Genomic DNA, 104529 nt, shown 5'->3' with positions numbered 1-104529 from the left:
CGGTGGTTCGCTTTGCTGCCGGGGTGCAACATTTGTGAGACTTCGAATGGAGTGGTCCGTACGCCCCTCCCCCTCGCCTAAGTAAATCTTACCTGAAAATGAGTGAGATTCTATTCTTTTTCCTTTGTCCTTTTTGTTTTGTCATTTTTTTGGCTTTGCTGTTGAGGTTTTTATTCCAACTAGCGAGGAAAGGCCTCGTTTTGGAACTGGAGACGAAGAGTCGTTTAAAGACCTTTTCAAAAACTACTTTGTCTGATGGCATTCTCTTGTAACCATGGCTTCTTCAAGCAAATTTTTTCTTTTCCTCACATTTTTCTTTTCGTCTCTCATCATTCTCTCTTTGCAAACCATATTATCAAAACCGCAAAAAATATCTTCAGATTTACTTGCTAAAGCATGTAATACCCGTGGCGGTGTCAGAGGCTGGCATCCCAAGTTATGTCTGAGAATTTTGAAATCGAAATTTTGAGAATTTTTAAGTATAATCATTCGGTATTAGGAATTTATTGGCCCGATTAATCCGGATTCACATGCTCTTCAAAGTATTGAGTTCTATATTAATTTTTTTTTCTTAATTTATTTCATTTTTGAGTTAATCCTACATATTTATATATGATCTCGTATTCGAAACTCATTGGCATCTTTGTAGAAATTTTCGAGTCGATAATATCTTAATGAAATTAATACTTTATTATACATCTTAATCATTCAGATATATTTAGATCTAAGTGAATGTAAAATAAAAATAAAAACAATCACACTTTTCTACTATATTAGAAGCACCGGTTGGTGCTTCTTTCGTCGTCCGTCTGTGGACCCCACCCCACCAACATAAAAATAAAAAATAAAAAATTGGGCCCCATATTTTAAATAGGCCCTAAAAAAAAATTGTAAAAAAAATTAAAAATTGTGGGCCCCATATTAAACAACATCCAGTATTAAAAAAAAAGTGGAACCCACCACATCCAAACTCACGGGAAAAAAAAAGTGGACCCCATATTAACAAAATCAAGCAATATTGAAAAAAAAGTGAATCCCATATTTTTGGGCCCCATATTAAACAGGCCCTAAAAAAAAATTGTGGGCCCCATATTCAACAACATCCAGTATTAAAAAAAATTAAAAAAATTGTGGGCCCATATTCAACAACATCCAGTATTAAAAAAAATTGTAAAAAAAAATTGTGGGCCCCATATTAAACAACATCCAGTATTAAAAAAAAGTGGAACCCACCACATCCAAACTCACGGGAAAAAAAAAATGGACCCCATATTAACAAAATCAAGCAATATTGAAAAAAAAAAGTGAATCCCATATTTTTGGGCCCCATATTAAACAGGCCCTAAAAAAAAAATTGTAAAAAAAATAAAAAATTGTGGGCCCCATATTCAACAACATCCAGTATTAAAAAAAATTGTAAAAACAAATTGTGGGCCCCATATTAAACAACATCCAATATCAAAAACAAAAGTGCAGACTTTGTATTCTTAGCAAACACTAATATAATAAAGTTTTAGATACGGAGCACAAATTACAATGTTATATCAATCATGTTTTGAACATAGTATATATATAAAAAATAAATAAAAATTGGGCCTCATATTAAACAGGCCTATAAAAAAAAATTGTAAAAAAAAAAATTGTGGGCCCCATATATATTGACCCCATACTAAACAACATCAAGCAATATATATATAAAAAAAAAGTAGAACCCACCATCTCCAAACTCACGATAAAAAAAGTGGACTCCATATTAACAAAATCAAGCAATATCAAAAAAAAAATTGAACCCCATATTCAAAAAAAATAATGTCAAAAAAGACTTTGTATTCGTAGTAAACACTAATATAATAAAGTTTTAGATTCGGAGTACAAACTACAATGTTATATTAATCGTGTTTTGAACATAGTATATATATATATGTGTGTGTGTGTGTGTGTGTGTGTGTGTGTGCGCGCGCGCATAAAAATAATGCAAATTAATAATGTCAAAAAAAAAAAGTGCACCCCATATTAAAAAATCAAACAATATTCATGTAATTTCCAAAGTATCTCATTAAGTCAATAATGATGGATTCATTACCGCGTGCGTATCAATCCATTAGTGGGAGCAAATGAAATTATTGTACAGTAACATACTTAAAATACTTATATATTAAAATAAGATAGAATTTAATTACTTTTTCATTTTTTCCTTACTCTAATAAATGTGAAAATAATTGTAGGCCCATATTAAACACCATGCGTATTTGTAGCAAACACTAATATAATAAAGTTTTAAATATGGAGCACAAACTACAATGTTATATTAATCGTGTTTTGAACATAGTATCCCATATTGACAAAATCAAGCAATATATATATAAAAAAAAGAGTGAATCCCATATTAAAAAAATAAACAATGTCAAAAAAAAAAGTGCAGACTTTGTATTCTTAGCAAACACTAATATAATAAAGTTTTAGATACGGAGCACAAATTACAATGTTATATCAATCATGTTTTGAACATAGTATATATATATATATATATATATATATATACATAAAAATAATGCAAACTAATAATGTCCAAAAGGGTGGGCCCCATACTAAACGACACCAAGCAATATAAAAAATAAAAATAAAAAAAGAAGAAACTATATAAAGTATGGGTTTAGACCCATGCTTCATCGTCCGTTGTCCATTTAAAAAAAAAGGAAGAAAAAAAAGTGGAACTGACCACATCCAAACTCACAGGAAAAAAAAAGTGGACCACATATTAACAGAATCAAGCAATATTAAAAAAAAATGTGAATCCCATATTAATAAAACAAACAATGTTAAAAAACAAATGCTTAGAAAATCAAACAATTAAATCAATAATGATGGACTCTTTAGAATAAGGAAAAAATCAATTTCTACTTTGTTTCGTTTTAAACATGTAAAATTAATTTAATAATTTGAATTAGAATTATCTAAATCAAAATTTGATAAAAAATAATAAGTATTTTACACCGTTAAATTAATCGAATTAAAATTGAAAGTATCAACTGATGCTTAAATATTGCTATTGTTTTATCTCAAAGAGAGGAAAATAGTTTCTTTTTAAACAAGTCTTCTCTTTTAAAGAGTATTAATAAATTTTCGTAGCAAACACGAATAAAATAAAGTTCTAGATACGGAGCACAAACTACAATGTTATATTAATCGTATTTTGAACATAGTATATATATATATATATATATATATATATATATATATATATATATATATATATTATCATTATCTAAACACAACTATATATACATAGATACACTATAATCCGAAGTGTTGGGCCCGTGCGCAGCACGGGCATAGGCCATCTAGTATTGATATAAATTTGAGATGTCACCCGCATTTTTCTTGTTCGTCTAAGGTATTTTCTTATTATTTCTTGTCCCGACAGAAGAGAAATTTTACCTTAGTCCAACTAGTGCAATTCATCTGCAGGAAGGTACTTGAAACTTTTTTGTTCCTAATTTGATGAGGAAAAGGTACGAATAAAATATTATTATATCTAAATCGAGAGTTTAAGGGCTATGACCGAAGCCTCCGTCTTAAAAATCAATGAAGAAAAGAGATCATTAATGATTATTTGACACATGATTAGTCGATTCAGTTACATGGCATTCTTTAACCAATAAGGGTTGTGGTGAAGTGGTAACATACAAGTACTCCTATGCATTCTTAATTGAATATTTACATAATACATATAGAGTTGTTTTATTAGGAAGTGTTTGACTTTCCTAAGATGAAACATTCCAGCGAGAATCGGAATTTAATTAAATCCCCAAAATGAAAAATCTGAAAAAAGGAAAAACTACATAATGTAGAGAAAGTATAGGGGCATAATGAGGACTGTATGGTTTGATGTGGTTTAAAACAAACTACATTAAAAAAAACTACATAACACTCTTTTACTAAAGTACCCTCAGTTATTGTAAACATTAGATTGTAGGAAATCAATCTGTAATCTGTATTGATGTATGAAAGTCATTATATACAAAGTAGGTATCTAACTATCAGCATAATACTAGGCTAAATTATAGGACCTAATTACTATACATAAGGAAGAGATCATGCCTAATAAACAGTTGCTAATTATGAAAAGATTATCTTAGTATTTACAATATTTATGTAGACTATTACATAGTCTATCACACCCCCGCAGTCGAAGCGGGAGGTTGTCGTACGCTTAGACTGTCCCTGAAATCATCAAAGAGCACGCGCGGAAGACCTTTAGTGAAGATGTCTGTGATCTGGTAACGGGACGGGACGTGAAGAACACAGACTTCTCTACGGGCAACTTTCTCACGTACGAAATGTATGTCCATCTCAATATGTTTAGTGCGTTGGTGCTGAACTGGGTTGCCTGATAGGTATATGGCACTAACATTATCACAATAAACCAATGTAGCTGTCCGGATAGGACAACGGAGCTCCAACAGAAGGTTGCGAAGCCAACAGGACTCAGAGACGACATTAGCGACGACACGGTATTCGGCCTCGGCACTCGACTTAGACAAAGTAGGTTACCGTTTGGATGACCATGAGAGGAGATTATCGCCAAGGAAAACACAGTAACCAGATGTGGATCGGCGAGTGTCCGGACAACCACCCTAATCTGCATCTGTATAAGAAACAAGAGAGGTAATGGAAGATTTGTACAGATGGAGACCAAACTCAATAGTACCTTGAATGTATCGGATTATGCGTTTAAGAGCATGCATATGTGCAACCTTTAGATCATGCATGTGAAGGCATACTTGTTGAACCGCATAGGAGATGTCTGGTCTTGTGAATGTAAGGTACTGCAACGCGCCGACCAACTTACGATATTGTGTGGGGTCATCGGAAGAAGGCCCGGCCATGGCACCAAGTTTGGCTTTGGTGTCGACCGGTGTCTGACTCGGCTTACAGGCAGTCACGCCAGCACGCTCTATAATATCTGCTGCATAATTTTTCTGAGAGAGAAACATGCCGTGTGAAGTCCGGGTAACAGCAATACCCAGAAAATAGCTTAAAGGGCCCAGATCCTTCATAGCAAATTCGGAACTAAGCAGAGACATGATGGATTTTCTGAGGGCATCTGAGGAAGCTGTGAGAATAATATCATCAACATATAGCAGAATGTAAGCAATGTCAGAACCTCGACAATAAATAAAGAAAGAGTGATCAGATCGGCTATGTGAAAAACCAATAGTAGAGACATAGTCTGCAAAGCGTTGGAACCATGCACGGGGAGCTTGCTTATGTCCGTACAGCGATTTCTTCAAGAGACAGACATGATGGGGATGCTTTGGATCCTTAAACCCAATAGGCTGATGCATATAAACAGTCTCATTAAGATTACCGTGTAAGAAAGCATTCTTGACGTCCAACTGATGAATGGGCCAAGAGTGTGCAAGTGCAATGCTCAAGACAGCGCGAAGAGTAGCCGGTTTGACAACCGGACTGAAAGTCTCGTCGCAGTCAACTCCAACCTATTGAGACCTGCCATCACAGACGAGACGGGCTTTGTGCCTCTCAAAAGAACCATCAGATTTCTTTTTATGACGAAAAATCCACATAGAACGAATAAGATTCACATCAATGGGACGTGCAACCAACTCCCACGTCTTATTTTTAATTAGAGCATTATATTCATCAACCATGGCAGTTTTCCAATTGTGGTCATTTAAAGCACTTATAGGATTTCGCGGGATAGGCAAGATGGTGGAAGTGTTTAAGTTAAACAGTTGTTTGGGCTTGAAAATCCCATGTTGGCTTCTAGTGACCATGCGGGTGGGCTGCTGGGCAGGCACGGGTGGGGCAGTGGGGGGGAGGGGCTGCTGGGCATTGGTCGTGCGGTTGGACTGCTGAGCAGTGGGGGAGACGGGCTGCTGGGCAGTCATGGGTGGAGCAGTGGGGGGGGGGGGGGGGAGGGACTGCTGAGCAGTGGGGGGGAAGGGCAGCTGGGCAGTAGGGGGTTCGGGCTGGACCGAGGGAACGACGGGTAGAGTAGGCTGCGACAGAAAATGCAGGGTGTAAGGAGAAATCCCATGGTCCAAAAATTCATAAGAAGTTGGGGTTGGTGAGTGCAACTTTGAGAAGGGAAATTAAGTTTCCTCAAAGATGACATGCCTTGATATGATGATTTTGTTGGTGGATAAATCATAACATTTATAGCCTCTATGATTCAACGGATAGCCCAAAAATACACACGGGGTGGATCTTGCTTGCAACTTATGAATAGTTGTAGATGGGAAAAGTGGATAGCATAGACACCTAAAAACCCGGAGATGAGAATATGAGGGGGTTTGTCGGTAGAGAACTTGTCACGACCCAACCCCGTAGGCCGTGACTAGTGCCTGAGCTGGACACCCATACACACTTACCCAACCGATCGATATATCCATAACTTATTCTTGTCCAACATATATTAGTTCATATAGATGCTAAGATCGGACATAGTCTTAAGCGGTCGCCGATAACAAACGTATCGTATAAACACACACACACACACACACACACATATATATATATATATATACACGCACCAGCCGTTAAGGCTGTCACCGCAACTGGAGCCACTTAGACGCAAACTACACAGACATAACAGAATCATAACGACCCATGACCCACGTACATGTCTACATGCCTCTAACAAAGATAACCGAATCATATGGTGGGACAGGGCCCCGCCGTACCCCTGAATAGTCATATATGCATAAATATGTACAATGGAAAGATCGGTACCGAAAGTGCGGGCTCCGGATCAAAGGAGCACTCTCAAGTGGCAGAATGGGCACCCTAGGCTGGCGGATCACCACAATAAGCGTCTGTACCTGCGGGCATGAAACGCAGCCCCCGAAGAAAGGGGTCAGTACGGAGTATGTACTGAGTATGTAAGGCATGAAATACAGAAAACAGAATCATAACCGGAATAACAGTACAGAACTAGGTACACCGTCCAGAATACCAAGATACTTACCTTCTAGACACAAATCACGTATACCGATGTCATATGCCAGAAAAGTAATGAAAATAAGTGAATCTTCCAGAGTTCCAAACGAGCTCACTTTCCAGACACGGATCGCATGACAGAATCATATATCATAGATGCATATAACGTGCCCCGGCCCTCCCGTGAGGGACGCGGTAAATCATGTATCATGTAAACATATATCGTGCCCCGGCCCTCCCGTGAGGGATGCGGTAAATCATGTACCATGTATGCATATAAAGTGCCCCGGCCCTCGGTGAGGGACGCGGTGAATCATATATCATGTATCATATATGCATGTAACGTGCCCCGGCCCTCTTTTGCGGAACGCGGTGAATAGAGTCATCATATGCCATCCTGGCCACCACCCCGTCATCATATCATCATGTCAACATATCATATATAACGTGCCCCGGTCCGCAAGTGAGAGGGACGCGGTGAATAATGCAGAGAAGTACGCACGAGAACATATCCTGGCCCGGGCTTAGTGAAGGACATACTGAAGCTGCATGAACAGAGTAGTGCGAAACCATATACACATAAATCGAGACCCGGTAGATAGGTATACTTATCGACACCTAAAGGTTCAGAACAAGTTTCAAACCAATCGGACTAGTATAGGAAAGTTACGGATATTTTATCACAGAACCTTTACGGACATTTCAGAAGCCATTTTTGGAAAACCGAAGCAATCATCATATATACATATAACAGATTTTGGAGCAATCATGTTAAGTACCTTTCGGATCTCGTGATGGATAAAATCAAATATAGCTTTTGGAACTGTACGTACATATCAAGGTATATCAAAACTTAACGGAATAGTCGGACGTGCTATCATTCGAAAGTCAAGACATTAATCATATCACTTATCTCTTAAATGCCAATTCAGGAACATATCAAATAGGTCTTTGGACATCATGCCGACATCATATATCATCTATATATACATATAACAGATTCATGCACGCATACTCGTAGAACATCGTACATTGTATTGCTGCGGAACGTGCAGCCCGATCCATAAACGTATTATGGTATTGCCGAGGAACGTTCGGCCCGATCCAAGGTTGTATGCAAAAGTTAGAAACATTAATACTTACAAAATCATTTTAAGGACATGAATTCTTATACTTGGCTTATTACCCAATTATGCAATAATCTCAACCATACTACGTATACTCGTATTAATAGGCCAATAGAAATCGTAGACGAACTCGGAAACTTATCAAATAGAGCTTCGGAATCATGAATACGTATCGAAACCATATGGAATGGCTTATGGAGGTCAAAGATATTAGCCACCCTAATGGCTCTAAGAACGAGCATTTCTTTGAAATCATACATATACATCATTTGTTCATTTCATAAAGATCATGCCATAAGAAAGAAAGGTAAGCCTTACATACCTTGCCTGCTTTCTGCGCAAATCCGAATTTAAGTCTTTGGCTTCACAAGATCTACAACAACATTAATGCGCACCAAACATTAGGTATAAACACTTAAGAATTCAATTCCAACCAACACTTTTTCTACAGAAATTTCGGCAGCATTTCCCCTGTAAATACTACCATCCCAGAGAATCCGACTCGGCTATATCATCAACAACAAATCTGAGAATTTAACTCGGCCAAAATACCAACAACAATACCAACAATTATTCCAATAATACCAACAATCACTTTAAGACATATTCTAACATTAGTAACCTTCTCCTCTACATAATTCATCAACATTCAATTCTACTACGTACATTTAAACCGATATCAACACTCACATATTCATTATTAATCCGAGGTCATTCAAGCACAATTCAAGAACATTCAAACAATCTACACAATATTCAAACAATTCCACCAACACACCATACTCCACCCGGAAACTTCCAATTCCAACAAAGACGATAACAACACATTTCTATCTTTCAAATTCATGAACTACACTTAGCAATTCACACGTTAGAAATGTTATTCCCGCAATTACAAAAAACGATATTAGAATCACATTGGCCTCCAAATCAGCCCGTAACCATTTCAACATCAACTTGAATTATCAAACTCTCATTCCCATCATAAAATACATAACAACAACAACCAAAATACTACATAAAAATTAACTCATCATCCCTACAACACACACACATACACAGCCACAATACTAGATTTTCGGCCACAACATAACATCCACGTTTTTCATGATTTTCATTCATCTCTACTTACTACAACATATATAAATCTTCCATAACATGTAAAAGAATAGAAATTCTTACCTTTTCTTCAATTTTCCACTGGCCACCAAGAGTAGTTTTCTTGCTTAAGTAATTATACCACGTTGGAGAGGATCTTTGAATTAGTAATAATACTAGAAAAATATAATTTTTGATCAAAGTTGAAGGCTCCAAATTTTTTTCCCTTTTTCTCCTCTTGGTCGAATTGGCCCTCTTCCTTTGCTCCCAATTCTTTTCTTGAAAGTTCTTGAATTTGTGGCAAATAATAGTGGCCCTTTCCCTATATATTTACTTGGATTTAATTTTACATGGGCTTGGCCCATGCCACCCCTATGGCCGGCCACTTTGTTGGGCCTTTTGCCTTTTTTTTTTCTTTTTTTTTTTAGCCCAACTTATTATAACTAATATTTTGTAATTCATGAAACCAATTTCCAAAATTTCAATTTTGCCCTTGACCTTCCTCAATATTTCCGCATCAATATTTTGTGGACAACTTGTGTGTCAAACAAGATCAAACATACAAGCTTGCTCTTAGCTTCCCGCAATTATCTTAAATTATCCGAATGCACAAAATGCGGGATATAACAGAACTTGCGTTGGTGATTTATACCCAAGGACCTTGGTGGGAAGTACATTAAGGTGGTATGTGGCCATTTGAAGAGCATGATGCCAAAATGAGGGGGGCATGGAGGAGTGGACAAGAAGAGTGCGCACTATGTTGTTAATGGATTTAATTTTTCTTCCCGCTTTGCCGTTTTGAGGAGAGGTATGGGGGCAAGAAAATCTGAAATTTAAACCATTGGAGGCGCAAAAAGATTGAAAATGCCCATTGGCGAACTCGCGCCCATTATCACATTGAATGTTTTTGATGTCTCTTTCGAATTGAGTTCGTATTAATGCCTTAAAAGATAGAAAAGTAGAATAAACTTGGGACTTGTTAGAGATTGAAAAAGTCCAAAGAAAATTTCTATAATCATCAACAAAGAAAACATAATAGCGGTGCTCATTAGAACTCAAAACAGGAGATGTCCATAAATCACTATGAATGATATCAAATGGCATAGTAGTAAATGACAATGAATCATAAAATGACAATTTAACGTGTTTCCCCAAAGGACAAGAGGTACAAAAAGAAGTTCGGGCCCTATTACATTAAATTAAGGCATTACTACGAAGATAACTAAGGATAGCATTTCCCGGATGGCCGAGTCGGGAATGCCACAAGCTAGGTAATGCGGCAATGAAGGTTGATGGTGGAGTGGTCCGTTTTGTGGCAGTGATAGGATATAATTCCCCGGTGCTCTCACATCTCATTAGGCGGCTCCCCGTCGGTAAATCCTTCACAGAAAACCCAAGAGGATCAAACTCAACAGAAACATTATTGTCCTTAGTGAATTTACGTACGGAAATAAGGTTTTTGATGAGTTTTGGAGCATGCAAGACATGTTGGAGACGTAATTGGGGATTAGGTGGGGGTAGGGATGTATGACCATAGCCTCGAATTGGAATAGTGCTACCATTACCAACAAGGATTCCAGAATTATTGCTTAAATTAAAATAAGACGTGAGAGTACCTGAGTTGGCAGTCTTGTGGGAAGTCGTTCCGGTGTCCATGTACCAATTATCATCCGGTTGATGTATGGACAGAGTGTGCACAGCTGCCTCCACGTCTATTGGAGAGTACCCAGAATAGGATGGACCATGCATGGAATAGGCCTACTGAGGTCGTGGATCCGCACCTAGAATGCCGCTGCCGGGCCGTGGCGTCGTGGGACGCTGCTGCCACGGCCTTGTTGGATACGGGCAGGGTGGAAGTGGCCACTACTGTGGTGGCCAGGTAGGCCAGTAGTAGCCCCCTGCCGGTGGCTGTCCCGTCGGCCACTGGCCGTGGCTGGTCTGTCCGCTGCCGCCGCGGCCGGATTTCCCGCGGTTTTTGTTGTTGTTCCCCTTTCCCTTGTTCCTGTTGGAATTCCTGCCACGATTATTATCACGACGGTTAGTTGAATTATTGGTGTCGCGAGGTGGTGGGGAGAGAGTATCATTGTCAATAAGTAGAGTCGCGGGACTAGAATCGCGGGCACGTTCCTTGGCTGCGGCGTCTTCGAGCTTGAGTCTGGAGCACACTTCAGAGAAAGAGGGAAGCACATCCTTCTGCTGTATGGTGGGGACAAAGTGTGCATATGTCTCCGGTAAGCCTGCAAGGAGGCGCAAGACCAGACGTTGGTCGGACACCGGCGACCCCACGTTGGCAAGCTGATCCGCGAGTGACTTTAGCCTATTATAATAGGCCATAACCGAGCCGAAGTCTGCCATTTTTGTGGTGGTGAATTCAGTTTCAAGGTACGCTGCCCTTGAGTGCTTGTTATCTTGGAAAAGTTGAGCAACTAGATTCCAAGCCTTCTCCGCAACATCATCCGCCGCGAGAATAGAGGTAAGAATATCATGGGATACGGTGGCGTATATCCATTGAAGGACCACCGCATCTAGCCGTTTCCAGAGCGGAAGATTAGCCGCCTTCGTTGCGTTGTACGCGGGGAGTTCAGTGGTGTTAGTTGGTGGTTTGATGTGGTCAAGTACGGAGTAGACGTGGGCTAGAACTTTGAATAGTGTCGCCCATTCGTGATAATGGCCGGTTTCCATGTCTAGAGTGATTGGTATTAAAGATTTCACATTCGTGACGGTTAAAGCAAAATGGAATTTTTTGTTGTCAGCCATTGAAGAGAGAAGAGGGAGGAGGAAGGGGAGGGCGGCTACGGCCAGGGTTAGGAGAGAGGGAAGTGGATGGCTAGGTTTAGGAGATGAGGAAGGAAACCTAGTCTGATACCATGTAAGAAATCAATCTGTAATCTGTATTGATGTATGAAAGTCATTATATACAAAGTAGGTATCTAACTATCAGCATAATACTAGGCTAAATTATAGGACCTAATTACCATACATAAGGAAGAGATCATGCCTAATATACAGTTGCTAATTATGAAAAGATTATCCTAGTATTTACAATATTTACGTAGACTATTACATAGTCTATCATAGATGTTACATTAGATCTATCAACAATTGCTAAACAAAATATTTTAAGACATCTTCATTCCCTCGATTTATCACCAACTATGCCATGTAAATATTTTGAGATATCAAATTCATGCAGCTCCCTAGATAATTAATCAAAAAACAAAATGATCAACAAAAATCAGCCAAAGGAAAATCTCTGATAATAAAAAGAAAATATAGATGCTTTCGAAAGTCGTATCAAATCTCAAAATAAATCAAATAACATTCTTGTGATAATGTTAATAGTGTCAAATTAAAAAGGCAATACTAACTTTCTTTATATTTCTTATTTTATTTCGAGAATTTAATAAGTACTAACTACTATTGTATGTGGCAACATAGAAATATTTGACCAGGGGTAAGAAAATGGTAAAGAGAGTCAAGATTTTCATTGTAAAAGGAATTCATATCTATTATAAAAAGTAAATAACGTTGAAAGAATAATAAAGGATATTAAATTTTGACTTTTAAACAGCAAAATCCCGTTAATGGCGTTAATCAAATGGCATATTCCATCTTATTTATTACCTTTTCTCTTTTATTAATAGTATCTCATAAAGAGGCAAATAAAATATTCACGAAATAAAAAAAGAGAACTCTAGAAATGAATCTAAGCAATATATGGAGAATGATAATGCTGCAAATTTGTACCTTTATGAAAATGGACCACTAACCAAACAAGGTCCAATACCATCAATAGCATACATGAGGAATGACTTCATGGCTTACAGAATACAGTAGCCCGATTGCATGGTCTATTATTTGCCTTTAACCTAACCATCTTAAAATGCTATAAGTTTAGTGATAGTTCTGCCTGTTTCCTATAGTTTTGCTGGTTTCCTTGCTTAACAGACAGTAGTGATAGTGATAGTTCTGCCTGTTTCCTATAGTTCTGCCTGTTTCCTGTAAGTTGATCATTTGCCAAGTTTAAATATGTTTTAAAGCTTTCCTTCCCTTATCCTTTTATTCTTTCCCTAAAATTGGACAAAATAAGCAAAACTTTTTTTTCTCCTACTTCTTCTCCTATCCCTTTGTTGCTGTCTCTATTCTGCCAGAAACAAAAGCTCATATTCACCCGTGAGACCATGCTTTAAAGCAATGTATACTTAGTTGAATACATACAACAACAATTGCGCCTTAGTCCCAAATAAATGGGGGTCGGCTATATGAATTCTCAGTGACTGTGGTACTTCATTTAAACTTATCTCATGCAAATGTTATGCAAGTGCAAAATAAGAAGTACTACTCCTTCTGTTTCAATTTGTTTGTCTTACTTTCCTTTTTAGTCTGTTTAAAAAAGACTGCCTCTTTCCTTATTTGGAAACTCCTTAATTCCAACTTTCCACATGGGTTTACGACCGCAAGATTAAAGGACATTTTGGTACGTTTGACAAATCTTTAATTTAAGACTGCAACATTCAAAAGTGTTCTTTATTTTCTTAAACTCTATGCCAAGTCAAAACCAGACAAACAAATTGAAATGGAGGCAGTAGTAGGTATTAGTAGTTCTCCATATTTTCCAAACGTGTATATATATGAATGGCTAAACCACTCTTACAAAGTATAGAGTCTATAGTAAAAGTGCTAAAATGTCTAGAAAAAGTTCTCGACTAATAGGTATTGCCTATATAGGTCTTGTTCTTTTTTGTGTTCGATCATTCAGTTTTTCATTTCACCAGGCCCGTGAAATGATTTGACTTGCTAAGTTTCATAGATCCCTGGAGATTGTAGGTCCTTAGAGAAAACTTCCTTCCATGTGATTTTAGATCTATTTCATCCTTTTTAACACCTTCACTAACCATGGTGTTATCCTCGATGTGTGCTTCTCAAACCTTCTCGTGAATGTGATCATTATCTTATGTGACCATTGACCGCACATTCATCTTAGTATCCTCATCTCCGAGACATTCATTCTTGGGATGTGTTGTACTTTAAGTCTTTAACGGCCAACATTCATTCCCATACAACATTGTTGGTCTTATAACTGTTCTACAGGTCTTACATTTTACTTTGCTACTTGTTATTCTATCACATAACACCAGTAGTACTTCTCCATTTCGACCATGCGATTTTGATTCTATGTGTAACATCTTATTATTCTGTTCTCTGGTGAACAACGTGCCTAAATATCTAATTGCTTGCATTTAGGTACAGAAATCCCCTCTAATTTCACTCTTCCTATGTTGACTAAATTTGCAGTGCACATATTCAATACCTCAAACATGTCTATTCTTCTTAGTATATGCTTTTAGTCATGCAGGGACTTGCTTAGTTATTGTCTTATAGTCAGTTTAGACAGGTGTATATAAGCTCTCTCTGATCCATTCTTTTTGGTTATAATTTACTCATATTTCCCTTTTAAAGGGTGATTGAATAGTTAAGAAGATGAGCAGTGATTTAGAATAAAACTAAGCAGCAGCTTGCTCTGCATTTTTGAACATTATTGATGCAGATTCTGTAACACTAATTTATGGCCCCAAGTGTCTATATTACAAGATTGTTCCTGAAGGGAAAATTCGCCATTACCGAATACCGAATTACCGAACCCGAACTTTAAAAATACCGAACCGAATACCGAACGCCCAGCCCTATTCATTAGTATTTGAATATCTAGTAAAATCTATGTAGGTTGGCTTTCCCCGAATGCAAGTTCATATTGAAGGAAATAAAAAATTGTTAGTAGTATTGATTTGTTTTCCTTTTAGTAGTATTGATTTCAACCATGCTTTAGTTGAATTGTTAGTAGTATTGATTTCAACCATGTTCTATTTTGGTTGTTTACGAAATGTTTGATAGCTTTTTTGTTCAATTGGAGATTTAAGTTGGTTGCTAATTTTACCTTCTAATTTCAGAATCAATATCAACATTCAAAGGCGGAGTTTCTTCGTACTCAGCCACCCGACACACAGCTGACATAAGAACAAATGAAGGAAAGGTGGCTTGAGAGTGTTGGTGGTCCCACTAGGTTTGGCACAGCTTACGGAATGCCATATCGTGCATTTCGTCAATACCGGTCGCCCCTGGAAGGCCTACATTCTTCCAATACCGAGTCGTTTGATAGAGTGAGTGCTATGGCCATGGAGCAAAAGATTGCCGAGCTATCTAGCCAACTACAGGCCTCAGAGGAAAGGGAGAGACGGAGGGACGTGCAGTTTGAGGGTATGAGGGCCCAATTAGACGCACTACTTGCTTCGAGGGGGATTCCGTCATATCCTGATGATGCTCGTAACCCCCATACTCAATCTAGTGATGCGGATGATGATGAGACTCACGTGTCAAACACAGAAAGGCATGTTTGAATGTTAATATTGTGGTGGATTTGTGGATTGTGTAAGTGTTTTGTGGATGTTTGCGAGGGGTGAAATAGTCTAATGTTGTAGACTTAACTTAATGTAGACTTGTTTAATGTTTTGTGGATGTTTGCCAACGTTGAAGTAGTTTAATGTCTCTTGTGAATGTTTGAATGATGTTTTTTTATTTAACTTTGAAGTAGTTTCGAATTGAATTTGATGTATTGGTAATTGTAATATATGTGTTTGTTGAAGTATTATTTGTAGTAGTTTGGTGAATTGTTGGCAGCTATTTGAGCTGGTTTTAGTTGAATCTAAAATTGTTTTCATCTTGACAGGGGGGCACGGAATAGCAGGTAGGTTCTGCTAATTTTTTTGCAGATTACCGACCTCATGAGGTAGGTTTTCTGGAAAAAAAATTCAAGAAATTGAAAATTACCGACCTCATGAGGTCGGTTTTCTGGAAATATTTTCCAGAAATTGAAAATTACCGACCTCATGAGGTCGGTTTTCTGCAAATATTTTGAACAAATTGCAAATTACCGACCTCATGAGGTCGGTTTTCTGGAAATATTTTCAAGAAATTGAAAATTACCGACCTCATGAGGTCGGTTTTCTGGAAATATTTTCAAGAAATTGCCAATTACCGACCTCATGAGGTCGGTTTTCTGGAAATATTTTCAAGAAATTGCCAATTACCGACCTCATGAGGTCGGTTTTCTGGAAATATTTTCCCAAATATTACGGGTTTCAGCAAATATTTTGCAAAAATTGTAACATACCGATCTCATGACGACGGAAATCTAAAACCATACATTATATATTCATATAAATTACCGACCTCAAGAGGTCGGTAAACCATATCATTATATTATTAATATAATTTACCGACCTCATGAGGTCGGAAATAAGCATTTTTTTATGTCGGAAAATGCTGTTTTTTTAGTAGTGTGAGTGCTTGTTATCTTGGAAAAGTTGAGCAACTCGATTCCAAGCCTTCTCCGCAACATCATCCGCCGCGAGAATAGAGGTAAGAATATCATGGGATACGGTGGCGTATATCCATTGAAGGACCACCGCATCTAGCCTTTTCCAGAGCGGAAGATTAGCCGCCTTCGTTGCGTTGTACGCGGGGAGTTCAGTGGTGTTAGTTGGTGGTTTGATGTGGTCAAGTACGGAGTAGACGCGGGCTAGAACTTTGAATAGTGTCGCCCATTCGTGATAATGGCCGGTTTCCATGTCTAGAGTGATTGGTATTAAAGATTTCACATTCGTGACGGTTAAAGCAAAATAAAATTTTTTGTTGTCAGCCATTGAAGAGAGAAGAGGGAGGAGGAAGGGGAGGGCGGCTACGGCCAGGGTTAGGAGAGAGGGAAGTGGATGGCTAGGTTAGGAGGTGAGGAAGGAAACCTAGTGTGATACCATGTAAGAAATCAATCCGTAATCTGTATTGATGTATGAAAGTCATTATATACAAAGTAGGTATCTAACTATCAGCATAATACTAGGCTAAATTATAGGACCTAATTACTATACATAAGGAAGAGATCATGCCTAATATACAGTTGCTAATTATGAAAAGATTATCCTAGTATTTACAATATTTACGTAGACTATTACATAGTCTATCATAGATGTTACATTAGATCTATCAACAATTGCTAAACAAAATATTTTAAGACATCTTCATTCCCTCGATTTATCACCAACTATGCCATGTAAATATTTTGGGATATCAAATTCATGCAGCTCCCTAGATAATTAATCAAAAAACAAAATGATCAACAAAAATCAGCCAAAGGAAAATCTCTGATAATAAAAAGAAAATATAGATGCTTTCGGAAGTCGCATCAAATCTCAAAATAAATCAAATAACATTCTTATGATAATGTTAATAGTGTCAAATTAAAAAGGCAATACTAACTTTCTTTATATTTCTTATTTTATTTCGAGAATTTAATAAGTACTAACTACTATTGTATGTGGCAACATAGAAATATTTGACCAGGGGTAAGAAAATGGTAAAGAGAGTCAGGATTTTCATTGTAAAAGGAATTCATATCTATTATAAAAAGTAAATAACGTTGAAAGAATAATAAAGGATATTAAATTTTGACTTTTAAACAGCAAAATCCCGTTAATGGCGTTAATCAAATGGCATATTCCATCTTATTTATTACCTTTTCTCTTTTATTAATAGTATCTCATAAAGAGGCAAATCGAGGACGATAATTCTTTTTCTACATATATTCTTAATAATTACCAAATAAGGTGTACGTACTAAAAAGTAAAATTGCTTAAAATGGACGAAAACTCATTTTTATAACAAATTCGAAGTACGATTTTCTTAACAAATTTGAGTTGTTGTTTCTTATCAAATTTATTTAGATTAGTAATTAATGTTAGTAAATAAAATAATACGTATACTAAAAACATCTACATTTTTTTTATTTTTTTTTGCTATAAATCAGCTCATTGTTGACCTTCTCTTATAACCATGGCTTCATCAAGAAATTTTTTCCTTCTCGTCACATTTGTCTTTTCGTCTCTCATCCTTCTCTCTTCGCAAATCACTGTTTTAGAATCACAAAAAAATTCTTCGGATTTACTAGCTAAAGCATGCAAGGGAGATTACGAAGGCTGGAATACCAACTTATGTTTGAGAATTTTGAAGTCAAGCCCCAAAATTATGTCTTCAACAGATCGAGTGAGCTTTGCAGTGAGCATTATCGAAGCTGGAATCGAGAATGCAACAAATACACAAACATATATAAAACAAAGGCTCAATGACCCAAAAACTGTTGATCAAGGCCTTAAATCAGCATTAAATGAGTGTATTGATTGCTTTGAGGCTGGAATAAGCTCATTTAGAAGTGCAAAATTGGAGATTAATGGAACTGATGATAATAAGGATTATATTTCAGCAGATTATGATCTTTCTGTGCTTTATGGACAAGTTTATCGTTGTGATGATTTTTTAACTAAATATAAGGTTAAAGAATCAGTAGTTTCAATTGGACTAAAATATGTGACATACTTTAGTTATCCAGCATTAAATATTGTGGAGGATCTTGAATCTACTTCCCCTCCACCACTAAAATTTTGAACTATTGAGATGTATGGTTATCAAAGTATTAATTAATTTAATTTATTTGCTTAAATTTTGTCTTGTTTTTCTTAGTTTTATTTTATAGCAGAATAGCATAATCCTACATATATTGAGTTTTTTTAGTTTATTTATTCGGTATTCAAAATTTATTGACCCGACTAATCTGAATTCGCATGTACTTCAAACTATTGAATTCTCTATTTAAATTTTATTTTCATCTTAATTTCATTTCATTTTTATTCATAATTCAACATATGTATTGAGATTCTTTTTCTGTCCGTTATGTTGAACCCACTAACATCTTTGTAGAAATTCTTGAGTGGATATCATCTTAATCAAATAATACTTTGTTATGCATCTTAATCATTTAGATCTATTTAGAGCCAATTGAATGTAAAATAAAAACAAACACACTTATTGATGTAAATCTGAGATGTCACCCTCATTTTTCTTCTTATCGTTGAAACTCACGTTTTATAAGGTTGACGCCTTTTTATTTGCCTCAAACAAATTAAAAGGGAAAGGAAACAAACTATTTAGAGCCAATTGAATGTAAAATAAAAACAAACACACTTATTGATGTAAATTTGAGATGTCACCCTCATTTTTCTTCTTATCGTTGAAACTCACGTTTTATAAGGTTGACGCCTTTTTATTTGCCTCAAACAAATTAAAAGGGAAAGGAAACAAACTAAAAAGAACTAGAAAAAGAAAAGAAATGGAAAAAATAAAATAAAAGATCAATCCTGATCTCTTAGATATTTTTTTCTTAGGAAACTTACACAAATGACTACATTTTGAGGGTTAAAAATCTGGCATAGCTATACTTTAGTTAGTTACATTTCGTAGTTACAGTAGATTGTATTCAAAATTTGGCTGAGTCATATTTCGCTGTATTGAAGTTAGATTTCGCTGTATTTAAGTCAGATTTCGTTGTATTCAAGTCAGATGCATTCAACTAAGTTGTATTCAAGTCAAATGTATTCAACTCAACTGTATTCATTTGTAGCTACTTTTTCACTGTATTCATAAAAGGGCTCACTGTATTAATGAATAGAACGAGTAAAAAGCTGAATACATAAAACCATAGATACACTAAAAATTAACAAATACATCCTAAAAAAATGAATACAATCTAAAAATTTAACCAAAAAAAAAAAACGCTCAAAAAAGTGAATACAATCTAAAAATTTAACAAAAAAGCTCAAAAAAGTGAATACAACAACACCAACCACTAGTTTCGGCCAGATCTACCGACGATTTCCAGCTAGATCTGCCGGAAATTTCACAACAACAACAACGACCCTTATGCTAACAAAATACACCCTAAAAAAATGAATACAATCCGGCGTCAATCGTCATATAATTAATGGATTACTTGTCATTTCGTTTAGATAACTAATTAATGCTATAAAATGAAACTATTCATCTATTAAAATATCTAATTATTTTGCTATAAATCAACTCATTGTTGATCGTCTCTCACAACCATGGCGTCTTCAACTAATTTGTTCCTTCTCCTCACATTTGTTTTTTCGTCTTCATCCTTCTCTCATCACAAACCATTGTTCCACAACCACAAAAAGTCTCTTCGAATTTACTCGCTAAAGCATGCAACGAGTATGTTGATTTGTTCTCTAAAGCATGCAAAGGTTGGGATCCCAACTTATGTTTAAAGATCATGAAGTCGAGTTCCAGAATCATGTCTTCAACGGATCAACTGAGTTTGGCATTTAACATAATCGACACGGGAACCTCAGCCTTGGCAAGGCTATGCTCTACCATTAAGCTATTTCTGCCAGCTAGGGTAGTGGCGAAGCACTACTGAGCAATAACGCAATAAATACACAAAAATACATAAAGCAAAAGCTCAATGACACAAAAATTGTTGATAAAGGTTTAAAATCAGCACTAAATAAGTGTGTTGATTGCTTTTAAGATGGAATCTGGTCCTTTGTACAAGCAAAAATGCACATTAATAGAACTGAAGATGATAGGGATCGGATTATATGGAAACAAATGCTGATCTTCTATTTGTTCCTGAGCACGTGGGACGTTGTGGATTATTATTGACTGATTACAAATTTAAGGATCCAGTAATATCATATGGGATGGATATTGTGCTATATTTTAATAATCCAGCAAGAAATATTGTGATGCTACTTGAATTTTCTTCTCCTCCACCAACACTATTTTGACCTATTTAGACGTATGGTTATCAAAGTAATAAGTAACTTGTTTAAATTATGTTTTTCTATTTGGGGGTGGGTCAATGTTTTTGCTGTTACAAAATCCCATGCTACGGGATGAATCTAATCACCAACCGATTTAGCTCCCAAAATCCCTATCTTCTTTACTAAAATACTAGTTTGGATTAACGGGGAATCACGTTGGTTAAATGCAAAATAATATCTAAGGGCTCTCTTTTTATCGATTAGCTAAATACATGACAAGTGCATCATAAGCCAAGATCATAAAAAGCATAGTAAAAGGATTACAATCCTACATATATTAAGACTCTTTTGGTATAACCATTTGGGTTCAACGTTTTTGCTGCTACTGAATCTCGTGCTACGGGATGAATCTTCTCACCAGCCGATTTAGCTTTTAGAATGCCTCTCTTCTTTATTACAACAATTTTTAAGGTAAATGGGGGAATTATGTCTCAAATATGATGATGACTAAGGGATTTCTTTTCACCAGTTAGATAAATACATGGCAAATGAATCATAAGCCGACATCATAAAGAGCATAATAAATATCATAGTCCTACATGTATTGAGTTTGTTCTCATTTTTCTCTTTGTTTATTTGGCCTTTTTTTGTTATCACTGCTATTTAGGTTTAAGCTAGTCTTAATTTTTAATTTGAAGATGTTGTGAATTTTCCATGGAATATTTAGCTTCCTTTTGTCTAAAATTTTAGGCTGATTGGTGATATATTGTTACGCTTCTGTTTTGCGCGTTCTCTTTTAATCTTTTTATGGTTCAATCTTAAATTTCATCTGTTTCAACTCTTTCAAGGTAAGTAACACTGAATTTTGAGTTTGTTATTTTAGATACTATATCTGAACTTGCATTTGACAAAGTTTGTGATTTAGAAATTAATCTGTTGAGACTGAACCACTGGGAAACGTCGTACATGAATATGCTTGTTAAAGGATCTAGCTAGAAGAATTACTGAACACATTCTCTGGTTACCATTTGAACCATGCATTACTTAAAGCAACAATGGTTGGCATACTCTGTCTGTTTGCTTGTGTTGATATTGAGAGGGGAATACTATGGACGAGAAGCGTTTTCTGTATAATTGTATTAAAAAGAGATAATGGTCATAAACATATATGAAGTATCACTTTTTTGTGAGTTTTCTATCTGAACTATCAGGTGTTGACGTTTTTTACATAAATTATCACCAACTATTTATCAAAACACACTTGAACTATCAAGTGCTTACATTTCTACATGAATTGTCAGGTGTTAGACATTTCTTACTTGAACTATCACCAACTATTTATCAAAACACACTTGAACTATCAAGTGTTTGCATTTCTACTAAACTATCACAAACTATTTATCAAAATACACCCCGACTAAGCCTGTCAATTGGGCCGGGTAGGCCCGAGCTCGGCCCACCTAACCCGGCCCATAGCCGAACCTGGTAAGAGGGTGGTGGGCTGGGGCTAGTGGAAAAAATTAAGGGGCTGGGCCGGACATGCCATGTAGCCCGATCCACCAACAGGCCCGGGTTCTGGCCCACCTGGGCACCGGCCCAGCTCGGCTCACTTCGAATTAATTAATTTAAAAAAAAAAACAGTTTTTGAAAAGTGATTACATATATATATGACAGCGTTAATTAATGCATATCAAATATTTACTTTCATGACATATTCTAGTATACAAGAATCAATCCTCTATTAGATCCATGCTTTCCATTTTCTTGCCTATTTTTAGGGATAGTTCTAAAATTTTGGAAGTTAATTAAATGAGCCACTCAAATTAGTTATTTTATAGGGAGATGATGCCAACTTTAACAACTAAACTCCCTTTATTCTCTTAATTACTATGCAACTAAAACTTAATAGTATTCAATTAATCATTATATATACCTGACAATTTTTTAGAGGTATTCAATTTACTAATGTATTACAATATACATGGTATAATTTAATTATATTATATTATATTATATTTTATTGAGGTATAATATTATATATACATAGTATAATTTATTTTTAGAGGCACACTGATGTACTTTATACATAGTATAATTTAACATAGATTATAATGGTATAATGTTATATATACCTGGTATAATATTATTTTTTAGAAATACTATGTATATTGATTCAACCTTTTGTGACCTTTTGATTGGAACATATTTTTTAGTTGAAAAAAATACCATGTATATTTGTGATTGAGATATTATCAAAAACTCCAAAAACGACTTGTATATATTGTTTGGATATTTATGACTTTGTATATGTTGTTTGTATATTTGTGTATATCTTGTATATGTTGATTGTATATTCGTGTATATCTTGTATATGTTGTTGGAATGAAGATTCCCAACGGCTATTTAAGCAAGAATAGCCGTTGGGCAAATGGCCAAACCCCAAAAATGACTTTTTTTTTTTTTTTTAATTTGTTTTTTAAATTTATTTAAATATAAGTGTCAAATATTATAAAAAGTTGAGAGGGTGATGCAAAATTACATTGATAATTTAAAATAAATTTCAAACTTAAATTGATAACACTGCAAATTCCAAGCATACAAACTTGAACGACTTACATTGCAAAATCAAATCAAAACAATCAAACTAACATTGCAAAATGAAAACAAACTTGAAATTTGAAACTTGAAACTTGAAAGTTGAGTCTTGAAACTTGAATCTTGAAAGCTCAAAATTCAAATTCTAACGAAGAGTTGCATATGCATTTGGGTGTTTTTGACCCAAGTGACGGACCAAAGTATCTACCGGTCCATATCCCGATCCGGACCTATGGTTCATAGTTCGTAGACAAATTCTACATCGAATCGTATCTTCTTCTAATTTATCATAATACCTCCACACTGATGCACTCCTTGAGCTAGAGGAGGAGGATTGTCATTATCCATTAAATTTAAATTTTGAAATTTGAACTTGGAAGTTGGAAGAGAGAGAGAGATTTAGATGAGTAGGAAATGTAGGGATAGAGGAGGGTAGGGAATTGTGAGATAATATGGAGAAGAATGACTGGTATTTATAAATTGAAAATAGGGCCAAAAAATAATTTAAGGAACTTGATGGTTAAAATAAAGTTGACAACAAATAGATTTTAAAGTATCAAACTTAATAAATTTTAGTATTCGAATTTATTTTAAAATAATTGAAACCCGGAACCGGCCTCATGTGACCCGAATTTAAATGGCCCGGCCCGGCCCAATTGACAGGTCTAACCCCGACTAGTATCTGATACTGCTGGAAACTTGCAAAAAAGTGATACTTCAGGTGTGTTTTTGACATCTCTTATTTTTTTTTCTTTCAATTATTTCCTTTAATTATCCACATGGAGTGTGCTATTTGACATCATTTTTAAACATCAAAAAAGTGTACGCCACACACCATCACATTTAAAGGTACATATTTGTAATTTTTGTTATTTTTTATTTATTTCTAGAGTTTGGTGCAGTTTTTTAAAATAATTATTTATGTTGTATATTTTAAAATTTAATCGGATTTTCTTGTTGTTTCTAGTTAAATCTTGTTTCTAGTTAAATCGCTTTTGTTCCACCGTCAGCATTCGGTAAATATTTAACAAGACTAACAATATTAACTTTGGTAAACTTAAAGTAACAAAACTGTTAAGTATGAACTATTTTGTAGGTAGGTAAGCTCAAAGATAATGGACACCGAACATTCAAAACAAGCAACTTGTACACACAAAAAAACCGATGGTTTATAATGGAATTCCTAATGTCGATGATTACGATACTTAATTATAAGAGGGGGTTATAGTTTTGTTTAATTCATAATATGCCCCAGAAATTTCAAAAAATATATTTACAGCCCCATAAATTAAAAATAATGCAACTTCTATCGACACAAAAAAGGGAAAACAGTCAAATTTGCCCCTCTAGTGTATGAAAAGGGTCAATTCTTAATTTATAGCCTGGCACAATTTTTGAAATGTACTTCTATATCTCTTGTTAGTATTTAATATTGTATTGCATATTTCAGGATTTGATAGAACTTTCCTGATGTTTCTAGTTACACCTTTTTTTTTTTTTTTTTTAATTGTTTCTGTCAAATTCAACAGATAAAATTTGATAAATATTTAATAGAGACTAAAAGTATTAACTTTTGACAAACTTAAAAGAACCAAAACCGGACAATTGTGATTTGTGAAGCTATTTAAGGGACCATTTTGTCACTTTCTCAACACAAAAAATTAAAATTAATGCGATTACGCTACTTTCGGTTATAGTTTTGTTTAATTCATTACACACCCCCATAAAGGTCAGAAAACTATATTTACAGCCCCTAAAGTTAAAAAAAGCTACACAAAAGCCGGATACATATCGATATGGCGTCTCCGGTGGTAGCAAAGGTGGCAGAGAGGATCGGAAATTCAGTACGGCGACAGGCAATAACTATTACGGACGCTGCTGCCGTTAGAATAAGGAATCTACTTCATCAACGGCAACGTTCATTTCTTAAACTCGGTGTTAAAGCTCGTGGTTGTAACGGCTTATCCTATACCCTCAATTACGCCGGTAAAATAATAATATCATATTCCTATGATTAAATTAAATGTTTATCATTTGTGTTACAATAATTCACGTGGACGAATTTTCCTATGTCTAAATTAGGGGTAGTTTAGTACTTCCTTCCGTTCCACTTTTGATTTTTCACGCCGTTTAAGAAATAATAAATGAAGTGTGTATTTTACCATGATGCCTGTGTTATAATTTTATTGGATTTGGAAAATGATTTGGAATGAGTAATTAATGCTAAAACGGGAAAAATAAAATTACTTTTCTCTTGATATGGGAAAGTAGAGGGAGTAGCTTGTTAGAGTTATGCAGGTATTAGTAATACAAACATTAGTTACGAGAGAATCTGTGTATTGTTTTATGCAAGGATTAGTTGTACATAATTTAGTTAGGGAAAATTAGGCTTTATGTCGACGGGGAGAAAAATATTTACATGCTTTAGCCCATATTTTTGAGTTTGTTACCCTGTTTAGGCTTTTAGACGAGGTTGATACATTATGCATAATACAACAAACAACAACATACCCAGTTTGATCCCACAAGTGGGGTATGGGGAGGGTAAGATGTACACAGACCTTACCTCTGCTTTTGTGGGGCAGAGAGGTTGTTTAAGACCCTCAGCTCAAAGAAAGGAAAAGTGAAGGAAAGAAGAGAGAGGAAAGTGAAAGGATGATAAATTATGCATAATGTTGTATAATATTGTATAAACTAAAATTATGGCTACGTGACGTAATATTTTAGGTTGGGCCGTATATTTTTGAAAATTTCCTCAATTTATCTAAGACTCTCAATTACGCCGGTAAATATCAAGTTATCGTATGTATTATCGTTTGGTAGTTGGTTAGAGTTATTGCACGTATTAGTAATACAGGGATTATTTATAAGGGAATTTATATATTATTATCATTACCCTCCCCAGACCCCATACCCTCCCCAGACCCCACGTTGTGGGATTTCACTGGGTTGTTGTTGTATGTTATACAGGATTTAGTTATTCCACCTTCTATCCTACATAAAAGTAATACATAGATTCCCTCATGTAAATACACGAAGAAGCAAAGGGGATTCAATATCTACTACATACATAAAAAATAATTTTAACTTACGCCGAAAGGGGTTCGGATGAACCCCCTTGCTCCCACCTGGCTCCGGCCCTGCCTACTGCTAGGCAAATATATTATCAAAGCATGTTAAAAGACAAGTAATGGCAATTTGACCTTTTTTTAATAACATGGTGTTCGGGTACTTGCTACCTTCCGTCAGCACAAGTGAACTAGATCGTCCTTGGTTTTCACCAATTTCATTGGCTTATATGCCAGACCTTTGGATGTAGTGATTTGGTCATTTATTTATCCGTTGAAAAATTATAACAGGAAACTTATCAAAGAAAAATGGTGTAATCTCTGCACTTTGCATAAAAGATTCAGCTGATGTTATAATTCAACTCATATGGAAAAGTAACAGTAAATAGTGTTTAGACTGGACTGAATATGATTAAGGATGTAACCCTGGCAGACAGTACTGCATAATTGTAAAACACCTTTGGCTTAAGAAGAAACTTGTATCACAATGCTCTTCCATCTATTGAAACTCCGGTTTCAAAGACATCACGCATGGCATCAAAAAGCCTTGGCTGAATGCCGTAGTAACGAAATAGGCGTGCCCCTGGATGTTCCTACAAAACAATTTGGCATATAACATGGGTGAGTTGAAATGGACTGAAACACTTAAATCTTTCAATCTTTATTGTTAAAGAGGTAAATAGTTAACAGCAGACATGAAGCTCGTGGTCTCCCTTGAGTTTTGGAAAATTTGTGTCATCAGTAGCTCCTTTACTATAATATCCTTTTTTTTGACAATGGTAACTTGTATATTGAGTAAAGGCACTAGGTTAGTGCCAGAACCATAGATACAGAGAAATAGGACAGCAGATCCAACTATGAAATCCTAACAGTTACAAAGCACCTATCAGATCTATTAAGGATACTGCCTCCTTCAAGTAGGATATATATTCCTTGATTAATATTTTTCAAAAAAGTAAAAATAAAAATTGCACTTCATTCCTGATAAATGATGTCCTTGATATGGTTCTTCTTAGAGGCTGTTTGGATTGGCTTTTTAGGTGCTTTTAAGCCAAAATAGCTTTTAAGCACTTTTGTAGTGATTGGGTAAGATAAAAAAGTGCTTTTAAGCACTTGTTTTTGCTGCCGAAATAACAAAATAAGCCAAAAGTCATAAGTTATAAGCCCATCCAAACAGGCTCTTAGTTAGGTAGATCCTTCTATATCTTATTAGTTATGTTTTTTTTTTTGATGACATGGGAACCAGCAGCCGCTACCCTTCGGGTGTGCACAGGGTAAACCCAGCTCCTGTGCAATAGCTCGCAAATCACACAGGAGAGGTAACCCGCACTAGGCATGCCCGGTGCGACGAGCTCGACCCAGAAGGCAAATCCCCAAATCTTATTGGTTATGTTGATCCTTCTATATCAAAGTATGAAGCAGAAAACAACGCTTACCATGGCATATGATAGCCACACCCCTTCATGGGCAAACACTACTCTATTAGTCCTTCTATCCCATTGGACTCCTCGTCTGGCCAACAAAATTGAGAATAACCTGTATTTCATCTTGAGATATTTAAATCTTGCCTTCAGACGAACAACCGAAAAGTGTCGATGCTCTCTGTGCATCTGGTCAGCTACGAACTTCCAGCTTTCCTCTCTGAATGTAGATCCCCATACATAATCTTTATGGATCACCTCGGCCAACAGTTTGAGTAATTTATACTGTTGATCTTGATTCATTAGTTCATAAACTATTGGGTCTTGTAGCGCCACCTGTAGTAAAGTAGGGGAAAGGTGTAATCATTATGTAGCATTTCCACATCGGTATAGTAAAATAGATTTTGAAACTTTCGGGTGCGTCTCTGTCTGGTAGGTAATATGGTTACTCTCTCTAATATAAAAGCTAAGAAGCATCTTGATGCTAACAATCAATTAGAAAATTGGAACACCTTGATCTGCTTAAATAGTATTGGCAGAGCAAAGTTAAGCTTATAATATGCTCCTTGCTACGGCTTTGTTCTTTTTGGGCTTAATGCAACTTGAATTTGGAGGCATAAGCTTCATTTGGTTCTATTAGTGTAAGTCATCAACTAATGAGCTACCTGATGAAGAAACAGAAAAAAGAGATATGCTAAAATTGTTCTTTCCTCAGTTATTACAAGACTATGACTTGATTCATGCGTAACTTCACTCAAGGTTCAAGTTTATGATAATCATCAAATGGGGTGTATTGCCATCTGTTTTTTTTTTTTTTAAGTGTAGAGGAATAAAGAAGTTGGCATTAATGGGCTATTCTAGTGGTATGATGTAAGCAACTTTAATGTTACTTGAATGACATTTTATCAGGTAATAGTGCTGCCACTTCCTTCTCAAAGAAAAGCACTAAGGCACTTAAAAACAAACGCGAAGAGAAAAGGGAACAAAAGGGAACTTGTGTAACATTTCTGAATTAAAGTTTACTTCTTCATGGAGTCCACTTAAACTGTTCTGTGGATTTCCCAGAAGTGAAACACTTAAACATGGAGGATTTAGAGACGGGAATTTGTGTACTACTATAGCTTAAGATATTGATGCTCGAGGTAAGAATTTAACGATTTACCATTGATGGTTATTTTTGCCACCCCGTGTGGTCTAAGTTCTTTGTGTTTTTTTCCCAAACCAAGAATTATCTAAAACTAGTAGGAAAATATGGAATGATGTAAATTTTGCTGTAGTTATAATCTAAAGGTAACATTCAATTACTCTCGTCAATGGGTGACAATACACTTACCCCTATTTTAAAAAGTACAGGAGGAAAAAAGGGAACAAGGACAGCATAAAGGAAGTTGGTGCAAACAGAATATGAGTATCAGATACAATTTTTCAAGTATGAGTATCACATTCATCAATGGCTAGATATTTTTGAAGCATTAAGTTATTGCTCATTTGAAGAGAGGTTTAGAATGTTTCCCTCCTTAAAAGGCTCTGGCACTTGGGGAAGTAAATAATATTGGGTGGATAATGTGGTATCTGAAATAATTTATATCACAGAAAGCAAATCAGATAACTTGGAGCAAAAGTTCCTTTCGGCCAACCTGTAAAGGGGAAAAATACAAAACCGGGGGAAATGTAGAAGTGTATGCACCAAAAAGTAGAGAAACACTTACTGGGATTGGATTCCTCCAAACTGAAATAGCAAGAATGTGCAGAATATTAAAACCCTATGACACACATACCAAATGAGTGTAAGATAGATTGAGCAAGAAATTTAATCAAGATCCCGTATTCGGTAGTTAAAGGAGGAGATCTTGCCAATTGTATTGGATCCATATTGTGGAATTTCATATAGGAAAGCCGAGATAGGGTTGTTCTCGGCCTTGACATGGATGTACATATTGATGGAAAGTATGATTTAAGGTAATCACGAAAACACGTCGAGATGAAGGACATATCAATCATTAAGGACTGAAGTTACATTTGGAAAAATATGGTAAAAAAGTGAATTAATAGAAGGAGAGATCCTGTTCCTCATCTAACAAATTTTTTTTTTTTTTTTGAAACTAAAACGAGCCTCATCTAACAAAAATTGTAGAAATGAAATTGTAAAATGGGCATTAATCAGGGGAAATAAGATGGTGATTAAAAATGAAAGCGAAGCATCCTTAGCAAAAGGACATTAATATTAATTACATTCTAAAAAAAACCCTTTTAGAGGATCTTAATCGGGTTGGAGTCCATTCCCAAGCTTATCAGTCTTTGATTCTAAAAGTGTTCAAAAGAGGATGAAATCGTGATGAACACTCAGAGACAAAGATAAGGGGAAGCTTTACTCGCCCTTCTGCCCCAGTTTCATCTGGATCGTGAGAATGTTGAGAAGAGAAAACTCAGATGGCTCACCTTGTTCAGTCGAGAGGTCCTTTCTTGTTGTCTGGGCAGATGATAGGAGTGCGGTTGCAGCCTGTAAACTCCTGGGTGCAATTGTTTATTCAACCTTGTTTTTATCGCTCACCTATAAACTTCTTGGTGCAATTGTTCATTTGACCTCGTTTTTATCGCTCACCTATAAACTCCTTGGTGCAATTGTTCATTGGACCTCGTTTTTATCGCTCAGACGCTCACAACCATTATATTTTGTGAGCTTGGTACATCTTAAAGTAGCATCGTAATTAATGCATGGTGAGATGACAAAATCCACAAAAGATTACTCCATGGGCTCTAGAAGCAATTCATGGGGCCCTACAGGAAATTTGAATTTCATGAAAATCAAATGCGCCAAAAGTAGAATTGTTTTTTCCTTTTTTTTTTTTCTGCGGGATAGGAGAGTATTGGCATTTTCCTTTTGTTTCGGATAGTGCATTGGTGTTCTTCAGGTTTTATCGATTTGCAAATTCTTTCTCATGTTACTAAATTTTGGTAAGTTCATGCACAATTTTCTTTAAAAAAGTCATCTATATTTATATTTATTTTTCTCCTCAAGTGATACTTGCTTTGCTTGATAAATGTTTTTTCCGGGACATTTATGATCAAGCTTTTGATGCATTTGGACCAATAAATGTTAACTTCTTTTTTCGTAATTCCTAGTCACGGCATAATTGATTTTCCTGAAAAAATTATAGAGCAATAAATACAATATTGGAGAGCAGTACAATGTCATTATACGACAACTTAAATGTAAGAACACATAATGCTGTTCTTAGTTTTGGCTTTGATTTCCTTGGAGATAAAATTGCTCCTCCATCTGCTGCATCCACCCCGAAATGGGCCCTATGTGATAAAACCAACTTGTGTTTTTGGAAAATCGCAAGCCTATCCGATGACTAATAATCATAGCTATTAATCAGAGCCGGAACCACGGTTTGGAGGTTCCGGGTGCGACACTACTTGTTGCTATTTACCTGGTCCAAATAGGATATACATCTAAGCGGCTTGTTCCATTTTTTGACTATAGCTTGGGCATTTACATTTTGGTTCATATAGAGAAACCGATCTAGGAAACAAAGTTAAATAATTTTAACAACCTAAAGTAGAATATGAACTTTCCATAGTATTAATTGTTTGAAGGTGAAAAGAAAAAGGTAATATTATGAAAAGTTCACATTCTACGTTAGGTTGTCATAATTATTTAACTTTTCATAATATTACTAATATCACAAAAATACATTACTCACTAACAATTGTCCTCCACGAGCTTCCATATTTTGAAAACAAACATCATAGTGGATTATTTGCTATATTAGAACATATAAGAGGACTTTCATGCCTTCTTTTAGTGGGGATCATTTTCATCTATGTCAAGAATGACAATAACTTAATTTCGTTTTGAACTTTTTCACTGGGTAAGACATGTGTATATTTTTGTTTTCGAATTGGATGGACGCATATGTATAAAGTCATACTTAAATCATGTTCAATTATATAGTATTTTCCTCCACTTTAGAGTGACTTTGAAACTTTTTTTTGCTCAGTTCACGACTATAATCACCTTCAAGTTTTAAAGCAAATCATGCAAATACCCTATCTCCTCTCGCACCAACCAAAATTTGGTCAATGGGAGAGGAGTGAATTGTTGCCCCACTATTAGATGGATTAAATGTCCTGGAACTAGTACTTGCATTTGAAATTTTCCAAGTTTTAAACAATTTGTTTTCTTATTTTGTTTTTATGGCTGAGAATCTATCTGGAGTCAATCCTTAGGATCAATCGTAGCTTTTGAAACTCGGGGTAATGGGCCTGCCGCTCTATCCTTCTCAACTTAAATACCAGACTTAGTTCGCTTGGCGCATGGCTCGACCCTGTGACTTAAGTCACAAGCCTCTCAACCTTTGCCAATTGAGCTAAGCCGTGGAGGCGACAATTTGGTGTTTTCTAATGAACTCTCTCCTTTGAATTTATTTAATGTCGTCGCGCTCACAAAATAATCCATCAGCAGGACTAATTAGCCTCTGGCTAATGATGTTAAACAGAATCAAACTGATCATTAAATGGATTTCTTTTGTGGTTTTGTTTCTAATCACAACCCTTTTGAACATTGTAGACGAGAAAGCTAAATTTGATGAGTTGATTGAAGAGAAGGGAGTAAAAATTCTTATTGATCCTAAGGCACTGATGCACGTGATTGGCACCAAAATGGATTTTGTAGATGATAAATTGAGGTAAGGGATTTACTTTTCCGTTTCTGTATTGCTGGTCACTTTATTAGGCTGACACTGAAACACTATAGGGTATTAAGCCTTTTAATTTTTTGCTCAAGTGATTAATTTTGCTTTTGGCATGAAAAGGATTGGAGATACCTAGTTGAAGTAATCTTCCACATTCTGAACTCTCTGTAGCTTTCTCACTTGCTGCGTTATCCAACTCCCACCTGTTGCCATTAATTTTTCTTTGGGTGTTCAGCGGTTAAGTTTTGTGGTCTTCTGCTTTAGTTTGTACTAATGCCATGTAACATACCTTATTAGCTGTTCTAGTGTCAATTAGGGTCTTTATCGTTTGTTCATGTGCAAATTATTCTGGGAAAATTTTGCTATTATATGTTTAGTTTTGAGAAATATGAAGTTGTCAACTCCATGAGCCGAGGGTCTTTCGGAAACAGCCTCTCTATCTCCACGAGGTAGGGGTAAGGTTTGCGTACACTCTACCCTCCCTAGGCCCCACCCGTGGGAATACACTAGCTATATTGTATTGAAGTTGTCAAGTCCATTGGATGAGGGAGACAATATTTTCGTATCTTCTTGTTTATCTTCTCACTTTTTGGATTTCAGTTCATGTTAGTTTTTTGTTTAAGCATACTAGGCATCATAAAGGAGGTTTATTCCAATGAGGTTAACTATTATTATCTGTATTAGTTTCTGGCGGTGAAAATTTAAGGGGGCGAGGGTCCAAACCTCAGATGCAGCAGTCCTATGAACGGCTGCTGCCCTGAGACAATCCTATAACGATGTTTTGACTTGTCCAAACCCGTCCTCGTTTTAATGTCCACAGCAGTTAGTGACGGCTTTTGACATCTTATGTGCAGGTCTGAGTTCATATTTATTAATCCCAACTCCAAAGGGCAATGCGGTTGTGGCGAGTCTTTCATGACAACAGCCAGTAAAGGAGCTGGAAAGTGAGATGATTTTCGCCCTGAGACATGATGTTTATAATGTACTTTTCACTAGGATAGATAAATGATGAAATAAAGATTTACTCCTGGAATTATCTGCCATATCTTACACATATATCTTCCTAATGTGTTCATTGGATGTAAGAATTGCGAGTCATGCTGGTTGTATAAATCTACTGATACTAATCGTACAGATATAGAAAGATTTTCTGGCGAATGTTATTTACTGGAGGTCTGGTGTTGCAGAACCACCAAACAGTAAAATTAACTTCATATCTAAGGGTAAATCATGGGAGGCTGTAGGGATCTAGTAACTCAGTTAGTTGGTTACCTGAACTTTCACCTTGTTGGTGAGAGTTCGAATCCCCACATTGTAATCCCCTTCCCCATTTTCCCTTCCCAACCCCCCATATAATAAAAACAATCATGGGAGGCTAGAGTTCAAATTTCGGCGAAGACAAAAAAAAAAAAAAAAAAAAATTTAGTAATTTTTTTCAAATCTGTGTAAACTTTGGACTGATCTCTCTTTTTTTATGGGCTGTTTTCATCGTATCTGATCTATCCGAGTTAGCCTTCCCAAGCGGACAAAGGTGGATAATTTGATCTTAGTTCGCCTTTATTTCAGAGTACTGGAAGTGTCATAAGGAAAAAAGAACCACTTGGTATGAACCAGTAATTGAAGGTAGGTAGATAACTTATGTCGCATCGTCTAAAATATGTGGGATCGAGCTCATGATATGTTACGGAGGAGTGTCATACGCATTCATCTGCAAATATAGATAATAGTGGCAGATGAAAATGTGGAAGCAAGTGTGGAAGGATCATTTGTTCCTAGTATAATATTGGACCAAGATGATAGAAGGAGTGAGACTTTCAACTTGAGTAGAAGTATAGAACATAATAATGAGTAAATTTAGTGTCGTACAAGAATTAACAATCTGTCAGTTTGTCACGAGTGTTCTTCATTTCTTGTTCTGATTCATTAAAGTTGTCTTCCTCCTTTAATTTGACTCTTCTAATGAAAGACCACCAATGAAAAACCATCTTTCAGAAATGCAAAAAACCCTCCAATCATAGCTCTTTAACTTTATCTTTGTCCCTTTTTTTTTTTTGATTTCTCACCCGTTGTTCGGTATTCGCAAGTACCAGAACACCCGATTATATCCAGATCGCGCGTTGTAGGGCCCATTTTGGGGGCGGCATTGCCAACATGATTTTTTTCAATCTCAGGATTTGAAATCGAGATCTCTAATTAAAGATGAAGAGATCTAACCATCCCTCCACAACCCATATACACTAGCCTTGTCCTTTCAGGGGTAAGTTCATTGGTGTGCATCAACTTCCATTTTTGTTAGTTCATTTAATTTTGTTAAGTTCTTAATAATCATGCAGTAGGGTTTTTTTTTTTTTTTTTTTTTTTTTTTAATGGGCGGTGCTTTGGACCAGTTATAATCGCAATTAACTATTTCATCAAATTACGTCGGACAAGTGAGTGTTAAAGCAATGAACGCAATAGTCAATAAGCACCATAGAATTATGTTTATTTGCAAAAGAAATATATATTCAAACTCAAATTGCAAAAGACACATATTTTAAACTTCGAAATATTATGTTTTCTCTGACCTTTAGTTACCTTTTATTCTAAAAATAAAAAAAATAAAAAGGGTCGGAATCGTTCTTTAATTGGTTATCCAGCACTTGAACAATAATCCTAAAATTCGTCACTTAATAACCCATACACCTATTGAACTCTTAATCTGTTCTAAAGATCAAATGGCTATAGTTAATCGAGAGAAGATTTAATTTAATTGATTCTAAGGATAGATAATTATATTCGGGAAAAATAATCAACATTTAATGCTAACTCAAGGAGCTAAATCTAAATCCATTTATAATATTTGATACACATTGATCATTAAAAACTTGTGGTTTATTCTTTAATTGAGTGACGTCTATAAGCCCATGATTGCAATGCCGCCTCTAGACAAGTCCTTGCTCACAGAGCTGACCTCGTCTGCTCGAAACAACCTTGGCTAGCCTTCTAAGTTCTACCCAACCCCTACTACATTTGCCTTTACGATATTTATTAAATTTCATACGATTTGGATATAGTACGTCTTTTTTTTAATTGGAAATTCACGCTTTTCTACCTGTAATTAACGTTCATCTATAAATATTTTATTTAATGATATTGTTATTATCTACTAAATCGAGTTTTACATTCAGACATGCACGCGTGCCAAGAAACTAATAATTATAAAAGAATAAAAAGCTATTACAATAGCACTATAACGACCAATCGAGTCGTTACATCAGATACTAATTAAATAATCGCTCGCCCTCGAGCCACAAGGAGTAGAAATGAGGGAAAGTACCTGAATCAGCAAATAACCCGGGATATCTCTCCCGCATATCGGACTCAATCTCCTAAGTAGATTCGCCACTGCGGGTCCACTATATATTAAAAACAACTAAGAAAAAAGAAAAAAGAAAAAAATATTCCTTAGTTATTGCTTTACAGATCATGCAGTTAAACTAGTTGGTTTTTCTACAGTTGTGTTCTATGATTGGTTAGTTGAAAGTCCAGTGTGACAAAGATTCTCACGTGCCACCCACTTTTTTCACACACTTACTGTTGTGTGTTTTTTGTCTTGTCTCTCCCCACCCCACCCCCACCCCCACAATGCTAACTTGACCATTTCTCTCACATTAAAAAAAAAAAAAACTTAAAAAAAATGAGATTCCTTCCATTGTTCCTCTTTATTCTTTTTTTTTTGTTTGTTTGATTGATTGATTTCTTGTTTCTAGGTTGTGATCATGATCCTATGATTCATATGGTAAGCTTTGTTAAATTCTTGAGATTTTCTGTTTTAACTTTTTTTAGTTTCTTGATTTAGTTATTTATATTGTGCTGTGTTATGGATTTTTCAGGATGGAAGTTTATGAGTTAAAGATTGGATTTTTGGCTCCTCAAATATTGCCCCAAAGGTCTAAACTTTAACTTGGTAGCCTTTTGTATCTTTTTTTAGAAACCAGATTCTTGATTATGGGTTTCAGGTTTGGTAAATTAATGAGTTAAAGATGGGATTTTTAGTTCATCAGATATTGCCCCAAAGGTCAAAACTTGAAATTGGTATTTTTCAGAAACTAGATTCTTGATTATGGGTTTCAGGATTGGTAATTGATGAGTTAAAGATGAGATTTTTGGCTCCTCAAATATTGCCCCAAAGGTCAAAACTTTAACTTGACCAGATTCTGGATTTGGATTTTTGGCTGACTTGTAGTGGGAATCAAGAAAATTTATGTCTGGTAGATTTATAATTTGCTAATTCACTAAAAAGGGACTCTGGATATTCCCTTTTTTGTTGATAATCTGGAGTTTGATTAGTTTATGTTGGCCTTTGGATTCATTGATAAGAGTCACTTGGATAATGTTGTGATGAAGTTTGGAGATTTAAGTGGCTCAATTGTATTTCTTGGACTATAGCATTTTTTGTAGGGACCCCTTTGGGATTTGTTGTTTTTATTTGAGGGTATATGGAGTACCTTCCTGTTGAGGTCATTGGTAACATTTTGTCCCGGCTCGGAGCTGCCCGTGACGTTGTGATTGCATCTTCCACTTGTCGAAAATGGCGACAGGCTTGGACAAGTCATCTTCACACGCTGACGTTTAACTCGAATGACTGGCCGGTTTATCATGAGCTCACAAGGAGCAGACTCGAAATAATCATAACTCAGACGATTTTCCAAACTAACGGACTGCATTCCCTATCGATCCTCATGGATGATGTCGATGAGTTCTCCGCTGCTCCAGTAATAGCTTGGCTAATGTATACCAGAGAAACGTTACGCCAGTTATATTACAACGTCAGGACTACTCCGAACATTAATATACTCGAAAAATGTGGTCGACAGAGGCTAGAAGTGTTAGCTCTTGCACACAATACGATCACTGGAGTCGAACCGAGTTACCAAAAATTCCCTTGCTTGAAGTTTCTTTCGTTAAGTTACGTGAGTATGTCGGCTTTAGACTTGACTCTTTTCCTCACAGCCTGCCCAAAAGTCGAGGTCTTGAATCTTGTTAGTATAGACATCGTTATGTCTGATCCACAAGCGACAATGGAGCTGACGAGTAACTCTTTGAAAGATATCTATGTCGAAGCCGTTAGTTTGGATAAAATCATTCTGGAGGCCGATAGTCTTGAGAAGCTGCATTTGAAAGATTGTACGCTTGAGGATTTCGAGCTTGTCAGCAAGGGGAAGTTAAAACTTCTTAAGATCGATGATGTCAGCGTCATCCATCTCGATATTGGTGAGAGTGCTGAAAATCTCGAGATCGTGGACGTCAGTAATTTCACAATCATGTGGTCTAAGTTCCATCATATGATAGCAAAATCGTCAAAGCTGAGGAGATTGAGGCTATGGCAAGTTGTATTCGATGATGATGATGAGGCAGTGGATATCGAGACGATTTCCGCTTGTTTTCCTCAATTAAGTCATTTGTCATTGAGCTACGAACTAAGAGAGACGGGACTTCAGTATGGATCGGAAGATTCTTTTCGATTGGAAAATGTGGTTGTCCTGGAGCTCGGATGGATGGTGATTAGTGACTTGTTCTCGCATTGGGTAGCGGGCCTACTCGAAAGGTGCCCGAACTTGAGGAAGTTGGTAATTTATGGGGTTGTTTCAGAAACCAAAACGCACGAAGAATGCCATACGTTAGCCAACTTCACGTCTTTTATTGTAAGGCTTATGAGGAAATATTTGCATGTACATGTTCAGTTTGAATATGAATAGATTTTTGAACAGTTGTTCTCTGCTTGGAGGTACATGATCCTTAGTGCTGATTGTCTTTTTTTGTATATTGGTGTAACACTGTTCTTTATGATAAATTTTGTCGTTCGCCAAATTTGAAATTATTTTCTTTCAATTCAAGTAAGCATATCGTTTGCATTTCTTCTATCCTTGTTGATACTAGTTTGTGCAGTAATGTGCACTGCTTCTGTTGTTACTAATTTTCCTCAATCCTCTGCCTTTTCTTAATTTTTTTTTTTTATAAGGAAGCTTCCTTGTCCGCGTTTTAGTTCATTGATATAGATGCATGGAGTTGAAAAAAAATAAAAAAATTAGCTGGTATTGACAAAGGGAAAAACGCCATAGTGCTAAAATAAACAGTATATTCACGCTCTTTTGTTTCTCTTTTTCCTTTGGTAGGTGCTGTGTATATATACATTCTTGAAATACAGATATAGTTGCTGATTCCTACTTTTTCTTTTCTCTCCTGAAATCTGATGCATAATTGAGAATACCCTTTTCATTTGAGGACCTAATTTAAGTGAATCCTTCTCCTGACCAGTTTTAGAGCCTTCCCTTTTCTTTATATATATATTAATAGAAAAAATTTATGTATGGAATTTGGTGTGTGCAAGTTGGTCTAGACACCCACTATTAGAAAACATATTATCTATGAGATTTGTAATGGGGTAAAATCCTGAAGTGAGATAAGGAAAGAGCTTAATTTTCTTGATAAATGTGAATTTATTGAAGGATTCAGCCTTAGGTTGTTCGGTAATTTTGTTTTTTACACTTTGAGTAGCTGAAATAATTCAACTTCTGCCTTAGGGAGATATTGTTTTTTCACTGCAGTCTGAGGGGTTGGAAAAATGCGAGTAAGTGGAGAAACAGTGATGAGGTTAGCAGAGAATAAAAGATTAAGCAAGGCTATAGTGATGGAGAGGACTCTAAATATTGAGCTACACTTCTGCCTTCTACACAAAAGATATATATGCTTCACTGGTGGAAGCTTACGGAGAAGTCAGCTGGAAAATCAGATCTCTTCATGGCTGTACTGCTATATTTATATATATATATATATATATTTTCTTTTTTCATATGACTGAGAAATCTATCTCAGCCAACCCTTAAGACCAACCGCAGCTTTTGAAACTCGGGGATAATGGGCCTGCCTCTACCCTTCTCCACTTAAATACTCGACTTAGTTTTGCTGCACGTATATATAGGGATACTGGCTTGAAAAATCAAGCTGTTTGATAGCTTTTCAGTCTGTAAAAGTTGCTAATTTGGCTTGATTTTGCAGCATCTAAATTACTGCACGTGGAAAGAAAATCCAAAAGACACAAGAAAACCCGAAAAATCTAAACTATAGGTTGTAGGAATAAACCTTAACAACAACATACAAACATAACTATACACATAATTAACTACTTTAAACAATTTAAAGCGTAAAATTCTTCTAGAGAATATCTTTCTCTTTCAGTTCAGATTACCCTTACATTTCCGGCACTCTTTGAACTTACAGACATAATATCTTATATAGTCAAACCTCTATAACATCCATCCTCTATAACAACATTTCACTATAACGGCCAAGTTTTTTTTGGAACCGAATTTTCATGTTATGTTCTATTATATGTTTTCTGCAACAGCATTTTGCTATAACAAAAAAAATATATACAAATAAATGACGCGGTTATAGAGAGGTTTGACTGTATCAATGACTGAAGCGACATATTCTCCAGGTTTTGTCCTCGGCTATGTACTTCTGATCTTACTCATGCTTGTGAAGAGAGACTTCAGTTTGACTTTAGATAACTATCTAACCACAAGTAATGTGATAGAAGAAGGGAAGTAAAAGGAGAGGAAAGAACAGGTATTAGCTTTTTAACCTGTCTGAAGTTGCGCAAAACACTTCCTCTATCTCATTTTTCAAGACATACTTGGTCCAACAGTAAAACTAGGAAAATTGTTTGACTTGCAAATTTATCTCGATATTAGTAGTATTAATGTTATCAAATGCGAAAAGCATAAAAACATCAAAATATGGAGCTTTAACCGCAAAGTCAAATAACGTGTGCAACTTTGACGCAAAGCCAGGGGTGGGTGTAACTTGTCGCTACTGGTTCATATGAACCCCGTACTTTCAGGACGGAGTGTAAATTTATGAGTAAAAATTCACTAAAAACAATAAAGGGTAGATACGAACCTATAGCTTTTACAATATAATAGGTGCAATGCTAACCCTAAAAATTGAACCTATAGAGTTCAAATCCTGGATCTGCCTCTGAGTAGAGCATAAAATGAAAAAAATAAGAAATTTACAATGTACAGGAAAAAATTACTATAAACATTATAAAACTGCAATTAATTGAAAAATAAAATGTGAAAACTATGTCAATCAACTACAAAAAAATTCTTAAGTTCTGCTTAGAATGAAAGATACATGTTCTTTCTAATCCAGTTTGGTGACTAGTTTTCTTATACTAATTTGTGATTTCCTATTTCTAATCTAAACATATTCATACATCATGTTTCCTTAACAAATGATGTATCATTTCTTCGGCTATATCTATCTGTTCGTGTCGGCTTCTTCAAGTTATTGATTGGCTGGTTTCTGCTGAGGCACACTTGGTGTCACTTTGGCGTCTTTGCTGAAGCACCTAAGTAAACATGAAGTGCGCAACCTTTCTCAAGCACGCGCTGACAACACTTCATAGAACAAATAAACAACAACTGATGACAAGTCGATTTGGTACGGAGAACATGAGGACCTAATGTAAAGCTTGAATTGTTAAATGAATAACCTTATGAAACTTTTGAAGGGTGGACAGAATATTAGTAGTTATATAAGCATGTCAAGCATGTCTGCCCTGTAAATTTTGAGCAAATGATTGAAGTTATACAAGTCTTTTATTGGGATGGCGTGTATTGCCTAGATCACTATTCTTTTTCTTTCTATGTATCCTGTATATCTTCCGTTACTAATAACTTATGTGGCTCTTAGTCTTCTTCAGTGTTAATGTTGGCATAAGATGAGTTTAAAAGGTATAGCATATGGTCAGTGAGGATTCATATAGCCGACCCAACTTGTTTGGGACTGAGGCATAGTGTTATTTATGTTGTTGTTAGTGTTCTTCAACATTAATCCCAATTGACTTCTCTATAACCCCTTTCCGATGAGTCATATGATAATATAAATGGCTCTGCAGTTCCAGTAGAACATGCTTTAACTTTGGTTAATGCCTGATTTAATGTTTGACCATTTTTGGTGTACTTTTGTTTCATTTCTTTGCTGTTGTTATCCTGTATCATGCTCCCTACATATCTGTCACAATTTTGATTTCTTTGGAGAAAATGTAGCTTGGACAATTAGACATCCAACCCGTAATCGCAAGAAATCAATTGCAAGAGCGGAACTCTACAACTGAGCTATATCCCTCCGAGCCAAGTGGAGCATGGATGAAGTAGTTATATACTTCTTTTATTCTTTTCCCTGTTGCAGTTATATGCTTCTTTTATTCTTTTCCCTGTTGCAGTTGCCCCATGTTGGACTTGAATCAGAGACCTTGCTCGTGAAGTATATCATCGCACCTACGTGTCTAGTAGGAAGAGTTTTGTTCCCTTCCAGACACTTTTTGGTATCATGAATGACTTATCAGGTTGAACGAAAAAAACAAAAAAGAAGACGATATGGACTATTCTGTAAGTTGGCTGGACAGTGAAGGCATTATTTGAAGTTGCTATACTACATCATACCTGATTTGTCCATTCATTTTTGAAATGACACTTCCACAAAGTATTTTACTGTTGTTAAATAGTTTTTTCCTTTGTATCAGGTTATCCTTTAGTAGGTCACACGTTTTATGCAGTGTTGCAGAACATGTATGCAATCTATGTTCACAATGTGTTTGTAATGGTAATTCAGATGTGTTTCCGATGAGGACTTGATCTTGTGTATATTCTATTAGCAGTGCTACACATCTGATGAAGCCTTTTTTTTCCCAGTCATCTGATGAAACCAAAAGAGTCTCTAGGATCTATTTTTTAGAATAATGAGTACTATTTTTCGATTAAATAGCATTTAACCAACCTGGTAGCCAGGTGCTTTCTACCAGCTTTAAATGCCGGGCAACTGCACATATTTCACTAGTACGTACAAATTACTTATTCGGATGTAACAAAGTTGTAATAACTGCAGCCAGTGTCGGCATGAGATGTCTGTTCTTGATTAACAGTCTTATAATATGGGAAATGCCACATTTTCTGTACAATGTGGAATATAGGAACAAAATCATTTGAATGAAGACTTCTCTTTTTTACTTTATCAAAAAGCAAAATGGATTTTGTGATGAAGATACATAGGGATATCACTACTTTCTCTAATACATCTCTTTATAGTTGTCTTGTGTCCCCCTACAGGAAAATGTACCAGCCAGGAAGACGTGCATATATCACCTTTTCCTTTGTGAATATTGGTGTTTTGTGCTCATAAGCCTAAGTCGTGTTAGGTAGAGTTATTCGATATCTTTGCTGGTTGGAAATACAAGTACTCTGCAAATGCAGATCCCTGACTTGAATTTTTTAGGTTCCAGTTTAGAATTTTAGCACAATTTATTTGATTTATTGGGTTCAAAATCTATTATTCGACTTATTTTAGTGTATCTTTTAACATATATACGAGATCTGAGTCAACTGTTGGGTTCTGATCATACCTAATTTATTTTGGTATGATAATGATGATGATACCGAAAATATAGAACCAAACTATTTAAAAACCGTACCAAACTGTCGACAAATATCCCTAGAGCACCCCTTGGTACCTGCATAAACACAAGTTTTTTATTTATATAAAATGAGTACATCTCAAATCTGGTGCATATTTGGTTATATTAGTAAGGTAAGAGTTTAAAACATATTGCTCTAATATAACGAAAAGTAGATCCAAAATAGGGATAAAGTTGAAATGTTTGAAAATTTCAAACATTAGTTTATTGTGTAGTGAAATTTTCTATGTTGCAAAATAGATGTAACTGTAAACAAATATAAGCAGCATGTTGGACAATTAATTTAGAATATAACACTACATTAGTGAGTGTTAAGTTTTTGGGTTTTCCCTTTCTATATGGAAGTGGATTAATAAAATATAATCCAATTTGGACCAGGCCAATTTTGCCCAAAATTTCCTCTATATATAGGATCAATTTAGGTCTTATTCACAACACAAGAGTGAATTCATAGCAGCCATATAGAGAGAAAAACGTGAGAGAGAAAACAGATTTTCGTTCACAAATTTTCTGCTACAGCAGTCCGCTTTAAATTGCGTTTCCTGATTCGTTAACCGTTGGATCGTGCTGAAGTATGAACTAGGGGTTCTCAACATCTGGTTCTTCGATTTCAACGGTGGAGATCGGATTTTGTGGTTTGTAGCTCCAGTTTTCGAGTACGAACAATAGCTCATTTTTGGGGGTGATTTCTCTCTTTTCTTCACTGGTTTTGGTCCTATCTTTTATGTATTGTTGCTCCGTGCTTGGCTTTGTTGTTGTAGCCATTTGGAGAACATTGTTGTAACTCTTGTTGTTTATAGTGGAGCTTTTGTGGCCGGAGGTCCCGTGGATATTTCCTCTTCACCTTGAACGGGTTTTAGCACGTAAATTTGGTGTCTCTTCCATTCGATTTATTTTTGCTTGCTTTGCTATTTTATTGTTGGTATAGCTGCTGCTTGGATTTCCATTTGTGCTAGTGTTTATTGTCTTCTCTTGGTTCAAATAGTGTGGGAAGTTTCGACTTGGGTATTTCTTCCGCTGTTATCTCGTCGTGCAATTTGGTTATTGCTTGTTTCTTCCCAACAAAGTGGTATCAGAGCTTGCGATTGTATTTGGTTGTGTTGAATATCTATTTGAATGATGGAGGCAAATATGAGCAAGATGGCTTATTTAAATGGCAGTAATTACCATATTTGGAAAAACAAGATGAAAGATCTTCTATTTGTCAAGAAATTGCATTTACCTGTGTTTGCTTCTAAGAAACCCGAGTCTATTGAAAATGAGGATTGAGAATTTGAGCACTTACAGGTTTGTGGCTATATTAGGCAATAGGTTGAAGATAATGTTCGAAATTATATTGTGAACGAGACAAATGCTAAAAGCTTGTGGGAAAAGCTCGAGACATTTTATGCTTCAAATACTGGCAATAATAAGTTGTTCCTACTAAAACAATTGATGAATATTAGATACAAAGAGGGCATCCCTATTTCTAATCATATCAATGATTTTCAGGGTGTGTCCTTGATCAGCTATCTGGAATGGGTGTCAAGTTTGATGAAGAAATATAGGGACTTTGGCTTCTTAATACTCTGCCAGACTCTTGGGAAACTCTTCGAGTTTCTTTGACTAATTCTGCTCCCAGTGATGGTGTAACTACGGAATATGCTAAGAGTGATGTTTTGAATGAAGAGATGAGAAGAAGATCTCAAGCTTCGTCTTTTTCAACTTCATACTCCGATGTTTTAGTTACTGAAGACAGGGGCAGAAGTAGTTTCAGAGGTCAAAATGATAGAGGTAAAAGTAGAAGCAAGTCAAGAACCTCCTGGTACAAGCAGATACAAGAATCTTACATGTGACTATTGTCACTTGAAAGGTCACATCAAGAAACATTGCTACAAGTTTAAGAGAGACCAGAAAAGGCAAAAAAAAAGGCGATAATGAAAATCGTGTTGTTGTTGTTGCTGAAAATGATCTTCTCGTTGCTTGTCGTAAAAATGATATCAATCTTGTTTGTGATGAGTCTACCTGATTTGTGGATTCAGGTGCCACTTCTCATATCACGCCAAAGAAGGAATTATTTTCTTCTTATACTCCGGGTAATTTTGAAAATTTACGAATGGAAAATGATAGTGAGGTTGAGGTACTTGGTATTGGCACAGTTTGCTTGAATATTAAGAACGGTTTGAGGTTGGTTCTTAACAATGTCAAGCATGCTCCAGATGTTCGTCTGAATTTAATTTCTGTAGGAAAGCTTGATGATGAGGGTTATGATCAAACCGTTGGTGGTGGCCAGTAGAAGCTAATTAGAGGTTCAATGGTTGTGGCTCGAGGTTACAAGATGTCTGACTTGTACTTATTTCAGGGCTCCATTTGTGGTGACTCAGTAAATTTGGTGGAGAATGATACTTCATCAGAATTATGGCATAGAAGGCTGAGTCATATGAGCGAGAAAGGGATTGATAACTTGGCTAAGAAGAATGTGCTTTCTGGAGTGAAACAAGCAAAGTTAAAGAGATGTGTTCATTGCTTAGTCGGGAAACAGAAAAGAGTTTCTTTTCAGAGTCATTCACCTTCAAGAAAGCTGGATTTACTGGAGTTGGTACATTCTGATTTATGTGGTCCTTTTAAAGTAAGCTCTCGTGGTGGTGCACTTTACTTTGTGACTTTTATTGATGATCATTCTCACAAACTCTGGGTATTTCCTTTGAAGTCCAAGGATCAAGTACTTGATGTGTTCAAGACTTTTCAGGCCTTGGTTGAGAGACAGACAAGGAAGAAACTAAAATGCATCCATCAGACAATGGTGGTGAATACATTGGTCCCTTTGATAATTATTGTAGACAACAGGGTATTCGGCATCAGAAAACTCCTTCAAAGACTCCTCAGTTAAATGGTCTAGCAGAGAGGATGAACATAACTCTAGTTGAGAGGGTTAGATGTTTGCTTTCAAATGCTAAGCTGCCAGATTCATTTTGGGCAGAAGCACTTAATACTGCTGCTTATGTTATCAATTTATCTCCTACTGTTGCTTTGGATGGTGATGTCCCTGACAAAGTTTGGTTTGGTAAGGATGTCTTATGCTCATTTGAGAGTCTTCGGGTGCAAGGACTTTGTGCATGTTCCTAAGGATGAGAGGTCAAAGCTGGAAGTTAAAACTAGGCAGTGTATCTTCATTGGTTATGGTCAAGACGAATTTGGCTATCGTTTCTATGATCCAGTTGAGAAGAAACTTGTTAGAAGCCGTGATGTTGTGTTCTTTGAAGACCAAACAATTGAAGTTTGACAAAGCTGAGAAGGTTGATTCTCAGAGCAATGAGAGCTTTGTTGATGTTGATCCAGTTCCTGCGACTATTGCACCTGAAGAAAATCTTCAAAATAATAAAGATCAAGTTGATAATGAAGATAATGATCATGTTCAGAATGACCAACATGATGTTGTTGATGCTCCAGTGGAAGATGATGTGGTTGGCCAGCAACCAGTTGCTATTGATGTTCCAGAGAGTTCTCTCAGAAGATCTATTAGAGAGAAAGTGCCTTCATCTCGTTATTATCCCAATGAGTTTGTACTTTTGACTAACGGGCGAGAACCTGAAAGTTTTGATGTAAGATACTATTGGATTAGAGAAGTGTTGAATTCTAAGTTGTTTGAACTTGAGAAGATTCACACCGAGGATAATGGTTCGGATATGTTGACCAAAGCTTTGCCAAGAGGGAAGTTTGAAGAGTGTTGCTTGATCGCCGGGATGGCGGTTTCCTCCACATAGTCGGGAAGGGGAGAATTGTTAGGTTTTTGGGTTTTCTCTTCCTATGTGGAAGTGGATTAATAAAACTCAATCCAATTTGGACCAGACCAATTTTGCCCAAAATTTCATCTATATATAGGATCAATTTAGGTCTTATTTTCACAACACAAGAGTGAATTCATAGCAGCCATATAGAGAGAAAAACGTGAGAGAGAAAACAGATTTTTGTCTAGAAATTTTCTGCTACAGCAGTCCGTTTTAAATTGTGTTTCCTAATTCGTTAACCGTTGGATCGTGCTGAAATTTGAACTGGTGGTTCTCAACATCTGGTTCTTCTATTTCAACGGTGGAGATCGGATTTTATGGTCTGTAGCTCCAGTTTTCGAGTACGAACAGTAGCTTATTTTTGGGGGTGATTTCTCTCTTTTCTTCCCTGGTTTTGGTGCTATCTTTTATGTATTGTTGCTCCGTACTTGGCTTTGTTGTTGTAGCTATTTGGAGAACATTGTTGTAACTCTTGTTGTTTATAGTGGAGCTTTTGTGGGCCGAAGGTCCCGTAGATGTTTCCTTTTCACCTTGAAGGGGGTTTTACCACGTAAATTTGGTGTCTCTTCCATTCGATTTATTTTTGCTTGCTTTGCTATTTTATTGTTGGTATAGCTGCTACCTGGATTTCCATTTGTGTTAGTGTTTATTGTCTTCTCTTGGTTCAAATAGTTTGGAAAGTTTCGACTTGGGTATTTCTTCCGCTGTTATCTCGTCGTGCAATTTGATTATTGCTTGTTTCTTTCCAATAGTGAGATCTTTAATGTCCACTCTAGCTAAAGTATTCTTTATTCAATTTTTATACCTGACAAAGTAAATCAATTTTTCACTATCTAGCATAACATAATTATTTATTGCATATTTTAAGTTTCAATTACCAGTTGGTCAGTTTTAACCGTACTAGTCTTGCCTCTTTGGCTCGCGCTTTGCATGTGTACTTATAAAATAAGAAAATACTTTTAAAAAATCACATAATATTAAACATCTTAGTTATAAATAAAAACAAACAATTGTCCTAGTTCTTGAAAATATTGTGGTTTGATAGTCCAAAACTCTTGAAATATTAATGATGATTAACGTTTATCCCATTAAGAGCTCGTTTGGTAGGAGGTCTTAGTTAAAATAGTCATGGTATTAAATGTGATATTATTTTATAGCATGTTTGGTTGGCATTTTGGGGCGTGTATAACTAATACATGGATTATTTAATACACCAAAGGGTGTATTATCTTATCCCACCACCACCCGGGGATAACTTATCCATGAATAGCTTATTCATGGATAAAAAACTAAAATGACAAAATTGGTCTTGTTTTGTTTCAAGAAACCTATAAAGGCCAAGCATCTAAGGGTATAATTGTAACAAATTATTTTTTAAGTTTTAAAAATAAATAAATATTCAAATGGTATCTTTTGTGTCCAATTTCAGTGCAATGAACCAAACACCCAACAAACATAATCCCTGTATTACTAATCCGTGTATTACTAATCCCTACATTACTAATTCTTGCATTATTAATCCATGTATAACTTGTCTTTGGACCAAACGACCCCTAAGCGATAAAGGGATCCGTAACTTTTGCTTTTCCTCGGTTTTTTTTCTTCTTATAATTTTTGGTTGCCCCTTCATTTTTAGTAAGCATTTTGGTCTTTTAACTTTTCAATTTTTGGTTTAACATTATATGTTGTATTTAAATTTTTATCAATGCGACCAAGTAATGTTCAAATAACTTTAATTATGCCATTCTTTTAACATATCAATTAGCTTGACAATTTTTCTTTTTTGGTTCTATTTTAATATTTCAACAACACAGTTAATTACATGTGAATGTGAGTAATGTTGACTATGATTGCAAATACTTCACGACTAAAGTATTATGCCTTACCTTTGAGAAAGCCTCCTTTTTACAGTTGCATATATATTAATTAGAAGTTGTTGTAGCATGAAGGTAGTATTTTATAGAGCTTGTAAATAATTTTAATCAATATGTCTTTCTTGGCAAAGCTAGTAATAATTGTCATTGTCAATTTCATGATGTACAACTGTAAAGAAATAGTTACCTCTGATAGAAATACTTAATAGTTACTAACATCAAAATTATGATTCCTTCCATATATGAATATGGCAGAAGAATATTAGTTGAATTGTATATCGAAATATAGAATAGGTGTCAAATTTAATTAACATCCTTTAGGAAACAGTAGGAGTAAGGTCTGCGTACACTCTATCCTCCTCAGACCCACGTTGTGGGATTTCACTGGGTTGTTGTTGTTGTTGTAGGCGCCCATAGACTAATAATTAAAGAAATTGAACTTCTAGAAAATCAATTAAACTTGCATAGTAACAAAAAAAGAGTTAAAATAAACCAAAATAACAAGTGGCATAATTTTTTTCAAGTGGCCAACTTAGTCCCTAATCAAGATCAACCATTAACTAATGAAACGAAAGAAATATGAATAGCTCAAGACTCTACAGAGAAAAACAGCCTGAACAATTCGAGTTTAGATTAATTTGCATATTTTAAAATTTGACCAGGAGTTTGATACTACAATTGATGATAATATAACGATTTAGGTCACGACATGATCTTTCAAGGGATCATATAACAACAGTAAGAAACAAAATCAATGAGAAATTATGGAAATATATATGGCAAGGAGTAACTTAATACCACAACAGTCATAAACAGTAGCAGAAAACGAAATAAATTTACTGTGTTTATGGTTGTGTAAATAACTTTCTTGGTGATTAATCAGAAAGCTAGGTACCAAAAAAAAAAAAAAAAGAACTGAACTTACCAAATTTAATACTTGCAAATGAATCATGGTTTGCAGACTGAGTGATATATATCAAATGAAATGATTAATATTCTTAAATGGGAAAAATATTTTTCCATTGATAGTAGTTTGTCAGAACAAAAAAGGGTTAAGTGAGTTGCACCTTTTATAATGTAAAACGAAGGAGGTCAAAAGGCTGATATATAGATGAATGCTAGTATTAATATCTGAAAAATGCATGAGACAAACGGATAAGGATTGAATAATTTTTACAATTGTTGGAAGATGAAAAAGTCCACTTATTATGGACATTACCTGACATAGATTTTTTTATTAATGTAAAGGGCAAAATGCTCGGACATTTTCGTAAACTTTAGGCTTAGCAGCTTTTAGTATTATATGATACTCCCTTCATTTCATAATAAGTGTTATCTTAACCAATTTTTTTATCCCATAATAAGTGTCATCTTAGGATACCAATGCATATATTGACTATTTTTTTCCATCTTTGTTCTTGGACAAAAAAGGCAAATTTCTTTATTCAAGGTCAAAAGTTGGATTCACAATGTCAAATTTTGAGTTTCACGTGAAAATGAAAGTTTTGGCCCATGAAGATGAGATTAGTAAGATGCAAAAGAAGTAGTAGTACTCTAAATGATAATGTTGGATTTCCAATGTCAAAAGATGAACTACTTGTGAATGTTCTAATCATCAAGAAGATTTTTTTTTACATAAGGATAATTTGGTAAACTTTATACTTCAGCATTGATTTCTTAATATGAGTGTTTTTGGCTAAGGTAACACTTTTTATGGGACAGAGGGAGTACTTAGTTTCAAAGTTTTCTTTTTAGAATTTACTTTAGTGTCACTTTTGGTTTCAAGTGTTTTTTTGGTGCTTCATTTGCGTCAGCAACCAAAGGTAGATAGGCAATTGACTTTAGGTGAGACAGAGACAAAATAAAATAATCATAAATCTGTTTCATTGATTAGAAAATAAGATTCTGAAAGATATTTTTTTTTTCTTCAGATTTGCTCCATAGTTAACATGAATACAAAGAATTGTTAGCTGAAAATAAATTCTTTATCTCATGAAAGGGAATAATTAATTAAAAAATCATTTAGAGACTACTGCACGTATACTTTTGACTTTTTATAAGTGGTGCCCATATCAATTTGCGTATATCTAAAATAGTTCATCATATATTTACTATTTTCTCTCGAATAACTCATGCTCATTAAACCTTAAACAGATTCACTGATGACTATCAAATGTGTTTATATAATAACTAGCAGTTGTAATCAGAGGCGATGGATAGGTTGGTCTATAGCCTATAACTTCAATAAGATGCGTTATATGTACTTTGTCAGTAAAATTTTATATTCTTCTATCTTGTTGTAAAATCATTCTAAAAGAGTTAGTTAAATATATCAAAAGATGAAGCAAGAACAATAAAGAGATAAAGAGACAAGAGAAGAGAGATTTCTTATTCATCTAAATGTGTTCAAGTGTGTTCAATATGAATTTCTATGCCTCTATTTATAGTGGTGCATAGAGGCATATAAAAGGGTAGATATAAATATGACATTCAACATATGAGAATGTGGGGAAGATCATGGGTGAAGTGGGAGACATTACATTAAACCTTTGAGATCATGGAGGAAGTGGGAATTTATTTCTAGAGTGGTGGGCATCCACACTTATTATTTCATAACACTCCCCCTTGGATGTCCATGTCTTAATAGATGATGTGCTCCGTTAAAACCTTACTAAGAAAAACCCAGTGGAAAAAAATTCTAGTGAAGGAAAAAGAGTACACATATCTCGTAATACGCATTGCTAGCTGCCTCATTAAAAACCTTGTCAGGAATACCCAGTGGGACAAAACCTCAGCTAAGGGAAAAAGAGTACAGCGCGTATTATACTCCCCCTGATTAAAGTATCACTTAATTCTTGGAGACAACACATCCCAATCTTGTATACCAACTTCTCAAATGTCGAGGTTGGTAATATTTTAGTGAACAGATCCATTAAATTATCAATCGAGCGCATTTGTTGAACATTTATTTCTCCTTTCTGTTGAAGATTATGTCTGGAATTTGACGAAATGTGTTGTATTATGCCTCCTTTGTTATATCCTTCTTTCAATTGAGCTATGCAAGCTTGCTTTGTAAGTAGCTATCACCTTGGCAGGACTTCAATAAGTATCAATAATTGACTGCCATATAGAAAGTCATAATGTGCAGTATCCTTACAAGCAAATCGGTAACTCGCTTTGAAGAACAAACTTCATATAATAATAAAAATAATGTCCTTCATTTTACATAACCAACAAAACCTTGATAGTATTTGTTAGGATAAACAAATTTATATTATTAATTTCTTTTGCAGTATGCAATATAATATACTCATCATTATAATGAGGTCAAAATGATGTTTATTTACATTTAGCGACATCACAACCATGGGGTACTCAATAGAATTGCTTTAACCTATATAAAGATTTGTTGAAGCTTTATTTTCGTAAACCTTAAATGCTTCAAACCAATTTAAATCCCTACGGATTTTCTTTCGTTGTCTATATAGCCATATTGACAACAATTAATTATACGCATTCAAAATTTTCATATATTTCCAGACTGATAAGAAACCTCATTGCATCCACCACAGGAGAATACATACATCTCCATACAATAATGTCAGGACTTTTGCGAAAAATCTTTATGCCCCAAGGCACAAGCCGTACTTGATATTTACGGTTTTTATTTCTCATTTTACTTTTCGCACAAGAATCCATTTGTACCCCCACTGACATTATACCTTGAGGTCCTTGGACTATAGGTCCAAAACATCACTATTCCAAATGAAAAAAAATATACTTTAAATGTGTATTTTATTTGGCCAATCATTATATCTGTCCATATTCTTTGTCAGATTTGAATTCAAGATCCTCATCACCATTATAATGTTGAGCGCTACATTATTTCAAAGATACCGTCGACGGTCATTTGATATCGATTCCAATGGGACATAACTTATCAAGATCTCTTCATTTTTTATCTATTTCAGGTACCTGAACCTTTCTCAAGGTTTTATGAAGGTTATATCGTGGTGCTCTTTAGAGCACTTGCCTCATTATATGACCATCTTAATCATTTGCTCCTCTCCTTCTTCAAGAAATTTTACTTTTGGAACCGATTGGTCTATCGCCATAGACTATGTCCTTCAAGGATTTTAATTCTAACTAGAGCAATTGCAGCTGGAATATGGAATATAATATTCACTTTTGGGTCAGCAAATGTGTCTGGCAATCGACTTGAATTATATTTTGTACGAGGATCATACCAGTGATAATTCATTACATATACCTTATTTTTCAGCCGCTTATCATCCCTGCCCCTAATGCTAGGTAATCTAACATTTACCTCCCAACCTTATTTGGGACCCATCTATGTGCGTTGTGGTGGAGCAATTAAATCATATACCGCACATTCAAATTCCTAGATGGGAATTACTTGGTTCCTGACCCTGAACTAATTGTGATAGGGGAATTATCATAACTTCTTGGCTTGATGCATACAAGAGCTGCTTCATATTAAATAACATATTTCATCCAAAATTTCTTTTTGGGAGTTTTGTTCTCTTAACCAATTGTTTAGCTATAATTGGAGGTATACAATTTCTGCTAAACCAACTTGGATATAAACTAACATATCAATATACTTTTCATAGTTTGAAATTGTGCTCTTTATTTAATAATTTGAGCAAACAACCTTGCAAAAATCAAATTGCAAGTTGATATCAATGCACATGAGACCATAACATAGATGCATCTATTAAAACCATATAATTATAAACCGGTCCACATGGCAGATGACTGAGGCCCATATATATATATATATATATATATATATATATATATATATATATATATCACCTTTTATACGCTCCAAAATCATGGGATACAATCCCAACCTTAGCTGGTAAATTAATCAATTTTTCATCATGAGAACAAGCAGCACAAGAGAATTCTTGAAGAATTTCTTCAAAATATAACCACATAAATTCTCAATTATTTTCGCATCACATTAGAACCGGGATGGTCAACAGGTCATGCCAACCTTCATAGCATGTGATTCCATCATGCTTATATTTATGTGGTACAAATTCAGAGAAAAAACGGACAACATTTCACATACATTTTGTTTTCCGACTATAGATGTAGTAATATGAAGATATTAAACCTTCCCATAATTTATAGTCTCAATATAATTCATTTCTGGCCAATGCCTTTGAAACTTAAAAAGTTTCTTTTGAGACTTACTACAACACTAATATTATGGACAATTTCATTCCTCTGGGTAGTAACATATTAGTTTTTCCAAAGCTCCCAATTAATTATGTACACATATTTCATAATACCATCCATATGGTGAACATCTCCTTTTAGGGAGTAATTGTCATTATCGTCATGGTCAAAACCTTTATATGCAAGATTTATTTCTTGCTTTTACCCTTTGGTAATTCATGATAAAACACACCACAATATTTATGACGTACTAAAAGTACGTGACCAAATTAAATGACCATTTATGCCAAAATATTTTCTTTCTATTTATCTCAAATCTTCCGTAGAGGTGAGTTGTGGTATTTGTTCAACCATACATAAGCATGTCCTTATCCATAATTTTTATCGCATCTTGACGGAATCACTTTCACGATGCTTATTACAAGTCACATTCTCGTCAAAGAATTGACTATAACCATTTGTTCGTGCTTCATAAATTTTCCTTATAAAGCCCATTGTCATGCCTTGACATTTATCATATATATGTATGACCCACCTCAACATCACTTTGAAATTGTATTCTTTTCTTTTGATGGAGAATTTATAAATTGTTATCAAATTAGGTCGCACGACAACCGCGTGCCCAATGACCTTTCATACCATATTGATGACAAAAATTACCTTCACGTTTAGAAGAACCATTTTGAAAACCCACAATGTTCTTTCTCTTATATTACCACAATGATGATTAACATTACTTTGTCATTTGCCACGCCCACGTTCATTCGTTTAACCACTTATTTTCATTTAGACTTATTATGTACTGCTTCCACATTCTCCTCGCGGAATGGAGCATATTAAGTGGGACGCGCTTCACGATTTTTCATCAACTACACATTAGTTTGCCTTAGTCATCATGATTTCATCAATATAGTGCATTGGGACTTGAACCCAACGTCTTATCCATATAAAGACATGTTAGGCCATAAATCGATGGGACTCGAACCCAACATTTTATCATCATGGTGCATCGATACTTCTAACCCGATGTCTTATCCTCTTGGGGTGATGGGACTTGAATCCACTATCTTATCCACCAGCAATGGCATAATAGGCCAAACTGAAATTATTTATTTAACACTAGATGGCCTATGCCCGTGTTGCGCACGGGCCCAACACTTCGGATTATAGTGTATCTATGTATATGTAGTTGTGTTTAGATAGTGATAATATATATATATATATATATATATATATATATATATATATATATATATATATATATATATATACACACACACTATGTTATTAATATAACATTGTAGTTTGTGCTCCGTATCTAAAACTTTATTATATTCATGTTTGCTACGAAAATTTATTAATACTTTTTAAAACAGAAGACTTGTTTAAAAGAAAACTATTTTTCTCTCTTTGAGATAAAATAATAGCAATATTTAAGCATCAGTTGATACTTTCAATTTTAATTCGATTAATTTAAAGGTGTAAAATACTTATTATTTTTTTTATCAAATTTTGATTTGGATAATTCTAATTCAAATTATTAAATTATTTTTACATGTTTAAAACGAAACAAAGTAGAAATTGATTTTCTATTTAAATGAAGAAATGCTACTCCCTCTGTTTCAATTTGTTTGAACCTATTTCTTTTTTAGTCTGTGCCAAAATGAATGACCTCATTCCTAATTTGGAAACAAATTCACTTTATGAATGATTTACAACCACACAAATTTTCAAGGCTTATTTTGAACCACAAGTTTTAAAAGTTTCCCCTCTTTCTTAAATGTCGTGCTCGGTCAAATGGGTTCATATAAATTGAAATGGATGGAGTGTTTTTTAATTTTTGGTAAATATTCTCGGTTTAGCTCATTTTACTTATCATGTTGTCTTTTGCATGGTTTTTTAAGGAAACGTGAATTAGAATTATAATTTGACTAATTTACCTTATTCATTATTTGATCTTCATTTGATATTAATCTCTTTTCACATTTATTAGAGTAAGAATAAAAATAAAAAAGTAATTAAATTGTATCTTATTTTTTAAATATATATATTTTAAGTATATTTATTTTAGTAAACATAACAAATAAATGACATGGCAGAATAGCAAATACAGCAATTAAATATTTTGAAGAAAAGAAATAATATGGGGTCCATATTTTTTGCTGTGCAATAATTTCATTTGCTCTCTCTAATGGGTTAATATGCATGTGGCAATGAATCAACTATAATTGACTTGATGGGGATACTTTGGGAATTACTTGAATTTTGTTTGATTTTTTAATATATGGGGTGCACGTTTTTTTTTTTTTTTGACGTTGCCTTTTGTTTTTTAATATGGGGTATATTTTTTTTCATGAGTTTGGAGAGGGTGGGTCCACCTTTTTTTTTTTAATATTGCTTGGCGTTTTTAGTGTGGGGTCCACCTTTTTTTTTCTTTTTTTAAGAGTGACTGACGACGAAGCACGAGTAAACCAATGCTTCTATATAGTAGAAAAATAGAAATACAATAAAGTATTTCTATCTACTTTTTAGAAGAGTTGGTAATATAAAGTATAAAACATTATTTTTTTGCCCTTAAATAAAAAAGTGGGTGGGACCACAAAGGATTTTTTTGCCCTTAAATAAAAAAGTGGGACCGAACACAGACGACGATCTTGCCTCTATAAACCGGCTCTTCTATATAGTAGTAATAGTAAAGTAATACATATAATTTTTTTATCAAATTTTGATTTGGATAATTCTAATTCAAATTATTAAATTAATTTTACATGTTTAAAATGAAACAAAGTAGAAATTTGATTTTCTATTTAAATGAAGAACTTCTATTTTTTAATTTTTAGTAAATATTTTTTGTTTAACTCATTTTACTTGTCATGTTGTTTTTTACACGATTTTTTAAGGAAACGTCAATTAGAATTATAATTTCACTAATTTACCTTATTAATTATTTGATCTCCATTTAATATTATTTTTTCTTTTATGACATTAATTTCTTTTCACATTTATTCGAGTAAGGAAAAAATTAAAAAGTAATTAAATTCTATTTTATTTTAATATATAAGTATTTTAAGTATGTTGTTGTACAATAATTTCATTTGCTCCTACTAATGGGTTGATACACATGTGGCAATGAATCCATCATTATTGATTTAATTATTTAATTTTTGTACTATATAGAAGAGTCGGTTGGCTCAATTTTTTTTTTTACCATTGTTTGTTTTTTTAATATAGGATGCACTTTTTGTTTTTTTAATATTGGTTGATTTTGTTAATATGGGATCCATTTTTTTTTTCCCGTGAGTTTGGAGGTGGTGGGTTCCATTTTTTTTTCTTCTCTTTTCTTTTTTTAGCACTGGTTGGTGTTTAATATGGGGCCCACATTTATATATAAGTATTTTAAGTATGTTGCTGTACAATAATTTCATTTGCTCCCACTAATGAGTTGATACGCATGTGGCAATGAATCCATCATTATTGATTTAATTGTTTGATTTTTGTACTATATAGAAGAGCTGGTTGGCTCAACTTTTTTTTTTACCATTGTTTATTTTTTTAATATAGGATGCACTTTTTTTTTTTAACATTGTTTGTTTTTTTAATATTGGATTCACTTTTTTTTTTTTTAATATTGCTTGATTTTGTTAATATGGGATCCATTTTTTTTTTTCTCGTGAGTTTAGAGGTGGTGGGTTTCAATTTTTTTTCTTCACTTTTTTTTAATACTGGTTGGTGTTTAATATGGGACCCGCATTTTTTTTAATATTAGTTGTTGTTTAATATATATGGGGCCCACAATTTTTAAAAAAAATTGGAACGGACGACGAAATGTTGTTAGAACGGACGACGAAATGTTGAGCCAACCGACTCTTCTATAGGTCGCACGACAACCGCGTGCCCAATGACCTTTCATGCCATATTGATGACAAAGATTACCTTCACCTTTAGAAGAACCATTTTGAAAACCCACAATGTTCTTTCTCTTATATTACCACAATGATGATTAACATTACTTTGTCATTTGCCACGCCCACGTTCATTCGTTTAGCCACTTATTTTCATTTAGACTTATTATGTACTGCTTCCACATTCTCCTCGCGGAATGGAGCATATTAAGTGGGATGCGCTTCACGATTTTTCATCAACTACACATTATTTTGCCTTAGTCATCATGATTTCATCAATATAGTGCATTGGGACTTGAACCCAACGTCTTATCCATATAAAGACATGTTAGGCCATAAATTGATGGGACTCGAACCCAACATTTTATCATCATGGTGCATCGAGACTTCTAATCCGATGTCTTATCCTCTTGGGGCGATGGGACTTGAATCCACTATCTTACCCACCAGCAATGGCATAATAGGCCAAACTGAAATTATTGTAATAGGCCAAACTGAAATTATTTATTTAACATATCTTGACAATGAAATCAATCATGATGGAAGAAAAACTTAGCACATCTTCCAAGAACACTTGGCAAACCTTCTAACAATCTGTCCAAAAAGAACTCCAAATAGCGAAGATTATCAAATCTAAAACAAAGTATAATTGCATGTTTCTAGAAGAACAATATAAGGTAGTACCTGCATCAGATATGTATATCACTTTGCCTTACTAGTATTTGAGTCTTCATATTCAATTATTGTGAACCAATAGGAATAATAATTTATGCACCAAAACTTCTGTTTGAATCACCAACTTAATGATACACCAAGAGACTGGAGAGTTCTCAAAACAATTAATCAAATTTGTCGGCTCCACAATAAACTTACTAATGATAGTCATTTACGAATATTCCTTTACGATCTATCCCTATTTTTAACAAATTGAGATACTTAACTTGAACCTCAAAATATTGTTACTGTTGTTACAACCTGATATTGGCCAAATCTGCACCCCATATATGAAAGCCAAATTATAATTGAAAAATCTTTTAATTTTAAAACAATATTCTCATACACAAACAAAAATAGGGAACCACATAAAATACTATCATGCATCATATACTACCCTTCTTGTTATTGAAAGCATTACCTGGAGCAATTAAACTAATCACCTTTTTCATGGTTGGAAACGGTTAGCATGCGAGAGGCACTTACCAATTAACGGTTTGCATTCCTTTAATTTATGAGCTTCCAATTATAAACATATATAACCAAAATCAATAAAGTATTTAACTTACTTGTTATGACATACACAGTTGTGTCCTATTAGAACTTGTGAAATAATAACAATTGGAATTTGATGATACAGGGGTAACGTGAAAAATATAAGAATCATTCCATACTACTTTTCCTTCTCAGTATGTCAATCAATAAATGATAAAGACAATACTATGAAGCATGGGAAAACAGTCAAACTTGATAACCTTAAATCAGGGACGAAACTTAAGAATATTACCCACTACGTTGATGATCATTAGTAGAGACTCGTGCTGATAACGTGTTGTAAAATCATTCTAAAAGAGTTAGTTAAATATATCAAAAGATGAAGCAAGAACAATAAAGAGATAAAGAGACAAGAGAAGAGAGATTTCTTATTCATCTAAATGTGTTCAAGTGTGTTCAATATGAATTCCTATGCCTCTATTTATAGTGGTGCATAGAGGCATATAAAAGGGTAGATATAAATATGACATTCAACATATGAGAATGTGGGGAAGATCATGGTGAAGTGGGAGACATTACATTAAACCTTTGAGAACATGGAAGAAGTGAGAATTTAGTTCTAGAGTGGTGGACATCCACTTTTATTATTTCATAACATATCTGAAATTAATTTATTTTCAATCTTTTAAGATGCAAAACCATTACTACTAACTACTATTTGTACAATATTCCTTTTCTGTCACCATTAATAACAAAGTCGACATTTTAAAAAAAAAAATTCAAAAAGAAGTCGACATTAATATCTTTTTAGTTTTCTAAGTGCATCCTGGCACATTTTAATGCTTTTTCAGTCTTCGTGACTATTGCAACCGAAAATAATTTAAAATATGACAAAGTTGGTATGTATGCATTAAATCTCCGAAGAGTATCACTAAGGCATGTTTCTTGATTTTTTGGTAGTCGAGCAGATGGGGGGTAACGGACCATCAAGGAATGTGGTGAAATTGATAAAATTTCTACACGTTTAAACAAAGGTCTTGAATAATAGCAGAACTAAAAATTTATACAAGATGATTAAAAAAAATACTAGAATTTCACTTTTGAAATTTAAACTATGTCTTAAAGTAATTTTTGAACCCCTTTGCGAATGCACTAAAATCTTCCCTTATGTTAATAGAATTCAACAGCTCATGCACAACCAAAAAATTCTCACTTTTTGTCCTATTTGCAAAATATAATTTTCCGATAAAGAGGATTAAGTTGAACAACTTGGCGCTACATAGCTCCACCCCTGGTCGGGTACGATGAATTTCCTAATAAAGAGTGCTTCCTCGTTAAATATGTTTTACGCGACGGGAATTTTAATTAGTCGGGTTAGTGAGTTTCAGAATATACATGATGATTGGGGTTGAGGGCAGAGGCGGATTTAGGATTTAAATTTTATACGTTCAATCTTAAGATTTTCGAAAAAGGGCCAAATATACCCCTGTACTATGAGAAAAGGGTCAAATATACCCCTCGTTATACTTTTGGGTCAAATATACCCCCGTCATTATAATTTGGAGCTAAATATACCCCTCATCTGTTAAAATTATCCGATGTGGACATCTCATCCTACTTGGCTGCTACACATTTGATGAGGTGGATGTCACGCGACATGTCACCTCAACACCCTTAATCCATTTTACCCCTTTCCTCTGTTTATTTTTCCACCACTAAAATTTCTTTCCCCTCCACCACCATTGCTACCATTACCGCCACCACGACAACTCTCCATTTGTCCCTTTACAAATTTCTGTAGGAAGACTGATAGAAGTGTTTCCCAAATCTAGTGTGATGTATCGATAGACTGAAAATACAAGTGATATAGGTTAGACAGTTGAGCCCCCCCCCCCCCCCCCCCCCCTCCGCCCCTCTCCCTCTTTCTCTTCTTGTTCAACTAATTTATGGTTCAACGGAGGACAAGACTCTATAGTCTGGTGAAGCTATAGGAGACAGTGTGATATGCCTTGCAAACTGATCATATATGCTGCAAGGAAGTTTAAATGATTGGACTGGGAGTAGGCATGTTCAAACTCTCTCTCTCTCTTTTTTTTTTTTTTTTTTTTTTTTTTTTTTTAGTAATTTTGGTGCATATAATTTTTTTTTCAGGACCTTGAACCTTTTGTTTTTTTTTTGGTTTTGGAAATTGTAATTGATGAGGATAAATTTGTAAAGGGACAAATGGAGAGTTGGTCGTGGTGGCGGTAAAGAAAATTTTAACGGTGAAAGAACAAATAGAGAAGAGAGGTAAAATGGGTTAGGCGTGTTGAGGTGGCATGTCACGTGTCATCCACCTCATCAAATGTGTAGCTACCAAGTAGGATGAGATGTCCACATTGGACAACTTTAACGGATAAGGGGTATATTTGATCCTAAAGTATAATGGCAGGGATATATTTGGCCCAAAAATATAACGAGGGGTATATTTGGCCCTTTTCCGTAAGATTTTTAACATTGAACCCATTATATTTTCAAAATTAGGGGTTCATATACACTAATTATTGCAATTTTAATAATTTTTTACACATAAATTTAAGTTTCGCAGCGAAAATTTAGGGTTCAGTTAATGCCTACCTTGTAGGCTAGATACGCCTCTGGTTGGTGGTTTGGGGGGGGGGGGGGGGGGGGGAGGAGCGGCGAGATGTTTAGGATTGGAACGTATATAGAAAACTTTCAGCAACTATGAGGTCATAATTAGACAGTTCATTTTCCCAACCAAGAAATAAACATTTCTCCTGGTAGCAAAATGGTGGGAATATTTACAAGTTTTGATCAACTTCCAGAAGATATAATCATGGAGATATTCTCAATTCTGCCTGTGAAATCTATACTGAAACTCAAAGCTGTCTGCAAATACTGGTACTTACTCATTCAAACTCCAAATTTTATTATCAAACACTTTTGCCACAAAACCAATCATGCAATTCTATTTGTTCATATCTATTTCTTGGACAAAAACCAATTATCTCTCTCAAATAATGAATCCCCTTTACTCCAAGATTTTTATCTCCACAAATCCACTTCTTTAAAGCCAGTGATTGGCCCCTTAAATGGCCTCTTTTTTGTGCACAATCTTGATAAGAATGAAATGGCTCTGTGGAACCCCGCAACAGAGGAAATCAAGAAAATAACAATATCAAGTCCACCTCTTTATCCTTCGCTCCCGTATCAGATTCTTCAAAAATACAATACTTCTAAAGGTTCCGCCATGCACCCGGCGACATTTTTGAAGAGTTCGAGCAACACAAATTTTAACCTATGTTGCTCGGACTCTCCAGAAATGTTGTCGCACCCGTGTCGGATTCTCGAGAAACACACTGCTTCTGAAGGTTCTGACACACACCCGTCGATATTTTTAAAGGGTCCGAGCGAGAGAGATTTTAGGTCTTATGCTCATCATTTTGGTTTTGGAATGGACCCTTTGAGTAAAGATTACAAAGTTGTATGGATAAGAGATTACTTTTGGAAAGAAGAAACATTTACAAGAAGTGCATCAGCTGTTGTTTCAGTGTATAGACTAAGTACTGATTCTTGGAGGCATTTTGAGGACACTACATTTTTGAGTAGTCATATAGTTATGTCATATTTTGATTCATATCTTGATGGATTTTATTACTGGAAGAAAATTGATGCTGAACAGAACTGTGAAATTCTTGCATTTGATTTTAGAAATGAAACGTTTCAAGTTATACAAACTCCAGATGTGTTCAATTCAAATTTGGGAACACTTGGTTTGTATGATGGTTGTGTTTCTATGTTCTTTCATTTTGTTGTTCAGAGCAAAACATGTATTGAGATTTGGGTGATGGAAAGGTTTGGATTTTGGACTAAAAGATTGGTTCTTGAATCACCTTTGATAGTTAAAAGACCAATTGGATATGGTGTCAAAGGGGAGATTTTTCTTGAAACTACATCATCAAGTCTTACAATGATTGATCCAAGAACACAAGAAATTGCTAAGTTCACTGAACCACTGGGAAATAATGGCTACTCTTTGCAAGTTCTTGGGTACAAGAAGAGCTTAGTTTCCATCAAGAAATTGACCAGTTGTAACTTAACCAGAGTTCTTGAGTTCGAACTCTGAGAATGGAAAAATTCTGATAAGGAGCACTTCCTCCTTTAATGAATCTTACGACGTGAATTTAAATTAGTCAGAACACTAAAGCGAGCACCGGACATTGGGGCAAGCAAAAAACACTTGCTATGATTGATTCAAGAACAAAAGAAATTATTGAGTGCCTTGGAGGCTTAACCATGTGAAACGTCTACTCTTTGCAAGTTGTTGTTGACAAGAAGAACTTAGTTTCAATCAAGAAATTGACTAGTAGTAACTTGAGAATAAGCATATTATCTTCTGGCATTTTCTAGTAATTTTACTTTCTTTCACCTTTTCTTAATCTACTTATGGTTGTTTTCTAGGTGTACCATTGCTCATTAATTACACTGGTCCAGAAAGGGTACATAATACAAAATATTAAACGTGGAATTCATGATGATATGTTATGAATTACTCCATTATTTTTGTGATAATTGAGAACTTTCCAAGGACAGTTATTGCATGGGTCAAAAGTCGGCAAATAATGTGCTTGTTCTTCTATCCTTTTCATACTTAAATACTGCACTTTTCGTTTGCGGTAAATTCTAAGTTGCCCTCTTATCCCTAAATCAAATTTGAGTTATTCATTAATAGTTAGTGAAGAAAAACATGTTATCCACTCTTTCTGTAGGTAATAATTTATTTCTTTGCAAGAAGGCTAAATTTCGATATTTTTCTTGTACGTTGGAGTATTAGCATGCTTTTTTTTTTTTTTTTTTGATAACCAAGAAATTGTCGAGAGTAGGTGGTACACAATTTATAATAGGTTTGCCTCTAATTGTCTTCACTTAGAGCCCGTTTGGATTGGCTTATATGTTGCATATAAGTTGCTTATAAGCTGTTTTCAGCTTTTTTGAGTGTTTGGCTGGCCAGCTTAAAGTCATTTTGTGCTTAAAATAAGCTCAAAAAAATAATTAGGCCCATTTGACTTAGATTATCTAAAGCAGCTTATAAGCTGAAAACAGCTTATAAGCCAAAAAAAATAAGTTAGACTATCCCAACTTATTTTTTTTAGCTTATAAGTCATTTGCAGCTTATAGGCATAAACCCATCCAAACAGGCTCTTAATTGTGAGACTTTTTATCTGCAAGAACCGACAAATCCCGCTGCACTCTTATTACTAAACTAAAATTTGAATTGTTTATCAATAGTTTGGAATTTGGATTAGTTAGAAAAAGGAAACATGTATTCATAGCATTAACCAAATGGTAAAAATGAAGGTCAAAAGAAGGATTGGAAAATAATGAGAGAAAAACTTGAATACCTCAAAACACACTGACACACGTTACAAAGCCCTATTTTTTAGTAGTCTATCTAACATTTTTTAAAATTTTAAAGTTTGTCTTTCGATGTATTGTACATAAACGCACACAAAAAGATTGTATGTTTTTTGTATTTTTATTTTTGGGAATCAGTGTGGAAAGAAATACAAAAATGGAGTGTGGAAAGAAATACAAAAATGGAGAAACGACAAATCTGCATTTATGAGACGGCCCTTTATTTTTAATATATAAAAAATAAAACTTTCTACTAAGTCTACCACATTTATTGCTCGAGGGCCTTAAGGATTAAACAAATTGAAAAATTAGTGATGTTTACTGAATATCTTCTATCAAATTGCATACCAACAGACAACATAAAACTTAGTAAAAGAAGGTCCACATCCATAGATATATATTATGTGAATATTTGAATAATATTTTGAAGATTATTTTCAAATAAATGTTTGTTGTATAATTTGCAGATCCATCATTTCAACTTTAAACTTGAATTAGAAAATTTAAAATTCTAAAAATAGGTTTAAGGAGTACTCCAGAGTCCTCCACTTTTTTTTTCCACACTGATCTCCAAAAAGAAAAGAAAAACATCAAGCTTTTTGTGTACCTTTATGTAATTAAATATCACATTGAAAAATCCAACTTCTAGCTAAAAAGCAAAGAAGACCTCAAAACATGTGTCATTTTGTCTTTGGAGGTATTCAAGTTTTTTGTCTCAATATTTTACCATTCTTAATTTCTTTTGACCTTCATTTACCATTTGGCTTATACTATGAAAACAAGAAGTTATCACTGTTAAAGGTGAAATGGTGAAAGTACAAGGGAAAAAACATGCTAATACTCCAACATACAAGGAAATATATAGAAATTTAGCCTTCTTGAAAAAAAAAAAATAGGATAGCTTAGAAAGCCTAAAGGGAAGTCTAGAGCAACGGTAAAATTATCTTTGTGATCTAAGGTCACGAAATCAATCCGTGGAATCAGCCGGCGATGCTTGTGTCTTGATAGGTTGTCTAAGTTACATCTTTTGGGGTACAACGCTTCGTTGTAACCGTGTGAATAAGAAATGTTTCTTGCACCGGACTACCCATCGTAAAAAGCATGCATAACTAACTAATCCAAACAATTGACCAATAACTCACAACCTTATGCCACTAGATCTAGGAGATCTCGCCATATATAAAAAAAAAAATTAAGAAAAATCATACAGTAAATATATGTCAAAATAATGTTTTAACTAAGTAACACTACAAGAAAATACAGAAGATTAGATGCTTCTCAAGTCACTACTAGTCAATTTCTTGATGCAAATTACGTTCTTGTGAACAAGAACTTGCAAAGAGTAGCCATTTCCCCAATGGTCCAATGAACTTGGATAAATCATGGCAAGTTTTTTGTTTTTTTTCTTAACCGTTCGCCTGTACTCGCTTTAGTATTTTGACTAGTTCAGATTTGCACTATATAAGATCCATTAAAGGAGAAAGCGCTCTATACCAGAATCTTTTTCATTCTTAGGCCTCGAATCCGAGACCTCTAGTTAAGTCATGGCAAGTCAATTTCTTGATGGAAACTAAGCTCTTCTTGTAACCAAGAACTTGCAAAGAGTAGCCAAATCCCCATGGTCCAAGGCACAATCATGGCAAGTGTTTTTGCTTTTTTTTTTTTTTTTTTTTTTTTTGTTTCTCACCTGATGTCCGGTAGTCACTTCAGTATTTTGAATAGTTTAGAATCGCACTATGTAAGATCTATTAAAAAAGGAAACGCTCCATACTAGAGGATTTTTCTATTCTTAGTGCTTAAACCCAACCTCTAGTTAAGTTACAACTGGTCAATTTCTTGATGGAAACTAAGCTCTTCTTGTACCCAAGAACTTGCAAAGAGTAGCCATTATTCCCCAGTGGTTCAGTGAACTTAGCAATTTCTTGTGTTCTTGGATCAATCATTGTAAGACTTGATGATGTAGTTTCAAGAAAAATCTCCCCTTTGACACCATATCCAATTGGTCTTTTAACTATCAAAGGTGATTCAAGAACCAATTTTTTGGTCCAAAATCCAAACTTTTCCATCACCCAAATCTCAATACAAGTCTTGCTTTGAACAAGAAAATGAAAGAACATAGAAATAGAACCATCATATAAACCAAGTGTTCCTAAATTTGTATTGAACACATCCGGAGTTTGTATCACTTGAAAATCTTCATTTCTAAAATCAAATGCAAGAATTTCACAGTTGTGTTCACCATCAATTTTCTTCCAGTAATAAAATCCATCAAGATATGAATCAAAATAGGACATTACTATATGACTACTCCAAAATGTATTGTCTTCAAAATGCCTCCAAGAATCAGTACATAGTGAATAAACTGAAACAACAGCGGATGCACTCCTTGTAAATGTTTCTTCTTTCCAAAAATAATCTCTTATCCATACAACTTTGTAATCTTTACTCAACGGGTCCATTCCAAATCCAAAATGATGAGCATAAGACCTAAAATCTCTCTCGCTCGGACCCTTTAAAAATGTCGACGAGTGTGTGTCAGAACCTTCAGAAGCAGTGTGTTTCTCGAGGATCCGACACGGGTGCGGCAATATTTCTGCAGAGTCCGAGCAACATAAGCTAAAATTTGTGTTGCTCGGACTCTTCAAAAATGTCAATAGGTGCATGCCGGAACCTTTAGAAGTAGTGCATTTCTGAAGGATCCGATACGGGAGCGAAGGATAAAAAGGTGGACTTGGTATTGTTATTTTCTTGATTTCCTCTGTTGCAGGGTTCCACAGAGCCATATCATTCTTATCAAGATTGTGCACAAAAAAGAGGCCATTTAAGGGGCCAATCACTGGCTTTAAAGAAGTGGATTTGTGCAAGTAAAAATCTTGGAGTAAAGGGTATTCATCAGTTGAGAGAGATAATTGTTTTGTGTCCAAGAAATAGAGATGAACAAATGGAACTGCATGATTGGTTTTGTGACAGAAGTGCTTGATAATAAAAGTTGGACTTTGAATGAGTAAGTAACAGTATTTGCAGACAGATTTGAGTTTCAGTATAGATTTCACAGGCAGAATTGAGAATATCTCCATGATTATATCTTCTGGAAGTTGATCAAAACTTGTAAATATTCCCACCATTTTGCTACCAGGAGAATGTTTATTTCTTGGTTGGAAAATGAACTGTCTAGCTAATTGCTTGCTGTTGTAGAGTTTGCTTAAAGTCTTCTATTTATTTGTTCAAATCCCTAACCCGTCCCCCCCCCCCCCCCCCCCCCCCAACCCTACGTCCATGCCTTTTTTAAAACATTTGATATTATCCCGCTAACCCGACTAAATAAGATTCCCGCCCGTAGGACCACTACTAAAGAAACGAGAATTTTCAAGGACTTCCGATAAAAAATCATCTAAATTTGGCTTGTCGAGAACGTTTCCAACAGATTTTCGCTTGATTTCGTTCTCCGTTGAAAATTTTCGTTTTTTTAATAGTGAACACATTTAAGGAGGAAGCACTCTTTATCACGAAATTCTCCGAACCCGAGAGTTCAGGGGTAGAGGTATGTAGAGCCATGGGGTTCAATTGAATCCCTTTTATATTGTGCAAATACAACAAAAAGTTTTTCTAGTTGTATATGAATTGTAGGACAAGGGAGGATTTTGGTACATTGGTAAAGGAGTTCAAATTGCTTTAAGTCACATGTATATCCCAAATATAACATTCTAGTATTTTTTATTTGTTTTTTGAATTCCTTGTATAAATTTGTAACTGTGCGACCACTATTCGAGATCTCTAATTAAACATACAACAATTTCATCCAGGGTGAAAATCATTTTCACCCCTCAACTTTACTTTAAAAATCAAATTTTCCCCTCAACTTTAAACAATAGACATTCTTCCCCTCCCCCCCTCCCCCCCTCCCCCCCCCTTATCCTATGCAATGACTATTTCACCCTTGTTTTTTTTTCAATCCTCAATTTATGTATACATTTTTGTATTATATTAGGTATTTATAGATTCTTATTTAAGTTCATTAACATTATAAGTAGAATAATACTTTTATGAATTTGTAACAAAATCTAATGCTATTTTTTATGATTGTTATTTCAATATTAGATGCAATAAGTTTGTATATATGTATGCACATGCATGTGTGTATATTTAAGTTTCACTTCTCTTTTATTCTCTATTATTTATATAAATAAATAGTTTTGGTTGTCAGTGATGGAATATTTCTTAAATTATAATAAAATTCATTTACAGTACAAAAAAAATCATTTTTAAAAATTTTCCTCTATTTTATTAGTATTGCTTTTGCATTGCCTGCATATAAATATATTATAAAGTTATTATGACATGTTATTTTCACTTGTATAAATAAAATTAAAGTTTGATTGTTTTTTTAAAAAATAATTTTTTGTTTATTCTGCTAATTTATTTATCATAGAACATCGTTAACTTATATACTCAATTAGTATTTCTCACTTTTTTCTTCGCCTAGAAGATAATATTTATCTTTTATAAGAAATTTGTTACATGAATTAAAAAAAATAAAAATATCATGATTTTATATAAGTAATAAAATAATATAAAAGTTGATAATGTAAGGGTAAAATAGGCATTTAAAAAATTCAATTAGGATAAAGGGGAGAGAATGTCTATTGTTCAAAGTTGAGGAGGGAATTTGATTTTTAAAGCATAGCTGGACGGTGCAACTGATTTTCACTCATTTCATCCATCCCTGCTCCTCGGTTGTCGTTACCCCATCTTTCCAACCACCAAAAAATCAAGAAACATGCCTTAGTGGATACTATTTTGAGATTTGTACATGTACCAACTTGCCACATTTAAAATGATTTTTGGTTGCTATCGTCATGAAGACTGAAAAAAACATTAAAAATAATTGGCTTAATACCCAGATGGACCCTTAAACTTGACATGTTTTGTAAGATAAGCATATAAACTTATAAGGTGACCAGATAGACACTTAAACTTACTCAAAGTGTATTTTTCAAGTTTTTCAGTTGTTTTGAAAACAAAAACTATATTTTTCAAACACTCACAATTTTCATGGCCAAATAAGCCCTAAATATATCACAAAATATTTTTTTTAAAATGCAAAAATAAGGCAAACGCATATACATGAGACTATAAATGTGCACTTAAACCAATAAATACTCGCTAATCGCAATTTTGCAGCTTTCAATTAACTCAGTTTTTTTTACACTTGAATAATTAAAAAACAATAACTTTAACCAATAAAAATCCTTAAAAAAAGAAATTTCAAATTAAGAAATTTCTTTTTTTTAAGGATTTTCTTCTCGGCTTTACAGTTTTCTTAATTTGAAATTTCTTTTACACTTGAAATGCTGAACTTAGAAATTTCTTAATTTGAAATTTCTTTTTTTAAGGATTTTTATTGGTTAAAGTTATTGTTTTTTAATTATTCAAGTGTAAAAAAAAAAATCCGAGTTAATTGAAAGCTGCAAAATTGCGATTAGCGAGTATTTATTAGTTTAAGTGCACATTTATAGTCTCATGTATATGCGTTTGCCTTATTTTTGCATTTTAAAAAAAATATTTTGTGATATATTTAGGGCTTGTTTGGCCATGAAAATTGTGAGTGTTTGAAAAATATAGTTTTTGTTTTCAAAACAACTGAAAAACTTGAAAAATACACTTTGAGTAAGTTTAAGTGTCTATCTGGTCACCTTATAAGTTTATATGTCTATCTTACAAAACATGCCAAGTTTAAGGGTCCATCTAGGTATTAAGCCAAAATAATTTCCTAACGTTCTTCTCTTGTTAAATTGACCTATTCAATTCAAACTAAATTTTCAACAACAATTATTGTGATACATATGAAAGCTTTCCTTGCATTTAAGCTATGATAAGTCATAAGAAGACCAAGATAAACGTAGAAAACAAAAGAATTTAATTTCTGTTTAGAAGAATAAGAAGAAGATAAAAACTCATAATAGGAGTTCCAGCAGTAATTACAATTACATATTACATATGTGTTCCATCTTTTATCAATCGCAATTACACTTATATAATACATCTACACCCAAAGTTACTAAAGTTTTTGCTTTACATCCCCAAAATTTTGAGGTTTTTGCTTTACATCCCCAAAATTTTGAGGCCCTAAAAATTGTCAGTAATAAATTTTAAAATTGTGGTAGAGAAATAAAGTACAAGTTTTTTTTCCCCTTAAATAGACTTCTTATTAATGGTGACTGAAGGTGACAAGTGTATGAATTTTACTAAAACGTTTAACGGTGGGGGAGCATTTCACTTAAGTGATCGATCCGTTAGCTCACGCAAATTCAAATAAGTTATCATAGACGAGTTAAATATAATGCAAGAAAACTCAAATATGATTGATTAATAGATTGATCAACGAAGAAACGAAAAAAATAAATAAAAAATTACGACATCATTTTTGTACATACTCATTTGCATCACATCATCTTCGACCAAGCTTTAATGAATATTTTTATTCGATATGTATATTAGTGAAGATGTCAAATAGTAAGTATACAGTGAAATACTTAAGGTGCACACAATTTATAAAAAAAAAAAAAAAAAAAAGTGTTAGAGAGGGGCAAAATATTAATGTTCCTGTAATACGCTAAATGAATTTGCAAGTCAAATTGTGTGGCACTAATCTCAATTTGATTCTTAAGATGTTTGGACATAAAAAATATTTACTTTTTTTCCGGAATAATTTTTCATTGTATTTGAAATCAATATTTGATCATGAAATATCTCAAATTCAATTTGAAGTTGTATTTCAAATTAGAAAAACAACTTATCATATGTTTTCCAACTCACCTTTTCTTTCAAAATTGTGTTTAAGTACATGAACATTATTCCGAATATTTTGTTTTGCAAAAAGTATAATCAACATTAATCCATCTCAACTCCATAAGTTTCAAATAAAATAAAAAATATTTGGAATCTATGACCATACACCTACTTAATATTAGTTATTCCCTTTCATGTTTTATATAGTTTATTTTCAGCTAACAATTCTTTGAATTCATCTTAGCTATGGAAAAAAATTGTTAAAAGGAAAAGAAAAACAAAAGAATATTTCAGATCCCCTTTTTTTCTAGTCTAATGAAACAGATTTATGATTTATTTTATTTTGCTTCTATCTCACCAATAAAGTCAATTGCTTATCTACTTTTGGTGTTGACGCTAGAGCCTGTAGTGGTGATCGACGTCGACGTTAGTAGTTTGTGGTTGATGATGATAGTTGCATTAAGTGGCGCAGTATCGGTTATCAGTCTAGCCGAATTCATGAGTACTTTAAAATTCAGTATTTGTGTTAAGAAATCTATTTATTATGTATAAATTATTAACTCAGAACCTAATAACTTAAATGAACTAACAAATTCACAAGTTTTAAATTTTGAATCAGCCTCTGATTATATGTGGTGGTTGGTAAAGTTGCGGTTGTATGAAGGAAAGTTGACGAAGGTAGTTGTACAGTAGCGACCGGTGGTCATTGCGCGATCATGGCTAGAGGTGATATATAAATGTGTGGTGATGGATGATGTTGTCGGCTGATTGTAAAGGTGATTGATGGCGATGTCTAAAGGTTTGAGAGTATTCAAATGATTAAATACTCCTATGATTTCTACTCACAAAATTTTAAATACACCTTTGGACATGATTTATTTGTGAATTAAAGTTGAAGTTTTATGAGTGGAAATTTGTAAAATTTCTTAAGTTGTTTTTAAAATTTAAAATTTTATATTTCAAGTTTGAAGTTGAAATAATAAATCAATTTTGATAAGCAAATAATTTTTTGAAATAATCTCCAAATATTATTTCTAAATTTGGAACCAAAATTATTATCAAACCTTTGTGCAATTTTTTCCAAGTGAATAAATACAACTTTAGTTTTCGAATACGCTTTTTAACTTCAGCTTTAACTTTATTTTAAGTTTCAATAAAATCAGGTTCAAACGACTACTCGATCATAAATTTCTATTACTATCTTTCAATCATAAAAAGACTCCTCTTCTTATTTAAAGACAGGTACTAATAAAGATTTTAAATTTAGTGTGCGGACATATTATTTATAAGATAATTATATATAAACTTTTATAATAGTATTAATTGATAATCTGGTAAAACCAATAATTATATCTGCAACTAAGTTAAGAGTTGTCTGATAATATAAAAAAAATTAACCTCACCTTTATACTATCTGCCCAAATTTACCCTACCTCCAACAATTTTTTAAAAATTATCCCCCAGTTTTTAAAAGTCTCCCGAATTGTTCATATTTAAGAGTTGTCTAGATATACCCTCTTGTTATACTACTGGGCCAAAATGTGGCGGCGGATGGGATGCTCCTCCCTTAACCAGAGGTCTCGGGTTCGAGCCCTGGCTATAGAAAAATCCTTGGTAGGGAGCGCTTCTCCAGAATGGATCCTACCGGGAGCGAATCCCGATATAGTCGGGCTCTAATGAAGATACCGAATACCGGTTGCGAAAAAAAAACTTTTAAAAATTACCCTCAGTTTTAAAATTCTGTCAAACTTTTGAAAATAACATGTACCCCTTCCGTTTATGTTTTTCCAAGGATAGTTTCTAGTCTATGAGACATTTGGATTGACTTATAAGTTGCTTATAAGCTGTTTTCAGCTTTTTTAAGTGTTTGACTGACCAGCTTAAAGTCATTTTGTGCTTAAAATAAGCTCAAAAAAATAATTGAGCTCGTTTGACTTAGCTTATTTAAAGCAGCTTATAAGCTGAAAACAACTTATAAGCCAGAAAAAATAAGTTGGGCTACCTTAACTTTTTTTTTTTTCCTTATAAGCTGTTTAAAATAAGCCCATCCAAACAGGCTCATATATATATATATATGGTGACAGAGACCAGAGGTGTATAATTTTCTACTGAATCAAACAAACTATACCTATCATCCTTAGAAAAGATAACACAAAAGCCCACATGGATATTGCTTTCAAATAATCTGCCAAAACTTAGGCTTGCACCTTAGATAAAAGGAAAATCATGTGTGGAGCACTGGAGTTCATACAGATTCATACAAACCAAGAATTAGACAATTCAACTTTATCACGTCAAATTTGGGACACGTCTCAGCATATTTCTACTACATTACATCATATTTAATGGCAGTCTATGTTACGTTGCTGTCAATCTTTTTGTTGCACTAAGATTTAATAGACTCTTGTGATCCGGCCCTTCTCCAGACCCCGCGCATAGCGAGAGCTTAGTGCGCCGGACTGCCCTTTTTACTAAGATTCTTTAGATGGATGATCCTGACTTCTTGTAAGCACCATAAGCCAACGCCTGAGGGGGTTCATTTGGTTATTAATTACGAGGGAATTTATGTATTATTTTACGTGAGGATTGATTATGTATGGTTTAATTATTCATGTAATTAATTAGTTATTTCATTTTCTGTTCTACACAAAGTAATACATAGATTCTCTCATAACTTATACATGTATTAGTTACGTGAATTTTTAAATTGCAAACAAAACACCGTATTAGGTGTGTTGAATTTTATACATAACAAAAGAATGCTACTAAACATATTATTAATACTGAAACACATAAATAACTAAGCTCCTAACCAACAACCAAATGATGCCTTTTTATAGTTATTTCTCCTTATCTTGTGTTGGAATTAATACTGTAACATTAAATGAATTGAACTTATAAAATATTATTTTTACATTATTATGAATTTTAACTTACTGTAGAAAATTAATTATTCACCTTTTTCAAAGTAGTACTAATTTGAGTAATCTCAATTACGTTTCTTCTGGGCCGAGGTCTATTAGAAACAACTTCTCTATCTCATAAAGGTGGAGATAAAGTCTGCGTACATTCTACTCTCTCCAGACCCCACTTGTGAAATTACACTGAGTACGTTATTGTTACTCCTGTTTAGAGGTCGTGAAAATATGACTCGTCGAACTCATCCAAGATTAGACGGGTCAATGATCTTCATATTCATTACTTCAACCCATTTTCATAAACCAAATTCCATGGAGAAAGGGAAACCACTAATCTTCTGATATCTTATCTATTGCATGTGAAAAATGTGTGAATCTGGTTGCCAAATTCACATCTTCTAGTTTTGACGCACCTGTATACTACAATCCATTGTTGGGCCCCCTCTTCGAATATTGGAATAACAATCCAAATCGATCACAATGATTATTGGGCTCACGGGATACTTTATAACTAAATGTGTATATATATATTGTCATTCTGAAATGTTAGTGAGAGTACTACTATAAGATAAATGGAATTGAAATATTATATATGCTGGTTTAAGAGAAGAAATTAGTGCCTTAAATAAAATAAAATAAAATCAGGGGTAATTAAAAAAAAAGAAAATGTTAGAAGTAGGGGTTAATTTGGATAAATAGTATAACAATAAGGATTAAATTTGACCTGATTGTATAGGATAGTATAACAACAACAACATATGTTGTATAATCCCACAAATGGGATCTAGGAGGGTAGGATGTATGCAGACTTTATTTCTACTTTTGTGGGGTAAAAAGACTGTTTTAGGTAGATCCTCGACTCAAAAGAAACGAAAAGCATTTGATGATTGTATAGGATAGTAAATGTGGAAAATATTTGAAAGCAAAAGAGTAAATTTTAACATTTTTCCTAATTAAAATCTGGTAAAATATTTAATTCAACACTAACATAAACACAACATGTGCATCTATTAAATGCAGATTTTACGATGTGCGTTCCAATTTCAATAAACAATTTTTATGGCCTTTTTTTTTTTTTCCCAATAAACAATTTTTATGGTCAGCCTTCATTTTTGACTAAGCATTGCGCTGCATACCTGTCGAAAATTCACTAAGAGATCCCCCCGCCCCCCCCCCCCCCCCCCCCTTTTTATGGACCGCAAAATGAATATCGATGTAAACTAATTTAAAATTGAGAAGTAATTGTTATGGTCGAGGATGAACTAAATATAATAAAGACACCTTAATTGAACTTTCTTGTTGAAAGATTATGCTATGTAAATAAGACAAACTACAAATATTATTTATATAAATTATTGAATTCGCTTGACATAAAGAAGTTTTATATAACGGCGAAAGTCTTCCAAAAATTACTTTAGAACGTAATTTTTTAATTTTAGACGTGACATTCTTTATGGGTTTGAGTTTCCACTAAATCAACTTTAGTATTTGAGCTATTGTGTTTGAAATTTAATATTTATACATATTTATAAATTTCTTAAAATATACATAAAGTTCGAGCTAAAGTTATCAGATTCGGCTGAAGTCGTAGTTAATATAATACATCTGTTTCTATTAGTTTGAGATTCAAGCGCGCCGTCATTATTGTATATATAGCTATCTTTTAGGTAATTTTATAGTATAATAATAATTCTTTTATATTGTCAATCTGTCATTATGTATAAATTAAACTCTTAACAGATTACCCAAGCAATTATCAATTTATAGTAAAGCTTATTCTTTACCCTTAAGTGATCTTATTCTTTACTCTTAAGTGATCATCATTCATCATGTATTTTTATTTTTTTTTGCAGAAAACAGCCATCAATTTTATATATATTTAACAGAGCATACATGTTTTAATAGTACTATGCACTAGAATTAGGAATCCTAAGTTCCTAACCACCGCACTATTTTTTTTTTTTCCATTGTTTGCCATACCCAGGCCATATAGTCCCCACAAAAACACCCTTTCATCAATTGTGACATCTTGTTAACTTTGTCCCATTCTCTTATCCTTTTCTTTTTGGCAGAAACCACTAGTATGCAATGTTGCAAGATAAAATTAGGCCAGTGTAAAGGAATTCTCCTTCCAAAGGATTTGAGCGTGAGGAACTCCTTTTCTCCCACCTTTCCCTATATTCAGTCTCTTTAACATGATCTGATTCTTAGATAGGGCAGCTGTAATTTGTATGTCCCCTGTGTCCAAAGCTAAATTAGCCAAATGATCTGCTAATTTGTTTCCTTTCCTATAAGTATGCTCTATCATCTCTTTCAACGAGAAAAAATATTTTTGAGTCACACAACAAACACCATTACATATGTGAGACTCCTTTATTGTCTTATCATTCTTTCTCAGCACTCCTCTCTAGTTGCATTTATAATATAAGATACTACGAAAAATAGAAATTAGCTAATTTGTCGCTAATTTATTGCCAAATACCCCGTAAATAACATGATTTTTGATAACCCATTATTAATTCATCGTATACAGGATTAGCAACGGATTTTGTTGTTTTGCGGGAGAAGTTGTCCTTTGCTGTTTTTTTTTTTTTTTTGGGCTTTATAATCCAACAACTAGTCTTTGTTTATGCCAAATCTTTCCATTCTAACGATCATCACATTTATATTTGCTGGTCATTTCTAACACGACATATTACCAAGAGTAAGACAGAGGTCTTTGTCTAGAATGAGTTTTTATATTCTGCTAGCATTAGTTAAATGTGAACGTAACGTAGATTAGAAAAACTAATGTTTGAGATCTTATTGGATTAGAAAAACTAATGTTTGAGATCTTATTAGATTAGAAAAACTAATGTTTGAGATCTTATTATTGCTTTATAAGTTTCTACATGGTAAGCTAAGTATGCTTCAATATAGAACAATTTATGATTTCATGTTTCTTTATTTGATTTCATTGGTAATAAATATATGTTTCTTAAAGTTTTTGCGATAGAATTCTATATGCATAATTAGTTTTGATTAATACTGGTAGCTAGTGTTACACATAAGATATTTTGTACAACTTACCCAACTGGAATGATTCAACAAATGATTTTTTTTAAGTATGTTTCTGTTAGATATTTAACATAATAAATCGCAGATAGAACACGATACTAGGACACAAAATAAATATAGAACAGTCAGATCGAACGACATAAACATTTGATCAGTCATGTCAGACTATACAAAAACAGATTAAGTCTTCCTCTCTATTACTCTTCAGCGGAATAACCTCCACACCCTTATATTGCTTCTCAAAATAACCTAAGATTATATATGTGAGACGGTGAGAGGATAAAAATGTGTCTCATATGGGCTAGAGCGGGGATCTAGATGCAAATATTGAAACTCTAACGGACCCTTCTATTACATGATTCATTGGACTAAGCCTACACTCATTGAGTCACAGCATATGAAGGGCAATTTGCAGGATTGGCCTTCGCTGGGGTGGTCTTTAATTTTTACCCCTCAAAATGGTGGTCTTTAAATTTTGCTCTTTAGGCAGATTTACATGGCACATGCAAAATTTATGCCCATGTAAATTCTGCCTGTGCGGCCCAAATTTTGCCTTAAGGCAGAATTTCCCTGGGAAGATTTGCAAAATTCTGCCTTAATTTTTTTTTTTTTTTTTAACTAAGCTCGGGTTCGAACCCATAACCTCGGAGTGTTAGGCGAAGGGCAAAACTTAAAGACCATCAATTTGAAGGGTAAAAATTAAAGACCACCCCAAATGAAGGACAAACCGCGACCGAAAAAACATGGAACATAAAGAGTAACTTGAAACCGGTTAGGGCCACAATTGGAGTCGAAGTGTGGCCCAAACTAGCATTAGTGGGCTAAAAGTCTAAGATTCAACAAAAGGGAGAGGACTGGGCTTAACCCCCTAAGACCACATTTTGCAAATGCTAGCTTTCATTTTGTCTATTTGATGGAATAATCCATTTAAATAAAGGTGAATCTCCATTATTCAAGGAGAGTACGGTTTGGTTTTACGATCTATTACAAACGTTATTTTAGTTATATGACCTTTTCATTGAATGCTTCACGGGCAACCTATTTGCATAGCGTCATTTAAGGTGCAACCACCTTTTAAGAAAAAAATTGCATTCATAACAAGTTAAGGGTTTTCATCATTAAAATCATCATTATTACAAGTTTGAAGAAGTGGATCTTAAATTCCGAATATGAAAGTTGAGTTTAAATCAAGTTAATATTATTAGAAAAACTTGAAAATATTGACAGGGATAATATTGGTAGTTCAAAATTCAAACTTAAAGAAACACATACTGTTTTCAGTTTCGAACATATATGTCTGAAACTTCAAATGTACATGTTTGAAGTTTAGCCTTGACAAGCAAAAAATTAATCAGGCACAATTGTTGGAAGTTTGGTCTTGCCAAGGCCAAACTTCCCATAACAGAAATGTCGGGAGTTAATTTGCCGGCAAACTTCAAACGCATAATTTTGCAACTCAGTTGTATATGCTTGAAGTTGCTTCCAAAATGGTTTAAGCTTGCAAATGTTTATACATTGCGACTATGACTTAAATGAGGATTGTAAAGTTAGCTATTTGTGCACTCGCCCCTTTTATACCTGAGATCGATAAAACATAATATACGAGATTAATAAATAATACATAGGAAATGATCATTTTCAGATTATTATTTTCAAAAAGAAAAGCTCAACTCCATATTTTTTATTAGGTGAGCTCTATATATGCTCCAATAATGAGGAACTATGGTGCATTATGTATGGGACCATAGGAAAAAAAAATCACTAGATGACAAAGAAGGTGTAGCCTTCAACATTAATTAGGTGAGAATGGATTGGTAATCAACTACTTATGATAAACATAGGCCAAGTCGTCAACTCATAAAAAGACTCTTTGAATTTTAGTGAGGTCTTGATGCAACAGATGCTCGGATAGGTTTTATATCGAGAGCTTACTTTATATTGACCACTTTTAATATCCGTTAAATATTTTAATGAATTTCGGTAATTAGATTTCAAGTGAATTAGCGAGATAAAAAAGATTAAATTAAATACACTAGAAAAATGTCATGAAATCTGATGTTAGGCGTATTTATACGCTTATCTGCCGTATATTACCCATATTCTACCTTCTTTAGAGGACGAATTAAGCTGAATACACCTAACTAATCATTATTCTTGCATTACGAGCTAATACGTATGTGTTTGATGCAATCAGGCAATTTTGGAGAAAATGCGCGATGATTCGGACAAAAATCGAAATTGCATGCAAAACTCGTCTAAGTGTCAAAATGAAGAGACGCCTCGCCGAGCTCAGCCCAAAGCGAGCCACAGGCGTGCCCTAGACCTCGCTCAGTGAGGAGCATGGGATTTGCAAAAGGTGGAAGAAATTGGCCAAGTGTGAAACTGAACTATGACCTCACCGAGCGTGGCTCAAAGTGAGCCGCGGTCGAGTTTTGGACCTCGCTCAGCGAGCGGGGACTTCAAAAGTGCAAAAGTTCTGGAAAATTTTCTAAGTATGAAATGGAGCAGGGGCCTCGCCGAGCGTAGGGTTATTTCTCAATACTATAAATAGTACCCTTGGTCGTTTTTGAGAGGGTATCACGTATTATTTGGCAGAGAGCAAGGAGTAAGACTTATCATCGTAGGGTTTGAACTTTTATCTTCTTAAATTCATCTTTTCTTCATTCGAACATGAAATTCACTTGTTTTAATCCGACTATGAGCGGCTAAGCTCCCTGGTTCTGGGGTTATGGCCAGAGTATGATTGTTATCGTATGAACTTGAGTTGACATATGATTGTTATCATATGAACTTGAGTTGACATTTATCCTATGTATCATATGAGTTATTAAACCCTAGTTTGTAATAGTGTTATTTTCTCTATTTGGTCTTCTTTATCCTTGTTTTTGGTTCCAAGCAAGGTGGTGATAGTCTTTATCTTGTTTTCAATAGCGTGTGGTGTTTCTTTATCACGTAAGTTGATTTCAAGCGGTGACTTAGAAACTTTATTTTTCTTGATCATTTAAGAACGCGTTTCTTGATTAAAATTCGTTCTAGTTCATATCGAGAACCCTAATCTTCTTTCCTCCATTCCGCCTTCAATACTTACTTGATTTAAACCATTTAATAGTTATTTTTATAGTTCAAATCGTCATCTTTCTCCTCGTCTTGAAATCACATAATTTCGAGAAGTATAGCCCAATTTACGTCCGTTTCTTGAATTCTGCCCATCAATTGCTTCAAGAATTTGCTGCTTCGCGACCAGTAGGATAAATATTTGATTCTTAGATTGAACTCGAGAGAGTCATACTAAGTTAAAATGAAGACTGAGCAGAGTAGGATCCTAACCCTGTGCATCGGGGAGCAGATTCGCGTCTAGGATAGAGATATACCTAGTCGCCCTACTTGGTTGATATACAGGAGTGATGAATGCATTTGTATGAATGTTCATGACCATAGAGATATAGGCGTGAAAGTAATACGAATAGGTGACTAGAGAACTCGAGAGATTCGTAGTCATAAAATTAACCCTGTCAAGCAGTAACTCGATAAAGAATAAGAGTCAATGATAGCGCATGCATAACATGAATACGATAGTGCCGTAACCCTGGAATGTCTTCTCTCTGTGATAAACTCAATCTATAACCACGGTCGTTACAAATTGTTCACATAAGTAGTATTTATTTACTTTTTGCTTTATTTAGTAACCTAAACAAACATCCTGTTATTTACTTGCATAATTAGTGGCGATAGTATATTTTCGTTGAACCGTTGATTATAAGTCTCTGTGGATACGATAACCGACTTTAAAAGTCACTATATTACTTGACGACCACGTATACTTGCGTATGTGTTGGGAGTCAACAAAATCCTAAGAATAGCAATAAAATGTTTTACACCAAACACTAGAAACAGATCATATATAACAGAAACTGCATCTAAAACTATATCAAGTGCCAAAAATAGACCAAAGATAGCAGAAACAGTAAATTTTCAAATGTGAGGTCCCTTGAATACTTTTTTTCCCTCATATTTTTATGAAATTTAATAACTATAGTTTATTAAATATTTGACCCTCTTAAACGTACCTCCAAAATAAGAGAACTTCTATAATTTTCTCTAAAAACAATATTACTGTTTTTTCTTTTCTTTTTCTGTTTCTTTGTTGTGTTCATGCCACTAGTAGACAATTGACATCCACTTAATTAATTAATCGACCGTATACTATTATAACTAAACGATTCTTTTATTTATGAATATTAAAACTGGTTTGTTTCTTGTACTTTTATTCATAAAAACCCCTTGTTGTCTCCCCCCACCATCTTTAATTTTTGCACAAACTAAACTGAAATTATAAGGTTTAAAAATGTTTATTATTAGCAAATGTTTTTTGCTGATTTGATTTCAAAAATCTCTTCACACAATTTTATGAAACGTAATTTAAATTTCTAATAATCCTCTTTAATTTAATTTCGTCTATTACATGTTATACGACGCATAAATTCATATGCATGCACACCTTGAACGTAAATAGGTAAATACACTGATTAGGAGAATAATAACTAAGCTAAGGTAGGCTAAACTGAATTTAAGTTATATATATATATCGTTAGTATATTTTGTGTAGGAAACAAGTTGATCTTAATCGAGTCGTAATCTATTATGACTAAGTGTCTTAATAAACATGGAGAGGCGCTGTGAATAAAACAAAAGAAACATTTTTATTTGAATTAAACTAATATTCCAACCCCTTGTTTATGAAATAAGTTGATTTAACCAAGTCTTAAGTTATGTTAGCCATATTAATTAACTTAACAAATATGGAAGGTGGGGAGGGAGTGGGTGAATAAAACAAGAAATATTTCAATTTGGATTAAACTAATACTCCAACCCCTTGTTTAAGAAACAAGTTGATCTTAGCCAAGTCTTAATTTATCTTAACCAAGTCTTAATTAAATTAACAAATATGGGGTGGTTGGAGGGGTTGGTCCCTTTCAATTTAGCTATCTCATTTCCGTTCTATCATGATGATTAAATGTTAGGTAAGAATTATGTCGCCTCTTCTCCTTTTGATAGCCAGATAGGTATCTTGAAACCTATGGCTATTATGTAAACACACACGTATATTTATGTAGAGTTTTAATTTATATGTATTAATGGAAAATAAATATTTATACAATCAGGTCACTTATTAAGTTCTTATAAATAAATTTCTTTGCAATTTTTTAGGGAAAACAACATAAAATACCCATAAAGGGAAAACTATTTACCTAGGCATGCTCCCTCATAAATTAATTTCGCTTCTACCTAGTCCCGCCGAAAATATTTACCCGAGTACCCCCTAGCCCCAAACCCTTTCTTCATAATATCATCTCAGTATATGGTATATGCCATGATGGTATCATAGAAGATCGAGGAGTGTCTTATTGAAGGACTGAAGCAGTCCTCCTTGATACCATCTCAGTATATGTATATAAGATGATGGTATCATATAAGTTTTTGCAGAAAATGTGTTTTTTGAATAAATGAACATGATCTTCATGATTTTCTGTCAGTATATTATATATACCATATGAGTTTCATAGAGGGTTAGTGAGTGTTTTTGAATAAATGAAAGAAGTCCTCTATGATACTATCATAATATATAGAGATAGATTGATATAATGTTGGTATCATAGTTTTAGGGGCATCCGGGTAAATAGTTTTGGGATCCTGAAAGTAAAGGGGCATTTTCAGGTAATTATTTTGCCTGCTGTGAGCATTTGTGTTTTTTTTTTTTTTTTTAAATTAATTTTTTTTATATTATGGGTATAATGGCTTAAATCCATTTATATGAAACCCCACCCTGGAGACCTATGGCTGATATTCATTTCACCACAAACATGTATACGTGTAAGTGTGTACATTTGTGTATATATACATACATTCCCCTTCAAATTAACTCTCCATATCATCACAATATTTCTTTTTCTTGTTCTTTTTCCTTTATTTTATAGAACGATTGAAGTTTCTTGGAAGAAGCAAGAATGGTGAAAAGAACACATTTTAGTGACTTACCAGAAGATTTAGTGATGGAGATTTTGTCAAGATTGCCCGTAAAATCTCTCCTACAACTCAAGTGTGTCTCCAAGAATTGGTATGTTTTAATTGAAAATCCAGTTTTCATTCAAAAACACCTTCACCATATCAACAACCCCACAAGTTATTTTGTTCATCATTATTTTCTTGATACAATGAAATCTGGTTTCACTTTGTTCGATGAACAAAACCAATTAGTTGCAAAATCCCACTTGTACCAAGATGTTTTAAACACATCTACACATTTATGGGAAGTTCTTGGTCCTTTAAATGGTTTATTTTTGCTTTACAATGATCAAGAAGAAGTTGCACTATGGAACCTTTCTACTAAAGAATTTAAGCCTCTCCCAATTTCACAACCCCTAAATTGCCCTTCATTTTGTTTGTCTTCATATAAATTTGGTTTCGGAATCGAACCCTCCAGTGGTGACTATAAAGTCGTCTGGATGAGAGATTACTGGGATGTATATTCTGAAGACTGGCATGTGCCTACGATTATTTCGGTCTATACACTAAGTACAAATTCTTGGAAAAATTTCGAAGAATTCAGCGTTTCTAGTCGTGACATGGTCAAGTCAAGTGGTAACACATACTTGAATGGATTTTATTACTGGAGAGCATGTCAAAATGATAAAATCTTTGCATTTGATATGAGCAATGACACAATTGTAGAGATTCAAACACCAAAGTCATTTACGTCAAAACAATGGGATTTATCATTGTTCAATGATTTCATTGCTATGTACATTTATGAGCCAATAATTGTTGGCAGAGAAACATGTATTGACATATGGGTCATGGAGAAAGAAGGCTATTGGGCAAATAAAGTGAGAATTGGCCCTTTTTTAAATATCAAGAGGTCACTTGGATATGGAAATAATGGGGAAGTTTTTCTTGAAGTTGTAACATGGCAATTGGACATATTTGATCCTTGTCTAAAGAAAAATAGAGTTCTTGGCCACCAGAGAAATGGCTACTCTTTGCAAGCTTTTGCTTACAAAGAAAGCTTAGTCTCATTAAAAAAGAACCCATTTGTAATTTAGTTTATTGTTGATGAATGATAAATATGGCTATCATTTTCACTCTTGCTCCACCACTTATTTATTTCTATTTGTTTATTTATTTTTACCCCTTTATTTATTCAAGAAAGCTCCTAGGTACTTATTTATTGAAAAAGTTTGAATGGCAATATAACATTATGTGACAAGGCATAACATTTTTGGTAGTCCATTACAACTTTGTCCTAACTTTATGTCAAGAGGTTTTTATTTCTGTACGTAGAGATTTTAGAATAAAACATAAGAAAAGAGTTATATCGAACCATTTCCTTCCTTCCTCCCTCTATGATCAGACTAGCATTCTTAATAGAAATTTATGATCAACAAGAGTTGTGATAAAATGATAAATACTCCTTCATTCTTTAATTAAAGGTCTAAAATTCGAGTAGCCGCCGTTAAAAAGCGCTTACCCTTCAGCGTGGAACTCTAATACCAAATACTGCTGGAGAACCAAAATAAATAGATATTTATATGTTCACATATTTCACCGTAATTAAGTGAAAAATATCATCTTTAATCGTTTTGTCTCACTTGGCTCGAATGAAAATATATCTATAATAAGAGACGAAACCATCCAAACTTTTAAGAGTTCGAGTTCAAAGTGTTACTACCACTGCTGATGTGCTTTACTGAGTTACAATTTATTAGTTCTACTAAATAGTGACTTTCTTTAAACACATGCAGGCTCGGAACAAAATTATAAAGTTCGACTGAACCTATAACTCGTACACTGTATCCGTCTTCGTCTATAGCTCGAGAAGAAAAGATAAAAACTCACTAATTCACTCAACACTACCCCTACTACATATATATTCGAAACCAAACGTTGCACTTCAAAAGACTCCAGCTTTTGCTAAAAAGCAAGTGCATGTTCGTCTGCTTAGCTTTTCGCCTACTCCGTTGCAGTAGTACAATTACCCGGCTAAGAACATCAACGGAATTGCAACGAACCATTTCATCATCAGCTAGCACAGAACATTTGCTCTTCTGCAAGAAGTGCACACTTCTGTGTTTTGATCATTTTGTCATCAAGGGCAACTCAAACTCCTCCTCATCCCTCTTAATTTGTCGTTCGCCCTTTGCCCCTTCGTTTGCACTTTCATTTTCACTTCATCGAAGTACTGATGCCACAAAACAAGTCTTAGTTAAAGTCAATAATAAATTTAATAAGCAAAATTAACATCTTATTCAATGACTAAACTCCCTATAATGTGGTGCTCATCGCCTAAACAATCACTTTAACTATTGAATTTGGAAGTCCCTCAGTGTCACTCAAGTCGGAAAATGATATATCTGGCCACTTTTTAATGACGTTGCCACTAGATTTTAAGCCAAAAATAAGCACTTTAAGCTCAATCCAACTAAAAACCTTCTATCCCGCCCAATACCCCACCAAAAAAATCAGGTGACACGTCATTATATCACTTTCCGACCCAATACCCACCAATAGTTCAGTGACCGTTTAGACAATAAACTCTATTAATGTATGACTAATTGTAATTACCTGTTGTTTCCTTTTCCTCTCAAGCTCCGCCTGCAGGAAAAAACGAAAACAAGAAAACAACATTATAAAGTTCATGATATGAAATGTTAGAATTATACATAGCAACAATAATATAAAGTAATAATAATTCAGTCTGAATGGACAATAAAACCATACTCCAAAATTAAGGAAATTTCTGATAATATATTTACTACCAGGGCCTGTTTTAGATGTGCATTTTCTTCTTTTAGTTGGTTCAGTTCTGCCTCAAGTTCTACAGTATAAGCCTGCACCAGAAAAAATTAATCATCAAATAGGCCAATTTATAATTAGGATAGTGAAGTTAAACTATATTGCTCAGACTCTTCAAAAAATGTCGCCAGGTCCGCGCTGGACCCTCCAAAAGTTGTGCATTTTTCAAGAATCCAACACGGGTGCTGTCGACATATTTGGAGAGTCCAAACAATGTAGAAATTAAGGGGTATGGAATTAAATTACTGACCTGTTTTCGTGCTCTTGATCTTGCTGCTGATTCTCTGTTCTTGATCATCCTCCTTTGCCTTCTTTCAACAACTTTCTCTACCGGACCGTCTATTACGCGTTTTCGCCCGCCTCTTATGGACATCTCCAACCCATATTGGCCCCCGCTATCGATTTGATTAACGCATAATCCATCCGATGACACAGGACTTAATGGCGTCGCCATCCCGGCTACCCCTTGCACTTGCCCGTACCCAACCCCGCTACCATTTCCCATTCTTCCACCGTATACGGGCGTCGATTGTTGCGGGAATCCTCCGCCCCTTGTCATGCTTACCGGGTACACGGGCGCCTCGACCACCCCGGTTTGTGGAAGTGGAAGTGGCGGATAACCAGGAATACCAACACCGGGCGTGACTCCACCGAGGCTGATTACGGGCCGGGCCATAGTGGCCATAGCGGGATTGGTGCTGTTTTGATACATCATATATGATTGCTGCTGAGGTGGTGCAGGGGCGGCATTATTACCGTGTTCGCGTACGACCCCTGCTTTAACCAAGAAATCCTCGAGCGTCATTTCACCGAACGTAACCTGTCAACAACAACAACAATTACGCCTCAGTCCCAAACAAGTTGGAATCTTTCATTTCTTCCTTTGAGCTCATAATAATAATAATAATAATAGTTCCATACCTGTCGTTGAGTGGAATTGTTACTGGTGTTCTGTACGCTGTCCTTGTTACCGTTGTTCTGTTGCTGCTGCTCATGTTGGCTCTTATGAATTTCAGACCAAACTTCGTCTACAGTTTTACGACACAACGGTGCAGGAAGCGTAAGCGAGCCCTGTCTTGTCAAGCTTGGCTGCTTGACAATAGCTTTCTCCAGCGAAACATTGCTCTGTCCTAATGCAAAATGTGGGGTGCTAGTGGCTTCCCCTGTACTCGCCACCTGGCTATGAGCGTGAGAATGTGCGGGCCCGTGAGTGTGGGCGTGCGCTTGGTTTTCTTCGGCGGTCCAAATGCTGTTGAGGAATTCATCCATGTTCATTGACCCGAAATTCTTACCGCTCTCGCAAAGGGTGTGTTGGAATTCATCGAGCGTGAGGGAGTAGATGGAGGATTGTCGACCGAGGGACGGGAACGGATGGTTCTTGTGCTGGTTTTGGTCTGGCTGTAATGGTGATTGAACTCCATCTTGTGAAACCATCTCTGATTCTGGTCCGCTCATTTTGTGACTTCTTTTCCTACTTACAGTTAAATTCCTTTATGCCTTGATCAAGTGTAACCTGAAATTCGTCGTGTCAAACTTTGAACAAAAGAAATGTTGATACTTGTAAGTTGGAAAATTCAATATGAAGTTTACATGTCATGGCAAATATATCAAACTCATAATGATACAGAGTTTGAGGGAGAGATAAATTTAGTCAAAAATCTAGCATCATACCCTCTAATAATTTAAGAAAACTCAGCTTACAAAAAATCCATTAAAAGTACAAATAATAAACTTTAAACCAGGTAAATCAGATGGGATGTGGTAAAATTACAAACTCGAACTCATAATTTTTAAATTCTGAGCCCGCATATAATGTCTTGATGTAGAATAGAAATTTTACAATAATTTATTCCCCCTTGCCTTTACAAATCTAAGGTTTTGAACTTTAGTGTATAGGCCCCTACTCCAACTCCCTAAATAATTGTACAAATATAAGAATCTGGCTAGGAGGCCCCCTATGGTTCAAAGGTTATAGTGTCAATAAAGCAAAGTCAAACTTTATGGCCAGCAGCAAATAAAACACACACACTGCTTTACTACTATATAGAAACGTAAGTTTAGGGTTTCTATACCTGGATGGTCGTCCGTTCCAAAAAAAAAAAAAAAGACCTCATACTAAACACCAAGCAATTAAAAAAAATTATCATCGCCACCTATATTAGCAAAATAAAATAATATAAAAAAAAATAGATCTCATATTAAAAAAACAAATAATGTAAAAAAAAAAAGTACACCCCATATTAAAAAATCAAATGATATTCGTGTAATTTTTAAAGTATCCCATTAAGTCAATAATGATAGATTCATTGTCACATGCGTATCAACCCATTAGTGGGAGCAAATGAAATTATTGTACAACAAAAAACATGGACCCATATTATTGCTTTTCTTCAAAACGTTAAGTAGCCAAACCATACAATTTTTTTTATTTTTTATATTATCCTAAGATCTAATCTAGATATTGAACTGTTGTATTTGCTATTCAGCCATGCCATTTATTTGTTATGTTTACTAAAATAAATATACTTAAAATATTTATATTTTAAAATAAGATAGAATTTAATTATTTTTTCATTTTTATTCTTACTCTAAATGTGAAAAGAGATTAATGCCGTAAAAGAAAAAATAATATCGAATGAATTAATTGACGTTTCCTTAACAAACCATGCAAAAGATAACATGACAAGTAAAATGAGCTAAATCGAGAATATTTACCAGAACCAAAAAATAGTATTTCTTCGGTTAAATTGAAAATCAAATTTCTACTTTATTTCGTTTTAAACATGTAAAATTAATTTAATAATTTGAATTAGAATTATCCAAATCAAAATTTGATAAAAAATAATAAGTATTTTACACCTTTAAATTAATCGAATTAAAATTTAAAGTATCAACCGATGCTTAAATATTGTTATTATTTTATTTCAAAAAGAGAAAAATAGTTGCTTTTTAAACAAGTCTTCTCTTTTAAAAAGTATTAATAAATTTTTGCTGACTTTGTATTCATAGCAAACACTAATATAATAAAGTTTTAGATACGGAGCACAAACTAAAATGTTATATTAATCGTGTTTTGAGTATATATATATATATATATATATATATATATATATATATATATATATATATATATATATATATATATATATATACACATATATATTATCACTATCCAAACACAACTACATACACATAGATACACTATAATCCAAAGTGAACACGGGCATACGCCGTCTAGTATATTAAGAAAGACAGCCTGATATATCGGTTGATGGAAGCACGATAACAGTATTTATGGTTTTAACTTACTATACACTTACAGTATAATAATTTTTATATTATTAGGTCATTCCAAAAACAAATACTCCCTCCGTTTCAATTTGAACTCATTTGACTGGGCACGACATTTAAGAAAGAGAGAAGACTTTTGAAATTTGTGATTCAAAATAAGCCTTCAAAATTTGTGTGGTTATAAATCATTCATAAAGTGAATTTGTTTCTAAATTAGGAAAGAGGTCATTCATTTTGACACGAATTAAAAAAATAGGTTCAAACAAATTGAAACAGTCTCCAAATCACAAAAGGTCAAATTGCACCAATAATGTGAAAAATCAAGATCTTCACTATACAGAAGATAAAGACGGTACAAACAATTTATGCATATTGATAGTGCAAAGACTTTACACAACCAATGCAACCTATCATTGCAGATCACTTATATTTATTCAAGGCTATCAATCATTGTTTTTATTAAATAGAATTACTATAATTAAACCTATTATTTTTTAAAAGATCTGATTATGCAAATATTTTTTTAACGATTAGTGCATAAAACTTAAAATATTTTATACAAAATTTGGCTAGAAATGTCAATGTGAAGGAAAAGGGAGGCCTATTACCCTCAAAAGCAACAAATTAACTTTGTGGGTCTAATCAAAGTGCACTACTAAAACAGGAACATATTCTTTGGTATGCGTCGGCAATACTTTGGGAACTTACCACTTTTGTTTAATGGTTTTTTATTGGGCAGATCTAAAATACAGTTTTTTTTTTCCTTCAATTGTTTAGTCCTACTAATAAAGAAATACTACTAAAAGTAGATTGTTAGCATTACGATGAAAGTGATAGTGGCATGAACTAGTTCACAATCTTGCAATTCAAGTGAAATCCTAGCTATAATTATCTTGATCTTTCCCAAAAAAAAAAAAAAACTCCTTCTAAATATAAAAATGCCCTTAAAATAGCTAATCCCTAAATAACAGTCCCATATTACCATAGTATAACCATCCATGCATTATTTGTTATTCCCATAAGGCAGAGCTATAAGGGTGGAAAGGATCTTGCCCAAATCTGTTCTTCGGAAAATCATACATATACTAGGTCAACAACAACATATTCAGTGTAACTACACGTATGTACAAAGTCAATTTATATACATAGAGTAGATGTTAAATCTATTGGTAACAATTATGCCTCCTCTACTATTCGTAGTCAGGGCAGAGATAGAGGGCGGGGTTCATCCGAAACCTTTGCCAAAAAATCATACTATATATAATAGGTCAAATTTTTTATGTACCCGAGAGATTGTTGAATATATTTAATGACAATTTTAGCTCTGCCAATCCTCATATTGCATCTAATCATTAATCAAACGACCCCTTAATGAAGAGCACATAATTCTCAATCCCCTCACCCCACACACACCAAAAAATATAAAAATGCACACACAGTACGAAACATAGTGTTGAGAGTTTCATTTTATCAAATCTTAGGCTCAACAGCTTATTAGCTAATGAAAAATAATAAACAAAAACAACTGCAAAGCTCAATAAAATCAAGAAAATGATAAATCAAGTAAATAGAGCTAGTTACCTTTTCTTGATTGTTTTTCAGCTTCACCAAGCTTTCAGTCTCTTAAAGAAGATATCATCATAACAGAAACAATAAAAGAGCAGCCATTTTTGTACTATAGAAAGACAAGATCATTTATGTATAAGAAGAAGAACAAAAGAACACAACCAAGAAGATACTATGTACGTAGTCTCCATTTTGGTCACATTTATTCAAAAGACCAGGTTTTTGTTTTGTGTCTGAATTTGCACAGGGTTAGGGGTGTTAAGTGGGGTCCATTTTTCAGAATACGTAAGCAAAAGGGTGAAAATATATACATAGAAATAATTGAAAGTCTAAAAAAAACCAATACTAAAGATAGGAAACTTGTGGGGATATGCATGGAGAGATCGACACGTATTTGACAGGTGTTTGTTCGCAATCGTTGTTTAGGTTCTTCTTTCTCCCTACTTCTACACGTATCCCTTTTTGTTTTTGTTCTTTTTTGTTTTTGTTTATCGAAGGGTTAAAGTTTACAAATAATTGTGTGTACCTTCTTCTATAGTACTACTACTGAAAGTACTTTTGCATGTTTTCATTGTCTCACTTATTATAGGGAGGGTCCTTATCCTAAATATAGCCCAAGGAACTGGTCCACTTAGTGGGTTACGTGAATTTTTACTTTAACTGTAAGGCATCGTTTTGGTAGGTGGTTTGAAAGTGAGTGATGCAGCTATTAAATCTTACATAAGTGTAGTAATTAAAAGATAAGTGATTTAAAAATAAGTATAGTATTTGATTTGTAATTTAGAAATCTTCATAATTAATATATATATATATATATATATATATATATATATATATATATATATATATATATATATATATATATATAAAAGTTATGAGTGAATCTATTTATTATTTTATTCAAAATAAAAGATGCAATAACTAACACATAAATAACGTATATTGCTAATATCTTAATAACTCTAACTAGCTATCAAAAGACCCAATCGCTCAATCGATTCCTTATCTTATACTAAGTACGTTCATTTTAGCTTAATTATGCATGAAATTTAAGTAAGAAAGAACTTCTTTCAAATCCTATAATAAATTAATGGTTGATACAGTACATTCAGACCTCTCTATAACGGCATCCGCATATAACAACACATTTCTATAACAATCAATGGCGGACCTAGGATTTTTACCAAGTGGGTTCAATATATAAAAAAATATATAAATAACACTGTATATACATATATATTTTTTAAAAACAGATTAAATATACATGTATATACAGTGTTATTTTTCAACGAAGTGGGTTCATATGAACCCACTTGAAACCACATAGGACCGCCCCTGATAACAACCAACTTTTTTAGAAATCGATTTTTTATGTTATATTTTACTTCTCTATAATAACATTTCACCTATAACAACAACATCTAACTTTATAACAGTACACTCTTTGCAAAATTTACCCTCATATAACAGGTATCTTCTTTTTTTGGTAATATAATAATTAACCATCTTTAAAAAAAAAAGAATATTCATGATTACCAATAATAAGTGTAGAGATTTTGATAAAATATTTGATCATTTAAACACTATTACAACAAAAAAAATATTATATGAATATATATATATATATATATTTTCATCATTAAATGATTTTCCTTCGTTATACAAAGTGTGATTAAGCTTAGAATTTGACAATTAAAAATAAAAATTAGATTTTATGCATCTTTTTTGCCTATGACAGCAAAATATTATTTAAATGTCAATGCTGTTATAGGTGTATAACAGTTATTCTCTATAACAGCTGAAAATTTTCGGATCCAACGATGTTGTTAAAGAGAGCCTTGACTGTATATTAAAATATCTTTGAATCATGTGAACTTAAACATAGGCCTGTGCACAAATCGGTTCAATCCGAATTTCTGAACCGATTCGAAACAATTCGGATAATTCAATTTGGATAATACGATTAGATTTCGATTTACAAATGCAATTGTAAAATATTACGGTTTAACAGTTCGGATATGGTTGGCTTCAATTATTAACTGAACAGACCCGAACAAACTAAATTTATATGCCACTAGTGACTAATATGACTAATACTCTAATAGTCTAACTATATATACGCTTAATACTTTATAGTGAAGTAATATTTATTTACTTCAGAAGGGGTGCAAATGAATTTCTGCATGCACACCTTGCACTGGATATTCATAGCCTTCTTGTTGGCCTCAAGCTGACTTCCCTTTTGGTCTTTCATCTTTTCAGCGTTCTTCTCACGAGCCATCTTTGCCTTTTTGTACATTGCCTTCACCCATGGCTTTGTTTGTTCTTTGATCTTAACCTGTACAAATTAGAGTTTCTTTTATTTTTTTGAGGATGCAAACTGAGTTATTATGCTTGTCTGCTTGCAAGTTGCAAGATGCTGGATTATTAATTTGGTATATGTAATGTGGTATTGGTGGATTTATATGCTTGCACAAGTTGTCAAGCTCTTGTTTTGCTATTTATATGTTATTATGCTTGCAAGTTTATTGTTTTTTCTTGGTTAATGTCTTAGTTATAAGGCTGCAAATTTAGGATCTCATTATTTTTTGTTATGTTTACTCTAAAACTGAAATGAAATAGTTACTTGTTTAAATTTCGAATAAACCGCACAAATCGATTTGTGTAACCGAACCGAAATAATAAAAAATGAATCGAATTGAACCTAGAATGGATCGAGTTTGGTTGAGAATTTTACAAAGTCGAAATTCGAAATTTCAACTCGGTGATGGCCAAAACCGAACCGAACCGATTCGTGCACATGCCTACTTAAACATATCAGGTACGATATTAGAATTAAAGAATTAGTAAACACAAAAAATAACAGCAAGGGCTTAGTAAAAATTATACTCTTACATAAAAGAAGTAATGTTTATATTTCTTTTTAATGCACATGTGTGTCCCAGTGTCTCTACATCATCCTATGTTATTTTTTTGGGTTAATCTACATCTTCCTATCAAAGATGCAGCGTCTAGTATTAACTTCAAATATACTTTGTTTGTTATTAAAAGGAAAAAAGAAAAAAAGTAGCATGGTTTAGTCGTGAACAGTCAATCTCAAGATCATTCATACACTTTGGCATGTCTTTGGATTACTTATATTCCGAGGCAGATCTAGTGAAGATGCAACAGATTTATCCGAACTTAATAGTTTGGAAAAAGATTTTATGCATTTGTTAAAAAAATATTAATTAAATACATATAATATATCTTGAACACAATAAATTAGAAGATATGTAGTAAAATTTGAAATCTGAACTTATAAAGGTCAAACCCTAAATCTGTCTCTTTTTATATATAGTGGTCAATTTGATTTCTATAATGAAATACAACATATCAGTTTAGAACAGATGGAGTAGTACATGACGAACATAGTATACAAAGAGACTATTCTAGAGAATTTTTCTACGAAGAATTAATTTAAATGGTTGTCTATCCAACGGCTTAAATTAAAAATAATTGATGAATAAATATAAAATTCATATATAATATGTGTATAATGGTGCAAAATCAATGTATACTCTATGATACATACTAAGAAAAATAAATAGTAAGGATAAGTAAGTGAAAATCTTGCATATGTCATCAAGCATTATTCGATTGAGTAACTTTTGTGGCACCCAAATTTGCATGTTGGTACTCATGATATCTGGTACAACTTATTGGCCCTTTCTTCCATGATATATCAAGTCCTTTATGTGAGAATGGATGGATCAAACAGGTCCACGAATTGATTGAATAATTCAGCATGAATATTTGGTTAGTTAGCTGCTTGGCTATTTGTATAAAGATTCCTTTTCCTATGGTGACAAACTGACAATACCAAAAACAGAAGTGACTAGTTACTATTACTGCTTAAAATATAAGAGTCTAGAAGCACACACTTGTTCGTTGACATTTGTGCTTCTAGCAGGGGTATTTTAGGCTTTTCGTATATTCTTTGTTCTTGCTAATGAGGGTAGGTTGGGAAATTCAGGATTTATGTGCTTTGAATCTGTTGTACCTCATGATGTCATGTTTGTACTATTTCCTGTTTTGACAGGTTTCTATGAAATGCGGGCCCCACTTAATTACTTCGTTGTTCCTACTGGCTTTTGGAGTACTCCCTGGCCATGTGGACTCCATCTGTATCTTACATTTGACAGTTTTTTACTACTCCCTCTGTTTTAATTTATGTGAATCCACTTGATTGGACACGTCATTTAAGAAAGAGTGAAAACTTTTGAAATTTATAGTTCAAAATAAGTCTTGAATATTTGTGTGGCTGTAAATCATCTCATAAAGTGAATTTGTTTTCAAATTAGGAAAGAGGTCATTTTTATTAGCACAGACTAAAAAGGAAATAGGTTCACATAAATTGAAATAGAGGGAGTAATATTTTTCAGTGGTAAGATTTGTGCAAACCAAATTATCAAATTTGTAGCCACTTTTTCTTTTGGGTTCAAATTTATACACACTTATATCATAACTTTAGAGCAATTAATACTCTTTTTTTCTTTGATGTGTGACCCAATTAGGAAAGGAAAAAGGACACTGTGTGTCCACTCAGCTAAACTAATCTCACATTTAATTACTGTTTGGGCTTAATTTCACTAGGTGTCCGTTCGGCCCAAAATAATGCTAAGGCTGGCCGGCCCAACAGCCCAGACGCTTAAAAAAAAAAGACTTAGTCGCCAATAAAGGGCTGCTACAGCATATATATATATGTTGGAATTATATATACACTTTTATACAAGAATTATACATTTTATATACATATGCTGGAATTAATTATACATATATTATAAATAGATTATACGTTAATTATACATTTATTATACAATAATGATATGATATTTATTTTTAACATATACAATAGTGATACATAGTATATACCACAATGATACGATTTCTATTTTTATACGTATGATACACTTTCTATATAAGACTGATATAGTTTATGTACACATGCTGAAATTATATATACGCTTTCTATACAAAAATGATACAATTTTCTATTCAATACACATTATATACACAAATGATACCTATTATATACAAAAATGATACATACCTTAGTGATTCATATTTTATATAGTTTCTATACATTACAGATAGGTACTGATACATATTTTAATACGCAAACGATACATATTATATACAAAAATCGCCTCAGAGTTTTTTGGGATATTTCTTACTAAATATACACATATTATACATGCTTTAGGATATTTAACCTTTAATGACGACTTTTTTAATTGCCACTAAAAAGTCTGATTTTTCTGACAGCCCTTTAGTGGCGACAAAGTCTGACTTTTTTATTTTTTAAAAGCAATGGGGCTGTTGGACCACCCAGCCTTTAGTGACGACTTTTTAAGGCTTGCTACAGATTTTGGCTACCGGATGAAATAATTTATGAGCTAATTTTTGGATTTAAAAATAGATGGCCAGCGCATGAAATTATTTATGGCCCAACGACCATTTGTGTCCTTTCCCCTTTATATTAAGGCCAATGGAATGTAAGTAAGAAGAGGTGGGGAGCCTGTTATGATTGAGCAATTAAGTGTTTGGATATTTCAGTTTTGGAAGGATGTTTTAAGATTTATAATAAGGGTAAAAATCATTAAAACCTCAATTTTGCTTAAAAATCAAACTTTTTCTCCAAGCGGAAGTTCTTTTGCAGGATTTATAATTGCAAAAATATTCTTTTAGAAAGAAAAACAAAAAAGAACTTTACCAACGCTTTACGTTTACACTTTAAACACCACTGTACAAATCAAATTAAAGTAACAAAAACTAAATGCAGCAATTATCTTTACGCCAGTTCACACTGGTCCCTTTGAGTAACAAAGCATTATCTAGGATTTAACAATTTTTGGACCCGTTGAAAAAATTTCACTATTCATCTATCAACATGTTTTTTTATTTTATTTTTTAAAAGCAGGGACATACACAGAATTTTACATAAAATGATGTAGAGTTATTATCACAGTTCTTATAAGCAAGAGCGGACCCCAAGCGGTGTCATGGGACACCGCTTCGTCAAAATTTACACTAGATATGCATATATACATATACAGATAGATAGTTAGATTGATAAGCAAAACAAAAATATTGAACATAAATAAGCAAGAGACATTATTCTCATTATAGTGATTTATTCATTTGCTCACTTCTTCAAATATTGTTGTCGCTTACGAAAATCATGCGTGCGGCATTGCTTATAAGTTTTTGAAATTGTATACGGCGGTCTTGAAGTTTTACTTTTTTATATACTAAATCGATATTTTGTTTAATACTCCTATCATTTATAAGCAATATATTATGTGCATAACATTTTAATAGAAAAATAGCAGTTGCACACGTTTATATGTTGTTATTGTGTTTGGCATACTTCGCCACGTTGAGAAAGTTATACATCTTGCTTATAAAATTATGAGATTTAGGGTCTTACAGCAACAAAAACAAAGTGTCTCAAGATTTTAATAAAAAAAATGAAATACAAAAATAAAACGTATTGCGTACAGTAATAATTGTTTCTTGATTTAATACTAACTCCAGTTCGTATGATCTTATTAAAACTACTAGTTCAATAAAGCATCTGTTGTTATGGATTTAATTTAGGAAAAGAAAATCAAAAGACTATGATTTTTATTAAAATATACTATATTTTAGAAGAATAGGACTAATTTCTGTAATCATAAATTTCAACAACATATGCGCCGTTTACCTAATAAAGTCAGAAAAACTAATCATTAGAAATAATTATTTGTGTGTCTGTTTAGTGACTATCACCATAACTAATGTTTCCAAGTGTCTCATGGATTTGCCTAAAAGTTTAGAAAGTACTCATGAATTTCCCACTATTTGGTTTTCAAAATTGCATCATACATATGAGTTGTACCCAACCACAATAGAAGGAGTAATAATGAAAATAAAAGCGCAACAATCTTTTTCGGTATAATCTATCTATTATTCAGAATTGGAGTTTCAATTTTAACTACGCGGACGGAAAAGTGATTATTCGTGATCTTTTTTCCTTAGTTAAGGGTGGAGAGATCTCATTCATCCCATCATACTCTCCTTGTTAAAGCACAAATCAACGTCACATAATTTCTACCGATAAGGGTTGTGGTGGGATAAATATGATCTCTCCACCCTTAATCATAGGTTTCAGGTTCTACTCTAGGTATGAAAAAATTCCTGTTAGGAAGCGTTTCCGGTTTAAATAGGCCTTACACAGCGCGAATCCAAATTAATTGAGGCTCCTATACGAAACCAGACTTTAAATGAAAAAAAAAAAAAACGTCACATAGTTTCTCACTGCCTGCCAAAAGAAGGGACATTTGAAGTAATTTCATCAAATGTTACCCTCTATAAGAATCACATTTCCAAAAAACAATTCAAGTACTAAAACTCAAGAAAAATGTATCCAAAGCTTCTTGTTTTGGTACTCACTATCTTCTACTCTTCTTTCTTCCTAGCATTGGCCTCTGACCCTGACCCTATGCAAGATTTTTGCATACCTAACACTAGACCATCAAGGTACAATATTTTTTCACCATGCAAAAATTCCAAATTAGTAGCACCTGATGATTTCATATTTCCCGGCGTAAAATCGCCGGGAAATTTCACTGACACGGGCCTCGCGGCTGTGTCAGTGAACCCCTCGATATTTCCAGGACTCAACACCTTAGGCATGTCGTTCGTACATGCTGACTTGAACATAGGTGGCATAAATCCCCCTCATTTTCACCCTAGAGCAACTGAAATTGCCTACATTGTACGTGGGAAAGTTTATTCAGGTTTTGTTGACTCGAATAATCGGGTTTTTTCTAAGGTGATTGAACAAGGGGAGGTCATGGTTTTTCCTAAGGGACTAGTACATTTTATGATGAACGTTGGGGAGACACCAGCGACGATTTTCGGGTGTTTCAACAGCCAAAATCCAGGCAATATGAAAATTCCAGCAGTTATTTTTGGTTCTGGAATAAATGATAAACTTTTGGAGAAGGCTTTTGGATTGAGCCTTAAGCAAATTGTTGTAATGAGAAGGAAGTTTTTCCCCAAAAAACTGAAAAGGTAAAATGTCATGGGGTTCATAATTAATAATTGCTCATGTCTCTCTATTAGTGGAGATGAATGATATAAGATCTTTTAGTTATTTTTTGTAATTTGGACTCAATTACCCTTCTTCTGCTTATGAATTATTTTTGTTTGTTAAATTTTTCCTTCAAAAGAGCTGTAGTCCATGATTTATGACACATTGTTTGTAATTTGAATTTGTTTTCTTCACCACCGAGTGTTCCGCAGGATAGATAGGATCCCTTCACTTTCAATTAGGGGTCTCGAGTTTGAGTCCTGAAAATGAAAAAATTCTGGTATGAAGCAGCTTCAGCACTATTTACAAAATTGACTGAAGAAAAACACTACTCTTCCGGTATTTCCTAGACCCTTGACAACAATCCATCCTTTCTCTCATTTCCCATTGTATGTGTGTCACTATCTGCTCTTTATGTACACTTTGATTCCTAAATATTTTCCCATTCGTAGCCTCCCAAGTGTGGTACACTATAATGGACTTTCTTCACTATTCGTAGCCTCCCATTGTATGTGTGTCACTATCTGCTCTTTATGTACCCTTTGATTCCTAAGTATTTTCCCATTCGTAGCCTCCCAAGTGTGGTATACTATAATTGACTTTAAGAGGTGTGAATCCGGACTCAAAGGCGGAACAAGAATTTGAAGTTTATGGGTACTGAACTAGCCACCAAACCCTTAACTCGTTTTAGTTATTAGGTTCGCAAATAAATATTTATACATACTTGACGTTTTTTAAGACAAATACATGGCCTAAACAAAAATTGCTGAATTCATCCAAACACATACTTAATACTGTAGTTCTGCCTCTGTCCGAATTAGCTAGGGCCAAAAACGAATACCGGACACAGTGTGAATAAAGAAAAAAAGAACCATTTTTCTACGTTTCTCTTTTCTTGAGGCTTAGATGTTTTGGTAAATTCTTTGTGGCGGAAAATATGTGCAAGTCATTTCATTTCCTCTAATCAATACTGTGCTTATTTCTTCAAAATCCCAATAACAACAAAAGGATAAAGTCCAAGACTCTAAAATGTTTTTCAGGTTAATTGTCGTAGTCATAATTTATTTGTCTAAACTATTCTTTCTTTCTCCATTAACTATCTTATTAGATTAACACTCCACTAATTGAGTAATAAGGGTTAATTTGAAAGGAAAAATGCCTCTAGTTCTTTTAAGACAGTCAAATATTTTGAAACGAATTAAATAGTCAAAACGACTAATATTTGGAATCAAATGAAGTACTTTAAACTCATCCTTGAATATGGAGGGATTATATTGCTTTCCTTTGAAGGTGGTGCTTAAGCTAACTTGCACAAAATTTGATTATTACATCAAGTACCTGCTGTCTCTCACACCACACCAATATAAGTACGTGATAACTCTCCCAATCAAAACTTGGACAAATGGGAAAATCACCTAACAATTTTTTGTCTATACTGGGATTTGAACCGAAATCATAATCCCCTTATTGCACTACCATTGCCTCAAGTTACATGCATTGAGATATAATATAATTAAATAATTAAAAGTGTACTCTATTTAACGGTTTAAGTTTTTAGATAAGATGATCACACAACTTCAATTTAGTATAATCAGATCTCGCACATGAGGCGGCGTGCTCAAATATAATATAATTAAATAATTAAAATAAGATGATCACACAACTTCAATATAGTATAATCAGATCTCGCACGTGAGGCAGCGTGCTCAGATATAATATAATTAAATAATTAAAAGTGTACTCTCTATAGCCGCTTAAGCTTTTAGATGAAATAGTCACGCAACTTCAATAGCAACATATATATTGAACAACCAGAGACATATAATAATAGTCATAAACTCAACTAAAGCAGAAAGTAAAGGAGGAAGAAAAGGAATTAGTTCCTTAAAAATCAAGGCCTGTCAAAAATATCCCAAATAGTGGATATCCAAAATATCCCAAAATATCCCAAAATATCTCAAAATATCTCATGTCCTGTTTCTCTATAAATAGGATGCACAAATGCAATGTTGAAAGAGCAGAAGTAATATAAACTGATATCTCTCTACATATTCTCTCTACATATTTCTTCTGTGTATTTACTTCATAGCTTTATTTTATAACACGTTATCAGCACGAGACTCTGTCATCTCGAGCAAATACTTTACAAGCCTCGAAGGTATTGATTTCTTTGTTTTCCATTACTAATGGCAAATCTTTCTAGACGTGAATTTGTAGCCTTAGATATATCCGGCAATAGCTATATGTCTTGGATTCTTGATGCCGAGATTCACCTTAATGCGATGGGTCTGGAAGACACCATCAAAGATAAAAACGAGGCATCAAATCAAAACCGTGCTAAGGCAATGATATTCCTCCGCCATCATCTTGATGAGAATTTAAAAATGGAATATCTCACGGTTAAAGATCCTCTTACGCTGTGGAATGATCTGAAAGATAGATATGATCACCTGAAGATGGTCATACTTCCACAAGCACGTTTTGATTGGCTCCATTTAAGGTTCCAAGATTTTAAATCTGTTAAGGCATACAATTCTACTATGTTTAAAATTATTTCTCAATTGAAATTATGTGGTGAAAATATTACTGATCTTGATATGTTGGAGAAAACATTCTCCACTTTTCCTGCCTCGAGTATGCTCCTGCAGCAGCAATACCGAGAGATGAAGTTCAAAAAATATTCTGATCTAATCTCACATCTTCTAGTGGCTGAACAACATAATGAATTACTGATGAAAAATCATGAAAGCCGACCCACTGGTACTGCCCCATTCCCTGAAGTGAATGAGGCAAATTTTCGCCATTCTAGGCGTGGAAGAGGTCGTGGCCCCAGTCGTGGTCATGGTCGTGGTCGAGGAAGGAATTTTAATCATGATTCTCGTTTTGCACCATATAATACCCTTCAGCACCAGCAGTGTAAAAGGAAGGATGAAAAGCATGAAGTTGTGCAAAAGAAAAATTCAGAAAATAATTGCTTCCGATGTGGAGGAAGAGGGCACTGGTCACGTACCTGTCGTACGCCAAAGCACCTTGTTGAGCTATATCAAGCCTCCCTCAAAAGGGCAGAAAAGGATGCCGAAGCAAATTTTATTTCTGAAGATAATGTTGAGCCCATGCATCTAGATGTGGCAGATTTCTTTGAACTCCCTGAAGGGAAAATAAATCATCTGATCGGTGATGGATCTGTATTAACTTAGATATTTCATACATGTCATTTGTATTATCTAATGTGGTTATGTTTCCATATATATATAATAAAGTGTGTGAAATACTTTGTCTAATCAAAATATCTACTTCGATGTTTACTTTGCCTATTCTTTCGTTTTGAAGAATATATGGAAAATCCTCAAATATTATTTGGATCAATGACAAATCATGAAGATATTTGTGTGATTGATAGTGGAACAACGCATGCTATATTCAAAGATGAGAAATACTTTTCTCAATTGCGTAGAAAAAGGGGAAATATTAATACAATTTCTGGCAATTCGAAATTAATTGAAGGCTCCGGAAGAGCTACTATATTTCTACCTAAGGGGACGAAACTTGTTATAGAAGATGCACTATTCTCTTCTAGATCCCCAAGAAACTTGTTGAGTTTCAAAGATATCCGCCGTAATGGGTATCACGTTGAGACATTAAATGAAACAAATGATGAATATCTTATCATTACAAAGAATGTCTCCGGCCAGAAATGTGTTTTGGAGAAATTACCAACTTTGTCTTCTGGCCTGTACTATGCAGAAATTAGTACAATGGAAGCACACTCAATCGTAAACCAGAAGTTTAATGATTCAGGAACTTTTGTGCTTTGGCATGACCGCATGGGTCATCCTGGATCAATAATGATGAGACGAATTATTGAAAATTCAAAAGGGCATCCACTTAAGAACCTGAAGATTCTTGAAAGTAGTGAGTTTTCATGTGTCGCTTGTCATCAGGGCAAATTGATAACCAGGCCATCACCAATGAAAATTGATATTGAATCCCCTGCTTTTCTAGATCGTATACATGGGGATATATGTGGACCTATTCACCCATCTTGTGGGTCATTCAGATATTTTATGGTTCTAATAGATGCGTCTTCGAGATGGTCTCATGTGTGCCTCATATCGTCTCGCAACCTGGCGTTTGCGAAATTATTGGCACAAATAATACGCTTAAGGGCACACTTCCCAGATTATCCTATAAAGGCTATACGTCTTGATAATGCTGGAGAATTTACATCCCAAGCTTTTGATGATTATTGTTTATCAGTTGGGATAAAGGTTGAACATCCTGTAGCACATGTTCATACCCAAAATGGCCTTGCTGAGTCATTTATTAAGCGTGTGCAATTGATAGCAAGACCATTACTTATGAAAACACGGTTGCCTATAACCGTCTGGGGTCATGCTATTTTACATGCAGCATCTCTTGTTCGTCTTAGACCGACTCATTATAATAAATACTCCCCGTCACAATTAGTGTTTGGTCATGAACCAAATATTGCTCATCTCCGAATCTTTGGCTGTGCTGTATATGTGCCTGTAGCACCACCACAACGCACTAAGATGGGCCCCCAAAGAAGGTTAGGAATATATGTTGGGTTTGAATCACCCTCCATTATTCGCTATCTTGAGCCATTGACGGGAGATTTATTCACTGCCCGATTTGCAGATTGTCGATTTGATGAAACAAATTTTCCACAATTAGGGGGAGAGAGAAAAGAAATCAAAAGAGAAATTGCGTGGAGAGTCCATCACTATCTCATTTTGATCCACGTACCCCTATATGTGAGCAGGAGATCCAGAAGATCATCCACTTACAGAAAATAGCAAATCAAATGCCAGACGGATTTACTGATTTGAAAAGAATAACTAAGTCGCATATCCCTGCAGAGAATGTGCCTATTCGAATTGATGTTCCAAAGGGACAATCTACTAGTGTCATAGCCTCTGAATCTCATCCACGCCTGAAGCGTGGTAGGCCATTGGGCTCCAAGGATAAAAATCCAAGAAAAAGAAATACAAACAATGATCAGAATGACACTGTGAAAGGATCTCATGAAGAGATTCAAGATCTGATTAATTCTGATATTTCTGAAGAAATCAGCAAACCCGAGACTTTAGTGAGTGAAGAACTATATCGTTCGAAAATTGTGGTGAATAGTGTTTTTGCATATAATGTTGCACTAAATATTATAAAGGGCAGTGAGGATCAGGAACCTCAATCTGTCGGAGAATGTCGACGAAGATATGATTGGCCAAAATGGCAAGAAGCAATTCAATCAGAATTGAATTCACTTGCTAAACGTGAGGTTTTTGGACCTGTAGTCCAAACGCCTAATGGTGTAAAACCAGTTGGTCACAAATGGGTCTTTATACGGAAAAGAAATGAGAGAAATGAAATTGTGCGA

At 34.2% G+C, this 104529-nt stretch overlaps 8 protein-coding genes and 1 long non-coding RNA gene across 10 annotated transcripts; 6 read left to right on the top strand and 3 right to left on the bottom strand.

Moving 5' to 3' along the window:
- Positions 1-18071: 18071 nt before the first annotated feature.
- LOC132633988 (uncharacterized) lies at positions 18072-18680 on the top strand. Its single transcript, XM_060350325.1, has one exon. It carries the CDS (start codon positions 18072-18074, stop codon positions 18678-18680), a length of 609 nt encoding a protein of 202 aa, XP_060206308.1.
- Positions 18681-25120: 6440 nt separating this feature from the next.
- LOC132629868 (iron-sulfur assembly protein IscA-like 1, mitochondrial) lies at positions 25121-33813 on the top strand. Its single transcript, XM_060345265.1, has 3 exons — positions 25121-25438; positions 32518-32635; positions 33496-33813. The coding sequence occupies exons 1-3, from the start codon at positions 25249-25251 to the stop codon at positions 33587-33589; spliced, it is 402 nt and encodes a 133-aa protein (XP_060201248.1). The 5' UTR covers positions 25121-25248; the 3' UTR covers positions 33590-33813.
- Positions 26854-28096, bottom strand: LOC132629869 (uncharacterized). The gene is made up of 2 exons (XR_009578443.1): positions 27957-28096; positions 26854-27113 (listed from the first exon to the last, which is right to left on the bottom strand). It is a non-coding gene; the product is annotated as an uncharacterized LOC132629869 (long non-coding RNA).
- Positions 33814-36258: 2445 nt separating the features above from the next.
- On the top strand, positions 36259-38537 carry LOC132629867 (F-box/LRR-repeat protein At1g67190-like). Its single transcript, XM_060345264.1, has 2 exons — positions 36259-36419; positions 36514-38537. The coding sequence occupies exon 2, from the start codon at positions 37120-37122 to the stop codon at positions 38377-38379; it is 1260 nt and encodes a 419-aa protein (XP_060201247.1). The 5' UTR covers positions 36259-36419; positions 36514-37119; the 3' UTR covers positions 38380-38537.
- Positions 38538-61914: 23377 nt separating this feature from the next.
- On the top strand, positions 61915-63252 carry LOC132633968 (F-box protein At5g10340-like). The gene has a single exon (XM_060350314.1). It carries the CDS (start codon positions 61915-61917, stop codon positions 63250-63252), a length of 1338 nt encoding a protein of 445 aa, XP_060206297.1.
- Positions 63253-65634: 2382 nt separating this feature from the next.
- On the bottom strand, positions 65635-67768 carry LOC132629866 (uncharacterized). The gene has a single exon (XM_060345262.1). It carries the CDS (start codon positions 67664-67666, stop codon positions 66338-66340), a length of 1329 nt encoding a protein of 442 aa, XP_060201245.1. The 5' UTR covers positions 67667-67768; the 3' UTR covers positions 65635-66337.
- A 15173-nt stretch (positions 67769-82941) lies between these two features.
- Positions 82942-84496, top strand: LOC132633641 (F-box/kelch-repeat protein At3g23880-like). Its single transcript, XM_060350172.1, has one exon. It carries the CDS (start codon positions 83311-83313, stop codon positions 84403-84405), a length of 1095 nt encoding a protein of 364 aa, XP_060206155.1. The 5' UTR covers positions 82942-83310; the 3' UTR covers positions 84406-84496.
- Positions 84497-84997: 501 nt separating this feature from the next.
- LOC132629865 (protein ABSCISIC ACID-INSENSITIVE 5) lies at positions 84998-91297 on the bottom strand. 2 transcript variants are annotated; one of them, XM_060345261.1, is made up of 6 exons: positions 91028-91297; positions 87077-87668; positions 86406-86975; positions 86081-86190; positions 85925-85954; positions 84998-85541 (listed from the first exon to the last, which is right to left on the bottom strand). In XM_060345261.1, the coding sequence occupies exons 2-6, from the start codon at positions 87608-87610 to the stop codon at positions 85526-85528; spliced, it is 1260 nt and encodes a 419-aa protein (XP_060201244.1). In that variant the 5' UTR covers positions 87611-87668; positions 91028-91297; the 3' UTR covers positions 84998-85525. The 2 variants fall into 2 exon arrangements, with proteins under 2 accessions (XP_060201244.1, XP_060201243.1); XM_060345260.1 differs by having other exon boundaries at positions 86119-86190; positions 91028-91294.
- Positions 91298-98328: 7031 nt separating this feature from the next.
- LOC132633640 (germin-like protein subfamily 3 member 2) lies at positions 98329-99585 on the top strand. The gene has a single exon (XM_060350171.1). It carries the CDS (start codon positions 98457-98459, stop codon positions 99114-99116), a length of 660 nt encoding a protein of 219 aa, XP_060206154.1. The 5' UTR covers positions 98329-98456; the 3' UTR covers positions 99117-99585.
- Positions 99586-104529: the final 4944 nt, after the last annotated feature.

Source organism: Lycium barbarum, chromosome 3, assembly GCF_019175385.1.
Source record: "Lycium barbarum isolate Lr01 chromosome 3, ASM1917538v2, whole genome shotgun sequence".
Taxonomy (NCBI): domain Eukaryota; kingdom Viridiplantae; phylum Streptophyta; class Magnoliopsida; order Solanales; family Solanaceae; genus Lycium; species Lycium barbarum.
This window is presented reverse-complemented; position numbering and strand designations above follow the sequence as displayed.

Bases quoted from the DNA above. Each gene is read 5' to 3' on its own strand.
- LOC132633988 (XM_060350325.1), top strand. From the start codon at position 18,072: ATGGCTTCATCAAGAAATTTTTTCCTTCTCGTCACATTTGTCTTTTCG.
- LOC132629868 (XM_060345265.1), top strand. From the start codon at position 25,249: ATGGCGTCTCCGGTGGTAGCAAAGGTGGCAGAGAGGATCGGAAATTCA. The intron at 25,439-32,517 runs GTAAAATAATAA...TGAACATTGTAG, and splicing joins CTATACCCTCAATTACGCCG to ACGAGAAAGCTAAATTTGAT. The intron at 32,636-33,495 runs GTAAGGGATTTA...TCTTATGTGCAG, and splicing joins TTTGTAGATGATAAATTGAG to GTCTGAGTTCATATTTATTA.
- LOC132629867 (XM_060345264.1), top strand. From the start codon at position 37,120: ATGGAGTACCTTCCTGTTGAGGTCATTGGTAACATTTTGTCCCGGCTC.
- LOC132633968 (XM_060350314.1), top strand. From the start codon at position 61,915: ATGGTGGGAATATTTACAAGTTTTGATCAACTTCCAGAAGATATAATC.
- LOC132629866 (XM_060345262.1), bottom strand. From the start codon at position 67,666: ATGGTGGGAATATTTACAAGTTTTGATCAACTTCCAGAAGATATAATC.
- LOC132633641 (XM_060350172.1), top strand. From the start codon at position 83,311: ATGGTGAAAAGAACACATTTTAGTGACTTACCAGAAGATTTAGTGATG.
- LOC132629865 (XM_060345260.1), bottom strand. From the start codon at position 87,610: ATGAGCGGACCAGAATCAGAGATGGTTTCACAAGATGGAGTTCAATCA. The intron at 86,976-87,076 runs GTATGGAACTAT...TGTTGTTGACAG, and splicing joins ACAATTCCACTCAACGACAG to GTTACGTTCGGTGAAATGAC. The intron at 85,542-85,924 runs GTAATTACAATT...TTGTGGCATCAG, and splicing joins AGAGGAAAAGGAAACAACAG to TACTTCGATGAAGTGAAAAT.
- LOC132633640 (XM_060350171.1), top strand. From the start codon at position 98,457: ATGTATCCAAAGCTTCTTGTTTTGGTACTCACTATCTTCTACTCTTCT.